The following is a 111,409-nucleotide window of genomic DNA, read 5'->3' as shown; positions in this document are numbered from 1 at the left end:
TATCCTGAAGAGCACTCATCAAATAAAATTCTGCCGTAGGAATTACTTTGAGAATTATTCCATGACCGATGTTTGGCATTAAAGTCACCAATGACAAAAAATTTTGACTTTGACTTGCTGCCCAGAGCATTGAAAAGGCAAATAGGAAGCTATGAAAGTATATTCACTAAACTGTGTTTCCAAAGACACACAAAAAGTTTCAAATGACGAAAACAGTTGATGTTTTATACGCCTATGAATGATGATTGCAACTCCCCCACATGCACCATCAAGTCGATCATTACGATAAACAAAAAAGTTAGGATCTCTTTTGAGTTTAGATCCAGGTTTTAAATACGTTTCGGTAATAACTGCTATATGCACGTTATTAACCGTAAGAAAATTAAACAGCTCGTCTTCTCTACCATTCAGAGAACGAGCATTCCAATTTAAAATATTTAAATTATTATTTGGATCCATTAGAAAAACGTAATCCAATAACAATTTGATTTGTAAATTTTACACCTACTTGGACTGCTTCAGTCATAGTGGTGGCTTTGAACATTGCATTAATCATTAGATTCAATTGTTCAGTGAGAAAATTAAAATCTGAGGCAGACATATCACTTGAAGTGGGTCCATTTGATGATTTCCCATTAGAATTTTCGGTAGACGAAGAAGCTGAGTAAGAGTTTGTGAATGAGCATGGTGGGTATGATTCCTAATCAAGCGATCGTTAACTGAAAAATGAGCATTGTTCGATACTCTACCAGACAAATTCCGGAAACGACCGTTATCGTAACGGATATTATCCCTCATCTGCCTGGCACGAGCCTCAACGACTCTTTTGCGTGAAGGGCATTCCCAAAAGTTAGCTTTGTGAGGGCCCTTGCAATTGGCGCATTCAAACTTTCTGGTATCTTCCTTCACTGAACAGACGTCCTTGGCGTGAGAAGAATCTCCGCAAATCATGCATTTGGCATCCATGCGACAATTTTTTGTACCATGACCCCACTTTTGGCACTGACGGCACTGAGTAGGGTTCTAGTAATTTCCTCCAGGTTTCTGGAAATGTTCCCATGTCACACGGACATCAAACAAAAGTTTTGCTTTTGCTAAAGCTTTAATATTATTTAGTTCTTTTTTGTTAAAGTGAACTAAATAAAATTCTTGAGAAAGCCCTTTCCAAACAATGCCAGATTGGATTCACTTTTTCATAATGATTACTTGGACTGGGGAAAATCCAAGTAAATCATTTGTTCCATTTTTGATCTTTTCAGGTGATTCATAGTCACTTGAGAGACCTTTCAAGGCAACTTTGAACAAACGTTCAGTTTTGTCGTCATAAGTAAAAAATTGTGCTTCTTCTCTTCAAGATGTCTGAGAAGAAGTTCGCGATCTTTAAGAGTTTCCGTCAAAATTGCGATTTGGAAGGAAACCTTGATTCCCCTAATGGAGTTCAAGATCTCCTGCCTAAATCCCCCAAATTCGGAACAACTGACCACGATAGGCGGCACTCTTTGCTTCCTCACTTGAATCAAAGAGCCTGGGCTAGAGGCTGCTTCGATTTGGTGTTCGGAAAATTTGTCTAGAGCATCGAACTGATTGCTCATTTCGATACAATTATTCATTTCACCCTTGGAAGAAAGTTCGCATTCCGGGGAAACGTACTTTCTTCCATACTTGCCACGTGTAGTGACAGTTTTAAAACCCACTTTTTTGGAAGGAAGTAGTGAATTCAGAGACTCACCCTTCCTTTTGTTTGTTGTTGATACCATGTTTAATAAATAAACGAAAGAAGACGTGACCTTCGAGTGGTTTTTCCCAAGACGGTGTCCAAGAAGGATTACCACCGCTAGCTTTCGCCAACGGGTCCAACGAAAAATCAAAGGCACGGGTCCAAACAAGGATCGTAGAGGGATCAATAGCAGAAAAAATAGTACTGAAAAGTACTGTTTTAGTAGCACTGAATAGTACCGTTTTTAATTTTAGCACTGAAAAGTACTGATTTATTGCTTTAGGTAGTTTTTAAGAAAACTTCCAAGAGCAGAGAGAATTCGTGTACGCACAGCATGAAGGTACGATGCGCACTGGGGGCTTCACACTTAAGGCCCAAACGCAATGATAGCGGAACGGCAACGGAATGCGGAACCGGTTCGCCAGCATGAATCACAACATCTCGACTGAGCTGACAACGAATGAAATTGGATCAACACTGAGTCGACAAGCTGATCATAGTTCATGCTGGCGAACCGGTTCCGCATTCCGTTGCCGTTCCGCTATCATTGCGTTTGGGCCTTTAGGCTGAGCGGTAAATGGCGTCCTAAACCATCCCCAATGTCGTACATATTATTCGATAACAAGATATTTTCTACAACTCAATTTTCACTCTCTGGGAACATATGTTTTATCACACGATTAACCTTTTAAGTTCCATCTGTTTTCCTGTTGGAAAACATGTCCACACTTTAACTTCTGGTTTGGAGCCCCACACGCAGAAAGTCTAGCTCATCCCATCGATCGTGGTGAAAACCGCATTTGTTTCGGAGCACCAGTCGATTGAAAATAAAATATCCGTCCCGAGCTTTGAGGATTAACGCACAAAATGATGAAATATATTAAAAACCGATTTTTTATAGAATCATTTTTTTTTTAACTTCTGAATGAGCGGTGGATGTTGTTTTCACGGTAGGTATGTCCAACTCATTTTGATTAATTTTCCTCAGTTTCGAGGAATGTAAAATACCAGGTTACTCCACCTCTACTCGCGACCAATTCAAACCCCCATCGTCAAACTCTCCACGCGCAGCATCTCTCCACAATCGTTGGATGCTGTTCAGCGCTTATCACACACTTTCCAGTCCGTGTGGCGAAAGCTCCACTCGTTTTGGGGATGCTGTCAGCTGGAGACCCGTTGCGAAATCGCTATCATCTCATCTCGACTGCGGACGGCCTCTGCTCTTCAGTCTCGAGCCAGCCACATACAGAAGCACAAGCAAAATCGAATTCATTCCACAGCAGCTTTCAACGCATCTAGCCCCAGCATCCAGGACCTTCAAAGAGCAGAAACGCAGTAGCCGAAGAGAGCGAGATTGCCACCATCTTGGAAAATCCTGAACCAGTGTTTGAATTGTGTGGAAAAGTGCTCGATTTCGGTTCGGATTACGGGAAAACGTTGGCCAGCGTCGCCGCCGCGTGGCCCTAAAGTGTCCGCGAGTGCCCGGAAATGCCACGCCAACGTGGCGATGGCCGTGTTTGATGGACATTTTCCACCACTTCGTCGCCCCTTCAGGATGGATTTCAGTAAAAATGGATGAAAATCTGGTGCCAAGTGAAGAGGAGCCCACATCACGCCCACGTGAAAAAACGCCCCAAGGATAAGGCTCTAAGTAGGCGTTGGGAAGTGATCTCGGGTTCGCCGAAAAGCGAAAAGCGTGGATTACTGTGATTTCGGGGGTTTCTTGGATATAGGGGCGACATTTTTCGACAGGGTTTGACCTCCTTAGATCGAGATCGGAATCGGAAATTTTTCTCTTGTCGTGGAAGTCGTTCGCGAAAAACACACCCATTAAAATTTTGTTGTTGCAATTTTTGCGATTTCTCTCTCTCTAGCAGAGAGAGATTGATCGTTTGCGCTCTCTGTATGTTTGATTGAACAAACTCCGAAAAGCCAGAGAACCGAATGCTTTCGGTTCCATCTGGTTGGGATTTCTGTTCGTTGTCGTCGTCGTCGTCCTTCGAACGATGTCCTCCGCAGTATGGGAACCCGACTGGATGAATTTAACAGAATTATGACTTGATGTCTTAATAAGATGTGATCATTTTCTACAACGGTTGTTATGAATTGTTATGAATGATGTTTAAATATACAGTGCATTTTTTATTCCACATACCACCGCACAAGGTTGGTGTCTTCACAAAAACTGTAAAAATTTGTATTAATAATACCTGTTCTAATACTAAATTGTATTTTGAACAACTTTGTCAAACCCAGCACAGCGGGTTAATATTTTTATATATTCTGTGATAATAACTCCTTGAAAGTGGGTTTTCACGCATAACTTGTGCATTTTTGATTTTACAGTTTCAGGATGTTCGAACTTTTGAAATACATAACATTGTAGAATACGTCATCTCCCTATGTTTTGAAACAAACAAGCTATTGAAGTTTACGTAATTTTTTGGGCATATTTCACATACGTAACTAAACAAGAGGCTACAAAATGCAAATAATATTATATGCATAAAAAACAATAAGTTTTTTACTGATGACTGTACCAAAAATAAGTTGTTCTACGTTTTCTAGCAAATCTTCACAACTAAATGGAATTCAAGATAGGCAAATACGAATCTTAGAAAGCTAAACTTCTGTAGAAACTATCAAAATGTATTCACTTCCCAACCATGAGATTTGTCCAATACGCACTTTTACTAAATATTTCTAGCAGTTCAATGTTTCATAGTGAACAGAATTTTCATGTAACTTAAAAATTTTTAAGTAATTATGTAAGAGATTACGTTTACTTGATTTGCCACTAAACAGAGATTTATATGGTCCAATAGTGCTGATCATGATGACTCAAAACTCTTTCTTTAGAACCCTGTCTTGAATAACTTTAATTTTTGGTTTTTGCTCTCAACGCTGATAAATTGTGTATGAAATTATTTTCAATAAAAAATGTTTCGTTTTAAGCAATCGTGTTCAATGGAGTAGCCTATGAACAACTTTTAGAACTTAAGAAAACGCAAATTTTCATGTTAAAAAATTGTTGATTTCTCATTTGGTTCAAAATTTATTGAAGTTTTTGGGATAAAATTTCTATGTTATTAAATCCATTTCTTTAGAGTTACTAAAATAACACATTTTTGATTTTTCATATAATATACTATTTTATTATATCTTTTGAATGCCGTCAAAAGATTTTTTTTATGTTTACCCCAATCAGATATACTCACAACCAAAGTAGGCTTGTTTTTGCAAGAAAAACGACAATAACTCCCAAACGGAAAGAGATATTGAGTTCCTTCACCTACGCAAAGTTCTAAAAGTGTTTCATAAACTACTTTGATGAGATATTAGCATTAAAAACGGTGGGACCAGTTTTCTTGGACCACCTATGTCATCATAGGAAAAAAAAACTCCAAGGTCAATTTGAGAGCTATAAAAAACTTTTTTTTTTGGCAAGGTTGCTTGGAATTGCATGGTCTACAACTTTGCAGAAGCATGTATGCTATAATTTCTACAAATCTGAAGCTTAGTAATACTATTTCTATGATAATGTGGACCACCTCAATTTTCAATGACACCAAACAAAGCGCCTGCTTAACAAATACAAACGACTTTGTAGAAGTTGTTTCATGTTTTATACTAAAGCTCAAATGCATCTTTTCGCGTAAAACTATTTTCTGAACATAGTTCACTGGCTTAGAGCCCAAAAACGTGGGTTTATCAGTTTTCAGTGTCTAAACGTTATTTTAGAAGAGTGGTGCCTCCTAAAGAGTTGGATGGTATCTCATAAGCTTCAATTTGATATTATTGTCGCACCGCCACCAAACCGGATCGCGCCAGTGTGACACGCGACGCGCCTCAACTCGCGACATTTTAAAATCAGTTTTTTAGTGTGGCGCTGCATTCTAACAATTTCTATGAACACAGCGCACTATTCACATATTAGCTGCGACGCTCGGGGCCAGAGAAAATAATAATTTCAAATAAATGTTGGTCTTGATTTCTACCGGATGCATAATAAAATATTTGTGATCTATCCACCTAGCAATGCAGTGAAATTATATTTTTTTTCCTTATATTTGTTCAAATTGATTAGCTGTCTTCAGCAAAACTGTAAATAATTGATTTTTTTTTTCTATTCAAACATCCGTTTTGGACATATGTATGTTCAAGAGTTACCGAGCATTTTGTACAAAATACCCCTCAAACCAGATTTTTCAGCAGAACATTTTCTATTTTAGATAAAATGTTTATTCTAGAAAGTTATCAACAATAGAAAAACCATTGTCACCAGCTTTCTATCTTATCTACTTTTGAAGTGATTATCGGGTTAAGTTTAAAAAAATAGTCAATTTTTGTCTAAAAATATCATGTAAAGCGACAAAAAGAGGCAAACTAAACAATTTCAATCTGAAAGATACTTTTTTAGGCTAACAACCAAGCATTGTTTCATTTAGTTCCATCATTATACCAACTTGTTGACAACTTTCTCTAATAAACATGTTTGCGAAAAAGTTATTTAAAAAAATTCTGGTTTTAGGGTTATTTAGTACAAAACGCATTGCACACTGGGCCAGGAGTAGAATTTAGCCAGACAAAACCTCTAGCGCTTTAGGAGTGCATTTTTTCGGGTTGGTGTCGAAGGAGACTTATCTTGAATTTGTTTGTTCTTCAATTTGACGATAAAAGTTAGTTGGAAATTTCGCCGCATAGGTGGCGCTGCGATGCAAGCTTTTTTTGTTTTGCGTCCTCGAGCTTTCGCGTCTTCGTCAATGTTTTAGAACGTGTAAAACTACGACAAGTTGTCGAAGACAACAAAGTTCTAGGACTTCAAATAACAAAGTTGTGGTAAAAAATGTGTAAATCACTTAAATTTTACGTTCTTCCTACTTTTTACGTCAAAATCGTGAATTTTTTCATTTTAAAAACCATACGTCGCTTAATTTCGATGTTACGCTTAATTTGCATGTTACTGTATAAAAAAACTTATTTCAATATAAATATTCGAATATTTGAACAAATTATTGTAAAAATATCATAATTTTTAACATAACTTTACTCAAAAAGTTGCAAAGTTTTGCAAAAACTTATCAATGATCCCAAATACGCTAAACTTCATGTATCAAATGTCAAAGTTTGCCGGATGTATATTTTGATATATTTGAGATATCTGAAATAAAAAAAAACACCTTTTTTATATAAATAGAATAGACTTATTATTAATTTTAGCATTGTACTACAAGATTGTTGACACATTGCGTCAGTCAAGTTTTATTAATTAAATACTTTTTGTTAGTCAGGTGTTACGGTATCTAGATATTTTCATATTGTTGTGGCTCTTTTGTCATCTTCAGCAACTGTCTAATTAGAACTTCGGTAGGCCTGCTGTAATTCATTTTTTACATCTTGTTATGTCCGTGTCGAGGCAGTTCTCTCTGATATAAATCACAATTTACAAATCACAAGTATCAAATTAAAAGTATTTGATTAACAAATCTTAACTGACGTAATGTGTCAAAAATCTTGTAGTGTAATGATAAAATTAATAATAAGTCCATTCTATTTACATGGAGAGATGATTATTTTGAATTTAAATATCTCGAATATATCAAAATATACATCTGGCAAATTTTGACATTTGGTAGATGAAATATAGCGTATTTCGGAACATTGATAAGTTTTTGCAAAAACTTGCAACTTTTTGAGTAAAGTTATGTTAAAAATTATGATATTTTTACAATAATTTGTTTAAAAATTCAAATATTTATATGAAAATAAGATTTTTTTTCATACAGTACAGTAAAAAGTAGAAAAAAACGTAAAATTTAAGTGATTTAAAAACTTTTTACCATAACTTTGTTATTTGAAGTCCTAGAACGTTGGTGTCTTCGACAACTTGTCGTATTTTTACACGTTCTAAAACATTGCCGAAGACGCGAAAGCCCTAGGACGCAAAACAAAAAAGTTTGCATCGCAAGGCCACCTATGCGGCGAAATTTCCAACTAACTTTTATCGTCAAATTTAAGAACAAACAAATTCAAGCTAAGTCTCCTTTGACACCAACCCGAAAAAATGTACTCCTAAAGCGCTAGAGGTTTTGTCTGGCTAAATTCTGTTCCTGGCCCAGTGTGCATTGTACCTCTTGAACAGACGTTTGTACAAGGTTAGTGTCTGAAGAAAAAATATCATTATCTAGATTTTTCCTCACGATAGCTACCTGATTTGAGTAAATATAGAAAAAATGTTTTCGCACTGCACTGTTAGGTGAATTGATCATAAATATTTTTAAATCAAAATAAAGCTTATGAGATACTTTTCAACTCCTCAGAAGACAACACTCCTTTATAATAACGTTCAGGCTTCGAAAGCTTAAAAAAAAACTCGCGTTTTTCGGACTCTGAACCAGTGTGCATTGTAATGAAATGCAGACATCTTACTTTTTAATAAAATTAATATGTCACGAATTTCATCCAGAATTAGTCAAAATTATTGAGAATTCGGCCCGATAATCTTCGATTTGGATTTTATTTTACACATATTTTCAGCATGGTAGAAAAAGTTTCTTCTGTAGAAAAATCGTTCGTTTTGACTCAAGAATAACTTCTGAAAATGACCTCTGAGTTTTTGCATGTAATTTATTTGTAAAATAATATTTCTGAAACTATTCATTTAAAATTAAGTGCTATATTGAGAAAATGTAGTGAACAGTTTGGGCTTCAATGAACAAATATACATTCAAAAAAATTTTTTTTTTATCATGAGAAATTGGAAAATGAATCAAATTCAAAATACTACTGAACAGAATTTGTTTTTAGTGGGTTTTAAATTAAAAAAATAAGTGTTTCTGAGAATTGCTTCTGGTCGCGTCATTAAAATTTGCTTTTTTTTATTTTATTTTTTAATGCCTAGAATAAAAACTGAAAACTTATTTAGAAGCAAGCTAAATGTTTTTCAAATGCCTCAAAATTTAAATATCGACATTATGCTAGAAGCACTATAAACAGTTTGAAAACTATTAAATTTGTTCCAAAAACATGCAAAAAGATGTGAAATCGGTTGAGTATTCATGAAGTTTTGGTCAAGCAAAGATAACATTTTAAGTTAAATGAGGAAAAATTTGGAGTAAACTTTTAACTAAAACTAGTTTGGATTTTATACAAATTTGGTGCTTTACAAAGCATTCATAAACAACATACGATTTTTTGTTTTTTTAGAACTCTTGAAAAATAAGATGCACCCTAGTGTTCAAGCTTGACTAGAGCTGCCGGTCAAGATTGACACATCCTTAAACCGTCGAGAGTTATCCTGGCCACGTCCTAGCAACAAGTGGAGATTGTAATTAGTTAAATTAAGTACGTATTTAAAATAAATTAAGTACGTATAGAGCTGTAGATATCTTTCCTTTTCAAAACAAAGGCTTTGTAATGAAGTTCAAACTGGCTACCTGTTCTAGTAATAAATTCATTACCCAAGTTTGACTGATTACAATACACTTTTCTAAGAATTATGCTTTTGCTCAAATTCTCAACTGCAATAAGGTACCCCGGGGCAAGTGAGAATCCGGGGTAAGTGGGGCGTTTCGTCATAGCTCAACTAGGAAAAGTTTTTCATGGGGGTATTCTTCTAGAAAGTTGAAGATACAATGACAAGGAATGTATTTAGTACTAAACATATTGTTATTTTTATTACCATGTGGTTCATGTACCAGTTGTCAGTTCAGCGCCATTTTCAACTTGCATGACAAATTGTGACACGTTTCACGTCTTGCATTGACTCGCAAAAAAAAAAATGTGTTTTAAATCGAATTTCCATCAGCAAGCTATAATTTTTAGTATTATTACAAGCTGCTAACGATAAACCAGTATTTTGTTTTCATTTAATATGAAATTTTCGATGGTCTATCTTACCCCAAAATATATTTGTACCTGGGGTAAGTGGGACCTATCAAAACAAAAACCAGAATCAAAACTTTTCGTACACGTTCCATACATTTTGTAGAGAGTAGCACTAAAACATTCAAACAAGTGATTTTTATCAAAAAAGATCAACCTCAAATTACGTAATTGCATAAGAGGGAGATTAAAAGTGTTATTATTCTTTATTTTTTAATTTTTTTTTAATTTTTGAAATACGACTTCAAAATTGAACAAACACACAGCTGAAATTTGAAATGCATGATGAGGACGATTACTTTTCTAGGTTATTTGAACTTTATTTGTTATTTCTACCAAATTAAGTAGTAATGGAAAACAATTCCATCCCATAAGGTGGTTTTCTGCCATGCATATAAATAATAACAAAATATATTTATAATTTCATCAATTATTGAATGTTAATGTGCTACATTTTAATTACCAACTTATAAATGATATATTTTGAACATGTTTAATTCCTCTTTACGCTTTTATTGAGGAATTTTCAGTTAATATTAAATGTGAGGTGACATACTATTTAATAAAGGGTTTCTTCCTAAAACGTAACGTATATTATGGTTGATCCCTTATGTACATCAAATATGTACTTAAAAATATAAATCTATGACTTATCAATCCTATTATTGTAATGGTTGACTTACTGATGTGGATTGACGCATGAAACTGGATGTGTCCCACTTGCCCCGCTTAGCGAGGTAACTGCGTCAATTGGCTCGTTCTAAAACTTTCTTCCAAGGTTTTCACAATTTCGAAATTATTCGATTAGTTTCATGCACACACCAGCAAATATGTTGCCAAAACGTGATTGTGTTGTTGGATTTGAAAAATATTGACATTTGAAAATTTTATTGAACAATTTGTTTGAACTATCGTTTTTTTCGTTCCCACTTGCCCCGCGGTACCTTAAATGATTGAGTTTATTTCGCATTTGAAAAGATTATCAAACGAGGTCGACGAGGTTAGACAAGAAACTTTCATTATTTTTCAATCTCTTGAACATGATAGAATTCCATAGATTATACCAAAAGTTTTGCTTCTAAGGGGAAAAGGATGTGAATCAGCAAATTTGGTAATCTATTGAAAATTTCGGAATCTGCATACAATAAGTTTACATCGAGGAAAATCATTTCTTCTCTTCTGGAAATCAATAAATTTATGAAGAGTTTCATTCAAACTGCTAAGCCTCACTCATGTAGCTAGTTTTTTTTAATATATTTCTATCTTTATTAACGAGATTTTAAGCCCTGGGCTAGTTCATCTCGGGACCAACGGCTTTACTTTCTCTGGGATGGGATTCGATCCCAGGTCCTCGGCGTGAGAGGCGTGTGTTCTTACCACTACACCAGGTCCGTCCCCTAGCTAGTTTACTAAAACCATTAACAAAAGATTTTCCAACCGAAATTTCAGATTAATTCAGATTATGTATACTTCTATGTTTTCGATGAGCCTATTCAATATTACTTTTACTGAATAAACAACATGAACTTTAGTTGAGTTTTAAGTATTCAAAAATACACGTTACACTACGGAGCAAAAATAACATTTTTGCCATTACGTTGCATATAATTCAACTTTATATCAAGGAAATGAACGAGGTATTTCTCGTTGAGTGACGGTTTCAAATCCCGGCCAGGCGAGATTTTTTTCAGGTTGGAAGTTTTCTCGACTTCCCAGGCCTTCTTCGTGTGACTACCAATGCGAGAAAGTGTACATGTACCAATGAAAGCTTTCAGTTGATCTGTTGAAATGTTTATAAGAACACAGTTGTGAGGCAAACTCATTCCCAGTTGGGAAAGGATCAGAAGAAAAAGGAGGAAAAAAATTGTTTCATTTTTCCCTACAAAAAAATTATTATCAGCTAGTCACACTTTCGCGTTCGTCTTTTTTACAGATATGAACAATCTCATAGTACATTTAAGTGATTTTCGTATTAATATTCCATAGTACATCTTTTGACATTCTAATCAAAAGTAAAACTTTTACTATTTCCTGTTAAAACTTTCATTTTATATTCAGATTTGTAAAAATTTGTTTAAGTTTAAATAAGCCATTTTCATTAGTAAACCTCTGTTCATAATAAAGAACAATAAGTTGGATGATGCGAATTCGACCTATACTCTTGAAAATCTATTATTCTTGATGGAGAGTCGCGATTTACTAATATTTTATAACTTACAACTAATTTTATTAAAAAAGTTATTCTTTAAAATAAATTTTTCATTAAAAAAATCTTGACTACGAAACATTGTTGATTTATTTTTGATTCAGTCAATAAGGAAATCAAGAAATTAGGAAAAAAAAACTCCCTGCTAAGCAACTTACCGAGAACTGTATGCGAAAAATGCATTCACGCACCATTTTTTTAACATTTGTATGAGAAAAGTTCCTTGAATTTGATGAGAATGGAGCCCAAGATGTTGTGACCTATACAGAATTTATTCAAAAATCCAAATAGAATTCTGTCATCATCACAGGATACTTTGAATCTGGGAATCCGAGCAGAATTTATTTAAAATCCTAGACCAAAATTTCACAGAATCCAAAAGGTTTACAAAATATTTTGTTTTATTTTGTGAACCTTTTTGGGATTCTGTGAAATTTCTTTCTAGGATTTAATAAATTCTGCTCGGAATTCTAGCATTTAGGATTAACTCAATGCCAAGACCAGGATTCTGTGAGAATTAACGGAATTTCTTGTAAAACTGATCATTTGTAACATTTTTCGTGCTCTGTTTGAAGAAAAATATAAAGTTTGACAAATTCATTACAAGTTAACGATTGCATCCTAAATCAGAACCAGCATTTTTGTTTGATAACCAACTCAAATTGCGACATTTTGCGTTCCTAATTACGAAAATGCTTTCGAAATTCTTTCTATTTCGATATTTACGGAAATTTTTATTCGTTAAATCATAAGACTATTGCATTAAACGCCTAAATGTAGGCTATTTTTCATAGAAATAAAAAAAATCATAGGAATAACAAAAATTCACAAATTTGTATAACTTTTGATCATGATATCGACTTCAAGGATCTATTCAAGGCAGGTTCAAAGTTTCAGACTGCCAAAATGTGTAATGCATTCTTAGAACTTATAGTACATAAACTTCTCTGCCACATAAGACATGGTTTTTCGGGAAATTTGCGTTTCCATCCTTTGAAAGGCATCACGAATATGTGGATATTGTTCGTGAAAAAGAAGATCGAAAGACAAAATGTCAACAAAAGATCAAAAATCTTTTTCAAAGGAATAAAATTTTCCCATCAAGCAAACCATCTACAACCTTTTGTCCAAATCGACCTTTTGCCTTTTGACCTTTAGTTCTTTCGACCTCTAGTCCTTCAACCTTTCGTCCCTAAACCGTGTGAAATAACGGTTTCCGGTGAAATCTCAATAGTTGGACAGTTCGGTGATGTAAATTAACGGAATTTGGTAATTTTTTACAGCTTTTTGTAAAAAATCACCAAAATTCATAAACTGTTACGATATTTTAGTTACTTCAAAAAACGCATAATCCATAGAATAAGGATAGTATGTGAGATAACTGTCGATGGGGGTGACAATGGGTCAAAACATAATTTGAAATGTCTCAGCACACATTACAAATAATGATATACAATTATAATGGTGTAATTTTTCAAGACGTAATAATCTACCATCAAAACATATGATCTCTGGGACAAGAAGTATATTTTAAATAAATAATCGAATTAGGCTGTTAAATAACGCCTTTTTGAATTGCTCATTTCAGAGTGTCTTAGAGAATACAACAATTTTATGTAAGACTTACACTATTTTAAAATTTTATATTAATGCCTATAAAATTAATTTTATAATGCGGATTATTAACAGTTTCAATTTGTGGGTCAGCAGATTTTTTGTGGGTCAATTTTGATTATTTATAATATTTATAATCTATATAAGAAATAATTGAATTTCGAATATGTTTTCAACTTTTGCAACTGCATTACCCATAAAGGCATTTCCATACTGGAGCTATCTAATAGTTTACATGGATATGGGCGTCTTTGACCATTTTTCACCAGGATACCATTGTAATTGAACATTGGAAGTAAATTTGACCATGTATAAATTATAACAACGGTAGATAATTATATCTGAAGTGGATATGGAATAATTTTGATGTGTTCCGCTAATCGGGATAGTACCACCACTATTTGCTTAGTGCCTTTCCATCGTCGTCCGCCGCCGTCCCAGTGCCATGACCTCCACCAACATGAAGCATCGAAACGAAAGGAGGTTCCAAAGTGTCTCGAATGGTTCACCACTACATACATGCCAGGCAGCCGTTCGTTTGGGAGAGTCGCGAGCTTCCATGTTTGTGTGCTGCCCCATGCGAAGGGAGCCCAATTTCATTGAGGAAAATTTTCCTGAATTGGATCCTACTAGCTGATGGGGTACTTAGCTATAGTTATTGGGCGAAGGTAAGGTCGGTCGGTTGGCTGGTTGGTTGGTCGGTGGCGGCCATCTTTGCAGCTGATGTTGCAGTGTGGCAACTTTGAAGGCTGATGGGAGGATTTCGTTGGAGCCTGTTAGAGGCTTTTTAGTGCAGAATATCTTATCCAAAATTGAAACATTACTAGTAGAAGACTAGTAACGAAGACAGATGATACTTTTTGTCGGGTTTTTATTCTAATCTCGTTTTTTTAGATTAACCTATTTAATAACTTTAGTTGATCAAAGCAGTGTGTGAGTAGCTTGCTGTTCAATTTTAATTTCAAAACGAACTTTCAATTAACATTGTAAAGGCTGGAAAATTTACATAGTTAGGTCAATTTTATTACCGCAAAATGACGCAACATTGATAGTCCAAGTAGCTTTATAGAATCGATATAATAACTAAATATTGCATGAATGAATGTAATTAGGCTGACACTTCGTGTCATTAAAGACGAGAACATTTGAAGACTTTTTTTCGAATACCTTAAAATGGGACATCATCGATTAGTGGCGTAATATTGATCTGTATGACCTATGGTTCAAAAAAATGAAATACACATTTTTGGTTGAATTGTTTTGAATGCATGATTGAAAGTTGTGATTCTGAATCTGATATTTTTAAGCTCACAAAAAAAAGGTTATTCATAAATTTAATTTCCTTTACACATCAATTTTTGAACTAGTCAAAAGATGTTTTGAATGATTATGAATGACCAACGAAGATTCATGTCGCACATGAATTCCGAAAATGATATTAACAAAGAAATTGTTATACTAAAAGTGAAAACCCATGAACATTTCATGAGTTCAAGGACAGTTTAGGCACGTTTAAGATTGTACAAGAACTCATATGAGAATAGGCCTTCAAAAGTTTATGATCAAAGTTGAAACCTATAAAGGAACATAATTTTCTAAATGACTGCGGCTAGTTTTTGGAAAGTTCTTAACACCAAAAAAATCGTGTGCTTGTTTGCTAGTTCTTGCATTTTATATGATTTAACATAAAATGAGAAACCACGAAGTTTGAGCCAAAAATATTAAGATTTAGAGGTGACGCAAGCGGCTTGATGGTGAATTTTCAAGTTATAAATTATGACTTTCAGGAATGTCTTTATAACTTTGAAATTTTCGATTAATTTTTGAATCTTTTAGCAAAATTAAACATATGAACAGTTTATAAAACATCAGATTAGTCTTAATCAAAATTATTCTCAGTTAAAAATAATTTTCTTCATTTTTTTTCCTAATTTTCAATATATTATCATAAATCATTTTTGTTTGACCATAAATGCATGAATACTCAGCCGATTTCCAATATTTTACATGCTTTTGAAGCAATTTTAGTTGTTTTAAAAATGTGTATACAGAACAGAATTGAATTGTTTTGACTTAGTTATTCAAGAAAAGCTACCCAAAACCTTTATTTTCAAAAATCAAATTTCTTTGGATTGTTCAAGTGTTTTCGTCGGAAATCATTAATTTTCTATTCTACTTGTAGTTATAACAAGATGTTTCAAAAACTTCAGTCTTAAAGTATCTTGTTATAACGACATGTAGAATAGTGCCTTTATTTCTATCAGGAAATTCAAAACTATTTTTGTTTTGAAATTAATTTATCAAAGTTTGTTTTGATTTCACACCAATTTGATGTTCTTCAAACTAATCATAAGTTTAATTTGCAAATAAAATATGCTAAAAGTGGGGACGGACCTGGTGTAGTGGTTAGAACACACGCCTCTCACGCCGAGGACCTGGGATCGAATCCCGAGATGGTCACTAAAATTTTTCAGTGACGACTTCCTTCGGAAGGGAAGTAAAGCCGTTGGTTCCGAGATGAACTAGCCCAGGGCTAAAAATCTCGTTGATAAAGATAGAAAAAAAATGCTAAAAGTTTCAAATTTCGTTGGAGAATATTAATATTATGTTGACTTCACTGAAGGGCATATTTTACAACTTGAAAATTCACCTTGCGCCACCTACCAAATCAAAAAAATTTTAGCTCAAACTTTGAGGTTTCAAAGTTTTACCTCGATTAGTTACTCCACCAGCTGGCGCATTCGATTCGAAGTTTGCATGGGATATTCGTTTCAAATATATTAAAAATTACCCTATGTCACTGTTTCGGTTCCGTGTACTAGTTGATCGCGTTTAATTGAGCCAAGAACTACAAATTCACTAGTTTATACCCCAATAAACATAATTGTAGAAGGCCGTATCTGGATTTAGGCTCATTTTCAGTATCATCTCAGTTGTTGAAATTTAAGCATAGATCAGCACTACCGTAAAATCACAAAAATGCATGCACTTTGTGCAGTAGCTCGCCCAGCGTCATAGGTGGCTATGATGCGCTTAGTGGCTATGTTCGAAATAGTAGTTTACGGAACAAGTTCCAGAATGACGATTTTTTCAGCACGAGGTGTAAATTTAACCTACGGGGCTTGCCGAGTAGGATAATTACGACGAGTGCTGTAAAAAACTGAGTTCTGCAACGAGTTACGTACAACATTTTTTGCAATTTCGTAGAAGAGCACTTGAGGCCATCAGAAATTATATCGGAATGCACTACTGTTTTACAATTTCTGAAAAACTGTTGTGTTATGATTCATTACGCAACTCAAAACAGCTGCGTAATGACAAAGCGTTGCGTAATGTATCATTACAGCACTGGTTTCAGTTGCGTAATGACTATTCCCGCACTGCATACTTCAGTGCAGAAAAATAGGCCGTTCCATGACAGATTGGCATGATGAAAAACAGCCTATTACGATGAGAAATTGCAAAAAATACAAAGCAGTATTGCGTGAGCTCAACAAATCTTCAGATTGTTAAAACACCGACTTTATCAACCTCAATCATGATACAGCCTTCTACAATATTGTTCGCTATGGAGCAATTCCACCCAACATGACGATTTTTTTTTTAATTTAATTTTTGTATTTTTTGAATCGCCTGAAAATTTGCATACAGATTCTTTATGACCAAAAATGCCATTATGCACATTCAGACCGCCATTTTGAACCACGCCTTAGTTTTTAGAAGGGCGTATCGGAAAATGCATAGCAAATCTTTAAAAAACTGTAACTCGAAAATGGTTTGTCCGATCGATTTGAGATCTTCTACAAAGTTGTAGGTATTGCTTAGAGAGAGAAAAATACGCACGTTAAAAAAAGTTACAGATTATTTTTATTTCAAAAACAAAATTTTAAAATCGATTTTCTCCAGAAACGCAGTTTTGATTTTTTTTTATTTTTGGATATGTTTTAGGGGACAACTTATATGATTTATTGCACAATGTTTCAAAATGTAAGAATAATGGACAAAAAGTTATGATTTTTTTTAAAAATTACAGATTTTGAAAAAAAAAATCGAAATAGAGGAAAACAATATTTTTTTATGTGATTATTTGAAGGAACAGAAAAATTGCAATCGAAAAGTACCCAAGTAATTTTTTTCTAGGTTGCATCAATTTCAATATACTCATATTTATATAAAATTTTCAAATCTAAACGTGGCATAAAAAATGTGATTCTATCATACCGGTGTACCTTTGGTCCCCAGGGCTAAGCCCGGCTAATGGGTAAAGCCCTCTCATCGCGGCAAGATGAGTAGTACTGTTCCTATTAATTCTACTGTTGTATCCTTCGACAGATACGCGTATTTCAACCTCAACTGTAAAGCCGTCTTCAGTGTTGTGTACTTGACTTGACTTGGTTTGTGTTGTTGAAATCAAAATAAAATTTTCCGGAATGGAGAAACACGAAATATGTTTGAAAAGGGCCTATTTTTCTTTTTTTATTTGAAAATTTTATTAAAGTATGAGTATATCTCGAAATTGATGTGACCTAGAAAAATTTTACTTAAGTACTCTTCCAATGCATTTTCTGTACTATCAAATAAACACATAAAAAATATTGTTTTCCTTTATTTCGATTTTTTTTTAAATTTGTAATATTTTATAAAATTATAACTTTTTTGTCCATAATTCTTCCATTATGAAACATTGTGCAATACATCACATAAGTTGTCCCCTAAAACATGTCCAAAAATAATAAAAATCACAGATGCATTTTCATAGAAAACCGATTTTAATTTTTTTTATTAAAAAAAATCTGTCATTTTTTTTCAACATTCTTTCCCCCAATCCCACCTGACTGCAAGGACGTGGCCGGCGTCGTTATTAACCCTGTATAAATAGAGGCACTGAATTATGCACATTGAAGAAGATTATGGCCAATCCCAGCCGAACTTCTAGTTAATTCTTTGTGCATTTTCACTGACTTCGGTCAATCACGGAATAGCAATCATTGATATGTGTAGTCAGTCTAAGCTAAGCTAAGCTAATAAGTATTGAATTCTATATTTACTCAGGACTGCATAACAATTAAAAATTCTAACAGTTTATGAAAACAAAATTTAGGAGATTTTTGATTCAAGAGATTTTGTATTGGAGTGATTTGGTGAAAGTTAAAAAAGCGTCACATAGTATTGCAGAGAATAGCAGAGTTGGAGCTGGAAGCAAGGGTGAAACGTCCTTTTATGCACAGTAGAGAAAGGAATTAGGAATAGATCAATAAATAGAACCAGATGGCGTTCTTAAAATAGTTACATATTCAACATATTTGATCTCTAAATAGGTTGCTGTTCTGATTTTATATATTTTGGGGATATTTCTGTTTTTGCACGGATTTTTTTTTACACGGCCGTGCAAAAAAAGTTTCCTTACATTTTTTTCCGCCAAAACCTTATTTTTGCATGAAACGTCGAGAAATGGTGTTACTTTTTTTGCACGGTTTTTGAAATTTTGAACTGAAAACTTTTTTGCACGGTACGCATCCCCCGTGCAAAAACAGAATCGGGTGTACTGCATTCCTTAGTGCTATTGCCTACAAATGTCAAATCCAATCCTTAGAGTGGCAGAAATCTTTATTCTTGGGAAGTGATCTATAACTATGGTAACAATCAATTCCTGGCCCATATTATGGATCACTAGTTAGAACTGCTAATAATCAGTATTTAGAATCAACTATCAAGAAAAATGAGTAAGAGTATTGCAGTGCATTTTTGTCTCAAGAAGAAAAGTCTTTGGTAGAAGTTTAAAAAAAAGTCAATATTCATAATGTCGAACAATTCAAAAATTATTTTAAGTAATGTCAAAAATTTTAAATGTATATTGGAATTGTATAAAATAGGCATAATGCAGACACTTGTAAAGACGAACCATACAAAGTTTGATTAAATATTACATAAAAGTTAAGCTTTCATGAAAAAATGTGTTATAATAATCATGAAACGAGCTCACCAGTTTGCATATCTTTTAGCACTCACACATCGCGAACATCAAAACTTATCGGCGCCACAAAAACGAATCGTCTTGCTTGGGCTTCCAATGCACTGCCCAGCAAAACGCGCGAAACGAAAACCAAACTCCCGGCATCCCGAAAACCTACGTTTCTCCGAAAATTGTTCCGTGAAACCCGAATGCTATTGTTTACGTTAGAAAGAATAACTATAATTTTACCAGACTAACAAGAAATTATTGCCGTGTGTTAGTAAACTGTGGAAAAACGAGACAATGAGTCAAAAAAGTGAGCCAACTCATCCATGATTTTTTGACTGCTGAGTTGCATGATTGACAACTCACACATGAAAAATCTCAAGCGTAAGTTATGAGAAATTGAGTTTTTCACAACACTGCGTGTACTATAGGCCCCTGAATCTTCAGTGTTACTTTATAAGCAATTATCAATTCAATTTGGGTTAATTTTAAGCTTTCCAAATCTGCTTAATTTGATTCGATAGTCATAATTACATGTTGATTTCTAAAGCCCTTGATTTTTTTTTAAATTTTGGATGTTTGTGAATTCAAAATTTTTAAAAACAATGTATGAGAATCAAAAAAATATCGTAGGGTTTTTCTTCTCTGCATCACTGCTTCCAATGTTCTGATATATTGTGGTAAGTTAAGTTTATGGGTTTGCCAAGTTGAATGCCAAGAAGAAGAAGTCAAAGTTTTTGTGTAGGGCTTACATATTTTCAGATAATTCTTTTATAATTTTTGACGTACTGGGAAAACTTCATTCAATTCAGTTCATAAATAGCAGAGATCTAGTTGATCATTTCGTATGAAACATTTGAAAATGTTCAGATTAATCGTTCCATTTCAGATTTCAAATTAATGGTATTTCGATAATAGAATTCAGGTGAATATAATCTAAGCATTTCGAAGCTTCAGTGTAAATGAATGGATATTTGACCCAAATTTGGTAAAATCAGTAATAATCATTTACACGTCTGATTTTTCTCTGAATTACATGTAGAAAAATCGATATATAAACTTGTACCAAAATAAGGAACTGATCGTTTGAATCTTCATGAAGCTTGCAATTGTAATGTGGATTTATGGTACAAAATATAATAGAATTAAAGACTCTATTCCGGTATTGTGTATAAAAAAAATCTTATGCTTTTTCACTATTTTTAAAGCAAGAAAACATCGTTTATAAAGATTACGTAGCAAGCTGATGAATACACTGTTAGTTTAGTTTGAAATTGACTTGTTAAAATAAAACACAATGTATTCAATTGGAATTAAGAAAATTACTTCATCCATTTCATTGCATCAGTTGAATCGCCACCAACTACACAGCATCCACCCAAAGGAGACATTCTCTCGCCATAATTACAACTCTGAAAGAGCATCTCGTTCTCCCCAATTCACCACATCAAGCATCTGAACCGTGTCAATGTATGTGTAACTGAGCTTTCGCAAAGCTTTTCATTCATCGAATTTTCCTCCCGCAAAAGAGGGGTCCTTTCTCTTCCTGAGCATCCCCACAGCATCCCTGATGTCGAACCCAACAGGAAAATGTCGCCCTCTGAAGTGAAGTTGGTGATTCACACTTATTGTAACAAAGTTTTCCCCATCTAGCAAACTGAAACCAAAAAAGCAAAAACTATGAAGCGAGGATATAAGAGAAGATTCCTTCCGGAACTGCCGCTGGAAATCGAAGATCTGAACAACTGAACCCCCTTTGAATAAGTAAATCTGGTTGTGCGTGTGCAAAAGTGGGGGTGTAAATCGCGTGTCCCGAATGGTTCCGTCCTTTCGGGAGAAAAAGTGCTTTACAAAGTGTTTTTCGCGAATCCGGTGGTGCTTCGAATTGTGAATCGCTTGTGAAAACAAAGTGTAACACGTCAGCAAGCAAGGGAAGAAAAATTCGAGGAAGGATTGCTATTTCAATCTCTGTAGAGTGACCAACCACCCCCGGATTAATCACGAATCTGCCCACATACGAGGGCGGACGTAGACGAGGCAGAAGACGACGACGAAGAAGAAGAAGTCGCACTTTCGGGTCCTTGTCAGGAGTTCCCGAGTCGCCGCCCACGGAAGCATTGCGTTGAGTGATCATGAGCAGTAACACTGATTGGGGGAATGATCTTAGCGAACGAAGCAGAAGAGCTGGATTTACACGGAATGTCTTTACTTCGGGACGGTTCTTCGGCGTGGTGGCCACATTCTCGGCCCTCTTGGTGGTTGTCGGAGTTGGTAAGTACTGTTCTGAACTGCCTTTATTTCTCTTTATCAGCATGAATACTTCCTTGCATGGTTGCCAAACACTGAACTCTCTACTATCAGGCAACACTGCTTGGAGAGCTTTGGAAGGGCGTTCTCGTTATCGGCTCTCTTCATTCGAAGGAGATGCTCTCTCTTCTCAATGGAACATTTGAAGATATCAGCTGCAGTACAAAAATGGGTGTAGGTAATCTTTTTGTGGATGCGAGACGCAAAACTGTATGTTTTCGTGAATCTTGTAACTATCGACCTTCCTACGCGAATATCAATCTCTTATCCCTACAGAACCTTGTTACTGATAGAAACGGCTGGTAGGTAGCCGTATTCTATTCTTGGCACTCTTTATTTATTTTGTCATGGGTTTTGTCGTATAAAAGAGCATCTTATTGTCAAATTTCATATGATTCGGACAGGGAAAACTCTTGACCCAGCGATCCACCGGAATAACTCCGGCCACAGAATTATTTCCGCGTTCCTCTGTCCACTTCTAGAAACTAAATATGTGGGCCAGTATACTGACAAAAATTGATTTGAATCCATTGAAAATTCGCTAAGCGGTAAGGGTTTTAGAATTTTTGCTTTCACTCAGGCCTATACGGGTTAATATTATGTGTATGTTAATCAATACAAAAACATTGATTGGTTCATCACTACTAGTGTTGGAATATTCTTTTTCATGTTTTTGAACTTATAAAAATAAGATTGAACTTATAGGATTCAATACTAGGAGTGCCGATGTTTTCCTTAGCTACTGATAAAGTTTGAGTTGATTGGCCGCCCGTGGTTGCTACACCAGTATCGCCATATTAGCTGCACTTACAGAAGGAACCAATCAGATGACTTAGGACTAACAGACACCCTCAGTGTATAAGTGCAGATGATCTTCTATTTTTAGGCAATTATGTCAGAATGCAGACCAATGAGGGGATGGGGGTGGAATTGATGATACATTCAAAACTGGCCCACAGTGTACCGGATATACCCCTGCATCTACGCTAGTTCATGCGAGAAGGTGTATGGGTGAGGTAATTTTTATGGCAAAAAGGCTTGCTTTTTGGTTAGCAGACTGCCTATGCCTTTTTCGTAGATACTGATAGAGGACTATTTATTAAAACTATATTATTTAACTTATGAACCCTTCCTACTGTGATAATCATGGAGATTCAGAGAAATACTCGGTCTTTGATAAAAATGAATATCATAAATATTCCTATCTTTACCTAACGACCGTGATATGGAAACACAACAAACGTGACTTTTTTGTATTCACAAAATCTATGAATGATTCCTCACCATCGGTGTTTAAAAGGTTATATTCAGTCTTCATCTATAGCGATAGATAACTTTTCAAATTGAAATTACACGAATCGCATTACTTACCAAGGCGAATCCAGGGTGTGGAACTTCTGAATCCTTCCTACTAACACAAAAACTACTTCCCGTGTGAAGGAAATACATCTAATCAGTTTGGTGATAGTTTATTGAATGTCAGTCATAACAATTTATTTAATGTCTAGCCTAAGTCAATGCCTACTGTGATAGCTACCTACTCATTTATTACTACATTTCGGCCATCCTGATTAACCGATGTGCTCATCGTCATTTAAATCTTGCTCTAATAAATTATTAGGAGATAGCCACAGTTTCATATTTCCAGGTGAACATATTAGCTTAGCTTAGCTTAGCTTAGACTGACTACACATATCAACGGTTGCTATTCCGTGATTGACCGAAGTCAGTGAAAATGCACAAAGAATCAACTAGAAGTTCGGCTGGGATTGGCCATAATCTTCTTCAGTGTGCATAATTCAGTGCCTCTATTTATACAAGGTCAATAACGGCGCCGGCCACGTCCTTGCAGTCAGGTGGGATTAAGGGAAGGAATGTTAGTGTGTAACCTTTGCTATGTGGAGACCGTGTTTGCCTCTGCATCTCCACAAAGGTTATTGGGAGGGATGTTTGTTAATGGAGAGGATCATTGGGTCAAAGGATTCACTTTGATAAGCGATTAGACCATGATAAACAATGATTTGTGAGATATATACATGCTTATACGTAAATATAATTGTTCATATAATTTCTATGTAGAGGAAAATTTTGCCGACACTTGAGGTGACGAACCATTCAAAGTTTGTTGAACAAATACCTAAATGTAACATTCCTACAGCTGTCAGTACGAAAGCATGAGTTATTATATTTTACTCATTTGAAAAGAAACAAAAGACTCAATTGGTTGGGACATCATAGAACACTCTTATTCTTATGCCGACACTTACAGTGGCGAACCATCCAAAGTTTGTTGAATAAAGTGAACCTTTCGCAAGTCTACACTTGTAGTGTCGAACCATTCAAAGTTTTTTTTAATTACAAAAATAAAGGTATATAAGGGGTGTTCTGAAAAAAAAAAATGTTAAACATAAATAAATCATGAATCAGAGTTTGTGTCGACACTCACAGTGACGAACCATCCATAGTTTGTTGAAACATCATATTTACATCCCACCATTGTAACGATTAAATGTGCAGTCATACATATTTTATAGATTAGAAATAGTAGCATGAAACGAGCTCACCAATTGATCCGTTATCCTTGACTGAGCAGCCACAATCCACTTTCAGCTTCACTCGTTTGCTCGGCTAGCACTCAGAAAATAAAAAAAAATAGGCGCGCGACCCGAAAAAAAACACGGACGACAGCTCGGGCTTTCTTGACGCACTGCCCAGGAGCAAGCGTCAAGGTCGTCGAAAGATCAAAAAGAACGAACCGATCACGGCACTTTTTAACTTACTCCAACCGAACTTCCCGATCACGCCACTTTTTCACTTACGAGATCGACGCGCGACATGTTTGATCCTGCCCACGTCGCTCGCTCCGGCAAAAGCAAGCGTCAAGGTCGAAAGATCAAACAGAACTCTTCATATTTCCAGGTGAACATACTGAGTGGAAAGGAATGCTGGATGCCTGAAAACCCTCTATGTCAGTTACTACATAACGATCAATTGGTAAAATTTTTTGAATGATGTAAGGTCCTTTGAATTTTTCCGAAAGTTTAGTAAACGCATCAACTACAACTAAAATGTGTTTAAATCCTCCACTCGACGGTATTTGAATCGGACCATAATAATCTATATGAATTGTGTTGAAAGGTTCATTACCTTTATCAATATTTTTTTAAAATCCTTCTTTTTTGCCATCTTTTGGGCTATAAACTATGCAGCTTGGGCACTTTGACATATATTTTCTAACAATTTTCTTCATATTTGAAAACCAGTAATGCTTTTTTATTTCTATCATTGTTTTATCTGCACCAATATGTCCATTTTCGTCATGACATATTCTTATTATATTATCTATCATAAGCTTCGGAATAACTAGTATTAATTTATCACTACTTTTTCTAAAAAGGATGCCATTTTTCAATTCAAAATTTGGAAAGGTATACAGTGATACCTCCATGAGTCGATGTTCCATGACTCGATATCGACTCATGGAATCATACTAAAAACCAAATTTCATGGTTACTATGATGGTCCCTAGAAGCAGCTTTCCAAAGGATTGCTGTTCCATGACTCGATATTTCCATGAGTCGATGGTCCCTTCAATATCGACTCATGGAGGTTTCAATGTAGTTCTCTAGATGCTGTTTTATGTTTTTTAACCTTTCTTCCTGTTCTTGCGCCAATATTACATTTCTTTCGATGTTTTCTGGCTGTAATAAATTTATTTCTTCGATTTCGACGTTTTGAGACGAAATTCGATTCTTAGTCATGTTTTGCCTATTCCTCAAAGCGTCTACATGTCTCATTCTCGACTCATCTCTATATTTCTAATTTGTAATCATTATTTTCCAAAAACATAGCCCATCTGCTAATTTTAGGATTAATTTCCTTTTTATCCAAGGTTTGCGCTAAAGCATTACAAACAGAAAAAAATTTGAATGTCATTCCGGATAAATATACATGAAATCGTTTAATCGCGTACACTACTGCAAGTGTTTCTAGTTCGAAACTATGTAATTTGATTCAAATTTATCTGTATTTTTACTGAAATAACTAACTGGACGGAAATTATTATCTTCTTGTTTTTGTAATAAAATTGCTCCAAATCCATATGAACTCCGCATCGCAATGAAGTTGAGTTTCAGCATTTGGATTAAAAATACACAATATTGGTGCTGATACTAACATTTCTTTGAGTGTTTTGAAAGAAGCTTGCTGTCCATTGCCGAAAATAAACAATACAATGGCCTTGCAATTGTTGCAAAATTTTTAATAAATTTTCTAAAATAACTTGTTAAACCTATGAATCTTTGAACATCCTTAGCATTTTTTGGAATGGGAAAATTTGAAACAGCTTCAATGTGAGATTTATTTGGTCGTCTTCCATGTTTATTTATTGTGAATCCTAGGTAATTGATTGATTTGTCACTTAAAATTTTGAAAACGGATTGCAATATTTCTAAATGTTCTTCAATAGTTTCAGAAAATATAATTATATCATCAATGTAAACACAAATCTTTCCCTCTTCAATCAAATTTTTGAAAATTTTATTGATAATTATTGAAAATTTTATTGATTTTATTGATAAAACTGCAGGAGCATTGCAGAGTCCAAATGGAACAAGTAAATATTCGTACTTTGTTACTGGATGGAGTAACAAAAGATGTAAACTTGGTGCATTAAGAGGCAATTTTAATTTGGTGCGATCCGGATTTCAAATCAAAAACTGAAAATATTTGTTTGTTCCTTAATTTGTCTAAAATATCTTCGATCAATGGCAAAGGATAATTATCTCTATGAGTATCCTTATTTAATTTACGATAATCTACACACATTCTAATAGCACCATCCTTTTTTTGGTATCAAAACAATTGGACTAGCGAAAGGAGAATCTTTCTTTTATAATGTTATCGTGTAAAAGTACTTTGATTTCCTCATCTTCTTTAGATTTTTCGGCAAATGATAATCGTCGTGGCTTAAAATGAAACTGAGTACCTGATTTCAAAACAATTTTCATTTCAAATTTAGTTTTAGGTTGCAAAGGCTTATCGGAAAACAAATAGTGATCTTTCAAAACATCCATACATTTTACAAATTGATCATTACTTACGTGCCTAACATTTACCGAAATTTTCGAATCATCAAGAACAGAATTAACGGGTATCATTTCATCAAGATGTCCAGCATTCATTTTTTCAATCACAGGTGTTCTTGAAATTTTAATGTGGTTTCTCTCAATAATTGTTCGAACTCTAGGCTTCATAATTATATCTCGACCAATGATTGCACCATATGACGACATGGTTGAATCAGGAACAACCAAAAAGTTAACCTTGAATGGAACATTTTGAACATAAACATTAGTACTGAAAATACCTAAAATGGTTAATCGTGTTTCACCGATACTCTTATGAATTTTTCGTTTATCATGTTTAATAATTGAATCAGGTTTCGTCAATTTAAGATGTATCAGAGAAACAGGACTGCCTGTATCAAAAAGAGCTTTCAACGGTTGCTTAATATCATTGACGTTCAAATCTACCAGTCCATTCAAAACGTCTAGCTCAGTCAAGTTGTCTTTTGTTGTGTTAATTGCTCCAACTGGGCTTGATCCACCGTAAGTTTGATTTCTCCTAGATAATTGGTGGACAATATGATGTTCTGGTTGGCGATGATCTTGGTGCTGCTTATGATGAACAACGGAAGCTGGCGTGACTTGCTGAGAAAGATTGATCAACGAAAAGGCCTTCTTGAGAGGTGTAACTTTTGTAAACCTTTGCATTCTTGCCTGGTTCTTCAACTGTAGCTCCGGGATCCCTTCGACAACGTATTCAATCAGCTCGGATTCCAATGCAATACTGTCCGAAAGACTCACCAAACTTCCATTTTCTTGACTCCAAACGCTTGTACAGTTGTAATGCACTTTGTTGAACCGAAAATACTTCCTTCATGCTGCTGAGAAAATCTTGAAAATCCATTTGCATCAAATTTGGATGAGCCGTTGACCAAAGCTGTGCGTTTCCCGTTAGGCGCTTCAAAATTAGCAACTTCATTATTTCATCATCAATCATGAAAACCTTTTTCAATTGCTTCACTACATTCTCGAAGTATTCAAAATTGTCGCTGCTGGTCTCAGAGTAGTTTGGCAGTAGAAAAAATAATTCATCCAATTTGATTGACTGAGAAAGTCCTTCTCCAGATAAGCATTTTTCTTGATGAAGTACGCTTGATTTACCGTTGACTACATTTTCTCTGTTTGAATTTTCTCCCAGTGATGTTTGCGCTCCAGAATCATTGATAACTTCGGTTGAGGTCTGTTGATTCTCAAAAGGAAACCTAGTTCCGAAATTTTCCGAATCTTGAATATCCAAAGATCTCTGGCCGCTCGAAATCATCTTGGGTTTTAGCTGTATCCCACTTCTGAACTGAATGAAACCCATCTAATCAGTTTGGTGATAGTTTATTGAAATCAGTCATAACATTTTTTTTAATGTCTAACCCACGGCATAAAAAATTAACATGGCAGGCTCTTTACTGATATCAACATCAAGTTTGGTTGTAAACATGTGACGTCACTCCTATCGTACCATATACCATCCGGATCACTAGATCAATTTTTTTGAAAATTTGTTCGAGGTGGATAAGAATGACGTCGTCAAGTAGCTGTCAGTTTTCGGAATATTTATTACTACACCGTGACAACCTTGAAGATGCAGAGATATACTCGTCTTTATTACACTGGATTATCACACTAACATTTCTTCCTTTTCTCGACGACCCGATGCCGTTATTGTAATTTGTAATGTTTGGAATTCTCGAAATTTTACACTGAAGTTGGTTAGCTTGGCTTAATTTGTTCAAATTTTGAATTCACCTAGTTATTTGAAATGGTGTCTTTTTAAATTATTTAAAGATTCATGTAAATTTATGAACCTTGATAAAAAATAAATAGAAGGAATTCAGAGATATATCTCATGGAACAATAAGCATTATAAATTGAACTATTCTACTGCACGTTAACAACATTGATGCAACATTGCTTTCATTCGATAAATTTCAAGAGCTGTCATGCAAGGAAGCATTAATTCTACATAACAAATGTATCAATATCACTCTATAAATTGAACTGCTGCACAAATATTACTTAATAAATTGCTTGATTGCTCCATCGATGTTTTTGTATTTGTTCAACTGCATAACTGTATTAGCCCAGGGGCCCAGATAGCCGTAGCGGTAAACGCGCAGCTATTCAGCAAGACCAAGCTGAGGGTCGTGGGTTCGAATCCCACCGGTCGAGGATCTTTTCGGGTTGGAAATTTTCTCGACTTCCCTGGGCATAGAGTATCATCGTACTTGCCACACGATATACGCATGTAAAAATGGTCAATCGGCATAGAAAGCTCTCAGTTAATAACTGTGGAAGTGCCCATAAGAACACTAAGCTGATGAGCAGGCTCTGTCCCAGTTGGGATGTAACGCCAGAAAGAAGAAGAACTGTATTAGCCCAGCGATGAATCTTTCGTTTGACGAAAATTTTTCACCGACTGGAGCGGGAATCGAACCCACATCCCATGGCACAATACGTCTAGACGACTGACGCCGCTAACCGCAAGACCACGAAGCCCACAATAAAAATTAAACAATACATTATTTATATTTTAAAATGATAAAAAACATAAAAATCTCAAAATAGTTTTTGGTAGTTTTGGCCGCCTTTTTTATGGAGCCCAACCATAGTGCAGCGGCCTGAAAAGGGCACTGCAAAACGCAGGAGCGTAAAAAGAGCCTATAGCTCATTACCACCGCGGGTTAAGAACAACAGAATGTTCTGAAGATTTAAGCTTTTGAATTCAGTTTCACTTAATAAGTGTTTTCCAAGTTATTGAATTCGCATTTGCGCAAAAGCTAGACAGTTATATATCAGGTGATACGAAGTTCTATAATCTCGTTTTTCGTTTTCTTCACTATATAAATTTCGGTTTATGGTGAATATACTTGGTATGAAACATTTTCAGGACCTTTAATTTTGCACATTTTTGCTGAAGCCACCAAAGAGCTATCTCGATTATTTTTCAAGTTATGGACCTTTTTAGTTTACAAACATATTGTTTTCTAAATATTGTTAAACCATAAAAAGAGAAAAATATTATCTTTCTACTGGCGACAAAAGATTGAGAATCCTTTTGCGCCTTCCAGACAATATCTTTATAGATCTCTATAGACATTTGAAAACATATTTTTGAAGAAAATCTCTGATAACTCTGCAACCATAGGAGATAGAACAGTAGTTCCTTTGTGCAATCAAAAAGTGCAAGGTCTAAAAGTGCTCAAAACAAAGTTTTTGTGATATTTTATAGTGTAAAAAGTTGTCAAGAAAAAACTGATATTTCAGGACCACCCTAACTTATTTGTTTAAAAAAATCATAACTCGTGAACCATAAAAGTTAGAAATTTGGGTTCTTGGGCAAATTTGCTCCAAATCGATTGTTCTAAAACAATGTAGAACATTGTGTAGACCTAAATGCGTCAACAAAAAAAAGTTTATATTCTGATCACGTAAACCATGGGGGCCACCCTAATTTCACATCACTGAAAATAATGTGTAAAAAATATGGAGAAACTTCCCCGAAGACACCATAAACAGTCGTTCTTCATCTCGACATCTATCCCTATGTCGATTATTTCACAAGTCCCTTCTGTCTGCATACATTTTCACTCTACATGTCTCGATATCTCCATATCTCGATGTGTTTCTGTTGATTTTTCGTTCTCAATTTTCTCTCCGTGTGTCGATATGACCAATATCGAAGGTTACTAGACCAAAGTTTTGGGATTTAAAACAAATTAGGAGCGCAAAGTGACGTCTGTTTGTGTATAGGCCTCTGCACTGTTTTGATTTTGTATAGGATTTGACGTTTACTGGCCTTGTTGTTTACAAATTCCGTGAAAGAGTGAAAGAGAGGCAATGATTTTTGTGCAGAACCCTATTACTTTCTTGGCAACGGAGTGTTTTTCAATCTAGTTTTCGTCAAAAATGTGTGCTTTGTCTCGATCTCTCCCTATCTAGATGGTCTCTTCGATATCGAGATGTGGAGAGGTGACTGTATCTAAAACTGACGGTTTAGGCGCTAACATTTTTGTCTTCCTGGATATGACTTTGGGACCTGTGTACTGGCCTAGTAACTGGACACTGTTTGAGTAAATATCATTTAAAAAATATTGGTCAGGTTCACAATGATATCTGTCATTTCTGTAACATGGAACGCGAAACCTTGGAACATCTGTTCTGCAGTTGTAGTGCTTTACACAAGCGCAGATCCACATTTCTTAACAAGGATTACTTACAACCACGTGAAATTTGGATTGCAAATCCCTGTAAGGTAGTGAGTTTTATCTGAGCCGAGACTCGCGAAGACGGTCTTCTTTTTCTGTGATTGCTGAGTTTTTTTTTATTCCACTTTGTGTTTATACCAACCATGCGCAAAGCGTTCAAACCCCCACATGAACCTCTCAGCAAACAATGATTGCGTTTGCATCACACCGAATCATAAATTGCTTTTTGAGTGAAATTCCATGCCAGCAAACGAAGCAGACATTAGGAATAACTAATCTTGTGGTTAGATTTTTCAGCAACTTTGAAAAAACTGCTCCGCCGACTGAGGTTGTTAATAACAGTTTATTGTGAATACAATACCTTTCACTTTTATAGCCAAAAAAAGGATGGCTGCATTTGACGTTTCGAGACAGCGGAATCTGGGCTGCATATAACGTTGATATTTTTCATCTCCGCGAGTCTCTCTTTATTACCTCTATTTTGCCTGGCTGGGAGAAGGCACGTCAAAGTGTTTAAGCTGTCCACTTTATTCATAGTGGATATTTTTTACACAGACAAGTAGACGTAACACTCTAATTATTTTCATTGCACAGCAGAAAAGCGCCCAATTCTAGTATTTGGTAGTTGGCCGACAGGCCGCATCACATTTGATCGAGTTTGACGTTTGCTCACTACCGCCACCTAGCTCGTGGTTGGCCAAATGAAGTAGCATTGGGCGTAAATGTTAACGTCACTATGTTTTCTAGCTGTTATACCTGTTTGCATGTGGTTATTAGTTCCTTCGATTGATGCGAATAGCAAAACGGGTCTTGCCACAAAAGTTCAACCTTTTGGACGCAGTATAATACATTTCTTACGTGAAGTTTTCCGGACTGAAGCGGGAATCGAACCCACACCACTTGACTCGATGCGGCTAAATGCTTGGTAACGCTAACCTCACGGCCACGAAGCCCACGAAAAAACTTATGAAACCTTTAGCAAAAACCCATAGTTTTGGGACTTCAGGAACACTTCAAGAAGTTTCTTACGACGCAAACAGTACATTAATATGAATGAGGAAATCCTTGGTTAATTTAAACTTCAGATTAATTTTCATGGCCAAATTGTTTGAAAGCAATATTAGATTAGAAGGCGGAATGCTTTGTTTCTACCCTCTGGATATGGCGTCAATAGCTATGTGTACAACACAAGGATGATTTATGAACTTAGTCAATTTTACGACTAAGCTAGAGTCCAATAACTTCTTCTCCTTCTTCTTGGTCCTGGGACAAAGCCTGATTTTCAGATTAGTGTTTTTAAGAGCACTTCCACAATTATTAAGGGGATTGTAAAACGAAGCCCTAATTTTGAATTTTCAAGTGCACAAGATTGGAGAATCTGACATTAAACCGCGTTGAAAATCAATCAAATTACTTGCTTGCTGGTGGTGACTAATGGGATAAATTTTAAACGCGGAGCGCTGTTTGATTCTCAAGTCTTGTGTTCTTGAAAATTTCATGTGTGGCTTCGTTCTATAATCACCTTAACTGAGAGCTTTCTTTGTCAAAGTTGCCATTTTTTATGCATTTGTATATCGTGTGGCAGGTACGATGATACTGTATGGGTGTCAGGGGTGTCAAGGAAATTTTCATTACGAAAAGATCCTGGACCGACCGGAAATCGAGCCCAGACACCTTCATAATCGCTTTCCTTTGTAGCCACGCAGCAAAGGAAGGCCCCTAGAGTCCAAAACTGATGTTTAAAAATGCATTAAAATGATGTTGGACCATGTCGTACAGACTTTAAGTAGGCATAGCCTGACACGGTTAATCTTAGTTACCTTTGAATGTTTCTCTTACTTAACAGAGGAGTTATAAGGAAATGTCTACTGGTGTTGACTTCAAGAGAGCAGGACTTCTAAGCAACATATATCGATGTGTGATATCACACAACGCATAAAATCCAGCTTGTTTTTCTTGTGCTCCATCTGTCAACCGTCTTCTCCACAGACACTCACTCAAGCAACCCACATTCAGCTTCACCCACACAGCTAGCTAATATTATCATTGGGGGAGATGGATCATGGATGCTGTGAGATGCGAGCTTTCCTCTCCACAGCATCCATCCTAGTAGGCTAGCTGTATCTCAGTGTGCTCATCTCAGCTTTTCCTTTTGGATGGAATTGACCATTACTACTCTCTCCAACCTCCGATCTAATGGAGAGAATTTGACGGCGATTGCGCAGTGCCAACCTCTTCACTTTCATTCAACTTTAGGGGTTGGTTTGCGAATAGTTCAGGTGGCGATCAGAAATAGAAAACTTAGTAGAATTCTGATCATGTTTTATGAATTTAGACCATTTTATCAATGCGGCATGGAATTGATATTTGAACAAAATTGTTCCGATGGAAGTAGTTCCATCGATTGGTTGAGTCTATGAAAGCTAGATCTTGGTATTTCTCAGAAGAAAAAAAGAATGAAGCCGAATAGATACTAAATCTTTAGCTGATTTGCGTGGGCGTACAACGTATATTTGTAATGTGGCAAGCAAGGCTTCGGGACGTGGTGTCTCCGGTTGCGTGTGACCTTAGCGGAATCGATAAAATGTGAGCTGTGCGGTGGTAGGTGACGAGTCATGCTCTCGTTGAGATGGATTTGCAAGGATGACTAGATGAATGAAACTATTTGCGGAGATGTTTACATGGCGTGCTACATTTTTGTATTCCTTTGGTTGTATTATTTTAAACAATTCAATCAATTTTTATATCTAGGATATCTGTAATAGGCAATATACTATTTTGGTAAAACAAAATTAAGTTTTTATACATATTTTGTTAACATCATATTGCATTGATTTTCCGTAGCAGTTCAGAATGTTTACAGGAGAGATAAATTCACCTGCTTATATGAGAAAAAACGCTTTGAATTTGCTTAACCTAAATAAACCTTAATATATTACGTATTTATCGTGGCAATAGAAGATTTCAACGTTTTGTTTTGCCTAAAATTATTAATAGTTTTGTTTGAGCTTTGATACAATGTTTCAACTTTGTATATTCTATGTAACTCATTAATAGTATACCAAGGAAAGAACTTTAGAATTATTTTCAAAATTTTATTTTGAATCATCTGCAGAGCTGGTATTACAATAGCATTGAAAGAGGAAAACAAATTATTACTAACTAATTTCGAAAAAGCTCAAAAACTTGCTATGCAGTTTGAAAGTGCGCACAATTTTAATTTAGGACTTACTAGTCCAATTGAAAATCAAGTTACTCAGGACATCGAAAATAGTCTCAAGCAAGAGAACGTTTTCGAAAATGCCTGGGAGACTGATTTGGAAGAAGTGAGAACTATTATTAAAAAAATCAAAAATATGTAAGCTCCTGGTAATAATGGAATTTTCTACATCCTCATCAAGAAACTTCCAGAAAGTAGCTTATCATTTTAGTTGATATATTTAACAAATGTTTTCAATTAGCATATTTTCCTGACAAATGAAAAAATGCTAAGGTTGTAAAAATTTTAAAACCAGACAAAAATCCTGCAGAAGCTTCTAGCTATCGTCCAATCAGTTTGCTTTCCTCCATCAGTAAACTTTTTGAAAAGGTTATTTTGAACAGAATGATTTTTGCCAATGAACAGTTCGGATTCCGCCGTGGACATTCGACTACTCATCAACGTCTACGTGTAACAAATTTGATCCGTTCCAACAAATCTGAAGGCTATTCTACTGGTCTTGCTCTTCTAGACATAGAAAAAGCATTCGACAGTGTTTGGCATGAAGGTTTGATCGTAAAATTAAAGAAACTTTAATTTTCCAACATACATTGTTAGAATAATTCAAAGTTATCTGTCTAATCGTACACTTCAGGTTAATTATCAGAACTCCAGATCTGAAAGACTTCCTTTAAGAGCTGGTGTTCCTCAAGGCAGCATTTTGGGACCAATATTATACAATATTTTCACATCTGACTTACCTGAGTTACCTCAGGGATGTCAAAAATCTTTGTTTGCGGATGACACAGGCCTCTCCGCCAAAGGACGAAGCATGCGTGTCATCTGTAGTCGATTGCAAAAAAGTTTGGATATTTTTTCTTCATACTTGCAGAAATGGAAGATTTCTCCTAATGCTCCCAAAACTCAACTAATAATATTCCCACATAAACCAAAAGCTCTTTATTTGAAACCTTCAAGTAGACATGTTGCCACGATGAGAGGGGTTCTAATAAATTGGTCAGATGAAGTTAAGTATCTAGGGCTCATGCTAGATAAGAATTTAACTTTCAAAAATCACATTGAGGGCATTCAAGCCAAATGTAATAAATATGTAAAATGTCTCTATCCCCTTATTAATAGAAAACCAAAACTTTGTCTTAAGAACAAGCTTTTGATATTCAAACAAATTTTCAGGCCAGTCATGTTGTATGCTGTACCCAGGGTTGGGAAAAATCTTGAAATTCACTCTACATTAGCCAAGCAAAACCAATCAATTTGCTGTAGGCAAAAGCCTTGAAAATAGCAAAACACCCGTTGCTAAGGGCAACCCAGAATTACTGTAGAAAAATGTTCTATTTCCCGCTGCATTTCCCGCATTTGGAGCCTTCAATGACATTCATGATTTAGAAAATTCGTGCACCCAACATAGGCTACTTGATGAGATTCACGTTTTTGAACTACTGTACTGGAGAGCCACGTGATTTTCGCGAAAATTCAAGCCTACTACTATTACCATTCCCAGCACTGGCTGTACCAATATGGACTAGCTGTTGTAATACCAGGAAGAAAGCTCTGCAGAGAATTCAAAATAAAATTTTGAAAATGATTCTGAGGCTTCCTCTCTGGTATAGTACCAATGAGTTACATAGAATATCCAATGTTGAAACATTGGAACAAATGTCAAATAAAATAATTAATAATTTCAAGTAAAAATCGTTACAATCTTCTATTGTCACGATTAATGCGTTATATGTTTAGGTTAAGTTAGATTAAGTATATTCAAAGCGTTTTTTTTTCTTATAAGCAGGTGAAATCAACTCACCTGTAAAAAATCTGAACTGCTACGGCAAATGAAATGTAATATGTTGTTAACAAAATGTTAGTAAAATCTTAAATTTGTTTTACCAAATTAGGATAGTAGTGTTGTCTAATAACACAGAACACCTAGGTATAAGAAATGAATGTAATGTTTGGAATGATACTAATAAAGAAATAGAAAAAAAAGAGTTTCAGGCAAAACGCGACAGTTTCCATTCTTTGCGATTTGGACGGAAACCTTGATTTCCCTAATGGAGTTCAAGATCTCCTGCCAAAAATCACTCAAATTCGGAACAACTGACCATGATATGCAGCACTCTTTGTTTCCTCACTTGAATCGAAGAACCTGGGCTAGTGGCAAATCGTCCACTGGAAGCATAATCGTGTCGTTGTCTTAAGTATTTAGGCAGTGATAAAATCGAGAAACTTCTGTTGAAGTTTCTACCTAATGGAAACTACTGTAGTGGAAGACGAATTGCCTCCGCACCATAATTCGTCAATCATCATCTAAACAAAAACTGGACTGCAGTTTCAGTAACGACATCATCGCCCCAACTGTGTCGATGGCAGAACGTCATCGTCCGCCGGTTGCCATGGTAACCCCTTTCATCTGGGTTGATTGATTGAGTGCATTGGTCAAATCTAAATTTAGATTCCTCCCCCCATCGCTGGAAACGAATCAAACAATGCAGATTCGTTTGCATATTTTATTTCACCAAATATGGGGGTTGCCAGCCACGACTTGAATACACGACAATATGCATCTCTGCGTAAAAATAACAAAGAGTTATTTTGGGAGCTTGATTTACATTTGCAATCGAAATCCAATTTTAATTGGCACCCATCCGTCGGGCCAACTTTGCCATTCACAACTCGAGGATTCGAGCTCACCAATCCAGAGCCCATGTGACAAGTAGGCCAAGTTCGGCTCTGGGAAGCACGTGACAGTCCACTTGAGATGATTCAATGATGACGACGATGATGATGATGCTGTGGTCGACGATCGAGGTTCCGTAAATAGCATCCAATCAGTGCATTATCTCGTTACTCGTTGCAACGCGTTGTTGTATTTCCCTGTGTCTGACTGTCGGTGATAAGCATGGTCGTAGTCAGGAAAGACACCACCCTCAAGAAAAAAAATCGCTTTCCAAAAATCTTGTGTTTGCTTCACGAGAGGAATTCTGAGACAATTGAGAGTATCTTTCACTTATTGCTCTCTGTATCAATCATGATCCTCAACACATTATGAGAGTCTGTTTATCGTCTACTGCTACAGCTCTGATGATATCGGGGGGATAACAGTGCATGATAAATCCCATCTAAATAAGCTCTAAATCTGGGGGCACTATTGCTATAATATGTTCGGGGATTGCTTATCATGCCAGTAAAGTAAAACACCTACCCCCAATGGTAAATGAGAAAAAAACATGAGTTTTATCATCGCTCTCTCTTTGGGGCTCTCCTTCGTTGCTGCTGTTTATCAGTCTGGTTACAACTTGCGAAACATTGCTGATCATGGGCCGATACAGATGCGATGATTTTCTTCGCTTGCCTTGATCATGCTTTGAAATTAATTGAGAACTGGAATTGCTCTCTTTTTTTCAAGGGTTGTCTTTATTACTCATATAAATACCATTATTGCGTCATGATAGATTAGATGGAAAACTTTCAAAATTTAACTAACAATAAGGTTTATGAAAAAGATATGATCAGAAATTTTTCGAAGATTTTGCAGACAACCCTCCATAACTTGATATTGAAGGGACCATCGAGTTAGGAAGGTATTGTTGAGGTCTGACATCAATCTTGATATACCTTATTAACGTATTCTTCAGATCGATATCCGAAAAACAATTTATTCAATTCAATTATCATATTTACAATACATGGAGTAATAGCGATAGATAAAACTATATACAGTCATCTCTCCCTTACTCGATATTGAAGGGACCATCGAGCAAGGGGGTATCGAGTTACAGAACACAAAAGCAGTGCAACTGCGTTCCAAGGGACCATCGAGTCAGTCATGAAAACCAACTTTTACTATAGTTCTCCAACTCGTTATCGAGGTACAGAATATCGAATAAGGGAGATTTAACTGTATACAAATTATCACAAACTCCAAACCTATCCACGCTCTTTCGTTTACGCATGTCATGTGTGGACAATAGACGATCGACAAAGCGAAACTATTGTCCAGCCGGTTGGCATACAATCTATTGTCCATAGTGGTCCATTATCAGCATCTAGATTAGACCGGTGCAGAAATTGATATTTCAACAGGTATCGAGTTATAGAATACAAAATCAGTGCAACTGCGATCCAAGAGACCATCAAATTAGCCATGAAAACCATCTATTACTAATATAGGGGAAGGGGTGGTAAAATGAACACCTTAAGGAAATCATCTGGTTTCTGATAGAAAAACGAGGAATTTGTATAGTTCTTTCGCACACTATCAAAAATAGGGATGTAATGTATAGTAGCGACATGGATTCAAACTAAAATAGATAAATTTTCACATATTTTCATCGCTATCAAAAAGCGATGCAAATGTTCATTTTACCTGCACTATGTGGGTAAAATGAACAGCTGTGTGTGGTTAAATGAACACCATGCAAAAAACGTAAGCAAAACAAATATTTTTGAAAATTTTTATTGCCCCACCGAAAATACATCCATTAAAGATGGTAACCCATTCAAAAAAAAATCTAAAGGTATCAGATTTGACATCATATCATAACGATATTCACCTCACTGAAAAACCTCAAGTCTTCCGAGCTACAGTCGCCTCTCCACATCTCGATATCGAAGGGACCATCGAGATAGGGAGAGATCGAGACCTAGAACAATTTTTTAATGAATACTAGATTGAAAATCACTCCGTTACTAGGAAAATCAAAAACAAACATATGTCATTTCGTCTTCGCAAATTGTTTTGAATTCCTTAAATCTAGTCTAGTCACCTTTGATAATGGGCATATCGACATACGGAGAGAAAATCGGGAACAATAATCACATCGAGATAGAGAGATATCGAGATAAGGAGGATATCGAGATATGGAGAGTGAGAATGTATGCAGATTGAAGGGACCGGAAAAATCATCGACATAGGGAGAGATATCGAGATGTAGAACATCGAGATATGGAGAGTCGACTGTAATAGTTACGTCAGTTCTAATTTTCAAAGGTGATTTTCTAAAATCTTAGTTTTCGTTGATATTTTCACTTCAATTGACCTACGTATCAACTCTAACACTTAGATTTATGCTCTAAATCGTCCGTGTGTGATAAAGAATCATCGAAATTAGTTTTTTCTCGGTAAAAGTCACGGTGTTCATTTTACCACCCCTGTTCATTTTACCACCACTTCCCCTATATATGGAACAACGAGTATGGGAGGGTCGCATGTATCAACTGTTCATTATGGATTTTGCGAGGAATCTTACAAAAATCTGTTATACACATTTTTTTCTGCTAACAATATTGCTAATCCAAAATTTTCTTATAGAATTCCTCAAGGAATCCTTCAAGAGAAAGCTCTCCATATTCCTCCAGAAATTCCTCCTGGGATATCATTTTATATTACTCCAAATTAGGGTTTCCCAAAATTTCACTATGTTGTAAAACTTCATGGCCTGACCGCCAAATGGTAAGTGAGGATGTCATAAAAAAATTCTGAAATTTCTGAAGAGATGCTTATAGAACTTTTGATATGAATCTCTGGAGGAGTTTCGGTGATCTGAGAAATTTTTGTTTGATTTTGAAGTGATGTTGGTGTTAATGCTGAAAAAACCGCAGAAAGTGTGCCCCGAAGAACATCTGGCGGAAATTCCAAATAAGTTTTCGAAGGTTTTCTCAAAAAGAACTTTCAAATATGGAAGTTTAACCAAAAGAGATACTTGGAAGCTTCTCTCCAAAAGCATGGAAGCTTCTCTCCAGAAGCTTGGAAGCTTCTCTTCAGAAGCTTGGATGCTTCTCTCCAGAAGTTTGGAAGCTTCTGAGGAGAAGCTTGGAGACATCTATCCAGAAGCTTGGAAGCTTCTCTCCAGAAACATGGAAGCTTCTCTGGAGAAGCTTGGAGACATCTCTCTAGAAGCTTGGAAGCTTATCTCCAGAACCTTAGAAGCTTCTCTCCAGAAGCTTGGAAGCTTCCCTCTGTGGTGTATCAAATGTGCGTTATAAAAATATGTTTTGATTGATGGAAATTACTGACTTAGTCAGTAAAATTGTAAAGCGTTTTTACTGGCTTTCCAGTTTCCCATGCTCCGATTTGCTTTTCCGGATACTGTTTTTTTTCAGAAATCAATACAAATCAACACCCAATCGACATGAACATGGACATCGACATGCATTTTTCGTACGAATAAACATCTACGGTATGCTCATATCTCAGTGGAAGTAATCGAAATTTAGTGAGAAACTCAACCATTTTAAGCAACCAAAAAGGCTCAGGACTGCTTACGTTGGTAAATTCGGATGGTTTCCATACAAGAGGTGAAGTCATCTGCATCATTGAGTTTGCCTCTTGTATGCAAACCATCCAAATAATGATTTTGTCACACATTTTTCGATTACTTCCACTGAGATATGAGCATACCGTAGATGTTTATTCGTACGAAAAATGCATGTCGATGTCCATGTTCATGTCGATTGGGTGTTAATTTGTATTGATTTCTGAAAAAAACAGTATCCGGAAAAGCAAATCGGAGCATGGGAAACTGGAAAGCCAGTAAAAACGCTTCACAATTTTACTGACTAAGTCAGTAATTTCCATCAATCAAAACATATTTTGATTTACTGGGTTTTTTCGGTAATCGTAAAAATTACCGAAAAAACCGTAGTTCCAAAACCCAGTAAAATTTTACTGGGGTCGGTAATCTGAATTGGCTGTGAAGTTTCCCAGAGCGACAGGTCTCTGTGGTCCGTTTTCGAAGCGTTAGGGTGCTGTCATAGTAAACGCGTCTTGCGATGCGTGCGCGTGTGCGAGCCCGCAAAGCAGAATATCAACAACAGGAAATCCTTTGATTGCATCGCGTTCGCGGACGCACACGCGTTACTATGGCCACACCGTTAGGCTTCCACATTGTACTAGGTGGAGCGAGGTATCCGGATAAATGAATGAATGGTATGAATACCTATCTAAAAGAATCAAAGAGATAGATGAATTGCAATGAAATTTGATTTAAATCAGAATGCAAATCACGCTTTAGACTAAATTTGGATGGATTGAACTAGTTTTTATTTGTACAGAATTAAGATATCAATTATATTGAATTATGATCGTGTTTCATTGGATAATGGATTGAATTTGGACGGAAGTTGTATGCATCTAACTGTTAGTAGATCGGAATTGGATTCGCTTTGATTTGGCTACACGGAGTGACGTTTTGTTCCGTTTATTTTGTAACAACAAAGCCAACAAAACAAAATATCTAAATTGCGATATAAGAAATGTGATATTATTTTGATAAAATATGGATTGAAATGGAATCTGAATAAGATTTGGAAGAAAGATAAGCTTTGTTGTAGAAAGGTTTGAAATCAATTTATATTTTGATTAAATTCAGACTTGCATTTGATAAGAATTGATTCGAATCAAATTTGGATCGGATTTTGATTGGGTTTGGATTGGATTTGATCTAGACTTTTGGTTAGACTGAATTGAATGCAGATTGTATCTAAATTGGGATTTGGATCAGATTTGAGTTGGATTGCATTCAAAATGTATTTGAATTGAACGTGTATTGGATTGGATTTTGGTTGAATTTGAATCGGAATTGAATTGGATTTCGATAGGATGTGGATTAGATGTGAATTGGATTTTTAATGAAGTTATTTTGGATTTGAAATGCATTTAATTTTGATACACCACACCCTCCAGAAGGTGGGAGGCTTCCTTCCAATAGCTTAAAAGCTTCCTTAGCTTAGCTTAGCTTAGACTGACTACACATATCAATGGTTGCTATTCCGTGATTGACCGAAGTCAGTGAAAATGCACAAAGAATCAACTAGAAGTTCGGCTGGGATTGGCCATAATCTTCTTCAGTGTGCATAATTCAGTGCCTCTATTTATACAAGGTCAATAACGGCGCCGGCCACGTCCTTGCAGTCAGGTGGGATTGAGGGAAGGAATGCTAGTGTGTAACCTTTGCTATTTGGAGACCGTGTTTGCCTCTGCATCTCCACAAAGGTTACTGGGAGGGATGTTTGTTAATGGGGAGGATCGTTGGATTTGATAAGTGATTAGACCATGATAAATAGTTATTTGTCAAATATAAATATGCTTTTATGAAAATATAATATTTTCATTTGATATTAACAATTTCTATGTAGAGGAAAATTATGCCGACACTTGAGGTGACGAACCATTCAAAGTTTGTTGAACAAATACCTAAATGTAACATTCCTACAGCTGTCAGGACGAAAGCATGTGTTATTATATTTTACTTATTTGAAAAGAAACAAAAACTCGATTGTCTGGAACATCATAGAACACTCTTATTCTTATGCCGACACTTACAGTGGCGGACCATCCAAAGTTTGTTGAATAAAGTGAACCTTTCGCAAGTCTACACTTGTAGTGTCGAACCATTCAAAGTTTTTTTTTAATTACAAAAATAAAGATAAAAAATATGAGTGTTTTTAAAACAAAAAAATGTTAAACATAAATACTTCATGAATCATGTCGACACTCACAGTGACGAACCATTCATAGTTTGTTGAAAAATCTTATTTACGTCCTACCGTTGTATCGGTTAAATGTGCATTCATACATATTTTATAGATTAGAAATAGTAGCATGAAACGAGCTCACCAATTGATCCATCATCCTTGACTGAGCAGCAACAATCCACTTTCAGCTTAACTCGTTTGCTCGGCTATATAAAAGCACTCAGAGAAAATAGGCGCACGACAGGGGAAAAAAATTCTCCGGCAACGAAAATACGCGCGAATCCGTCAGCAAAGTCAATCGGACGACGCAAAACCGAACCGTCCTGCTTGGGCTTCACAAAGCACTCGGGAGTATCGAGAGAACAAATCAGCACAAAAACTAATCTGGACGGCGGTCTACGCCACAATTGGATTTTTGCGTTTTTCTTCGGACACGGCGGGAGAAATTTCTTGGTCGATGATGGTCTTCGGCCAGCAATCCGGAGCCAGAGACAACCAAGTTGGGCCTTGCCACCAGCGGAAACAACCTAGGATTTCCGTTGGGTTGAGACCGCGGGAAATGTCATCAGCAGGATTATCGGAGGCAGTTATATACCTCCAGTGGTCGACACACGTAGTGTTCTGGATCTTAGACACCCAATTAGCGACGAATGTCTTCCAGTGGGTTGGTGATGAGCGCAGCCACTGTAGCACGGTACTGGAGTCTAACCAGAAATAGACGATGGAGTTGATTTTCATCGATGCTTCAACCTTCTTGAAGAGTTGCGTTGCCAGATGCGCGGCGCAGAGTTCTAGTCTGGCGATGGAATGGTGTGTAGACAGTGGGGCTACCTTTGACTTTGACGTCAACAAGCGAACTTGAATTCCATCCACCGAAACTGTGCGGACAAAGCAACAGGCTCCGTACGAAACGGATGACGCGTCGGCTAAGAAATGAAGCTGAATACTGTCACCGCCGGGAGAGAGCACCAAACGAGGAACTCGAACTTCAGCGAGCATGGGTAATGTAGTATGAAATTGCTTCCATTCGTGTTGAAGTTTCTCTGGCAATGGCGAATCCCACCTGGCAAGCCGACTGGACCTAGCAAGCCCACAGTGTCGAAAATCTGAGCGATGTATGACATCACTTTTCGCTTGGTAAGAATGGCAGCAGGAAGAGGTATATCTACCTTAAATCTGAGATTGTCGGCCTTCGGTTCCCATAGAAGACCGAGCGTGGAGATTGTCTGCTCGTCCTGTAAGTCGTGAAGAGGCTGGATGGCCAGATCTTCCGGCGGTACATCCTGCAATACTTCCAGAACGTTGGACGCCCACTTTTTGAGGGTAAACCCGGCGAAGCCGAGCATAGCGGTGACTTGCTGTCGGAGAGTTACAACAGAGTCGACGTCCGGTGCGCCGGACAGTAGATCGTCGACGTAGAAATCTTCTACAATTGGGTCGACAGCAGCAGGATACAATTCTGCTTGATCATTGTCAATTTGCTGGAGGGTTTTCGTGGCTAAGTACGGCGCACTCGCTGTACCGTATGTGACGGTCTGCAGCTCGTACGTAGTGATGGGATCGGACGGACTGCTGCGATGACAAATACGGATGAATGGAAGATCATCGGGATGGTGCAACACTTGCCTGTACATCTTTTCGACGTCTGCTACAACAGCGACGATTTGCGTCCGGAACCTCAGGTAGATGGAATAGAGGTCTTGCTGGACGACAGGTCCAACGAGAAGCGTGTCGTTCAACGAATAGCCGGACGAGGTCTAGCATGGCGCGTCAAAGACTACCCGGACCTTCGTGGTCGTGTTGGATTCTTTGAAAACGACGTGATGAGGAATGTAGCAGTGTGGAATACTATCCACAGGCTCTTGTACCTTCTTCATGTGCCCGAGTTGGAGGTACTCTTCCGATCGGCTATTGATCTGGATTCACCCAAAACCTTTTCAGGGTCGTCAGTCCGCGGCAGGCGTACGACGTATCATCCAGTTGCATCTCGTGTCATTGTTGCAGCGTACAGCTCTTCACAACGGCTTTCTTCGGTGGATCGAACTGGACCCAATGGAATGGTTTCCATGTCCCAGAATTTGCGTAGAGCGGATTCCAGTCGATTGTCGGCAGTAGAAAGGTAGCAGAACTGTGGAATGCAGGTAGCCGAGCGAGAAGCGGGACCAGATACCGCCCAACCAAATGGAGTTTCAACTACCCACGGAAAACCTTTGCCCAGAGAAATCTTCCGTCCTGTATGTAATTCCCAGTATGTTTCACTACCGATAACAAGATCAACACATCCGGGAACACTGAACTGGGGTTCTGCTAACTTGACGTTGGGAAATTTCCACGCCGAAATGTCTATCGGCGTTGTTGGCAGCTCCGACGATGGCTGCTTTAGTATCAAGAATTGCAATTTCATCGAGATCGTTCGATCTCCCGACTCGATGGTTGTAGTAATGGCACTCCTATTCTTCTGTGTAGATGATCTGGTGCCTGCGACGGACACATCCACTGTACACCGACGGCTGTAGAGACTCTTTGCCAATGGTTTCGAAATGAAATTCGACATTGATGCCGAATCGAGGAGAGCTCGGGCCTTGTGCGTTGTACCGTGGTCATCGACGATGTTGAGAACAACCGTTTCCAGAAGAGTCATGGTGCAGGTGGTTTGGACTGCCATGCTGACCTGACGGGAACCAGAAGCTTCCACGTTTTGAGACGTGGATGGCAGCGGTTATTGAACCAATGGAGCTGCTGTAACAGCGGGCTTTGATGACACGGATAATTCAGCTGGATTTGCTTGGATGGCTGGTGTAGCGGATACCTTTACTGGAGCGGGATCGTGCAGAAGCGAATGATGCTTCTCGCGGCACGTACGACATGCATATTTGGAACCACACTTCTTGGATTGATGACCGAAACTAAGGCAGTTCCAACACAGTCGTTTTTGGGAAACCAATTCTCCTCGTTGGCTAACGGTTTTTCCGAGAAACACAGGACAAGTCCGGAGCGAATGGCTGTCCGAACAGGAAAGCGGACACAAATAGCTTGGAGGCGAAGCAGTTGTTGCGTTGGCTGACACTTTTTGCTTGAAACTCTTCTGTGGATAGCCGGCCTGGCTGGATGATGACTCTCTGGCCCCACTGAATTGAGAATCCGTACTTTCTGATACAGAAATTCGACCAGTTCATCGTACGTAAACCCTTTGCCTTGCAGTAACGTTGCTCGAACACCACAAGTTCATCGATGTGTACATCCAGCGCTTCCGGGTCGTCGTATCTCTCCACTGTAGACTGACAATCCGTGAAATCTGCGTTCAGCTTGTCCAAAGAATCAATCCGCGCACACAATTGAAAACTGTCGCGATCATGATCGTAATCACGGATAAACCGCTCCAGCGCATCCAGCATTTTGAACAAGCATTTGCGTTGATGCATGCTCAGTGCCAGCTGCTTTTCCTTTTTGACAGGCATCGCGAACGAAACGAACGGAAACGGTAGTTTTAACCGAACGAAAAATCCTTCCCGTCGCGAAACTAACCGTTTCTACGCGAAACCGAACCGGCGAGGGTGATACACAATCGATCGAATATGCTCCTTTCCGTCGCGGTGTAAAAACCCTTCGCGACGTTTGAAATCGACGGAAGTGGATCGTTTAATAATCGAATCGATCAATCCTTCCCGTCGCGAACGAACCCACATCTACGCGGTATCGCAAATCGAGGGCGCGAACGGATTTCCACTCGATTCTCGGCCGTCTGAACCACCAAGCCACAATAGCAAATGAAAAAAGCTACCCACTTTCTTACGTACTACTCACGGCTACTGCTACTGCAATAAAGTTTGGAACGGACTCACCGGGAGCAATCCTAGGGATCGGATGCTTTCTAAAGGCTGGATGGATATGCGCCAAATGGATCCAATGGTACCGATGCGATGGCGCCGAGTCGCGTCCCCAAGCCACGCTAGCAAACGTTGAAGATGGCGATGATGGCGAAACAGGTTGAATCACTTTCCACACAATGGCCACAGACGTTCACAAAGGTCAGGGCAATGTCCGATCTTCTTCACTACAATGGAGTAACACTCGCCTTAGTGCACTCTCAAGCACAAAATTGTTCTTCGCACAACACTCACGCGAAACGTTTGCCGACGGCAGAAAATGCTACGAAAGTTTTCTCCTTCCAATAGCTTAAAAGCTTCCCTGCATAAACTTGGAAGATTCCTTTCAGAAGCTCAGAAGCTTCCCTCCAGAAGCTTGGATGCTTCTCTCTAGAGGCGTGGAAGCTTCTCTCCAGAAGCTTGGAAGCTTCTCTCCAGAAGCTTGGAAGCTTTCTCCAGAAGCTTGAAAGCTTCTCCCGAGAAGCTTGCAAGCTTCTCTTCAGAAGCTTGGATGCTTCTCTCGAGAAGCTTGGAAGCTTCTGAGGAGAAGCTTGGAGACATCTATCCAGAAGCTTGGAAGCTTCTCTCCAGAAACATGGAAGCTTCTCTCGAGAAGCTTGGAAGCTTTTCTCCAGAAGCTTGGAGACATATCTCCAGAAGCTTGGAAGCTTATCTTCAGAAGCTTGGAAGCTTCCTTCCAAAAGCTTAGAAGCTTCCCTCCAGAACCTTGGAAGCTTCTCTCCAGAAGCTTGGGAGCTTCCCTCCAGAAGCTGGGAGGCTTCCCTCCAATAGCTTAAAAGCTTCCCTGCATAAACTTAGAAGATTTCTTTTTGATATTATATATTGGCTTTTCTCGGTGACAACAGACAAAAACAGCATATTTTGCGTTACGCGTTTCGGTTTACTTCACTTCAGCCCTCATCAGACGCCTAAAATTTCATTTATTAAACAGTTACAATTTACAAAGAACATTTCAATTTTCACATAAACACTTACAACATGCTGAACGCAACCTTACAGCTTGGTCTGTCACAACTATACTACTGGTTTTCCCAAAACCCCAATTAACGAGCGCACCTTGCTCATCACCCAGTTTCATTTTCGTCAATGTTTCCTCTCTCAGTCGTCCGTGTATGTGGCTCTCCACGCAATCTCGCCAATAGACCATTGTACGTGAAGTTGATATTACCGCACTCACGTTGCAGGTTTACGGTCTCTCTTTCTCCCTGCTTTTTGATATGGAAGACCTCTGCTATCATCCTGGTCTCTGGGTTCTCGATGCGTTCCAAAACAGTCGTTTTTTCGAAATCAAAGACATGGCCTTCTTCGATCGTGTGCACTGCTAATCCCGATTTTGGATTCCTCTTTTTGCTGTCATTCTTGTGTTCTGGAATCCTCACTTCCAGCATGCGTTTCGTCTGTCTAATGTAGACTTTCCCATCGGCCGCACCACATGGTATGGAGTACACCACATTCTTCTGCTTCTCTGGTGCTATGGGATCCTTAGTTTTACTGAAAACAGTGTTTTTGATCTTGTTTTGTGGACGGGAAGCAAGGATCACGTTATTTCTCCGCAAGATTTTCCCAAGCTTTTCTCTCAGGCACGGTATGTACGGCGTAGACACATATTTGTGGGGTTGATCTAACGTACTATCTACTTCCATTGTGTTATAGTGTCTGTGTGCGCGTTTTTTCCTAACTCTGTTTATAAACCACGGTGGATAGTTATTTTTCCGCAGGATTTTCGTTGCTTGGTTAAACGCTTCTTCACGTTTTCCCCACACGTTAGCTTAATCGCACGATCAATTAGTGCGATCGCAGTATTTTGTTTGTGTTGGAATGGGCATTTAGACGTGAAATCCAGATATCTTCCATCTAACTGTTTGGGAAACCAGGATGTTGTTATCTGGTTATTTCCACGTTCCAACATCATATCCAGAAATTTCATCTTCCCACCCACTTCAATTTCTATCGTAAACTGTATTCGATCGTGGAAGCTGTTAAACGTATCCACGATCGTTTGGATGTGTTCACGCTTCGCAATACACATGCAGTCATCTACATACCGTTTATAGACTTTCATCTGAATTTCTTTCTCCTCCAGGTGTTTTATGCCGTATACCGTCCCTTGGTACACAAAGAAGGTTGATTCGAGTGTTACCTTGACAGCTTCAATGAAGCTTTCCTTGTCTATGTTCGTGTGTTGTTCCACTTCACTCCATCTTTCTTCCAGGCATCTTATCGCGTAATCCACTGGTACATTTGTATACAGAGATACAACGTCCAGCGAGAACAGAATTTCTCCTTCTTCCGTATGAACTCCTGTTATTTCGTTGGCAAAATCGAAACTGTTACGTAGGTATATGAAAATCCGTTTTTCCGACCACATTCCCGATTATGTTCGACAGGTATTTAACTATGTTATATGTTGCTGATCCTATCGTGGAAACTTTTGGTCTAAGCGGTCGATTTTCCTTGTGTATCTTCGGTAGTCCATAGATCCTTGGTGGGTTACAGCTTGATTCTTTTAGCTTCCGTTGGGACATCGATGTATCCTCTCCTTTTCCAATCGTCGAGGAAGCTGTTGATTTTCCTGAGAATTCTGTTGGTTGGATTTGTGGATAGCTTCATGTACGAATTTTCGTCATCCAGTAGATTCTTCATCTTTCTATTGTATTCTTCCGCATCCAAAATCACCGTCTTACTTCCTTTGTCCGCTTTCGTGATAACCAAGTTTGGGTTCTCCTTCAGATACTTTCTGTATTTGTTGATGTCCTTTTGGATCCAATCCACTGGGGGGTGATGGGGTTGTAGATGGGGCTATAACACAATGGAAGTAGATAGTACGTTAGATCAACCCCACAAATATGTGTCTACGCCGTACATACCATGCCTGAGTGAAAAGCTTGGGAAAATCTTGCGGAGAAATAACGTGATCCTTGCTTCCCGTCCGCAAAACAAGATCAAAAACACTGTTTTCAGTAAAACTAAGGATCCCATAGCACCAGAGAAGCAGAAGAATGTGGTGTACTCCATACCATGTGGTGCGGCCGATCGGAAAGTCTACATTAGACAGACGAAACGCATGCTGGAAGAGAGGATTCCAGAACACAAGAATGACAGCAAAAAGAGGAATCCAAAATCGGGATTAGCAGTGCACACGATCGAAGAAGGCCATGTCTTTGATTTCGAAAAAACGACTGTTTTGGAACGCATCGAGAACCCAGAGACCAGGATGATAGCAGAGGTCTTCCATATCAAAAAGCAGGGAGAAAGAGAGACCGTAAACCTGCAACGTGAGTGCGGTAATATCAACTTCACGTACAATGGTCTATTGACGAGATTGCGTGGAGAGCCACATACACGGACGACTGAGAGAGGAAACATTGACGAAAATGAAACTGGGTGATGAGCAAGGTGCGCTCGTTAATTGGGGTTTTGGGAAAACCAGTAGTATAGTTGTGACAGACCAAGCTGTAAGGTTGCGTTCAGCATGTTGTAAGTGTTTATGTGAAAATTGAAATGTTCTTTGTAAATTGTAACTGTTTAATAAATGAAATTTTAGGCGTCTGATGAGGGCTGAAGTGAAGTAAGCCGAAACGCGTAACGCAAAATATGCTGTTTTTGTCTGTTGTCACCGAGAAAAGCCAATATATAATATCAAATAGAAGTTCACGGTGATCAATTCAACCAATTAGAAGATTCCTTTCAGAAGCTCAGAAGCTTCTCTCCAGAAGCTTGGAAGTTTCTCTCCAAAAACATGGAAGCTTCTCTCCAGAAGCTTGGAAGCTTCCCTCCAAAAGCTGGGAGGCTTCCTTCCAAGAACTTGAAAGCTTCCCTACATAAACTTGGAAGACTCCTTTCAGAAGCTCAGAAGCTTCCCTCCAGAAGGTGGGAAGCTTCTTTACAGAAGCCTGGATGCTTTTTTCCCAGAAGCTTCTCTGCTGAAGCTTGTAAGCTTCTCTTCAGCAGCTCGAAAGCTTCTGTCCAGAAACTTGAAACCTTCTCTCCAGAAGCTTGGAAGCTTTCTTTCAAAGGCTTGGAAGTTTCTCGACAAAAGCTTCAAGCTTCTCGTCAGAAGCTTGGAAGCTTCCCTCCAGAAGCTTGAAAGCTTCGCTTCAGATGCTTGAAAGCTTCGCTACAGAAGCTTGAAAAGTTCCCTACAGAAGCTAGGAAGCTTCCTTCCAGATGGTTGGAAGCATCGCTCAAAAAGCTTTTAAGCTTCCCTCCAGAAACTTAGAAGCTTAGAAGATTTCTTTTCCTTCCTAATGGAAATCCCAGCTACACCCATGGTGATGAGAGTGACGATGATGCATCTCTCTCCAGAACACTTCCCACTGTCCGACCCAGCTGGGAATATTCCGGCTGAAGTGCGCGGTCGTTTGTTGTTGTGTGAAATTAGATGATTGCGATTCCCAGCAAACCCATTTCAGTTGGTTACTTTCCGGAATGGTTTTCGCTCGCAAAGTGCTGCTTACATAAAATGGATTTCAATCTGGAAGTGGTGGTGGGCGCTCGCCCGAATGTAGTCCTAGAAGACGCGTCCAGTGGGTGGAACAATATCTCGCTTGATGTTTAACTTCCAATTATTCAATTTTAGCTCATCAGTTCGGGAACTGGATCGTTGGGATTTTGAGAAAGTGAGACTAATTGACGACTCATTTAAGAGATTTGCTACCGTTTTGTGTCATATTACAGACACTTAAGACCTCACTAAAGTATTAGTCAGCATAGAGCATATGAAATAAATTATTTTCTATAACTCCACAGCGGTATCAAACTATGGAAACCCTTAACTTTCAAATTGTGGATAAAGAGTGCGATTCCACGACATGATTATTTTAAAATAAATCGAAAAGTGTGGCCTTTTCATGATTCTTACTGCGGACACTTTCTCACTTTAACCTCATATTTCGGACAATTTGATTCGAATTCCGGACAGATCATGGATAGTTAGAAAATTCAAATAACTAATTAAACTCACAATCTTAAGCTATAAATGAGATTTATAATTTTTTATATATATCTATCAGAAAATATTTATAGTAGGAACTTTTGACCGACAAATTTTGAAATATTACGTTTGTATTTTTTCCGTTCAAAGCTAAGGATTTTTTTTATCAAAACGGTACCTTTTTCTTACAACTATGTAGCATTGCTTTTACTGTGGTGGACTCTAGTTTGCTTCCATTCATTTCTTTTAATTGAAGAATATATCACAAAGAGATTGTTTTTACCTACTCTTTTTTGCATAACATCATTACTAGCCACTACTGAAACCTAACCTATTTCTTTATTCTTTTTCTCCCTCCCCCCACAGTGGTCTGCGACGAAGACACGACCCCGCACCCACTGGACGACTACCGACGCTATTCGCAGCCGATCTCCTACCCCGGCGCGAACCAATTCGTCGGAATGCACAAACAGTACACGGCCGGCAAGGTGAAGTCCACCGAAAGCCGCCAAAAGCCCAAACCGATCATCAAACAGAAACAGAACTCACGACCGCAGCTGCCGGCGGGCAAACTTGTACTAGCTCCCCGGCAGCACTACCCGCCACCCTTCTCCATCGGACAGGAAGTTCCGGACGTCCGGAGCCACCGGAAAGTGCCGATCTACGTGCCGCCCGGATACGGAACCATCTACCATGGAATCCATCGGGCCGCGGGAGGCGAGCGAACCGATATAGACCTTCGACATCTGGGCCACAATGGAGGCCTGGAGTTCCCCGGGGATCGGATCTTCGTTCCGGATGGGGACCTCCTGGGTGAAGGCGGAGCAGGTAATGGTGACAATTCCCCCGGAGTGGATAACTGCGACATCAAGTGTGAACCGCGGGAGTTCAAGTGCGAAAAGAGTTGCGCCTGCATCCACATGGATCTGCACTGCAACGGACAGGCGGACTGTATCCTCTCGGAGGACGAGCAGGATTGTGAAGCGATGCAGCAGGAGCTGTTCAAGCAGCTGAAGGAGAGTTGCGAGGCGAGCGGAACGCACGTCATCTGCGCCACGACGCATACCTGCATTTCGAAGGCCTGGCTGTGCGACGGGGACGATGATTGTGGGGATTTCACAGATGAGACGCACTGTAAGGACAGCCGGCACGATTGCAGCCCGGGGAAGTTCATGTGCCAGAACGAGCTGTGCGTGCCGATGGAGTGGGTGTGCGACGGCGACGACGATTGCAACGATCAGTCGGACGAGCGGAACTGCACCAGACAGTGAGTATTGAGCTTCGCAAAAATGGAAACTAATTTCAACTCTCTCTTACTCGATGTTCTACAACTTGATATTTCCTGAATCAGCTAAGCTTTGATCCCTTTGTGTTCTTTATGTTGATACCTCCTGTTGGCACGTTAACCGTAGCCAACTCCGGTCGGGTCGGGGTGGACTGTATTTCGGATGAAAGAATTTGACACCACTGGTTTACTAATCACTAGGGGCTTCTGGGGTAATATGCACTGCCGGGGCAAAACGCACCTTGTCAATTTCTCTGAAATAAACGAGTTTTGGAAGAAAAGCACTATGCGGATTGATTAAACGTTGCAAATGGTTGACGCCCAGAGAATTTGATACATTTTGAAAAACTTAACAGGGAGGTAGAACAATAAATTCGAAAAGATGATATAACCAGTGCTGGGAATGGTAATAGTAGTAGGCTTCAATTTTCGCGAAAATCACGTGGCTCTCCCAGTACAGTAGTTTAAAAACGTGAATCTCATCAAGTAGCCTATGTTGGGTGCACGAATTTTCTAAATCATGAGTGTCATTGAAGGCTCTAAATGCGGGAAATGCAGCGGGAAATAGAACATTTTTCTACAGTAATTCTGGGTTGCCCTTAGCAACGGGTGTTTTGCTATTTTCAAGGCTTTTTGCGTACAGTAACGATGGGCGTGAGTTTCACTGGCTTCGCTGACTGTGATTGGCTTTGCTTGACTACTGTAGAGTGAATTTCAAGATTTTTCCCAACCCTGGATATAACTCTCCCGATCATTTCACTTGTTGTTTTGAAAGCGATGAATTGAGAATACCTACAACCTTTCACCATAAAACAGATGATTAGAGACTGGGTAAGTTGTTGATGACATGATTTGGCGAAATTTATTTATTTGGTTCAATATCTTCAACACTTATGGTTGCACAGATTGTGACTTAATCTAGATTTCTTATCCTTATCCTACTGGCAAAAACATTTTTAGAGATATTCAGGTCAAATTTATCGGAAACAACATTAAATAATCTGCAACTATCGTCAAAAGGGTCAAAAAAAAGCATATTGAGTGCGTCTAGTAGGAATCCACAAAATAGAACGATTACGAAGACTGCGCACAGGAGCATAAAAACAAATATTACTCAACAAATAATTACAGTCAATACGATTCATAATCATGTCAAACACGAATAATCTGCGCAATTTTTTCCTGCGGTTTGCTAGCGTTTCTAGGTCAATTAGTTGACAACGGTCTTCATAGGCCGGTAATTCGATGGGATTGGACCACGGTAGACGACGTAACGCGTATCTAAGAAACGATTTCTGGACGCTCTCTATACGATGGCACTGTTCGTTATGATACGGTGCCCAGACTTGGACAGCATATTCCAAAGTGCTACGCACTAAGGAGCAAAAAAGAGTTTTTTAAAGCATACACGTCGTTGAAGGCAGCTGTGTTGCGCCGGATGAAACCCAATAGTGCATACGATTTGGCTGTGACGATAGAGATATGCTCGTTAAACTTAACTTTGGAGTCAATAACGACGCCAAGATCCCGAATTTTGTCAACACGTTCCAATTGTTCACCGTCGAGTCTGTACGGGAAGACGAATGGAGAGCGCTGACGACTGTAGGATATCACCTTGCATTTCGAGATGTTCACTCCTTCCGCACCAGTCCAAAATCATGTTCAGATCTTCCTGAAGAGCACAGCAGTCCAACGGTGACAAAACGGTACGGTAGATTTTTAAGTCATCCGCGAACATCAAACAATCACAGCGAAGAAGACTACAAATGTCGTTGACGAAAATTATGAAAATTAACGGGCCAAGGTTGCTGCCTTGTGGAACTCCGGAGAGAACGGAGAAGGTATCGGAATATGCGTCGCTAATTTTTACGTAACTCTTACGATTAGTTAAGTACGATGACGTCCAGTTGATGATCCAGTCGGGCAAGCCAATGTGCCGCATTTTCTCCACAGCTAACGTGTGAGACACTTTATCGAAAGCTTTGGAGAAATCAATATAAACTGCGTCAACCTGCTGCCTCTTTTCGATCCTCTTTGTTAATTTGTTCGCAAATGTCATGAGCAATTTAGTATTGAGATCGGACGATAATTCTCGACATCGTGTATACTGCCACTTTTGTGAATGGGCGTAATAGATGCAATCTTCCACGCTTCAGGAAAGATGCCGTCCAATAACGACTTGTTGAAAATAATCGATACTGGTAACGAGAGCGAAGACGCACACTTTTTGAAGAAAACAGGAGGAAGGCGATCCGGTCCAGCACCTTTCGACGGGTCAACATCTGACAGCGCTGTTTGGACATCGTTTGTTGATACTTCCAGGCGAGGTAGATGTACGGAACTGTTAGAAGCAGTTTGAACGGCGTTGAACTGTTGGTTGCTATAAACGGTTGAAAAAAAAGTCGGCAAAGAGATTTGCGGTATCTCGGAAACTGGACGCTTTACAGCTGCGGTAAACCATGTCCGACGGAACTCCCTGACCGTGCTTCCTGCTTTTAACGAAAGACCAGAACGAAAAGGGGTCGTGCTTGAAGTCGGATTCCAGGCGTCTGACAGGCGTCGTACAGGTTTTCCATTCTCTGGAGAGACTGCTTATTATCTGCTGATCGGTGCTTGAAGTACTTTTTACGGAGTTTTCGAAGCCTGTTTCGCATTGTTCTCAACTCCCGGTTCCACCAGGGGCATTTGTGATGAGTTCGCCAGATTTTTTTGAGGGGCACTAGTTCGGCTATGATGTTATTTCTGGTTTCATAGAAACGAGAAACGGCAGTGTCAATATGGCAATCGGTTAGAAGGGATAACCAGTCCACTCGAGCCAACGCATCGTTAAGCGCTTCAATATCACATCTCTTAAAATCGTAGCAGAAAACATTGTCTTGTGTATCAGTTACAGACGAAATGTCGCATTTCAGAACGAATGGTCTGTGATGCGCGTCGATCGGGAGTAATGAGTTTGGCGGTTCCAGAGATTCAATTTTTTGGGTGTCAGATACAAATGACAAATCCAATAAACGCCCATTGCAGTTCGTAATATCGTTCACCTGAGAGAGTCCAGTGTCGAGAATCGATTGAGTTAGTGTGATCTCATGCTCAGAAGAGGCGTTGGCAGGTAGATAAGCGTTAAGATCCTCGTCGAAATTCCAAGAGAGGTTTGGCAGGTTATAGTCACCAAGAACAACGACCATGTCGGTGTCGTTCGCGAGATCAAGCAAATACCGAACGCTGCGAGAGTGTTGTCGATAAATCTCCGGATCGCTATTTGGTCTAACATAAATACAGCAGATATACATCGACAGGTGAGCGAGACTTACTTTGACTGCAACTTGTTCCAGTTTACAGGCGTTCGGAACATCAACGAAACTACACTGCAAACTCTTTCGTACCCCAATCAGCACACCACCACCACGTTAGATTACTGGTGGAAAAGCTGCGGTCGTAACGGTATAGAGAGTAGTTTGAAGACAATTCTGCATTGGAGATATCATCACGAAGCCAAGTCTCGGTGAAGGCAATCATGTCGTAATCGCACGAGCTCAGCGAGAGATGTAGAGCGTTCGTCTTTGTGCGTAGACCGCGAACGTTTTGATAGTATACGGTTACGGGAATGGTGGCGTCATGAACTGATGGTGTATGAACGGGAATCACATCGATTAAATGGCTGTCGGGTCGTTCGTTTCCGGCTGAGTCACCGGTGGTATCCAGAAAACCGGTTGTGTAGTACCAGCCGATTCGAACTCGCGGAATTTGATACCAATCGGCCACGTTGTAGCAGACATTGCCTTCTCCTTCAAGTTGGATGACATTCCGATTTTGAAAGAAATGAAGGTGAGCGATCGTATGTCCTTGTCCTTGGGAACCAACTTTGCAACAGTGAGTTCATTGGTATCCAAAGATTCCTGAGCAAGCTGCTTTATGTTCTCGTCAGGTACACTGGGATGAATCGCAGACAGGTCAGTGCGCATCGTACCTTCGAGCTGTGCGTACACGAATTCTCTCTGCTCTTGGAAATTTTCTTAAAAACTACCTAAAGCAATAAAACAGTACTTTTCAGTGCTACTAAAACAGTACTTTTTGCAATTTCTCATCGTAATAGGCTGTTTTTCATCACACCAATCTGTCATGAAACGGCCTACTTATCTGCACTGAAGTATGCAGTGCGGGAATAGTCATTACCTAACTGAAACCAGTGCTGTAATGATTCGTTACGCAACGCTTTCTCATTACGCAACTGTTTTGAGTTGCGTACTGAATCATAACATAACCATTTTTTCAGAAAATGTAAAATAGTGGTGAATACATTCCGACATAATTTCTGATACCCTTAAGTGGTTTTCTACGAAATTGCAAAAAATGTTGTACGTAACTCGTTGCAGAACTCGATTTTTACAGCACTCGTCGTAATTATCCTACTCGGCAAGCCTCGTACGATAAATTTACGACTCGTGCTGTAAAACTCATCATTCTGCAACTTGTTCCGTAAACTACTATTTCAGTACTATTTTTTCTACTATTGATCCCTTTACGATCCTTGTTTGGACCCGTGCCTTCGATTTTTCGTTGGACCCGTTGGCGAAAGCTAGCGGTGGTAATCCTTCTTGGACACCGTCTAGGGAAAAAACCTCTCGAAGGTCACGTCTTTCTCGTTTATTAACTAAACATGGTGTCAACAACTAACAAAAGGAAGGGTGAATCTCTGAATTCACTACTTCCTTCCAAAAAAGTGGGTTTTAAAACTGTCACTACACGTGGCAAGTATGGAAGAAAGTACGTTTCCCCGGAATGCGAACTTTCTTCCAAGGGTGAAATGAATAATTGTATCGAAATGAGCAATCAGTTCGATGCTCTAGACAAATTTTCCGAACACCAAATCGAAGCAGCCTCTAGTCCAGGCTCTTTGATTCAAGTGAGGAAGCAAAGAGTGCCGCCTATCGTGGTCAGTTGTTCCGAATTTGGGGGATTTAGGCAGGAGATCTTAAACTCCATTAGGGGAATCAAGGTTTCCTTCCAAATCGCAAAGAAAGGAGACTGTCGCGTTTTGCCGGAAACTCTTAAAGATCGTGAACTTCTTCTCAAACATCTTGAAGAGAAGAAGCACAAATTTTTCACTCATGACGACAAAACTGAACGTTTGTTCAAAGTTGTCTTGAAAGGTCTTTCAAGTGACTATAAATCACCTGAAGAGATCAAAAATGGAATAAATGATATACCGTCTCATATATTTTCTCATAGCTCTTCAATTTTTTGGTAAAATCGTTCTTTTAAGTGGGTTTATCATACTTGTGAAACATCTTAGATATTTTTCCGTCTTGTTTGCATCGTATATCATCAATATTTTTCAGCTGTGAATGGTTTTGCAATAATATTCTCAAAAACAAGTTATTTAAATTCCAGTGACCCAATGTCACCCCTGTGAATACATATTTGTCAATAATTTTTTGAACAGTTGTTAATATACCATCAAAGTACATACACACCAAATTTGAAGCTTATTGGAGCTAAATTGCGATAGTTATTCAATAAACAAATCGTACATATGCCTTTTTGACCCATTGTCACCCCCAACGACGGTACTTGGATTTTCCCCAGTCCAAGTAATCATTATGAAAAAGAGAACTTAATCTGGCATTGTTCGGAAAGGGCTTTCTCAAGAATATTATTTAGTTCACTTTAACAAAAAAGAACTAAATAATATTAAAGCTTTAAAAAAAGCAAAACTTTTGTTTGATGTCCGTGTGACATGGGAACATTTCCAGAAACCTGGAGGAAATTACCAGAACCCCACTCAGCGCCGTCGGTGCCAAAAGTGGGGTCATGGTACAAAAAATTGTCGCATGGATGCCAAATGCATGATTTGCGGAGATTCTTCTCACGCCAAGGACGTCTGTTCAGTGAAGGAAGATACCAGAAAGTTTGAATGCGCCAATTGCAAGGGCCCTCACAAAGCTAACTTTTGGGAATGCCCTTCACGCAAAAGAGTCGTTGAGGCTCGTGCCAGGCAGATGAAGGATAATATTCGTTACTATAACGGACGTTTCCGAAATTTGCCAGGTAGAGTATCGAACAATGCTCATTTTTCAGTTAACGATCGCTTGATTAGGAATCATACCCACCAGGAAGATCATAGTCATGCTCATTCACAAACTTATTTTAATCCGTCGGGTAGCCGTTCGAATCTTTCAATTTCGAATGTATCTAGCCACGGTAAATCCTTTGCCGATATCGTAGCAGGTAATTTGAACTCTTCCCCTATAGTAGGTGTAAAATTTACAAATCAAATTGTTATTGGATTACGTTTTTTTAATGGATCCAAATAATAATTTAAATATTTTAAATTGGAATGCTCGTTCTCTGAATGGTAAATAGGACGAGCTGTTTAATTTTCTTACAGCTAATAACGTGCATATAGCAGTTATTACCGAAACTTATTTAAAACCTGGATCCAAACTAAAAAAAGATCCAAACTTTTTTGTTTATCGTAATGATCGACTTGATGGGGCATGTGGGGGAGTTGCAATCATCATTCATAGGCGTATAAAACATCAACTATTTTCGTCATTTGAAACTAAAGTTTTTGAAACTTTAGGTGTTTCTATTGAAACACAGTTTGGTAAATATACTTTCATAGCTGCCTATTTGCCTTTTCAATGCTCTGGACAGCAAGTTAATTTGCTCCAAACTGAATTTCAAGGCAATTTCAACGCACTCGTGATCCTGCTATGAAAATTATATGGCAGGATTTGCAGAAAGAATTCAAGAAACGTTTTGCAGATTTAAGAAACAACAATTTTGGAAATAAAATTTCTCAATTGGACCCTGGCTCTAAGCCCTTTTGGAAATTATCTAAAATCTTGAAAAAAAAACCTCAGAAGCCAATACCGACATTGAAAGAGGAAAACAAATTTTTACTAACTAATTGCGAAAAAGCTCAAAAACTTGCTATGCAGTTTGAAAGTGCGCACAATTTTAATTTAGGACTTACTAGTCCAATTGAAAATCAAGTTACTCAGGACTTCGAAAATATTCTCAATCAAGAGAACGTTTTCGAAAATGCCTGGGCGACTGATTTGGAAGAAGTGAGAACTACTATTAAAAAATTCAAAAATATGAAAGCTCCTGGCGATGATGGAATTTTCTACATCCTCATCAAGAAACTTCCAGAAAGTAGCTTATCATTTTTAGTTGATATATATATTTTTTTATTATGGATTTCTTCAAATATTTGACCCAGTTGGGTTGGTCAAATTGGTCAAAAATCATTCACTTATTTAACAAACACCATTATAGCAGTTTTATTCAGCATCATGTCCAATAAACCAACCTTCGTTCAGGCGTTGTTCACACAAATTTGGAGAAACTTTGAAGCACGTCGTTGAATACCAACTTTATTTTTCAGCTTTAAAAACGTTTTACAAGCATTTAGTTCAGCTTTTATACGGCTGTTTTAAAAATAATTAAAAACAAATAAAAACCGAAAACTATTTTTTCTGGGCACTTGAATAATGTAATGTTCACAATTATTATGATATAACACCCACATTTAAAAATTTGCTGGATACTGGATTCGAACTCGAGACCTTCTCATCGTCAGCGGTATGCCTTGCCATCTGTGATTTTTTATATAAGTTATAATTTATATTACTTAAATATTTTAATGATTTGTATTTTTCATAAACCTGTTATGCATTAAAGAAATAATCCTTTGTATAGATATATTAAAATCATTTGCACTTGAAAGAAAAAGTAATCGAATATCTTGATGCGCATGATTTTTTTTCAGAAATGGCAAAGTACTTATTATTTACTTAAATTTAAAGATATCATTTCAAATGTAGCACGCTATAGAAATTTCTTTAACCAATTCTGTTAGTAGAATCCACACATGCCAACCAGCGAAAAAAGGTTAGCTGTGGCAAATTATAATGTGGATAGCTAAAAGTGATATTTACTTGATAGATATCAGTTATAAACGATGTGGAAATGATATTTAAAATTTACTTAATAGCTGGGAGCTACCCATTAAATTTGGGAACATCAAATGTTGCTATGGTTCAGAAGTTTCAGGAACAAAATGTTGATATTGTCTTCACATCAATCAAGTCAATATCACGTTTTGTTTGTCAGAACTTCGCACCTACTCGGAATTGGGAGCCGGATCCTATTCTTGGCACTTTTAATTCACTTCGGCAGTGGGGTTTTTGAAAGCGACTGAGCCTATTTTTGGCCGCAATATGCGTCGTATTAATGTGCTTCTTTTTGCAAAGTTTCAGACATTTCGGCCGAGAAAAACCCCCCCTGACAAAGTGAATCATGGAAGTGCCCAAGTAGCTCTACACCATACTTAGTATAAATGTTTATTTTTGTTTTTCAAAACATTCAACAGTTATTTAAAAAGTTTTGAGAAAGCATCATTATTAATTGTATATGATATTTTTTTCATATTAGTAATTTGAAGTTTGAAATGCATTCGAAACTCAACACGAATTTCGGATATTTTGTCCATTTTCCTAAAATAGCTAAAATAGCGTTACCTCTTTTGCAAGGCTTATTTATTGCTGAACAATGTGTTTATTAATTGTAATTTTGGCCTTTATTGGATCAACATGTAACTTCTTGTTATATGACTGGGCTAAATTAAGAATTTATAAAATACTTATTTAGCTCTTAATCATGTTTATGTTGAACATGTCGAAATAGCTGAAGTGCGAAGCAAGTAAAACATTGACCTAAGTTTGTTTTCAAAGAGCATCTTTTCAGCTCCTTATAGGGCAAAATCTTTATTCAACTGTCATTACCAATATTAAACAGTAAGTAAACATACATGCTTATTTGTGGCTCTGAATTGTTAGTAGGGATGTATTCCTCAAGAAATATCTCTAGGGATTCTTTCAAGGATTCACCCAGAGATTTCATCAATATTCCCAAGACATACATTCAGAAATTTCCCAAGTGATTACTTGAGGGACCTTTTTCCAGGGGTTACTTCAAAAATTTATGGTATTAATTGATGAATACCATATAAGATCCCTGAAGAAATTCGTCCTAGCTTCCTTCAGTATTTCCTCCAAGGATTCCAACAGAATTTCCTGAAAAATCCTGCAAAAATTCACCAGAACTTTTGTTTTAGGAATCTCATCAGTTTTTCTTTAGTAATACATCAAATGACCCAATTCCAATTCTCCCAAACATTCTTTCGCGCGCGCGGCTTGCTGTGATCTCTCTGAAAAAAATATTGGTATCAGTTTTCGCAAAAAGTATTATATATGATAGATTATCATGAATTTCCCAAGCAGCACAGTTTGTTTCAACTCAAGAATAAAGTTATCTCTTGAAACTAATCAGAGTTGCCAATTGTTGAAAACATGACTTACAATTGCACTGAATAGCAACGCAAGAAACGCAAGAGGCGGATTCTGTTTGCAACATATTTAAGTTATATAGAAATTGCTTATTTGTTGCAAAATACTTATAAGAAAAAAAATAAAACAAAAATATGAACGAGAATTGAACTTCCAACCTCAAAATCACCAATCTTCTCTTCTACTCACTACCCAATCAGCTCTTCGAACAATTGCTTCGCCAATGCACTCTAGAAGCGACCACATGGCCCGTTGCTTATAACTTTACTGCACCCATCAGAATACATGTTCAGTACTAGCGAAATGGTTGGTAAATGGCTGGGCATGGCGTACCGTTGGTACCTCGCGTACCTGAAGGAATAAAATAGACCCCTATATGCGGTCCTTAGCCTCTTGCCCAGCAACTCCTATCCCTACCTCCTCGTGGTACTGGCCGGGGTACGAGTAACCGTAGGGAAGATCGGGTAACCAATCCCCGGTGGGAACTTTGGTCGTATGCTGACAGGGAAGGAGGGGTTTGCTTTTGCAAACCTGGAGCGTCTGTACTCCATGTTAGGAGCGGCTCACAACAGCGTCTGTTCCCCATGTCAGGGGCGGCTGATCATCGTCCGAGTGCCAGAGAAGGACTCTAAGCTAAACTGCGCACTATGGTCCTCCGAACATTTAGGGGGAATGGTCCTCCGGAAATCCAGGGGGTTGGTGTCAGGCCCTGCAAGCCAGCCGTAAAAAAATCAAGCAACGAATAATCAACGAGAGAATACGAACCGGGACAATCGGCGAAGACCACAGCGACGTAAAGGGACTTGCGATTGGAAGCTCGGTACGAGGAACTGTAAATCTTTCAACTTCATCGGGAGCACACGCATACTCGCCGACGTGCTGAAGGACCGTGGATTCGGCATCGTAGCGTTGCAGGAAGTGTGTTGGAAGGGATCAATGGTGCGAACGTTTAGAGGTAACCATACCATCTACCAGAGCTGCGGCAATACACATGAGCTGGGAACAGCTTTTATAGTGATGGGTGATATGCAGAGGCGCGTGATCGGGTGGTGGCCGATCAACGAGAGAATGTGCAAAATGAGGCTCAAAGACCGGTTCTTCAACTTCAGCATAATAAACGTGCACAGCCCTCACTCCGGAAGCACTGATGATGATAAAGACGCTTTTTACGCGCAGCTCGAACGCGAGTACGACAGCTGCCCAAGCCACGACGTCAAAATCATCAAAGGAGATCTAAACGCTCAGGTTGGCCAGGAGGAGGAATTCAGACCGACGATTGGACAGTTCAGCGCTCACCGGCTGACGAACGAAAACGGCCTTCGACTATTTGATTTCGCCGCCTCCAAGAATATGGCCATTCGTAGCACCTACTTCCAGCACAGCCTTCCATACCGATACACCTGGAGATCACCACAGCAGACAGAATCGCAAATCGACCACGTTCTGATTGATGGTCGGCACTTCTCCGACATTATCGACGTCAGGACCTATCGTGGCGCTAACATCGACTCTGACCACTATCTGGTGATGGTCAAACTGCGCCCAAAACTCTCCGTCGTTAACAACGTACGGTACCGACGGCCGCCACGGTATGACCTAGAGCGGCTCAAGCAACCGGAAGTCGCTGCGGCATACGCGCAGCAACTCGAGGCTGCATTACCGGAAGAGGGTGAACTGGACAGGGGCTTGAGGACTGCTGGAGAACAGTAAAAGCAGCCATCAACGATGCAGCTGAGAGCAACGTCGGGTACGTGGGACGGAGTTCGATTGGTTCGACGAGGAGTGCCAGGAGGTTTTGGAGGAGAAGAATGCAGCGCGGGCGGTCATGCTGCAGCAAGGGACCTGGCAGAACATGGAACGCTATAGACGGAAACGGCAACAGCAGACCCGCCTCTTTCGGGAGAAAAAAACGCCGCCTGGAGGAGACGGAGTGCGAGGAGATGGAACAGCTGTGCCGGTCTCAAGAAACGCGTAAGTTCTATCCGAAACTAAACGCATCCCGCAATGGCTTCGTGCCGCGAGCCGAGATGTGCAGGGATAAGGATGGGAGCATTTTGACGGACGAGCGTGAGGTGATCGAAAGGTGGAAGCAGCACTTCGACGAGCACCTGAATGGTGCTGAGAGCACAAGCTTTGAACGACGGGACAACGGAGGAAAGCCTTCATCAGTACTGCGGAGGATGGAAACCAACCAGACCCCACTTTGAGGGAGGTTAAGGATGCCATTCACCAGCTCAAGAACAATAAAGCTGCTGGTAAGGATGGTATCGGAGCTGAACTCATAAAGATGGGTCCGGAGAGACTGGCCATTTGTCTGCACCGGCTGATAGGCACAATCTGGGAAACAAAACAGCTACCGGAGGAGTGGAAGGAAGGGGTAATATGCCCCATCTACAAGAAAGGCGACAAGTCAGATTGTGAGAACTTTCGAGCGATCACCGTTCTAAATGCGGCCTACAAAGTATTATCCCAGATCATCTTCCGTCATCTGTTACCTGTAGTAAACGAGTTCGTGGGAAGTTATCAAGCCAGCTTCGTTGACGGCCGATCGACAACGGACCAGATCTTTATTGCACGGCAAATCCTCCAAAAATGTCGTGAATACTAAGTCCCAACGCATCACCATTTCATCGATTTCAAGGCAGCATACGACAGTATCGACCGCGTAGAGCTATGGAAAATCATGGACGAGAACAGCTTTCCCGGGAAGCTCACGAGACTGATAAGAGCGACGATGGAAGGTGTACAAAATTGCGTGCAGGTTTCTGGCGAACACTCCAGTTTGTTCGGATCCCACCGGGGACTACGACAAGGTGATGGACTTTCGTGCCTGTTGTTCAATATTGCGCTAGAAGTGTTATGCGGAGAGCCGGGCTTAACAGCCGGGGTACGATTTTTACGAGATCCAGTCAATTTGTTTGTTTCGTGGATGATATGGACAACGTCGGCCGAACATTTGAAAAGGGGGCAGACCTGTACATCCGCCTGAAACGCAAGGCAGCAAAAGTTGGACTGGTAGTGAATGTGACCAAGACAAAGTACATGCTAGCTGGTGGGGCCGAGCGCGACAGGGCTCGCCTAGGTAGCAGTGTTACGATTACGACGAGTTCGTCTACCTTGGATCCTTGCTGACGGCTGACAATAGCGTTAGCCGTGAAATACGGAGGCGCATCATCAGTGGAAGTTGGCCCTACTATGGCCTCCAGAAGAAGCTGCGGTCAAAAAAGATTCACGCCCGCACCAAATGTACCATGTACAAAACGCTCATAAGGCCGGTAGTTTTCTACGGGCATGAATCGTGGACGATGCTCGAGGAGGACCTGCAAGCACTTGGAGTCTTCGAACGTCGGGTGCTTAGGACGATCTTCGGTGGTGTGCAGGAGAACGGTGTGTGGCGGCGAAGGATGAACCACGAGCTCGCCCAACTCTACGGCGAACCCAGTATCCAGAAGGTGGCCAAAGCTGGAAGGATACGATGGGCAGGGCATGTTGCAAGAATGCCGGACAGCAACCCTGCAAAGATGGTGTTCGCTTCGGATCCGGTTGGTACAAGAAGGCGTGGAGCGCAGCGAGCTAGGTGGGCGGATCAAGTACGTATCGATTTGGCGAGCGTGGGGCAGTCTGTCTAAATGTTAACTAAATAAATGAAAATGAATACTAGCGAAATTAAGCCACGCCTGAGGGGTCATGCACAAATTACGTCACGCTCCGAGGGGGGTCAAGCGTGACAAGCCTTACAAAATTTCTGGAGGACTCATACAAAAAACGTAACAAAGGGGGGGTTGAAATTTAGCGTGACATAATTTGTGTACCATCCCTGAAATCTAAACTTTTCGCAAAAACTTCCGCGCAACACATGAGAAACACGTTTTAAACAAACAAACTGTTGCTAGACCATGTTTTCGTTGTTAGATGATACGTAAGGTACAACTCAACCATATTACAACTGGATTGAAACGAACAAACTTCTAGCTGTCATACACGTAGTTTAGTGCAACTTTCTCGCAACTGGGATGAATCTTCTTGAGTTGTGGGTATGGAAATGAAAATTGAATGCAAGTTGCGAATGCTTTAAAGGAAAGTAATTTGAAACATAACATTAAAACCGGAGTTTTAAGAGAAGTTTCAAGAGTTTGTTTGAAAAGTTGTTGAAAACAATCTTGTCGTTTTAAAAATGTTGAACGTCCAACAAGGAGTGAAATTTATGTTCATTGGAACGACAATGAAACTTCATGAGCCTTGATATTGATATGCAACCGAACTAGAACCAGGTAAGTTACAGATGCTTTGATTGATACGCGATTGGAATCATTTTTAAAAGGCATCTTTTTGAAAGATGTTTCGCGTGCTACTTGGGTTGATTTATGAAATAAGGACTATCATACCTAGCGAAAAGGAAACAATATTGGTATCAGTAATCCGTAAAATATTGGTATTTACACTACGGGCCTTCCTGAACCGAGTGGTTAGAGTCCGCGACTACAAAGCAAACCATACTGATGTTGTCTGGGTTCGATTCCCGTTCGGCCCAGAATCTTTTCCTAATGGAATTTTCCTTGACTTCCCTGGGCATAGAGTATCATCGTACCTGCCACACGATGTACGAATGCGAAAATGGCAACTTTGGTAAAAGAAACCTCTCAGTTAATATCGCGGAAGTGCTCATAACAACACTAAGCTGAGAAGCATGTAACCTGCACTTGCTAAATATACCCATAGTAAGGAAACATTGTCATCATTTCTCTCACAGTTTGTATAAGATCTGATATTCTCAAAATTCTCGTGCACACTTTAAGTTTCTCACACATATATGTGTTCATTTCATTATAGCCGAAACGCATTTTTGCGAGCTTTTTTCCTCTCACGCTCTCTCTTTCCCACCCCATGTTGGACTATGACATGGGTGGTATTGGGCAAAGCTTTTCACATTTTGCGAGCCTCTCTTTGCGAAAGAAAGCCCACTGCTCTACGCTCTTGATTGGGATCCCCGAAGAAACAGAATTTCATGCGACTTACTGAAACTCGGATAGGTTTTCCCGTCACTAGAAATTTAGTTGAAAAAGTTTTATTTTTTTGGAACTTAATATTTTTATAAACAACATAATGCCACGCATCCGTGAGGGTGTCAAAGGTGCACCACCTACGCAGCAAGCGTTGACAGAGTGAGCACTCTCGAAACGAATTCACAAAGAGAGCCGACTTCGATGAGATTCGATTTCGCCCTTCCCAAACAATGTGCGATGGGTTTCCCCGATGGTGTTGGTGTGGGAGCTATCTAATGGTGCCAAACTCGAAGAGTAAGAAGCTCTGCGCTTTATGTTCGTTACATCCAACCAGGCCATGTATAGCACAGCTGGATTTGCAAGCTGTAAGGACCCTCCGTCTGTCTAATTATCACACGCACGCGTAATGATTCGTCATTCTTCATCGTTCTTCGCCTTAACTCGAATGAGAGGCTAGAACATGCCTGCCCAACATTTTTGTATGGCGGATCTAATTTCAGAAACAATGTCGTTCTTCTTTTTCTGTTTGACATTACGTCCTCACTGGGACAGAGCCTGCTTCTCAGCTTAGTATTCTTATGAGCACTTCCACAGCTATTAACTGAGAGCTTTCTTTGCCGAATTTGCCATTTTCGCATTCGTATATCGTGGGGTAGGTACGATGATATTTTATGCCCAGGGAAGACAAAGAAATTTCCAGGCTTATAGGCCTTATCCTAAAAATCCTTTCTGATTTTTTAGAGGGACCTTTTATAAATTTCTGAGGAATTACTTGGTTGATGCCAGGTGACCTCTTTGCCAGATTCCAAACAAAATAGCTCTAGGCTGATACCTCTCGAGATCCTCATCAATCTTCATCCAGCCAACATAATTTTAACATGCTGAAAAACACATTGAGATGTGCATTACTTTGTTTGCTTCTTGGTGGATTTTATTGAAATTTTCAGAACTTTTCGAAAAACTCATATTATTCATGGTCCGAAGAATTTGAGCATATGGTCCAAGTGGTTCCGAAGTTATTTCAGATTGTCTGAAGGTCTTGGTCATATCATCCATTCAGCGGATATCTCAAGCTACTGATGTGCTGGAAGGTTGGTGTCTTAGATCAAGTCATGAATCTGATTTGGAGTTCATCCGCTGGGTGGCGCTAGTAACAAATTCAAAGGTTGAATCTATACCTCGATATTATGGTAAACTATGAAGTCATTGTCTTCAGAGAACTTGTATAGCAGATCGAGGGCTATCTGGCAGCTATTTGCAAATCATCCGTTAGGTGTCGTTAGCGGTTGTGCTACTTTTCCCCGAATGTCGGTTCCCCAAATGTCGTTTCCCCGATCGCCAGTTCCACGAATGCCAGTTCCCTGAATGTCCCGTTTCCCCGAATAGCCCACTTCCCCGAAAAGCTTTTGGCACATATAATTTTCATAATTTTATACATTTCAGGGTGGTGAACGTACTGGTCATCTAATATGCACCCTTCTTTATTCAATTGACGGTTTTGCGAGCTCTACCGTCCTCAGCATTTTTGGGATATGTATATAGCCAAGAATGACCAACATCAACATCTGTGAAACCTACGAATTGCATTAAATGCAATATTATCGCTCAAAACTGGCATTCATAAAAAGTTCAAAAGTGGCAATATGATAAAATATGTCTAAAATTGAAGCTAAGTTCATCTAAAATCTTAACATGAGTATATACGGCATATATCAGATGATGTCCAAAACAGATTATGGTTTTTGTTCAGTTGGTATAATTTGGCCAGCCGATGAAACATACTGGATTGTCGGCTGCATGCATACTTGCAGGCGTATTCCGTGGATCTGATGATATTGGCTCGCATTATATGAAATTGATTATTGATTGATTGATTATAACAAAAATACACATTCATTCAGTAGGCCTTGATCTGGAAGGACGTGTTTTTGCGAACGACTGACATTTTTCTCTCTATTTCAAGTGAGAAAATTTTCAAGCCATTGACGATTGGATTCGAACTTTTTGGGATTCGATTGAAGAGTGGATTTTCATTGATCCTGTGTGGTGCACGGTCGTTGATCTTTTCCTGTTTGGTGCGGTTTTGACAAGATTTTCAAGCGGGCGTTGTTCATCGTGTTTCAAGCTCGAAATCTTCTTGCAAGCTAGAGAAATCTTTCCCTGTGTGGTGCGGAAGAAGTTACTGCCTGCGTGGTGCGGGAGCAGCTGTTGCTTGTTTGAAGAGTTGAAACTTACCAAGAGCTTGAAGCTTGAAGTCTCATCTTCGCGCGAAAAATCAAGTTTGGAACTTTTAAGTATCTTTTTATTATTACTTTCATATATTATTTCCGTTAATAGTTTTGATTTTATTTTAAACTAGTGGTCCCAGCAAACTTCGTTTTGCCATCAAGTAGGCTGTTGAAAAATGTCATGAAGCCTCCCATACAAAATAACATATAAGTACTCAACCGGTTTACCAAATTTTCCGAAAACTTCCCCAAACTTTTTCGTCACACGAACACGTCGGAACCCTTCAAGAAGACAACAGTGAAAGAATTGTGCAGATCGGTTGTCCCGTTCTCAAGCCATTTCGTGACATACAAACACCACTCCATTTTTATTTATATAGATTTTATATTTTTGCACCCCAATCATGGATGTTGATGTGCATAATTCTATTTTGAAAGATGGTGATCCTCCACCAGGACCATCAACCTCTTCTACAAAACCCTTTCGTGTAAAAATATATCCAACTTCTTTTGCTGGTCCATTTGTGGTACTTTTTCGGAAAAAACAAATACCAATAAATGTGTTACTAATTTCGTCCAAAATTTATGAAAAATACTCTTCTGTCAAGGAAATCAAAAAGATTTCACTATACAAATTACGAGTTATTTTTGGTTCTCGTGATGATACTAATTCACTTTTGCAATCACAACTTTTTACAGGATCTTATCGTGTATATGCACCATTCAATTTCTGCGAAATTAGTGGTGTTATATACGATGAATCCTTAGAATGTGACGAAGTTTTAAGTCATGGTATTGGCATTTTTAAAAATCAAGCTATTTCTCCCGTCGATGTTTTAGATTGCCATCGTTTGTCCAAACTTTTTTTGAATGACAAAGGTTCTGAATATGTTCATTCAAATTGTATGAAAATTACATTTGCTGGATCAGTACTTCCGGACTTTGTTAAAGTAAACAATGTAATTTTTCGTGTTCAACTTTTTTTTTCCGAAAATTATGCATTGTGAACGATGCCTTCTTTTCGGACATACGAATCAATTTTGCTCCAATAAACCTAAATGTTGTAAATGTGGTCAATCTCATTTATCATCAGAATGTAGTAAAAATTCTGATTTCTGTATATATTGTAATCAAAAACATAACCTTTTGAAAGATTGTCCTGTATACAAAAGTAATGAGTCCAAATTCCATCAAAAATTGAAAAACAGAAATCAGTTTTCTTATTCTGAAATTTTGAAAAACTCGGCGGATTGTACCGCTCCAAATATTTATGAATCCTTAACTGATGATGAATTTGATGACACATTGAATTTAGATAATTTTATTTATAAACCTCCATCAAAAAGAAAAAGAATTCAAAAAGTTACAAATAAAGCTCAAGTTAAAATTGATTCAAATACAAAATCATTCGATGAAAATTTCCCGCGATTGAGTTCTTCATCTTCTCGTATAAGGTTTCCAACGTGTTGAATCTGATCCATCAAATAGTAATGTGAATGTAAATGCCAATACGTCTAATGATAACAATAATGTTAACGAAAATTCTTCAATTTTAGCAATTTTGGAGGAATTAGTAGAATTGTTGGGATTTAGTGATTTCTGGAAAAAAATATTAAATTTATTTTACCATTTGTTGCCTCTTTGCTTGATAAATTGAATGCTTTCGGACCCATCATTGCTTCATTATTTTCATCGTAATGGCTTCGAATTCCAATAGTTATTTGAATATTTTACAATGGAATTGTAGAAGCATAATTCCAAAAACAGATAGACTGAGAATAATGCTTGAGCATAACAAAATTGATATTTTCTGTTTAAATGAAACTTGGTTAACTGAATCAAAAATTCTACGAATTCCATCATTTAACATAATTCGAAAGGATAGAGATGTTCCTTTTGGAGGAGTTTTGATTGGTATTCGCAGTGGTATTGAATTTAAATATGTTAATTTATCTTTGAATGTACATTTTGAATGTCATTATTTCTGTAAAACATATAGATTACCATTTTCATATTATTTGTTTATATATTCCTCCTAATATAAATTTTTCATTATTTGAATTGAAAATGATTTTAGACTGTGTTCTTCTTCTTTTCTTCTTTTTGGCGTTACGTCCCGACTGGGACAAAGCCTGCTTCTCAGATTAGTGTTCTTATGAGCACTTCCACAGTTATTAACTGAGAGCTTTCTTTGCCGTGTTCTTCAACCATTTTATATATTGGGTGACTTTAACGCACATAATTATTCTTGGGGTAGTGATAAAATTGATGGTCGTGGATCCTTATTATTGGATTTGATTGATGAATATAATTTAAACATTTTAAATGATGGATCGTTTACCAGAATTGCTGTTCCTCCATTACAAAATTCATGCATTGATTTATCTTTGTGTTGAAATAATTTATGTTTTAAGTCAACTTGGAGCATAATTAATGATCCTAATAATAGTGATCATCTTCCAATTTTGATTTGTTTTAGTCACTGTTCACAAAATAATCTTCAAAGAAATTCTTCTATTCCTGATTATTCAAAAAATGTTGACTGGGTTAAATTTTCAGAGTTAATTTCTGTTTTACTAATTAATCTTAAAAACTCAAATTCCCCAATCGAAAATTATACTGAATTCATTAAATTGATGTTGAATTGCTTACTTAAATCCCAGAAAAAAAAAATTTGTGCAATAATAACAAAAATAAACATCCTACATTTTGGTGGGATAATGATTGTTCAATTGCTTTAAAAAATAAATCGGAAGCTTTTAAAAAATTTCGTCGTTTAGGATCTAGAGAAAATTATTTTTTATATTGTAAAGCGAAAGCTTGGTTTACTCGTACTACTAAATTTTAAAATAGGAATTATTGGAAACATTTCATAGAAAATCTTTATAGAGAAACTTCATTATCCACATTGTGGTCTGTAGCAAGAAATTTAAGAAATTATGATAATTCTCCTCCTGTTTTATTGGAGTATTCCGATAAATGGATTGATCAATTTGCATCTAAAATTTGTCCAGATTTTGTTCCTCAATCTATTAATTTTAAAACAAAACAATCAGTCAATTACTTCCCGGAGCTTTGTTTGCCATTTTCATTACATGAATTGGATTTGGCGTTGTCTATTACTAATAACACTGCACCAGGTATTGATAATATTAAATTTATCGTTCTCAAAAATTTACCCTATGAAGGGAAAGTTCATTTACTTTCAATTTACAATTCATTTCTTATGCAAAATATTATTCCATTAGAATGGCGTACAATTAAAGTAGTTATTATAATTAAACCAGTAAAAGATGCTTCTTTGGCTGATAGTCGTAGACCTATTAGTCTTTTATCATTTATACGTAAACTTATAGAAAGAATGGTAAATCGTCTTGAGATATGGTCTGAACATAATAATATTGTATCACCTTGTCAATTTGGTTTCAGAAAAGGACGTGGTACTCGTGATTGCACAGCACTTTTGGCTTCTCAAATTCAACTTGCTTTCAATAAAAAACAGGATACTATTTCTACTTTCTTGGACGTGTCCGGAGCTTATGACTCAGTACTTATTGATTTGCTTTTCAATAAAATGAATACTTATAAAATTCCTTTAATTTTATCCAATTTCATATACAACTTATTTTCTTTCAAAGTAATGGATTTTTATCACATGGGTCGTCTAAATTCACTTGTAATAGCTATTTTGGCCTTCCTCAAGTATCTTGTTTGAGCCCCTTTTTGTACAATTTATTCACATGTGATATTTCATCTATTATTCCAAATGGATGTATTTTGCGTCAATTCGCTGATGATAACGTTATTTCTGTAAGTGGACATAATAGAGAAATCTTACGCCATTAGAGTGTCCATTTCTCGGCCATTTTGCTCGTCCCGGGATTCGGGACAAAAATCTTAGCTTGTCCCGGGAAAACCCGGGATCCCGGGATTTATAAAATTTTCGATGGTAGAAACAGAAGTACAAATTCAACAATACAATGTTTTTAAATGAAATAAAAAGATAATGTAGCTTCTCAATAATTATAACAAATCATATTTCGTATTGTGTTGAAGCAACTTAAAAAAATCAAAACTTAGCTTGATTAATTATGGGTTTGCTAGGGATTTTTCCAAATTCTCTATAACACTTATGAATGAAAGTAGGGTAAAAAATTAAGTCGTAATATTAAAGCAATTCATCAAAACTTTAGAACAAAATAAACAATTAAAGATGATTGAAGGTATTGTAGAATATCATGCTAAAAGTTAACAACTGAAAATTATTGACTGAATTTTAGATGTACTATCAAATTTGCTTTCTCAGTATTGGCTTATAAAAATGGCTAATGTTGATAAACAACGGGCTAAGTAGCCCGTCATTCATTTTGGCTGCCATGTTGATTTTGCAGATCGCAATTTCATAAGTGATAAAACTCAGTGAACATAAGTAATATTGATTCATAAAAGTATCACTGCTTGCGCTTACTTATAAAAAGTATGCTGATTCTTTTTCAGCTATGACAGTGCAAAACCAAGTGATTTTTTTAAATGCAGAATTGTAAGACGAATTAGCCACAATCATCGATGCCCAGTACAAATTTCCATGACGGTGTACTTCGTCTTAAAACTTTGCAACTAGACAAATAAAAATGTGTGTTTCTTACTTGGTACATTGGTCTTATCTTGAAAATAATTACACTTTTCAATGATGCTTTTCTATTTTATCAAATAAGAAAAATATCATTCTTTTTCATTGATATTTAGTGATTTTCATCAAATTCTACGTACATTTCGGGAATCCCGGGATTCCCGGGATTTCAGAGCTAATATCCCGGGAAACGGGAAATCCCGAAATTTGTCAAATCCCGGGATTTTTTGTCCCGGGATGTCCCGGTATAGACACTCTATACGCCATTATATGCAAATTTGTTTAGATAATATTGATTCCTGGGCTCATGATAATGGTTTCACGTTTTCAGTGCAAAAAACTAAGTATATTATATTTTCACGTAAACATTCTACAGTAAGTGTAAATTTATTTCTTGATGGGTATGAAATCGAACAAGTATATGAATACAAGTATCTTGGTATTTGGTATGATTCAAAACTAAATTGGAATTTTCATATTAAATACATTCAGAAAATTTGTTTTAAAAGGATTAATTTTCTTCGTACTATTAATGGTACTTGGTTTGGTGCTCATCCATCCGATATGATTATTCTTTATAAAACAACAATACGCTCAGTTTTAGAATATGGTTGTTTTACTTTTGCTTGTGCAACTCAAACTCATTTTTCAAAACTTGAAAAAAATCAATTTCGTTGTTTAATAATTTGTTTGAAATTAATGAATTCTACTCATTCAAAATCTGTTGAAATTTTGGCAGGAGTAGCTCCACTCAAAATTCGTTTTCATGAATTAAATTGTAAATTTCTTGTTCAATGCTTCACAAATCAACACCCTCTTATAGAAATTTTAAGAGACTTACACAGAATAAATCCTACTAGTAAAATATTGAATTCATTTAATCATTGTTTTTCAGAAAATATATTACCTGTTTTATCAAAAACATTTTATAATTGTGATATAAATGTACATTCTTTTCAGATCATTGTTGATAAATCATTACATTGGGAATTGAATCAAATACCAAGTCATATGTGTATTCAATATGCTAAATTATTTTTTGAACGAAAATTTTCTGCTTTTGATCAAAAATGTGTGTATTACACAGATGGATCATTGATTCAAAATAATGCAGGTTCTGGAGTTTATAATATTGATGTAGTCCATTTTTACAAATTGAAATCTCCCTGTTCTATTTTTGTAGCTGAATTGGTAGCATTGTACTTCACGTGTAATATAATAAAGGATTATCATCCAAATTTGTTTGTTATCTGTACTGATAGTTTAGGTTGTATTAATTCTATTGAATCTACTAATTTTAATTTCAAAACCCATTATTTAATTTTATTGATAAGAAAATTATTATGTGATTTGCATTCTCGAGGGCTCATAATTAAGTTTGTTTGGGTTCCATCCCATAGTCATATATTTGGTAATGAACAAGCTGATTATTTAACTAAATTAGGAGCTACTCGTGGAGTTATTTACGAACGTGATATTTTCCATACAGAATATTATGCTAGAATAAAAAAAAACAGGCTTTTGATTCTTGGCAAGTTGATTGAGATTCTAGTGATAAAGGTCGATGGTGTCATTCAATTGTTCCTATTGTTGCTGAAAGTCCCTGGTTTAAAAAAATGTCTGTCGGTAGAAATTTCATTTGTATGTTTTCAAAGCTTATTTCTAATCATTATATTTGTAATAGTCATTTATATCGTATTAACATAATAGATTCTAATCATATAGTTTTTCATTGCAAAAAATATATTTTGCCTAGAAAAAAATAATAGAAAAATACAAGAATTTAGACATAACAGTACCCATATCTGTTCGTGATATTCTTGGTAGCAGATCACTTTCAATGATACAAATTTTATATAATTTTTTCAAAGATATTTGTTATAATATTTAATACTGTTTTGCATTTTTTAGCTCTCGTTTCAGAATTCAAGAAATAACCTACTCTTGTTCACTTCAACTATTTCCCATTTTTGGTTATTGGAATTTCCTTTTCAAGAAATCGGCTCTGATATGGATCATTTCCGGTTGAGCCTATAGTTTTAAGATTCTTTTTGTAACGTTATTAGAAAAGATAAAGCGGTTTTGTGCCCTTTTGAGAACGATTTCGAAATGATATCACTCAAAGGGGCTTTTCCCTCTTTCAAAATTTTACGTTAAATAAATAAACAGAAATACACATCCTATAAGCGAAAACATGCATAAGTCACTTGTAAACTCTTAAAATTTTATGGTGTGACCATCTTTTTAAGAAACCATTATACAGATATTGAGATAACGCCCCTGTCCAAATTGTATTCACATAAGGGTGTTCAAAATGTATATGTTGTGTCCGAAATGTATTACAGACAGGCCTCAGTTTGTAAACTTTTGCTCCTCAGAAACTCAAATTACAATGAGAAATTAGGCTTTTAAGTAACATTGCGTAATAATATATTTGTTTCTAATGCAGTTAATTGATCGCCATTTCCAGACATATGCTTAGCCTGTCCAAAATACATAATTTACCCTACTTGGCAATCATCAATTTAATTAAGAATCCATCCGCTAGGTGGCACTAGTTACAAGTTTTCTTCAATCTTTTATATCTCTGGATCCTGATGAGCTAGAAGACTATCTTTAGAAAAGTTGTCTAGCGGATCAAGGGCTATCTGTCAGTCACAAATCTCATTGGGAATTCATCCGCTAGGTGTCGCTAACATAAATTTTCTTCAATCTTCTATATCTCGAGATCCTGATAAGCTAGAAGGTTGTTGTCTTCGAAAAAGTTGTTCAAAGATCAAGGGCTACTTGGCAACCACTAATCTGATAAGAATTCATCCGCTAAGTGGCGCTAGGAACTCAGATTCCGTGCCTGATCCTGGGTGGGTTTATGAGGTGATACTTGACTGACTTGAGCACCTCTGGGGAGTTCTGTAGTGATTTTCAGTGAATTTCATAGTACAGTCAGAGTGAATTCTATATAGGCTATCTATAGGTGTAGGGATTGAGAGGGCTTCCCCCGAGGGGGTAAATCAATTCCCACGAAAGGGTAAAGCAATTTCCCCGAGGGGGTAAATCAATTCCCCCGAGAGGAAATGAGGAATGCAGAGTAAGGAATGGGGGGTAAGGGATGATGAATCAGGAGTGAGGAGTGGAGAGTAAGGAGTGATGAACTATGAATAAGGAATGCGGAATGAAGAGAGAGAAATGAAGAATGAGTAGTGAGGAATGAGGAGTGAAGAATGAGGATTGTGGAATGAGAAGTGAGGAATGAGGAATCAGGAGTGGGAAGTGAAGAGTGAGGAATGAGGTGCGAGGAATTACAGCAAGGAGTGAGACGTGAGAAATGAAGAGTGGAATAAGGATTGAAGGATTGAGAAGAGAGGAATGAGGAGACAAGAGTGAGGAATGAGGAGTGAGGAAGAAGGAATGAGAAATGACGAGTTAATAATGAGGGATGAAGAACGAGGAATGAGAAATGAGGAGCGAGATGTGCGGAATAAGCAGTGAGCAATGAGGAGTGAATAGTGAGTAGTAAGGAATGAGGATTGAGGAGTTAAGAGTGAAGAGTGAAAAGTGAGGAACGAGGAACGAGGAATGAGGAATGGGGTGTGAGGAATGAGAAGTACACGCAAACAAATTTTCTTGTATAATCTACTGAATCCATGGTAGAATTAAGAACTGCACCAACGATTTTCAAACGACTACAAAAATCTGTTAAGTTTACTATAATCTGGTCAAAATCACTGAGCAGTGCAGTAAATTTGACTATGAGTAGCATCCACTACAAAGCATTGTATTTCAATCCATGACACCCACCGTACAACACAGTGTGGTCAAAAGTATGATGCTAAACTTCTCAAATCTAGAATGTTTCTAGTCATAAATATTACAACTCTGGTTAAATTGACAGAAGAAATTTTTTTGTGTAGTGATGTTGACTATGTTTTGGTAGAGTTAACAGATTAATGTAGTCGGTTGAAAATCGTTGGTGCAGTTCTCAATTCTACCATGGATTCAGTAGTTTCTACAATAAAATTCATTTCAGTGTAAGGTATGAGGAATGAAGAAGTGAGAAATGAGCAGTGATGAGTGAGGAATGAGGATTTACAATTGAGGAGAATGATAATTGAAAAAATGAGAAGTGAGGAACTAGGAGTGGTAAGTAAGAAATTAGGAATAAAGAGTGAGGAATTAGGATAAGGAGTGAAGTGTGAGACGTGAGAAATGAGGAGTGAGGAATGATGATTGAAGGAATGAGGAATAAGGAGTGAGGAATGAAGAACGAAGAATGAAAATCTTGAGGAGCGCGGAATGAGGAATGAGAAATGAGGAATAAAGATGAAAAAATAGGAATGAGAAGTGAGAAATGAGGAGTGAGAAATTACGATTTAGAAATGAGGAGTGAGGGACAAGGACAGAGGAGTGAAGAGTGAGGATTGAGAAAAGTGGAATGAGGATTGAGCGATGTGGAGGTAGAAATGAGGAGTGAGGTATGAGAAATGAGGAATGAATAGTGAGAAGTGAGGAATGAGAAGTGAGGAGCAAGAAGTGAGGGATGAGAAGTGAGGGTTGAAGAGTGAAAAGTGAGGAGTGATGAGGTGTGAGAATTGAGAAGTGAAAAATGAGGAATGAGAAATGAGGTGTGAGGATTGAGGAATGAGGATGAAGAATGAGAATTGAAGAATGAGGGGTGAGGAATTACGAATGAAGAATGAAGTGTGGAGAATAATGAGTGAGTAGTAAGAAATGAGAATTGAGGAGTGAAGAGTGAGGAGATTGAGGAACGAGGAATGAGAAGCGAGGAATGAGGAATGAGGTGTGAGGATTGAGGAATAAAGAGCAAGCAATCAATGATTGGTGAGTCAGGAAAGAAGAATGAGGTAAGCAGTAAGGAGTGAGAACTGAGGAGTGGGAATTAGGAATGCGGAGTGATAAATGAGAAGTGTGGAATGAGGAATGGTGATGACGAAGATAAGAAAAAAGAGTGAGGAGAGAGTAGTGAGGAATGAGGAATGAGGAGTGAGAAATGAGAAATAAGTAATGATGATGTAGTATGAATTTAGTATGAAAGACCCTAAAGACAACATGGGATGAATGAAAGATTATATGAACTCATTTTTTCATTGAAAGATAATAGAAGAAAAAATCTTACTATTATAAATCAGTAAGAGAATATATGGATTGAGAGAATGAGCAGAAGGGCATATTATTCCAGTAATAATGAAAAAAATAAGCAAACAGAAAGAGACCAATGACACATCAGTCTTGCAAAGTGTTTCGAGCGATGAAGTTGTGCTGGAATTGCTCTTGGTGCAGTTCGGCTGATCCTGCCATTAGATTTGCTCTTGCCGGTTCCTGCCTCTCTACAATAGGCTAGATCTTTGTTCACGGTTATTAAAAAAATATTGCGATTTTTCAAGATTTCCGGCTTTTCTCCAAGATTTTTAGCATATTTCAATAGAGACCCATTGTATCGAGTTTCTAAATGGGTTTATCGAGAATCTTGAACAAGTTTGTCCAATGTCGTTGTCGGATAACTGACGAGTACTTTGGAGAATCACGGATTGCTTACCAAATCATTGTTTGATATCCTCCAAAAATTTAAGTTGATTGAGAGCAATACTACAAGAATTTATCCATGAAGCTCAACTGAAATTGTTGGGTAAACTCGATAAGGAGTCAACCAATGAGTTTATTATCTCAGATCTTAACGGCATCACTATGATCTTCTAACAATTTTCCCATCCTTCTCAATTTCCAGATGCACCCAGGACGAGTTCCGCTGCCGGGACGGCTCCTGCATTTCGGCCTCGTTCGAGTGCGACGGCGAACCGGACTGCATCGACGAGTCGGATGAGAACGCGTGCGATCGCCCAATGCAGATCTGCCCTGAGGGGGAGTTCAAGTGCAAGGGAACGCTCGGAGGTCTGGGCGGTCCCGGAGGTCGCTGCGTGTTGAATCGGTTCCGGTGTGATGGGGACAATGACTGCGGTGATTGGAGCGACGAGGAGGGTTGCCCCAAGAAGCAGGTCATGTGCACGGCTAACGAGTTTAAGTGCGACGATGGGGACTGTATTCCGGTGCAGTGGCGCTGCGACGACAAGCAAGACTGCAACAACGGCGAGGACGAGAAGGGCTGCCCGGTGGATAAGCTGGCCGGACGGACCTGCTCGCCGGATGAGTTCACCTGCAAGGATGGGCGATGTATTTTGGTAGGTAGATTGGGGTTCTGAGGTTGAGGAAAAGTCTTAATTCACGATTGTTCAACAGCGCTCGTGGGTGTGTGATGGAACCGCAGACTGCAAGCGAGGCGAAGACGAGCAGGACTGCGAGATCAAGTGCGAAATCAATCAGTTCGCCTGTTCATCCAGTAGCCGCAACAGCTCCAGCGATCCGTAAGTATCGTGACCTCAATTTCCTAACGGTTCGTACTAACCGGGATCATCAACCCCAACAGACTCTGCATCAACCAGAAGAACGTCTGCGATGGGCATAAGGACTGCGTCAACGGTGAGGACGAGCTGCGATGTCCGATCGTGCACCGCTGTGGTGCGCACAGTTCATGCGAGCAGCAGTGCATGACGGCCTACAGTGGACGCGAGGAGTGTAAATGCCGAATGGGATTCCTGTTGCACGGAAATGGATACAACTGTACGGACATTGACGAGTGTAAGATCACCAGCAATCCGGTTTGTTCGCAGGAGTGTATCAATACGATGGGAAGCTACCGCTGTGACTGCAAGCCTGGTTATGTTCTGAGGCCTGACAACAGAACCTGTAAGGCCGTTGGTGGAGCCGTCAAGCTTTTGATGGCGAACCGAGCTGACATCAGACAAGTCTCGCTCAGCAACAACCAGTACACCTCGATCGTCAAAGGCCTGCCGAATGCGATCGCGCTGGATTACCACTACAAGAAGGATCTGCTGTTCTGGACCGATGTATCGATCGACGTGATCAAACGATCGTACCTGAACGGAACTGGCGTGAAGGACGTCATCAAGTGGGGCCTGGAATCTCCCGGAGGTCTAGCCGTAGACTGGATTCACGATCTGCTGTTTTGGACCGATTCGGGAACTCGCAGGGTAGAAGTAGCTACGTTTGATGGAAAGCTTCGGGCGGTGATCGCTGCCAACGATCTGGACAAACCGCGAGCGATCGCAGTGCATCCAGGGCAAGCCATCATATTCTGGACAGATTGGGGCACGGTTCCCAAGATCGAGAGAGCCTTCATGGATGGTTCCGTGAGACGCACCATAGTTTCCGAGTCCATCTTCTGGCCCAACGGCCTGGCGATCGATTACACAACGAACCGTATTTACTGGGCTGACGCAAAGCACGTCATCGAGAGTGCCGACTTTGACGGTAGAGGACGGAAGAAAATTCTCAGCAACAACCTTCCCCACCCGTTCGCCATGACGCTCTTCGAAGACTCCATGTACTGGACAGATTGGCACACGCGCACTGTATCGTCAGCCAATAAGGTCAACGGTCGCGGCTATCGAATAGTCCACGAAGGCTTGCACTTCCCCATGGATATTCAAAGTTTCCATCCATCGCGTCAACCGGACTACCAGAACCATTGCCCGCTGGACTCGATGGGCCGTCGTGGTGGATGTTCACACCTTTGTCTGCCCAACGGTAATCACAGAAGATGTGCTTGCCCGATCGGTCTCTCGCTGAAGGGTGATCAACGCACTTGCTCAAACGTCCCGGATAAACTGCTACTGATCGCTCGTAAGAAGGACATCCGAGTGCGTCAGCTGGACTCGGATGACCCAAGCAAGGGCGTCGACATGGTTGTCCCCTTGGACGGTATCAAGTCCAACGTAGCGATCGATTGGTGCAGTCAGACGAACGTGATCTACTGGACGGACGTGGGCAAAAGCATCATTAGTCGGGCGTTCATCAATGGAAGTCAGCAGGAAGCGATCATCAAGTCGAACCTGATCTCACCGGCTGGGCTGGCCCTGGATTGGATCACCGACAAGATCTACTGGACCGATGCGGGAACTAACAGGATCGAGGTGGCCAGTACCGATGGGAAGCAGCGGACCCTGCTGATTTGGGAACGGCTGGACAAACCTCGGGATATCGTGGTACATCCGAGCGATGGCTACATGTTCTGGTCAGATTGGGGCTCGAATCCACTGATCGAGCGAGCCGGAATGGACGGAAGCGGTCGTGTTACCTTGGTCTCGGAGAACCTCCAATGGCCGAATGGTTTGGCCCTGGATACGGACAATCATCGACTGTACTTCGTCGACGGCGGTACAAAGCTGCTGGAGTTTGTGAACTTTGACGGAACAGGTCGCAATCGGTTGATCACGGAAGGGCTGAAGCATCCGTTTGGGTTGGATGTCTACGGTCAGAAGGTCTACTGGACGGATTGGGATACGCATAGCATTCAGGTGGCGAATAAATTGACTGGACAGAATAAGACAGTTGTGTTGGCGAACAATACGGATCTGATGGACATCCGGGTCTTTCACCGAAATCGGAAGGACGTGCGAAACCCATGTAAGCCTCGCAACGGAGGTTGCTCGTACATTTGTCTTCTGAGTCCAACAAGGTACACCTGCGCTTGCCCGATCGGAATCCAACTCAACGTAAGTTCTAAACCTTTCCTATAGTATTCTAATAACTAACTTATCTCGTTTCTCTTACAATAGGACGACGCCAAAACCTGCAAGGACGGACCGTCCAAGTATCTGATCTTCGCGCACCGTAGCGACATACGGCAGGTCTCGCTGGACAGCGATTACCAGATCGACGTTGTGCTGCCGCTGCCGCCGATAAGCAATGCCGTCGCTCTGGACGTGGACACCGTCACCGGCGATGTGTACTGGGCCGATACGGTGGAGGACGTGATCATGCGATCCTCCCCGAACGGAATGCACGTCAAACAGGTGCTGAGCGAAAGTATGGACAGCGTAGATTCGCTGGTGATCGATTCCATAGGTCGCAAGATCTACTGGGCCGACTCGCACCGATGCTCAATCGAGGTCAGTGAACTAGACGGAAGCGTGAGGACGGTGCTGGTTTGGCACGACCTTGATCATCCACGGGGAATCGCTCTGGATTACGACAGCGGGTATCTCTTCTGGTCCGATTGGCGTAAGGAGCCGGTGATCGAGAGGGCCGATATGGACGGTGAGCACAGGAAGCGGATCGTGACGACGGATCTGGGCTTCGTAAGTGGCCTCGCTGTGGACAGCGTTGAGAACCGCATCTACTGGACGGATTCGAAGGCCAAACGAATCGAGTCGTGCGATTTCAACGGTAACTCGAGGAAGATCCTTCTGAACAACCTGTCGCATCCGTACGCTTTGACGGTGACCACCAGCACGGTCTATTGGACAGATTGGGTAACCAAAGCTCTGCATTCCGTGTCCAAGTTGAACACCAGCAAGGTTCGCAAGGTAGCAAAGGATTTGGAAGAACTCATGGACGTCAAGGTTGTTCTGGGGCCGAGCGATAGCCAGGACGATTTCTGCGGCAAGAACAACGGAGGCTGTTCACATCTGTGTCTGAGGAATCCCGGAGGATACAGCTGCAAGTGCCCGACTGGACTGCTGATGAGAGACGGTAGCAACAAGGAGTGTAGGACAATCCCGGATGTAAGTTATTTTTCTTGTAGAATGTCGGAATAATCTATAGTATGTTTTTCATTCCACAGGAATACTTACTGATTGCCCTCCGCTCCGGCATCGGTCGCATCTCCCTAGACACCCAGGACATGTTCGACGTGGTTCTGCCGATCGAAGGTGTTCACGGCGTAGTTGCACTGGACTACCACTTCGATCGGATGTACATCTTCTACGCGGACGTCAACGTGGATGCCATTCGTCGAGTCAGCATCAACGACTTTTCCAACACCAAAGTCATCGTCAGCAGTGGCCTCAGCACTCCAAATGGCATTGCAGTGGACTGGCTGGCCGATAACCTGTACTGGACGGATGCCGCGTTGAAGAAGATCGAAGTGTCCCGATTGGACGGATCGTGTCGTAAAGCCGTACTAACCGGAGGCTTAGACGACCCGCGATCGATCATCTTGTACCCGAAGCGTGGCTTCATGTTCTGGACCGACTGGGGCCAGGCACCGAGAATCGAACGAGCCTACATGGACGGTTCGGAGCGGCGTAGCATCATCGATTCGGAGCTCGGTTTCCCCACAGGCCTAGCGATCGACTTTGCGATGAAGAAACTGTACTGGGCCGACGCTCAGCAGGATCGGATCGAGATGTGTGACTTTGACGGGAAACGCCGCACTCGGGTGATCTCCCAGGCTGCACATTCCTTCGGATTCACGCTGACCGGTGGCTACATGTACTGGACCGATTGGCACAACAAGTCGGTCCAGAGAGCTCCGAAGCGGGTTGCCGCTCCCGTGGAAGAGGTTCGTTTCGGGCTTCGAGGTGCCCTGGAGATTCGCTCGGTGTCCGGCAGTCGTCAACCGCACGATTGGAACCCCTGCGGTCAGGACAATGGAGGTTGCAGTCATCTGTGTCTCTTTGCTGAGACACGCTACGTCTGCGGCTGTCCGGATGTCCCAGACGAGAGACACTGCCGTCTGGATCCGGCCTTCAACGTACCGATCGTGCCAAACGATGAGATCACCTCCACATCGGAACCCAAACCACCCGTGTCCAACGGATCAACCATGCTCAGCAAGAACCGAATGCACGCCCAATTGGTCATTATCGCCACGGCCATCGTGGCCGGTTTGCTCATTATAGTAGTGATCGCCATCCTAGGTAACATTCCAACCAAAATTAGTGTTCACAATTATTCCACCTACCGAATTTCACCATCCTCCAAAGATCATCACTAACAAATCACCCGTTTCATCTGTTTGTTCCATGTGTTTCGTTCCGCATTCTGGTTTTCTGTGTGTCTCGCTCTCTCTGCTTGCCTAAATGTGACTCGAAACCAAAACTCAAAAACAAAAATCAAACCAATTCAATGAATGAATCGCCTCCTCTTGCGTGCGCGTCCGGCTCGTGACTCTCCCCTGAACCCCGACCAGTGCTGATTGTGAATTCCAAACGGAAACAGAGTAGGAAAACGTCCCGCAGCGGAAGCGACGTGCTGACGTTCACCAATCCGAACTACAACGGCGTCGACGGGCTGTGCCACCATCATCATCCGGGCGAGGCGTCTTCGGCGGCGTCGTCGTCGTCGTCGGCGCGGAACACCATCTGGAAGCGGCTCAAGTACGATCGAGCGCAGGTGAGTTTAACAACTTCTATCAGATGATTATAGTGCGAATACTTCACTGGACAATGTTTCCAAACTGGGAAAAATCTAGCTTAATGTTGTAAGCAAGCGTTTCTCTGAATATGTGTCGTGACTCAAGAAGAGTTCGCCAGATGATATAAACGTTCAAGGATCCGTCATCGTAATCATCGTCATCATCGATTCTTCAAAAGCATTTTGTTTTGTTCAAATCTGTAATTTATTCGACGAAACAGTGAACACTTTTTCATGTAAACTTTCATGATTTTGAAAAAAAAAACTGGTTTTGAAAATTCACAAATTGATGACGGATCCTGCTCCCTAATGAACTGTGATTGTTTCAACAGTCGTCTCAATGTAGACCTGTGCGACGAAATATTTTTAATCGGCGGCGGCGTCGTCAGGGCATTTTTGCACCGGCGGCGGCGGCGTCATCGGCGTCACGCCGTTTACCATTTTGGGCGGCGGCGTACATCGGCGTGGGGCGAAATTGAAGATAAACATTTTCATATAGATCAAACAACGAAAATCGTGGAAAACCCCTTTCCCATATCTTTATGAAACAGATTTAATGAATGAATGAATGAATTTTCTTTATTAGAGAGACTTTCAGCCCTTGGCTGGTTCGTCTCTAAAAACAGATTTAAATTTTTGGACATTTTGGTAAGAAATCAAAGTTAGCATTCAAGATTTCTTTATAACAAGTCCTCGGCTAGGTATTGTATATTTAAAAAAAATAATTCATTTGAAATAAGATACATTACCAAACCATAATGCTCAAGCTGGTATAAGCAGAGCTGCTGAATTAATAATTTTCTTTTCTGCAAATTATGTTAGGAGTTTTTGTTTTGGTAGATTTTTACATGATTTTTTTATATATGGCATTATATTGAAATTGCCATATATTTGATTCATTCGAAGTGCCAGTTATGAATCACTGTTTCGAGTGGCCAGGATGTCTTCTCCTACGTTGTATTGACTAAGCTAGGCCGGATAGTGAGAACAAGAAACGTATTTTTTTTTTGTACAACTTATAATTTATTACAACCTAAATTTTATTTCCTTCGACAAGAAAAATGTATCAAATTCTATTATAACTGATAGCAAAGCTGTATGGATTTTAAGCAAGCATATGTTAAATGTTTTAAACGTTATTTAAGAAACATAAATGAGTAAATATGTATGTATCTTGCCTAGTCCTCAAAATAAATGATGAATATTTATGTATTTCATCAAACATTGATCCATATTTGTGGGATTTATAATTGTGGGGCATGTGTTCTTCAAATAATAGAGCTATTAAAATTGTTGCCGTATATTTGTTTATCTGTAACAATCGCTGATAAAATTCATAGGGATTTCCTAATAAAATTTTAAAACCATCCTGAAAGAATACTCGGAAAAGTTTTTTCTGGGAGGATGTCATGAATCTTTGAAGAATATCTGGGATAAAGTTTAGAAATATTTTCTGAAAAGATACATTGAAGAACCTGAAGAAATTATCGCTGGAATATATGAAGCAATCTTCTAAGGAACCTATGAAATAATTAATAGAGAGATTTCATAGGGAATAATTGGCAATTTGATTTTTTTTTTGCATGAATACATTTGAGGAAGAACAAGAACACAAATGTTCAAAAATAAAATCCACCGAAAAGCTCTAGCCGGTATATATGGAGAAATCACCCAAAGACTTCCAAGAAAGAATTTGTGCAGAAGTCATCTGAGGAATCCCTGAAGAAATTCCTGAAGAATTAAAGAAAAAATCCTTAGAAAACCAAACAGGGGAATATGATGAGGAATTCTTGAAGGGACGCTTGAACTAACCTATTTGAAAAAAAATCCAGAAAGTATTTGGCAGCATTCCTCTAGAAGTATGTTTGAGACCTACTTAGAGAATTTAAAACATATATTTAGAGGAAGTTTTAGAGAGTTTTTTGAAAAAAATCCATAAGTTGGGGGAGATCCCCTAGTACCAGACACCTTAGCCGCTAAATTAATAATTCAAAAAAAAATATTTTATGCGGTATTGGTGCCTATTTATGATAAATATTATTGGTTCTGTAGCGTACAGAAATAAATTTGAAAATATAAGTTTGAATTTTGACATTGCATTTTGATGATGTGTTTTAGTATCGTAATCCGGGGTAACATTGATCAGTTTTTTGAATATTTATTCAAAATTTTATTTGAAAATGAAATGTTGCAAGTTTTATATTTTCAAAACGAGTACTGTCACCTATAGCTCGTGACTATATACTATATTTTGTTTTTTGAAAGATTTTAGCATGTTCAAAAATGTTTTCAGCTATTTTTTAATTTAGATGATATAGGGTAGGTCAAACGCTCAAAAGTCATTTACTCTTTGAGTTATTTTAATGTTGAAAACACCTCGAACCGTGGAGTTCGTTATTGATGCCTAATTTAATATAGTTATGAAAGTTTTGAGAACGGAATCGTTTTCTGCAGTGTCATTTTTAGTGAGAACCGCTTGCTCATATCGATCCTACGATGAGTTCCTTAAAGAATACACGGTGGAATCCTTCAAAATCCACGAATTCTTGGTAGAACCTAGAAGATATATTTTTGAATCTGGAATCAGTAAAACACAAAATAAAAAAAATAAAAACAGATAAATCCTTGAAGAGATTTGAATTAAGTTCCTGAATATGAACTTGGAGGCAGGGCTGGGAAGCGTTATTGTAAATAGAGGGTGTCGCGCGACTTTCACATAGATGCTTCCCTCAATGTCATCTGACGGCAAGACAATGACAGAGATTTTGTCTAAATTCTCTTTCATTTTTCCGTCGCTGCGGTCTGTGACGGAATCGCAAACTTGGTTATTTTTAGTTCATTATCTAGAATAATTGTTATTTATAGTGCTGGAAACATGGAAGGATATCCACTTAACGTTTCAAACATATTTACTTCATAAAATTATCCAAACGAACATAGAAACTTTAATCGCAAAACAACATTAAAATTGCTCTCGTGAGAGCTCCGTCATTGCGAATTGACGAAGTGAACACATGAAATATAACTTCGGCTAGCTACGGCGAGAAGACTCGTTTCGCCAGTGTCGCAAGCCGGTCATGATACTTAACAGCCCTGCTTGGAGGTGACTAGTGTAACTTATACAGAAGTTTATGGACAAATGCGTTATCTTTATATTTGGAAAAAATCTGAAGAAAAAATCCTGGGAAAAATTCTGAACAAATTCACATTTATTGAGGAAATTCGGAGAAACTTCAAAAGGTATCAGAAGAATTTCTGCTTCTCGAAGCAATCCATATTACAATTCCTGGAGAATACAATAAATAATTCTCTGAATAAATCCCTTGACGCATTATATAAACGATCTGCTGTAAAAATTCCTAAAATAAGGCCTAAATATTTCCTAGGCCATTTTTGAAATTAATATTTTTCGAGCTGATATATTAATCGACGTGAAAATACAAAATCGGCGGCGGGACGCTGACCGGCCCATGGCGCGCCGCTGATAAGTCAATCGGCGTCGGCGTGACGTAAAATGAATCGGCGGCGGCGGCGTGGCGCGGTGGCGCACAGATCTATCTCAATGACATGGACTAAATTTATATAATCATGTAACAAAATAACAAACTGTCAAACTGGACCTAACGTGCGTGTTTGCACTCATTATTAGTTTTATGTTTTATCGTATGTATACCGTTTTTATTCGTATTTTGAATGAACTGGTGTAAAGTTCTCGTGATCGGCTTTCGAAAAATCGTGTAGTTCAGTGCTAAAGTCTGAAAATTGCAAAGATTTTGCGAAGACAAATTTGCTCACTTGTGATACAGTAAACAGTAAAGAATCATCCATACTTCGCCCATCTATGGGCATAGGAATCGGGTGTTTACGAAAGTGAAAGAGAAACAATGAACTCTGTTTTGTGCAGTGCTTGCGTTCAGAAGATACAGTCTGAGAATGATCGTGTTTACTGTTTTGGTGGTTGCGATCAAATCCTTCATGTGAAATGCTCGGATATCAACACAGTGGGAGCCAAAGCAATGCATGACAATGTGGCTCTAAAATAGATGTGCCATGGATGCAGGAAAAAAATGGTATGTCTGACTGACATTCAGAGAAAATGTAACAACATGTCCAAACAGATTGAAACTCTAGCCGCCACCGTTAACGAACTTGAGCTGAAACTAACTACATCCATGATGAACAAGCTAGATGGTTTTGAGAAGAAAATAACCACCAATGTAGTAAAGGCTCTGAAAATCCATTTCCAACCGACTAGAACTTCATCAGAAGTAACTCCGACTACTCTGACAGAACAAAACACTTCGTATGCAGCTGTACTTGTTCAAAATGATTCAGACGATAAAGCTAATCCTAGAGATTTATACCCTGGAATAGGTGGTTTGCTTCGTTCAGGAAAAAGGCGTAACTTGCAAGTCCAACAAAAAGGTCCCTCCACTATGAATACCCCGGTAGCACCCCCACGTGAAAACCTGCAGACAACAGCTGTATCCACTGCAAAGAAATCTCCAGCTGTAAAATCCAAGTTGGTCACTAGAATTGAACGGTCCGTCGCATTCAAACCAAAAGCAACTCAATCTTCCGAAATTACAAAACGTGCTATTAGTAACCATCTGGACCCACTCGAATTCGCTGTCAAGGAAGTACGCTGCAAAGAAAATGGTGACGTCATCGTTCGTTGTGAATCAAGAGAATACGCGGAAAAGATGTTCCACGTCGCTAGTGCATCTCTATCTGAAGCATACGATGTGAATCTCCAGAAGCCTTTGAAGCCAAGAATGAAGATTATTGGTTTATCAGAGGATATTACGGAAGATGAATTGATGAGCAAGTTGAAAAAGCAGAACAACATTCCCGAACCGTCTGAAATCTCAGTTACTCGTAAAGTAAAAAGAAAGCATAGGAGTTCTGACTCAGTGATGGCTTATTTAGAAATGGATCCACAAACCTTCGATCATCTGATGAAAATGCGACGTGTAAACATTGGTTGGGAGCGTTGTCCAATTATCGAATCCATTGATGTCATGCGTTGTTACAAATGCTCTGAATACGGTCATAGAGCTTCGTCGTGCATGAACCCATTATGCTGCCCAAAATGTGCTGATGGACATGAAGTGAAAGATTGTCAGTCCGACTATGAAAAATGCGTAAACTGCGATAAGATCAACAAGCAGCGAACCTCACGGGATGATGATATTATCGACATTTGTCACTCGGCTTGGAGTACGGACTGCCCACTGTATCAAAAGCGTCTACAGAATACCAAAATGAGGATTGACTACTCTATCTAGCAATCACCGAATAGTGCTACGGCGGACTATCACGACACCGGTACGTTGGTAAGACCGAACCATTCAGCGTTGGACACCTCTGTTTTATCAGGTAAATTATTGAATGGTATATGCTCTACCGAAGCAAGGTATGATACTGCACCACACCTGAATCAAATCTCCGAGTTACAGACGCTTCCTATCAACTCATCCTACATTGTGGATGTCACCGCAGGGAGCTTCAATCTGGACCATTCGTCGTTGGATTGCACTGTCTTGTCAGGTAATTCATTGAATGGTATATGCTCCGCCGAAGCAGGATATGATACTGCACCCTGTCTGAATCAATCATCCGAGTTTCAGTTGGTTCGGACTTCCCAAAATTTTGGTTCTACTGGAGGACTACAACCCGAGCTGAACCATTCATCGATGGATTACACTGTCTTGTCAGGTAAATCACAGAATGGTATATGTTCCACCGAAGCGCGACATGACGCTGCACCCAATCTGAGTGAATTGCCCATATTCCAGATGCGTTCCCAAGGCGATGTCCTACCCGGAAGTAACGGCAGCACGTCACCTGATGCTCTATTAGACACACCCGACGACATCCTCCATGGACTAAGTATATTCTACCAAAACGTGAGAGGCCTACGCACGAAGATTGATGATTTCTTCTTGGCAGCAATTGAGGCAGAACATGACGTCATAGTATTAACAGAAACTTGGTTGAACGAACAGATTATCTCATCTCAGCTATTCGGTAATTTGTACAATGTATATCGGGTTGGAAAGGGGAGGAGGAGTGCTTGTGGCTGTTGCTCGCAGGCTGATCTCTCATAAGTTGCGTCAGCTAATAAGTGATGAAATTGAGCAACTCTGGGTATGCGTCGTTGCATCAGGCCGAAACATCTGCATAGGTGTTGTATACCTTAGTCCTGATAATGCTATCGATGTTCAGTGTATCAACAAACACATTGAATCGGTTAGTGCCATTGTCAACTCTCTCGGTCATAGTGATTTCCATTTACTTTTCGGAGATTTCAACCAACCTCTACTTAACTGGAAAAGAAGTTCTACTCTGCACATGTACCCTGATCCTATGATCTCAACGTTCACCAGGGCCAGCTCTACACTGATCGATGGCATGTCACTATTCGACATGAAGCAGATGAATGCTGTTACGAATTCCAGGAATCGTATACTGGATCTTGTGTTCGTCAACGATTTAACGGCTCCAGAATGCGTTGTAAACGAAGCCATAGAGGCACTCGTTAGACCTGATAACTTTCATCCTGCCTTGCTTGTTACTCTTAAATGTCCTGTGCCCATTTCGTTTGTAGACTTAGTTGAAGTCAATCAACTCAACTTTCGAAAAGCAGATGTTACTTCGTTGAACCATGCTCTTCAGCTTACTGATTGGTCCCCTTTGTATAACGCACATGATGTTGACGTCGCCGTGGAATTCCACAATGAACCTGCTTTTTCAAACGCATGTCCCTAAACAACGTGCTCCTTTACATCCTCCTTGGTCAAACCGCCTCTTACGTGAATTAAAACGGGAACGAGCGCGAGCACTTCGTCAATACAAAGCTAACAGAAATGCCAGTACTAAACGCGTTTTCACTGAAGCAAGCAAAGCGTGTAAGAACTACAATCGCCAGCTGTACATACTGCACGTGCAAAAAACAGAAAATGATTTGAAACACAATCCTAAACGTTTCTGGTCCTATGTTAACAGTAAACGGAAAGAATCAGGACTACCTTCTCGCATGTTTCTGCAAGACGATGTTGCTAGTACCGCAGAAGAACTGAGTAACTTATTCGCCCTTAACTTTTCGAGCGTTTTCAACAGTGAATCAATTTCGGACAATGAAATTACGGACGCAGTACTTAACGTTCCGGAAAATGTACTTGATATGCGCAACATTAGCTTTTCAGTTGAACAAGTCAAAACCGCAATCGGAAGATTGAAATCATCTTGGTGAATTGGACCTGATGGAATCCCTCCTGCGATTTTGAAGAAATGTGCAGATGCTCTTTGCGAACCATTGATGTCCATTTGCAATAAATCAATGACGCAATCTAAGTTTCCTGAAATCTGGAAGAGAAGTGTAATGTTTCCGGTCTTCAAAAAAGGGGACAAACGAGATATTGCCAACTATCGCGGAATAACGTCACTGTGCGCTGGATCCAAACTACTAGAAATTCTCGTGGGAACAGTACTATTCAGCGAGGCAAAGCAGTATATTTCATATGACCAACACGGGTTTTATTCGGGCAGATCGACTTCAACCAGTTTGACAGAATTCACATCTTTCTGCATCAAAAACATGGACCGCGGACTTCAAGTAGACACAATATACACGGACCTGAAAGCTGCCTTCGACCGCGTTGACCATCGTTTGCTTCTGGCGAAAATTAAGCACATGGGAGCCACCGACGGCTTCGTTTGTTGGCACGAGTCATACCTGACCAATCGTCGTCTGTCAGTGAAGCTAGGTGATATCGAATCCTATTGCTTCTGCAATCAATCAGGTGTCCCTCAGGGGAGCAACTTAGGGCCACTCCTGTTCTCTTTATTTTTTAATGACGTATGTCTAGTTCTTCCGCCAGGCTGCAGGATTCTGTATGCAGACGATTTAAAGATCTTCCTTGTAATCAAAACTCTTGACGACTGTTTAGAGCTTCAACGACTGGCGAATATTTTTGCAAACTGGTGCGGCAAAAATCGATTACTAATAATGACGTTAACAAATGCGTAGTTATATCCTTCACGCGTAAAAAATGTTCTGTAGATTGGTGTTATTCCCTTTGCGATGAACCATTAGTGAGGGTAACGTCTGTGAAGGATCTCGGTGTAAAGTTAGATTCAGCCTTGACGTTCAGAGATCATTATGCGAACATAATTGCTAATGCAAACAAAAATTTAGGATTTTTGATTAGATTTTCCAGTGAATTTCGCGATCCATATAGCCTACGAAATTTATATTTCTCTTTAGTGCGTCCGGGCCTTGAATATGCTTCTGTAGTTTGGAGCCCCTATATGGATATCTGGAAAACTAGAATTGAGGCAGTACAATCTAGATTTATCAGATACGCGTTGAGACATCTTCCCTGGAATAATCCAGTCGAACTTCCACCTTATCAGAATCGTTGTCGATTATTAGGGATAGAAACTCTTGCCAGCAGACGTAACTTGCACCGAGTTTTATTTGTGGGAAAAATTCTCACAGGAGAGATAGACTCGCCAAATATTTTAAGTCAACTGAGTTTAAATGTGCCACCACGCCTCATGCGCAGAGCTGATTTCCTACATTTAGACTTTAGACGCACTGAATACGGTAAGAATGATCCAATTCATGTTATGTGTAAATTGTTTAACAATGTTTATTGTCTGTTTGATTTTTCGATTTCAAGTGCAATGTTCAAAAATCGTATTTTAAGATCTAACTTGATGTAAAATTGTAATTAGTGCAAGTAGGTTAGCCGTTCATGTAGACAATAATGTCAGATGGATGAATAATAATAATAATAATAATAATAATAATAATAATAATAATAATAATAATAATAATAATAATAATAACAGTGTGACAATTACGAAAAAAAATCATTGATGCTCATTTATATGCCTGATCCTGTAGGCGTTGATCCAAAAATTCATCAACTTCGTAGTTCATCAATTAAGGTAATATGCTCGAATTTTTCGTTCGATTCCTTGCATAAGATTTTGCACAATGTCCTTAGTTACAGTTTTGGAATCTTTGTTGGGCTTTGTTGAAAAATATTTCTCATTATTTGCCTCTCCTTACGTATACGTTTTGCAATTGGTCATAGCTCTGGGGAGTTTGGAGGACCAGAATCTTTTGATACAGTTTTAATGTTTTTTTTTTCTGCATATAACCTCTGATCCACTTTTCCGTAATATCATGACGCAAAATCAGGCCAGAATTATACAGACAATTTGTACTTCTGATTGAACGGCAAGAGCCATTTCTGCATACACTCTTTGACTTGCATTTACTGATTAATTGTTCCAGTGTTATGGAGATCATGCTATTCATACCACTTCTACTCATATCTTGCCAAACAATGACTTTTTAACAAATTCCGACGGTCTTGGAATGATCATCAAAATTGCCTAGTTGAAGTGCAGTACTAAATGTAAAACTTGAAAGCTGCTTAAAATCTGCCTTAAGGTTTGTTTCGACATCCATCCTCACGTTCTCCATGCTTTTGTGCAAAATCTGTTCAAGCAAATATTATTATTTTAACTCTATTTTTGAAAACTACGGTAAAATACCTTTTATATTGACTATTTTTTCCCACAACATCGTACAATATTACTCTAACGATGTACAGAAAGCGATGGCGATTTCATCAATAAATTAAAAAGATTAGCATGGCCTTGGCATGGCCTAGTATAGACTGCCATAGACGCTATAACTTTTTTCCACATTACTGTGAAAGATTTCACCAAAGCGTTGTGCAAGCTCAAGCCTCCGTATCATTGCGTATCAATGCATCATTGCTTTTATTCTACAATATGCGTGCAATAATGCTTTAATTCAATTTTATGAATGCAATGTAGCATTGCTTTATTGTAGCAATGAAATGTGCATTAATGGGTGCTATAATAGACTGGCCCAACTCAGTATGGGAGAAAAATAAAGTTGTATAATTCCACGGGGCACCCCCCAGGATTATTTCTTGGGGTAAGAGGAACCCTTTCTAAAAAATTAAGCTCATTTGGTCGTTCCATGAGCTGGCGCATTTGAATTGAAGTTAATATGGGATTTTCAGCTCAAACATATGAGCAACAGCACATCATCTACTGTTTGGTTCAGGAAAATTAATGATCGCGTTCAATTGGACCCAGAATGTCAAAAACACTACTTGATGTAATAACGAAGAATATTGTAGAAGATTGTACCATGATCAAAATTAATAAAGTTTGTGTTTTAACCATCTGAAGTATATCATGCAATACTGCTTGTATTTCTTCAACATAGCTTGGAGGTAGCCACTAAACGCATCGTAGCCACCTATGACGCTGGGCGAGCTGAGGCACATGTCGCATGCATATAAGTGACTGTACGGGAGTGCTGATCTAAGCCTAACTTTCAACAACTGAAAGAGTAATGAAAATGAGATTAAATCCAGATACAACCTTCTGCAATTATGTTCATTAGAGCATCAACTAGTGTATTTGTCATTCTGGGCTTATTTGAACGTGCACAATTAGTATACGGAACGAAACAGTGACATAGGATCAATTTTCAATATATTTGAGACGAATATCCCATACAAACTTCAAATCGAATGCGCCAGCTGGTGGAGCAACCAATTGAGTTGAAATTTTGAGAAAGCGTTTCTCTTACCCTAAGGCTCATATCTAGGGGGTGCCCCGTTGAGTTTTACAACTTTTTTGTTTAAGGGCCAGTCTAGTGCTATAAGGTCACCGCTCAATGCTTCAACGCTGTATTTATCGTTAATCCTTCCCTTGCTCAGGCAAATAGATAATAGAAATACTTAAATATCCCTTATGAAAATTCATCACAAGAAATCTGGTTGAATTTAGTGTTTTTCATCGAATCCTTCGTATTTTTCGGGAGTCCCGGGATTCCCGTGATATCAGAAATAATTTCCCGGGAAGCTGGAATCCGGAAATTGATCAATTCTCAGGATTTTTTTGTCCCGGGATGGATACTCTAAGTTAAACAATTCTAAGAGTTGCCTGCCTACCCAGACAACCAGAAGTCGCATAACAGTTCACGAACAAAGTCGTTTATTTATACACATTGCATCACACCCACACTACATGATGGATGAAATTGTTTGATTGATAGGTTTCCTCGCATAAAACGTTATTTTATGAGTTCATATGTACATTTTGTTTCCTCCCGTATACTCGTACAAAGTTAGTCGGATCAATCCGTAGCAGCTGTCAAATGAACTTTGTTATCATAAATAAAGTCGCATAAGAGTACAGATTAGTTCGCAATAAAATCGATACACTCGCATTGCATGCTATTTTCCATCATATAAAAATGCACTTATATCGCCTCCACTTTTGTACGTATAAGGCCTTTTCGCACCATCTTATACGTGAAACTTTTCACATATAAGCATCGCATAATGCAAAAGGTGATTCCGTTATACGTACATTTTGGTTGTGTGGGTACAGCAGAAACCAGCGCTCAAGCATTCGCAATTGCACTAGACCACCAAAACACCTTATCATAATAAGTGGTTGCTCCTTTTTTCTCTTCTGGGCCCATAACCTGTTGAAATCGCTGAACCACAACCAGGTTTTAATGTGGAACAGTTAACTTCTTTAATACTAAGGAATACTTGTTTATTCAAAACAACGTGGCTCCACAACAACAAAAACAAATGTGTCAAACCGTATCACACATTCATAACACTTTAATCTTGTGAGGGGACGAACACTACCCAAATAATATAATAGTACTTTAGTGCGCCCTGCGTTCCAATATAGTGCTACAGTTAAACCTTCATGAGTCGATGTTCCATTACTTGATATCGACTCATGGAACCATATTAAAAATCAAATTTCATGGTTACTATGATGGTCCCCTCAAACGGCTTTCCATACACTTGCTGTTCCATGACTCAATATTTCCTTGAGTCGATGGTCCCTTCAATATCGACTCATGGAGGGTTGACTGTATTAAGCAGCTGATAAAGCCTACATAAGCCTTATAATAGCCTTAGAAACCTAAAAAGTGAATTAGCGGGCTAGTGGTTACTTCGGTATCAATTCCCCAATAGGTCATGGGTTCAATGGACCGATGCACGAGTTCACTATCTGACGTTTGAGCGGTGCCGTGTTATTTACGTGACCATGGCAACGAGTGAATTCGGCACCGCTCAAACGTCAAATTAATGAACTCATGCATTGGTTCATACCAGGCCCCGTCCTCTTCTATCTTTTTTATTCCTTCCACGCTCATTGTTGTGTTCTAGCAATCGCTGGAACCAGAAACGAACATTATACCGTTTACATCAAGGTATCTAGATGGGAGGTAGTTCAATCTGACAGGTTTCTCATTCAGCCATTTTGAATTAAGAAGTGACAGCTGGCAGGTTGGTACATTCTTATGTTCATATAGAGATGTAGCGATGATCAGATAATGATTCATCATCTGATACAGTCTAGTACACGACACTGAAGACGGCCTTACAGTTGAGGTCGAAATACGCGTATCTGTCAAAGGATACAAACTCTAGTGGAATTAAATGGTATAGTACTAAATTCGTTTTTTTCATCTACTTATAGGTATTCTACTAAACAGCTCGAAGATTTATTATCTGATACATGCCAATTCGTCAACTCGTGACTGATTCTGTTCGAGCAGAGCATTATGTCTAACACTTCTTCTCTAGCAGATACCATGAAGGTTGGGCGATTTCCAACAATAAGTAATCCAGGATTTGAACTACTTAAGCATTCCTTCAGACTGGAGCTTCTCAAATTGATATCTGAGCTGCTCCAGATGATGTGATGAATATCAGCATTGCTGCCCACAAGCAGCAGAAGGCCTTTTCATAGGCAGTGAACGATAACTCGTTTGAAATCATTTATTGGGGATGGTTCATCATGTGGTTAATACACCACAAAACGAAAGACATATTTCCTATTGAGGTCAGAAATATCAATTGTGACAGCACATACATCTCTGGTTGTTAACTCAGAAATGAGTGTAGCAACGTCAGCGCTATTTACGAGCACCCATGCACGAGGCATGGCACGCGAGTTTGCCATTTCATGTTTCTGAAAGTAGCAAAAACCTGGTCCATTAGGTTACCTAGATAAAAGTTCACAAAAGTGAGGTTTTTGAACTAGCGCCACTTGAGCTGTACCATTTGCATGAGTCTACAAAGTTTTATCGTTGCTGACATTTTATGCTGGAGATTGGTCTAACTAAGCTATCCTAACCGTAGCCACTACTCAAACTAGGCAGGATTAAGCTTTTCGCAATCTCATAACGAAAAAGACCTGCAGCGAACACAAACCAGATCACTATCTCTTAAAAGTCGAAAAGCACAGAATACACCGTGTAAAATGCATAATACGAAACCATAGAGGTGAAAATTTAAACTAAATTACTGAAGAGTTGCTGTCCGGCATTCTTGCTATATATTCTGCCCATCGTATCCTTTCATCTTCCGCTACATTCCGGATACTGGGTACTAGAGTGATGCAAATTTTGAAATGTTTGCTCCCCTATGCTTAAACGATTTTATTTATGGTAAATAGCATCCTTCCAAAGTTTGAAGTGATTCGGAAGAAATTTGACTGTGCACACGCCATTTGAAGTTTATATAGAGATTACTATGGAAAACACCATCTTTTTGTGTTCAGGCCTCTATCTCTTCGACCTAATACTTAATGGAAAAGTAAACAACCTCTGCTCATGTGAAATCCTTTCAGCTACAACTTTGCTGAAGACCACATTTTGATAGGACTTAAGGATAAATTGCTATTCCTAATCATACACTGGGTTCGCATTTTGCATGCTTAACAAACTTCTCGGCAGGCAACAGTTGGTGCTCCTGGCGGATAGAATAGATCAAAGTAATCCAGGCTACTATGTTCTACAGCAAAACAGCAGTGTTGCTCTGAAAGTAATTGAATGATCATCTCAGCATGGTTTAGACTTTGTTATCATTAGTAACAAATTTTCCTTACGTTCCACCAAAATGTGGTCTTCGGCAAAGTTGTAGCTGGGAAGATTTTACATGAGTAGAGTTTGTTCACTTTTCCATAAATTATTATTACGAGCAGTAAGAGGACTGAACACGAAAGGTTGGTCTTTTCCATAGTAATTTCCATAAAAACTTCAAATGGCCTGTGTACAACCAAATTTCTTCCAAATCACTTAAAATTTTGGGAGAATGATTTTCATCATAATTGACACCGTTTAAGCATAGGGGAGCGAAAACTTCAAAATTTGCATCAGTCTACTGGGTACCGTAGAGCTGGACGAGCTCATGATTCATCCTTCTCCGCCTTCACGCCGTTCTTCTGCATGCCGCCGAAAATTGTCCTAAGCAGGGTTTCGACCCTTATAAGCGGTTTCTTCACCACTAAACCTGGTTTAATCGTATGGGTAAACGTGGTTTAAGGCGTAAGCGGAGGTGAAGAAATCGGCCCTTAGAGGCTTGCAGTTCCTTTTCGAGAATAGTCCACGTTCCATGTCCATAGAGAACTAACGGCCCAAGTAACATTAGTAGCATAATAACAGTTTATTCAGCTGAAGTATGCTTGAGAGTGATTTATTCAACTCTAATTCAACAAAAATATTTGTTAGGGGTCTTATGAACGTTTTGTACATGATCTGCTAATATGTACATTGTCTTTGACGCATTCACCGTCTGCCACCTTTTCAAATGTTCAGACGACAATCTCCATTAGGGTGGTTCAAAATATCGTTTTTGCTCCACACCGTTCATTCGTATGCAAGTCAAAAGTCTCAGTAATTAGTTACTGAATTATATGCGATCGAAATTTTTCAACGGTGCTCAGTTATCTTCTAAACAGGCAACATTGCTGCATCTGGGGCGAACGATATCAAACACAACTTCTTCTTTCTGGTGTTACGTCCCAACTGGGACAAAGCCTGCTTCTCAGATTAGAGTTCTTATGAGCACTTCCACAGTTATTAACTGAGAGCTTTCTTTGCCGATTGACCACATTTGACCAGCGGGATTCGAACCCACGACCCTCAGCATGGTCATGCTGAATAGCTGCGCGTTTACCGCTACGGCTATCTGGGCCCCTTATCAAACACAAATCATGGCTATTATGTTTTAGTGCATTTATCCAGTGATGCCTGCAGAGCAGCTCAAATAGTTTTGAACTCAAATTTTGGGAGGAGAAAAAAACGATTTTTAGAACCACCTTAATAGTCAGCCACTCTGAACCCATCTTGGGATGTTCAGCTCCGATACCATCCTTATCAGCTGCTTTATTGTTCTAAGACGGTAGAATAAAATCTTCAACTTTTATCAAAGAGGTAACTGGTTGGTCTCTATCATCCACTGAATTGAAGTAGCCATTTAATCCGGTGTCTTGATCAGGGTTGGAAAACATCTTGAAGTTCACTCAGCCAAGCAAAGCAAATCACAGTCAGCGAAGCCAGTGAAGCTCAAGCCCATAGCTGCTGTAGGCAGAAAGCCTCGAAAAAAGCAAAACACTCGTTGCTAAATGCAACCAAAAATTGCTGTAGAAAAAAATTCTATTTTCCGCTGCATTTCCCGCATTTAGAGCCTTTAACACTCCAGTCGTCGCGCTGTTGTATTTTGTACAACACTGTTGAAAAAACCTCGCTTTTCGATCACAACAGCAGCGTGGTGGTTCTGATGGTGCCAAACCGCGCGACGACTCGAAGGTTAATGACACTACTGATTTAGAAAGTCCATGCACCCATGATAGGCTACTTGATGAGATTTACGTTTTCAAACTACACCCGATTCTGTTTTTGCACGGGGGATGCGTACCGTGCAAAATAAGTTTTCAGTTCAAAATTTCAAAAACCGTGCAAAAAAAGTAACACCATTTCTCGACGTTTCATGCAAAAATAAAATTTTGGCGGAAAAAATGTATGGAAACTTTTTTTGCACGACCGTGTAAAAAAAATCCGTGCAAAAACAGAATCGGGTGTACTGTACTGGGGAGAGTCACGTGAGTTTCTCGAAATTCAAGCCCACTACTATTACAATTCCCAGCACTGGTCTTGTTGCTCATCGTTTGCGTTTTCAGAACCATTCAAATGCTTATCGAAGTGCTGCAGCATTCTATAAATACACTTGTCGAGTAATTCCTGTTCAAAGCTCACCAGTGCTACACACTTCACTTCTAGTTACTACACGTACGCCCAAACAGATACAGTATGGCCCCTAAAAAAAATGCGAAAATTGTTTGAACGCGAATTTACTATCCACAAGCATGATTTTCATTGTTTTCGTGAGTGAATGTTATTTCTGATTACTGTAGTATATTCTGACATATCTTCGCTATCTAGTACAATTTTTGTCATATTTTTCATACTGTTCTAAATAATGTAATGAAGCAAAAACGTTTTGTCCACTCAAAGTTGAAAACAGCGTCTTATTGTCGTTTATTCTGGTGATAAACTTTCCACCTTCAAAAATCAAACTTTATCGTTGAAAATATTAGTTTGTATGGTATCAGAGGATGGAGGTGTTCTTAGAGAACGTGTTTTTCTTGGTCACAATAAAATATTTTGCCAGGGTCATTGTTTTGAGGGCATTTGCGTTTTATGAGTTTGATATGCCTTTATTGTTTGATAAAGTTTAATAAAAAATATATACGGAAGTCTAAAACAGGAAAAGGAGGAAGAAATTTGTTACTTCGGTTAGAGACAACTTATATCAATACTAGCTCAAAGGATTTGAGCAAAACAGAGTTGCTTATCTCACTTATATGAAGGTTCAACCACGGCTTTCCAAAATGAGCAATTATTTCGAAAATATGTTTAAGTCTCCAATGATCCAGGTTTAAACGCATTCTATCATTTGATATGGGCAAATGCTGGAGACAAGGTCTGTGAAGAATCTCATCTCACCGTTGATGTTTTAGAAGCTTTTATCACGAAGATATTGAATTCGATGACCGTATTGTTAGCTGCAAAAAGTAATTAATTTGAAAATTGTTTTCCATCAATCAAAAATCCATTGTATCTCTGTCTAAAAACGAATTCTATTATTTTTTTCGACACATGGTGAGCATTTCAGTTCTAATTGAATGAATCACAATGAAAAATATGTCATTTTTATAAATAAATACAAATATATTGGACATGGTACACTTACCCCTATTTTTTAATGGGGTGGGGTAAGTGGATCAAGAATAATAATCATTTATTGGCAGACTGCTTACGAGAATTTTAATAAGCTTTAATATCCGCAAATGTTGTTTTCCTTCATTTTGTTCCATTCCCAGCTTGAATTTGTCAAATTGACCATAGAAAATTTGAATTGATTCACCTAAAAGTTTTTTTAAACTTTCTGGTAGAAAAAATATATAAAAAGAATAATAATTTCAAAATTCACACGAAACTTTTCGTGGTTTATCTAAGTTGAGTTGTAAAAGAGCAAAATATACTAATTTTCCAATCGAAAGCATAGTATCGTACCTTATTTGACCATATAAATTGTTCTAGACAGATGATACACATATATTCATAAATAAAATAGAAGGATTTCAGTTTGTTATTCAAAAGTAAATGTAACTAATATATTTAAACCAAGAGTGTTTTTCGAAAATATCGTTAGGAATTATCACAATACTTCTGTATAACTTATGCGTATAAATGGATAAATTTTCTCCAAATTTTTCTACTTACAATGTATTATTTTTTGTTCAAATTAGTATGAGCTAATATATACATACTTTTTATTATATTTTGATTAAATAAAGATACTTTTAAATTTTAAAGTTTTGAAATGTAGCATTACTAGCACTTATAACAAAAACGAGGGTTATATGATTCTTATTAAACATAATCACACTACATTTGTTTCGAGAACAGATTTTTTTTAATGGTGATCCACTTACCCCACCATGGTGGGACATGTGGATCATTTGGCGCAAATTTTTAAGTCTCTCATACTCAATACATAACAATCAGAAAAATCGGAATAAATGAATAAATGACGATTTGAAGTATAATAGTCCCTTATTTGTTATCCACAGAAAAAAGTTTGAGTTACATAATTCACGTTAGCTGTACATAACAATGAAGCTAACTATTGATTTTTCTGTATCCACTTACCCCACGGTACCTTATATAGATTCCTTCAAGGATTCATTCACATTTACCATAGATATTGCTAGTCAACCAGGGGTTATCCGAGGAAATATATTTAATACTCTTCCAGGAATTTCTCCTAAAATTTGTTCTGGTACTCCTCATGAAGCTCCTTCAAAAACTTCTCTAAAAATTTCTCCAACATTTCATGCAAAATTACTTCTGTAGTTCTTCCAAGCAATTTCTCGTTTATTTTATCAAGTAAAACCTTCATGGCTTTTTCAAAAGTTCATCTGAGGTTCTACACCATCTAATATTTATATATGTTCTAATTATTCCAATCATCTAAGCAATTTATCTAATCAATCCTTCAAGACTTCCGCAAGAGCCCAGAAGTTCTTTCAGAGAACATTGTGGGTTACTATCAAATTTAATCAAGTTTCGTCAGATGTTACTTTAAGATTTCCTTGTAAACTATTTCTGAGATTTTTGAAAAGAAAACTAATATAATTTTTAAATCTTCGCGTTTTTCTGCAACTATTCCTGGCAAAATGACTGAGAAAATTCTTGGAAAACATCTTAGAGAAATTTCTCTAAAACTTCTAGAATAGTTCCTGAAGGAATCTTAGAAACAATCTCTAGAGCAATTCTTGAAGGAATTCTGTGGTTGAAATCTGAACGATAATTTTGAAGGAAATTATAACAAATACCTGGAGAAAATACTACATAGATGGCCCGATTGTGTAAGCCCCTTTTTTTTAAATATTTTTTTGCTCATCTTCAAAATGTAAATAAATAATAAAAGTTTTTTTTTTTCTGTATGAACTGTGTTATGCATATTCATAACAAATTTAACAGGGTTAATGAAGATTCTTAGAAAATATGATTTTGAATCATTGGCAACAACAAAAAATCCGCAAAAAAGGGCTGATAAAATCGGGTCAGTGCTGTAGTTGAAATCTTAAAGATGTTGTTAACGGGAATCTTGGTGGAAGTTTTAAGAAAACGATGGTAAAATCACAGACAAACACACCTAACATTTAGAACAAATTACAATCAAAATCATAGTCGAGATAACATGCATTCCCAATGCTAAAATCGGCTTGTTTGGCCGATGGGCCAACAGATGGCGGTAGTGTATAAATGTCAAACGCGAATAAAACTGATGCTAGCGCTGCGGGAGGTGGATTGACAATACATTTGAATCGATCGTTAATAAGGTATACAGATAGACAAGAGTGAGACGTATGTTTGTCTGTGGTAAAATTATTGGATACATTCCAGGAGTGCTTATGATTTTCTTGAAACATTTATGAAAGACTCATTGTAGGAATTCATGATGGAATCTCTGAGGTAACTTCTATGGTTATCCTTAGAAAAACTCTACGATGAATTTTTGAGGGTATCTAAAACGGAATCCTTTGGAAGTTTGTATAAATCACAAAATAATCTCCTGAATAAAACTTTGGAGTACATTTGTGTCATTTAGTTGAAGCAAATTTTTGACTTATTGATTTTTAATGCATTTCTTCCATCAAGAATTTCAAAATCAATTCCAACTCAAAACACAAATTTTAGGAACTGTTAAAATTTTCCTAGAACACCCATTTGAAGCTGGGGCCTTCCTTAGCCGAGTGGTTAGAGTCCACGGCTACAAAGCAAAGCCATGCTGAAGGTGTCTGGGCTCGAATCCCGGTCGGTCCAGGATCTTTTCGTAAAAGAAATTTCCTTGACTTCCCTGGGCATAGCGTATCATCGTACCTGCCACACGATATACGAATGTGAAAATGGCAACTTTGGCAAAGAAAGCTCTCAGTTAATAACTGTGGAAGTGCTCATAAGATCACTACGCTGAGAAGCAGGCTCTGTCCCAGTGTGAACGTAAATGCCAAAAAGAAGAAGATTGTTGTCATTTTTTGCTATTCAACCACTACAATAACATATCAACATAATGAGTTCCATCACTTTAGTCATAATTCTGCAAAAGCTGCTCATCGTTTATTTCAACAGCTGATTTTACATTAGCGCATTGCAATTAGACGGCATTTACATTAATTTTGAGGGCCCCTAAATCGTACCCCGCACCGGGCCCCAAAAGCCCTAGCTACGCCACTGCTGAGTCTAAATAGATTATACAATACCAATAATGAATAACATTTATGTTTCGTTTACATTTTCCTCAAAAAACTACCATAGAACATGATATGACGATTTTCGCATTTTTGTTTATGGACCATACTGTACTGTACTGCAAGATTTTAACATAGTTTTACATTAAAAAAAAGCAAATACAGAAATGTTAAGGTTCTAATACATTATTTGAGTTTAAATCTTGCAATAACTGCATTTATACAATTACGATATTATACAATTCTTCTATAAAGTCTTGTTTTGGGTGTACGCAGTGTAGTGTTCGGCCGTTCGGAATTTAGAAATTAAACTGTGCACGCGTTCGTCTCTGCTGGTGGTTAGATAAACACTGTCTTTTATTCTTAAGCAAAGTATATTCCAACTCAAGGTATGCTCTATCTCCACTGTCAAGGTACATTTATCTTAAAGGTATGCTATGCTCAAGGTCGATACACATCAAGGGAATCAATATGATGTGAACGACTGTACACGCAGTAACAACATCCAGTTTCTTGAGTCGCTCTCGGTGTCACTTCATGAATCCAATCGAACTAGAGGTTTGTGCCATCTCCAAAGTGCGATATCTGGGTACTATCAGTTCAAAGAGGACTAGTGTTGTTTCTAATTGGGTAACTTTTTTTGCAATATTTTAGCATATGGCGCGCAATTACAGCCCTGGGGATGCATTCAATAACAACTATGTTGCTCCCAAACAAAAAGTGGAGCACATCTCCAGTGGTCATAAATGATAAAGCCAAGAATCAAAAGTACCGTACTGATTCCTGATACTAATACTATTCTTCCATTTTGCACAGGAACGAGTGTACGAGGAGAAGTACCTGGGCCTTCCGCACGGCACCGCCACCACAACGCTAATTTCACCAGCTTCGTCGTCGCAGATTTCTTCCGCATCGGCAGTTCTTCCAGTATAAAAACAGAAAACTCAAATCAGAACCAGCAACGCTGACATTTAAAAAAAACTAGAAGAGAAGAAACCAAAACAAAAAACGTGTCAAACACGTGGAACTGATCTGCATCTTACAACAGAACAAGACAAAACTCAAGCAACTGATTCAAATCAATGAGACATATTCACAACTGAGAAAATGAGAAGTTTAAAAAACAGAAAATCAAGGCAGCTAACATTAGAATGAAACAAAATGATGAGATATTACACACTAATAACTAGAAACTAACGAGAAACCTAAGGTTGAGATCGTATATATAAATTGACACAAGTGTCAAGAAAAAAAAACTGAAAACAAAATAACAACAGACATCAAAAGCGTTGAACTATTTTTAGTCACATTTTGCTCCGAACTATTATGTATTATTTTTCGATATGGGAGCACTGGTAGACATGACACATGGCATGACTTTCACGGTCTCTCATTATAGGTAAGTCCCAACAAGACGCAGGCAACGAAGCAGAATTCATCAAAGCTATACATAGTAGAATTGAGCAGCTGTGTGTGTGAAGTAATTTGATTAAGACAGAAAAAAAACAACATAGCAACAACATTACCTATAACTATAGTGTGGTTATGAAACTGGTTGTAACTTTTATGAGCAGAAATAGGAATCTTAAAAAACACGAAAATCTAATCTCAACTCACAAACACACCGACAGACCGTAAAATCAGAAGATGAAAAAATTTAGAACCTTATGAATCCGATGGGTCGTTTGACAACCCCATTCAATTTGATTTGTCACCGCCTCCTATTCATCCTGCAGATGTTCCAACCGTTGATCCATACACCCACAGAAACCACACGATTGCTACGATCGTGTGTGCAATAGCAACTCCTCTCTGTAATTAAGATTTAAGACAAAGCAGAAAACAGACGTTTCAAAATAAAATGCTAACAAAAATACAGAACAAAACACACGGAAAAAAAAGATAAGTGAATATATATGAATATATGAATGTTTTATATATTTCTAGTTTTTTATACATATCCTGTGCAAACACTACTGAACGAGAGAGGGGCGAGAGATGATTTGACAAGAGAGGGGGAGAAGGGGGACGAACGCGCTGTTGAATTGAGAAGATATATGTATCTGTACAGAGTACCGGATTTTTGTACTTTTTAATTTGTATAGAACGGGAGGGGGGATTTCGATTTCTTTTGGGTTCCATTGTGGAAGCGGGGGATTAAAAATTTGAAACAAAATGGCTGTGTGTGACGTTTGAGCGCGAATGGTTCTTTTTTGTTTTCGTTTGAGGCGAGGGTGGGGTATTTGCCCCTTTTGTTTGTGCCAGCGTCGACGATCGAGTGGTGAGAGAGGAGATTTGGGTGAGATGAGAGGACCTGACGCGGTATCGCTCCAGCTCCGCTGCCAGGGTCAGGGTTGTGTCGCTGAAACTGACAGCTGTCACATTTTAATGAACTTTATTGAAGTATTGACATTACGATTATTCGAGTAAGAGAGGTTTTGCACATAAGAGGTACTTTATAGGTAACAATCGATGCCAAGATCAAATCTCGGTGTTGTGTAAATATAGGCATCTAACGATACAAGGGATGGTATAAAACAGAACGGTTATGTTTACTTATTGAAACCGGGTTACTATTTGTTGGTAAACGAAGGAATTTAACAGCAGCCTTGTTTACGGTGTTCTATTTATCGCATTTTGTTTGACAGCACATTGAAACAGGATAGCAGGTTTGTTTCGAACAGTAACATCAAATTCTTAAGCAAGATACAGCGCAGTTATTAGGATTAATTAGATGGGATTACACAGTAAACTCAAAAAAAAGTTAATGTAAATATGAATACTTTCCTACAGTTGCAGTGAACAACTCATTGAATCGATTGTAAGAAGAAAAACTGAAATCTACACACATACACGCATCTCTAACTCTCTAGTGTTAAGTGGAATGGAAAGAGAATGAGAAAACAAGTGAAACTTTGTGCCAAAAAAACTAGCCCGGAAGATGGCAACACGGCGCCAAAAGTCAACTTGCGCCGCCGCCGCCCAGCAGGCGTTGATCTCCAGAACAGCGCCCGTTGACGACGGTTGTCAGGGTTGCGCTCCCGTTGGCCCGCTGTTCGCCACTCTTCCGGCATGACAGGAGAAACACTGTAAAATAAAACTGTCTGCTCACTAAATTAATAAAAAAAGAGAAAAACTTTAAAATTAGAAGAAGTTTTTTAAAAAACAAAACGAATATTTTCCACTAAAAGGATAAAAGACTGATTTGATTCTTTGAGTTCTTACGGTCCATCGCATTCAATTGTTGTTGGGTCATACGTTTTTGTGATAGGAATCTGATGTGTCAAATTCGAAGTTTGGAATTTGCGTTGAATCTCTTTTGTTTTGACCTTGATATAACTTTATTTATGGAAACAATCCGTTCCGCTGTATGAAGCAGCGACTGCGACTGCGATCTGCTGACAATGAAGCATTTCGCGAAACGGAATCCGCTCAAAGTTTGCACGTCACTGTCAAAACTGACGTTTAAACGATCAAAACGATAAGTTTTCCTAGAATGCATTTGTTCGTCGTTGAAATTTCACCTCTGTTATTATTTAAAATGGAGTTTTTGATATAAAAGCATGGGTGGAAGAATATAAATAAATTTGCTCATATATCACTGTATAAATTTGACAATATAACGATCAAATACTGCTAACAGCTACGACGAGGCGCGCCATGTCGTAACCGCGTACACACGAAATGGTGGCGGTCTTTCGGGTTTTTCTTGTGACAACCTAAGGCTCATTCATCGATTAAACTGGGTTCAAGACTGAGACTGAGTTTAATCAACCAAACCAAACGGCCATAGCTTCTCCACCCGAAAGCCACAGTAGGCGGATTTGAAATGTCAAAAAACTGGTAGGCTTTGCGCGGTTGGCATGGCAACGCTGCGTCGCGTACAACAACAACAAACAAATTACACGCCGAGAAAATCTGCACTGAAAAGTGAGCGATTCGGCAAGTGACAGCTGGAACACACAAATCCAAAACTAACCAAAAAGAACAAACGTTTTGCGTTGAACATTATTCTCCGAATCTGGACACTCCAAATGCGCGTTTTAGTGCACTTGGACAAAGCACACGCTTGATTTCGATTGATTATCGACACGTTTTCTCGTTTTGGAGTTTTCCGTTTTAGACACTCACACACAAACACAAAAAAGCATACAGCCGAAAACCCAAGCAAGTACTAGGTTTTAGGGAATATAGTGGGAAAACGCGGCACTTGCCTGGTAGTAGACCGAGCGTGGGGGAATTCAACGGGAAGATGAGCTATTTACACTAAACGCAGTGCAAAAAGGAATACAAAACAGGGGGCAAGCGCGCGACGAAGAGGAATCTCGTCAGTGCAAAACAAACACACACGTTGTTAAGCGAAATTGTTTATCTAATTGAGTTATAGAGGAATGTGATTAAACGAGAGAAAAAAAAACACGTCAAGTACACTCACACAAACAGAAACTTTATTTTTTATATGAAAAGAAAACGAGAAAAAGATGTGGGAATACACTCTCAAAGCATTTTAAGTGAATTCACAAAAATGAGGAAAAATAACGAAGGAAGTATGAAGAAATATTCAAAAGTGTAACTAATTTTTACTAAAGAAAGAAAAAGAAAAGAGTAGCAATTAAGAAACCAACGCACCCAACCCGGAAGTTTCCATCGAAAGATTCCAGTCAAAAACACATTTTGCCTCCACATTGCTAGGGAATCGTACCATAACGGAAACTTCCGATAAGAAAATTCTTCCTAGAAATCTACATTTTTTGCCTTCCGTTACCATTGAATCAAAATGGTTGGGCGCGTGCCAGTCAATTCAGTCCTTCGTACACACGCCTGCTCTCAAAATGCGTCTGCAAGCAAATCGACGGCGGTTTGTGTGCGAGACACTGAAACGAAACATCACACAATTCACTTGAAGAAAAATTGAACAACTATTTCGTTTCACTCTTTTTGATAAATTGAAGAATCCGAGAACTACTCAAAAATGGGAAAATAATACGTATTCAATGCGAATATGAAAATGCAGAAGAAAATAAAAACTTTAACGCAGGAGATGGAGACGAAAAAAATCAAAGAACAGTTTAAACAAACCTAATAAAGAGAGAAAAAACACAAACACCCATTGACACGAAACCAAAATGCTGTGAGGAATTTAATGATGAAAACTAACTTTAAAGAAGAAAAATAATATGAAGCAAAACAAAGAGAGCAACACAAACTAGTTGAAAACAGAAAGGTGCGAAGCACCCGAAACAACCGAAATGGCATAAATGCCAACTAGGGGAAACATGCAACATTTTCGGAAAGTGTGCAAGACAAAGGCAGCAGAAACGGGGGTGGGAAAGAATGACGAAGCGTCAGAAGTGCGAAGCGGAAACCCGAAAGCAGTTGAGCAGTTAGTCCTGTGAACAAAAAAGAAAACAAAAAAAAACAAGAAAATTAATAAATGTATTTTAAATGTTAAATAATTGGTCGAGGTGTTGGTCTTTGGGAAAGAAACTCCAATCGAAACGTGAAATAAATGATAAAATTAATGCTTGAGCGATTCCTTGCCTGAATTTCCCACGCATCAGATAGGCTAAGAAATATTAATTGAGTAGCAAACTGGTGTTGACAAAAAAAATTCATCCACTTCTCGTTTCAAGATGCCCCACTGGGTAAGAAGCTTCTATCGACCATGCGTCTCCATCGAGTTTGCTTCTTTGCAACTTTTGAGTTGGATGGGTGCAGAATGTTGCATGCAAGCTTGTATCTCTCATATGTTGAATTCAAGATTTGCTTCGAAATTGGCTTGTCCAAGCAAGCACTGATGGAAGTTGAATGGAGACGCATGGTAGATATATACCGCTACATTTACATAGGCGTAATGCAGTGATATTCGTTATGTAAGATGTTGCTAACAAAATGGTAATGAGAGCTCAATATACTTTTATCAAATTAGAATGCTAGTATTGGAAAATTGGT

General features: G+C 38.7%; 1 protein-coding gene and 1 long non-coding RNA gene across 4 annotated transcripts; both read left to right on the top strand.

Annotated features, from left to right (window-relative positions):
- The first annotated feature begins 2,927 nt into the window (after nucleotides 1-2,927).
- On the top strand, nucleotides 2,928-110,866 carry LOC5573728 (low-density lipoprotein receptor-related protein 4). Of its 3 annotated transcripts, none has more exons than XM_001660985.2 (10): nucleotides 2,928-3,368; nucleotides 21,034-21,651; nucleotides 51,891-52,791; nucleotides 79,770-80,220; nucleotides 80,279-80,403; nucleotides 80,466-82,614; nucleotides 82,678-83,625; nucleotides 83,685-84,762; nucleotides 85,035-85,237; nucleotides 106,274-110,866. In XM_001660985.2, the coding sequence occupies exons 2-10, from the start codon at nucleotides 21,513-21,515 to the stop codon at nucleotides 106,388-106,390; spliced, it is 6,111 nt and encodes a 2,036-aa protein (XP_001661035.2). In that variant the 5' UTR covers nucleotides 2,928-3,368; nucleotides 21,034-21,512; the 3' UTR covers nucleotides 106,391-110,866. The 3 variants fall into 3 exon arrangements, with proteins under 3 accessions (XP_001661035.2, XP_021694933.1, XP_021694934.1); XM_021839241.1 differs by having other exon boundaries at nucleotides 21,020-21,651; XM_021839242.1 differs by lacking the exon at nucleotides 106,274-110,866 and having other exon boundaries at nucleotides 85,064-85,160.
- Nucleotides 49,923-50,235, top strand: LOC110674817. The gene is made up of 2 exons (XR_002499225.1): nucleotides 49,923-50,068; nucleotides 50,136-50,235. It is a non-coding gene; the product is annotated as an uncharacterized LOC110674817 (long non-coding RNA).
- Nucleotides 110,867-111,409: the final 543 nt, after the last annotated feature.

Source organism: Aedes aegypti, chromosome 1, assembly GCF_002204515.2.
Source record: "Aedes aegypti strain LVP_AGWG chromosome 1, AaegL5.0 Primary Assembly, whole genome shotgun sequence".
Classification (NCBI taxonomy): Eukaryota; Metazoa; Arthropoda; class Insecta; order Diptera; family Culicidae; genus Aedes; species Aedes aegypti.
Note: the sequence above shows the minus strand (reverse complement) of the source record. Positions and strands in the feature narration are given on the sequence as shown.

What these genes read in the sequence shown, in the direction of transcription:
- LOC5573728 (XM_001660985.2), top strand. Translation starts at nt 21,513, where the DNA reads ATGAGCAGTAACACTGATTGGGGGAATGATCTTAGCGAACGAAGCAGA. An exon ending in CGATCGGAATCCAACTCAAC is followed by an intron (nt 82,615 to 82,677) that starts GTAAGTTCTAAA and finishes CTCTTACAATAG; the next exon opens with GACGACGCCAAAACCTGCAA. An exon ending in AGTAGTGATCGCCATCCTAG is followed by an intron (nt 84,763 to 85,034) that starts GTAACATTCCAA and finishes AACCCCGACCAG; the next exon opens with TGCTGATTGTGAATTCCAAA.